General features: G+C 42.7%; 2 protein-coding genes and 1 non-coding gene across 7 annotated transcripts; 1 reads left to right on the forward strand and 2 right to left on the reverse strand.

The window, feature by feature from the left end:
- The first annotated feature begins 49,461 nt into the window (after nt 1-49,461).
- Nucleotides 49,462-89,849, forward strand: LOC120030895 (transcriptional regulator Erg-like). 5 transcript variants are annotated; one of them, XM_038976408.1, is made up of 11 exons: nt 49,462-49,619; nt 61,614-61,831; nt 75,917-76,071; nt 82,533-82,736; nt 85,509-85,589; nt 86,055-86,129; nt 86,614-86,676; nt 86,963-87,019; nt 87,115-87,162; nt 87,498-87,560; nt 87,728-89,849. In XM_038976408.1, exons 1-11 carry the CDS (start codon nt 49,602-49,604, stop codon nt 88,246-88,248), a joined length of 1,503 nt encoding a protein of 500 aa, XP_038832336.1. In that variant the 5' UTR covers nt 49,462-49,601; the 3' UTR covers nt 88,249-89,849. The 5 variants fall into 5 exon arrangements, with proteins under 5 accessions (XP_038832336.1, XP_038832340.1, XP_038832351.1 ...); XM_038976412.1 differs by lacking the exon at nt 86,963-87,019; XM_038976423.1 differs by lacking the exon at nt 85,509-85,589.
- Nucleotides 69,167-69,220, reverse strand: LOC120045212. Its single transcript, XR_005476645.1, has one exon. It is a non-coding gene; the product is annotated as a U7 small nuclear RNA (small nuclear RNA).
- Nucleotides 89,850-90,816: 967 nt separating the features above from the next.
- Nucleotides 90,817-91,836, reverse strand: LOC120043859 (ATP-sensitive inward rectifier potassium channel 15-like). The gene has a single exon (XM_038988463.1). It carries the CDS (start codon nt 91,834-91,836, stop codon nt 90,817-90,819), a length of 1,020 nt encoding a protein of 339 aa, XP_038844391.1.
- Between the last annotated feature and the right edge of the window lie 52,343 nt (nt 91,837-144,179).

The following is a 144,179-nucleotide window of genomic DNA, read 5'->3' on the forward strand; positions in this document are numbered from 1 at the left end:
TCTCCCGAGCCCGTACGGGAGTTGTAGCGATGAGACAAGATAGTAATTACTAGCGATTGGATACCACGAAAATTGGGGAGAAAATGGGATAAAAAAAAAAAAAAAAAAAAAAAGTACAAATGGGAGAATAAATAAACATAAATATGGGTTGCATTTACAATGGTGTTTGTTCTTCACTGGTTGCCCTTTTCTTGTGGCAACAGGTCACAAATCTTGCTGCTGTGATGGCACATGTGGTAATTATTTTGTTGTTTTCTCATGATTTGATTGGGTCTAATTGTGTTGCTGTCCTGGGGCTCTGTGGGGTCTGTTTGTGTTTGTGAACAGAGCCCCAGGACCAGCTTGCTTAAGGGACTCTTCTCCAGGTTAATTTCTCTGTAGGTGATGGCTTTGTTATGGAAGGTTTGGGAATTGCTTCCCTAAGTGGTTCTAGAATTTAACGGCACTTTTCTGGATTTTGATAATTAGCGGGTATCAGCTTAATTCTGCTCTGCATGCATTATTTTGTGTTTTACGTTGCACACTGAGGATATTTCTGCAGAATTCTGCATGCAGTTTGGTGTTTGTCCCATTTTGTGAATTCTTGGTTGGTGAGCAGTCCCCAGACCTCACAACCACATAGGGCAATGGGTTCTATAACGGATTCAAGTATTTTTTGCCAGATCCTAATTGGTATGTTGAATTTTATGTTCCTTTTGATGGCATAGAAAGCCCTTCTTGCCTTGTCTCTCAGCTCGTTCACAGGTTTGTGGAAGTTACCTGTGGCGCTGATGTTTAGGCCGAGGTATATATCGTTTTTTGTGTGCTCTAGGGCAACGGTGTCTAGTAGAGGTCGACCGATTATGATTTTTCAACGCCGATACCGATTATTGGAGGACCAAAAACGCCGATACCGATTAATCGGCCGATTTTTTAAAATGTATTTGTAATAATGACAATTACAACAATACTGAATGAACACTTATTTTAACTAATATAATACATCAATAAAATCAATTTAGCCTCAAATAAATAATGAAACATGTTCAATTTGGTTTAAATAATGCAAAAACAAAGTGTTGGAAAAGAAAGTAAAAGTGCAATATGTGCCATGTAAGAAAGCTAACGTTTAAGTTCCTTGCTCAGAACATGAGAACATATGAAAGCTGGTGGTTCCTTTTAACATGAGTCTTCAATATTCCCAGGTAAGAAGTTTTAGGTTGTAGTTATTATAGGAATTATAGGACTATTTCTCTCTATACCATTTGTATTTCATTAACCTTTGACTATTGGATGTTCTTATAGGCACTTTAGTATTGCCAGTGTAACAGTATAGCTTCCATCCCTCTCCTCGCTCCTACCTGGGCTCGAACCAGGAACACAATGACAACAGCCACCCTCGAAGCAGCGTTACCCATGCAGAGCAAGGGGAATAACTACTCCAATTCTCAGAGCGAGTGACGTTTGAAACGCTATTAGCGCGCACCCCGCTAACTAGCTAGCCATTTCACATCGGCTACACCAGCCTAATCTCGGGAGTTGATAGGCTTGAAGCACAGCGAAGAGCTTCTGGCAAAACGCACGAAAGTGCTGTTTGAATGAATGCTTACGAGCCTGCTGCTGCCTACCACCGCTCAGTCAGACTGCTCTATCAAATCATAGACTTAGTTATAACATAATAATAACACAGAAATACGAGCCTTAGGTCATTAATATGGTCGAATCCGGAAACTATCATCTCGAAAACAAGACGTTTATTCTTTCAGTGAAATACGGAACCGTTCTGTATTTTATCTAACGGGTGGCATCCATAAGGCTAAATATTCCTGTTACATTGCACAATCTTCAATGTTATGTCATAATTACGTAAAATTCTGGCAAATTAGGCGGCCCAAACTGTTGCATATACACTGACTCTGCGTGCAATGAACGCAAGAGAAGTGACACAATTTCACCTGGTTAATATTGCCTGCTAACCTGGATTTCTTTTAGCTAAATATGCAGGTTTAAAAATATATACTTCTGTGTATTGATTTTAAGAAAGGCATTGATGTTTATGGTTAGGTACACATTGGAGCAACGATACGCACCGCATCGATTATATGCAACGCAGGACACGCTAGATAAACGAGTAATATCATCAACCATGTGTAGTTAACTAGTGATTATGATTGATTGATTGTTTTTTTATAACATAAGTATAATGCTAGCTAGCAACTTACCTTGGCTTCTACTGCATTCGCGTAACAGGCAGGCTCCTCGTGGAGTGCAATGTAATCAGGTGGTTAGAGCGTTGGATTAGTTAACTGTAAGGTTGCAAGATTGAATCCCCCGAGCTGACAAGGTAAAAATCTGTCGTTCTGCCCCTGAACGAGGCAGTTAACACACCATTGCCTAGTTAAATAAAGATTAAATAAAGGTGTAAAAAAAAAATAAAAAAAATGGCCAAATTGGTGTTCAAAAATACCGATTTCCGATTGTTATGAAAACTTGAAATCGGCCCTAATTAATCGGCCATTCTGATTAATCGGTCGACCTCTAGTGTCTAGATGGAATTAGTATTTTTGGTCCTGGTGACTGGACCTTTTTTGGAACACCATTATTTTTGTCTTATTGAGATTTACTGTCAGGGCCCAGGTCTGACGCTGTAGGCCCTCCTTGGTTGGTGACAGTAGACATTTGACTTCTGATTCAAGTTGGGTGAGGCCGGGTGCTGCAGACTGTTCTAGTGCCCTCGCCAATTCATTGATATATACAGTTGAAGTCGGAAGTTTACATACACCTTAGCCAAATACATTTAAACTCAGTTTTTCACAATTCCTGACATTTAATCCTAGTAAAAATTACCTGTCTTAGGTCAGTTAGGATCACCACTTTATTTTAAGAATGTGAAATGTCAGAATAATAGTTGAGAGAATGATTTATTTCAGTTTTTATTTCTTTCATCACATTTCCAGCGGGTCAGAAGTTTACATACACTCAATTAGTATTTGGTAGCATTGTCTTTAAATTGTTTAACTTGGGTCAAACGTTTCGGGTAGCCTTCCACAAGTTGGGTGAATTTTGGCCCATTCCTCCTGACAGAGCTGGTGTAACTGAGTCAGGTTTGTAGGCCTCCTTGCTCGCCCTAGCTTTTCCAGTTCTGCCCACACATTTTCTATAGGATTGAGGTCAGGGCTTTGTGATGGCCACTCCAATAACTTGACTTTGTTGTCCTTAAGCCATTTTGCCACAACTTTGGAAGTATGCTTGGGGTCATTGTCCATTTGGAAGACCCATTTGCGACCAAGCTTTAACTTCGTGACTGATGTCTTGAGATGTTGCTTCAATATATGCACATTTTCTTTCCTCATGATGCCATCTATTTTGTGAAGTGCACCAGTCCCTCCTGCAGCAAAGCACCCCCACAACATGATGCTGCCACCCCTGCGCTTCACGGTTGGGATGGTGTTCTTCGGCTTGCAAGCTTCCCCCTTTTTCCTCCGAACATAACGATGGTCATTATGGCCAAACAGTTCTATTTTTGTTTCATCAGAGCAGAGGACATTTCTCCAAAAGTACAATCTTTGTCCCCATGTGCAGTTTCAAACTGTAGACTGGCTTTTTTAATCGCGGCTTCTTCCTTGGTGAGAGGCCTTTCAGGTTATGTCAATATAGGACTCGTTTTACCGTGGATATAGGTACTTTTGTATCTGTTTCCTCCAGCATCTTCACAAGGTCCTTTGCTGTTGTTCTGGGATTGATTTGCACTTTTCGCACCAAAGTACGTTCATCTCTAGGAGACAGAACGCGTCTCCTTTCTGAGCAGTATTGTAACGATTGTCGTCTGGAGAAGGAGAGGAGGACCAAGGTGCAGCGTGGTAAGTGGTCATATTTTTTTATAAAATACGAAAACACTTGACAAACAACAAAAACGACAAACGAACAGTCCTGAAAGGTGAAACAAAACACTAAACAGGAAACAACCACCCACAAACAAAAGTGGGAAAACAGGCTACCTAAATATGGCTCCCAATCAGAGACAACGATAGACAGCTGCCTCTGATTGGGAACCACACCAGGCCAAACACACAGAAACAGAAAACCTAGACCTACAACATAGAACACCCAGACATAGAATACCCACCCACATCACACCCTGACCAAACTAAAAATAGAAACATACAAAGCAATCTACGGTTAGGGCGTGACAGGTATGATGGCTGCATGGTCCCATGGTGTTTATACTTGCGTACTTTTGTTTGTACAGATGAACATGGTACCTTCAGGCATTTGGAAATTGCTCTCAAGGATGAACCAGACTTGTGAAGGTCTACAATTTTTATTCTGAGGTCTTGGCTGATTTCTTTTTATTTTCCCATGATGTCAAGCAAAGAGGCACTGAGTTTGAAGGTAGGCCTTGAAATACATCCACAGGTACACCTCCAATTGACTCAAATTATGTCAATTACCCTATCAGAAGCTTCTAAAGCCATGACATAATTTTCTGGAATTTTCCAAGCTGTTTAAAGGCACAGTCAACTTAGTGTATCTAAACTTCTGACCCACTGGAATTGTGATACAGTGAATTATAAGTTAAATAAACTGTCTGTAAACAATTGTTGGAAAAATGACTTGTGTCATGCACAAAGTAGATGTCCTAACCGACTTGCCAAAGCTATAGATTGTTAACAATGAATTTGTGGAGTGGTTGAAAACGAGTTTTAATGACTCCAACCTAAGTGTATGTAAACTTCCGACTTCAACTGTATGTTGAAGAGATGGGGGCTTAAACTGCATCCATGTCTCACCCCACGGCCCTGTGGAAGGAAATATGTGTGTTTTTGGCCAATTTTAACCGCACACTTGTTGTTTGTGTTCATGGGTTTTATAATGTTGTATGTTTTCCCCCCAACTCCACTTTCCATCAATTTGTATAGCAGACCCTCATGCCAAATTGAGTCAAAGGCTTTTTTGAAATCAACAAAGCATGAGAAGACTTTACCTTTGTTTTGTTTTGTTTGTTTGTCAATTAGGGTGTGCAGGGTGAATACGTGGTCTGTCGAATGGTAATTTGGTTGAAAGCCAATTTGACATTTTCTTAGTACTGTACATTTTTTTCACTGAGGAAATGTACAAGTCTGCTGTTAATGATAATGCAGAGAATTTCCCCAAGTTTTCTGTTGATATCCCACGGTAGTTATTGGGGTCAAATTTGTCTCCACTTTTGTGGTTTGGGGTGAATAGTCCTTGGTTCCATGTTTCTCTCTCTCTCTCTCTCTCTCTCTCTCTCTCGCTCTAGCTCTCTCGCTCTTTCGCTCTCTCAATTCAACGAGCTTTATTGGCATGGGAAACATGTTTACATTGCCAAAGCAAGTGAAATAAACAATTAAAAGTGAATAGTAAATATTACCTCACAAGTTCCAAAATAATAGAGACATTTCAAATGTCATTATGTCTACAGTATATACAGTGTTGTAACGATTTGCAAAAAGCTAAGTACAAAAGGGAAAATAAATAAACATAAATATGAGTTGTATTTACAATGGTGTTTGTTCTTCACTAGTTGCCCTTTTCTTGTGGCAACAGGTCATTCTCTTTCTCCTCTCTGGTGGATTGATTCACCTTGTTGGCTAACATCAGTGTTTAGTGTTTTGCTGGATGTGTTCTATTGGATTGGTAGGGAAGTACAAAGACATGCCGCTTGCCAACAGTCCTCTGGTTACTACCTGAGAACGACATTTATTTAGGAGAATGATACCAGCTACAGTGCATTTGGAAATGATTCAGACCCTGTCATGGAGCGCATGTCGTTTGCCAACAATACTTTGACATATGGCGCCAAGTTGAGTGTTTGTTTTGCACGCCAGTTACAGGATCTGCATACAGGTGTGCCAAGCTTGTAGCATCATACCAAAGAAGACTCAAGGCTGTAATCGCTGCTAAAGGTGCTTCAACAAAGTACTGAGTAAAGGGTCTGAATAGTTATGTAAATGTAATATTTCAGTTTAGTTTAGTTTTTTCATTTCTAAAAAACAGTTTTTGCTTTGTCATTATGGGGTATTGTGTGTAAATTGATGAGGGGGGAAAAAGTCAAGGTGTCTGAATACTTTCCGAATGCACTGTATGTCAGATAATGTCAGAGAATATCTAGTCAGTCAATGTATTGGTGCTGTACCATTTGTTTGATTGTCCCATATAAATAAATATACACTGACTATAGTATGGCTCATGCATATGTTTCTCTATTTACTTCAATTTGACTGAGTCATTGTATTGTGGTTTAGTGTGTAGGCTATATTTATTTGGCTTAATTTTTTTTGCATAAGCCTCTTTGACTCTTATATTATAAACACAGATTTCATCTTACATGTGATCAGCTCTTCAGATAACTTTTGTTTTTCCAAAGCCCATTTGTCAATGTATAGTGTCAGTGTTCATGCTTTTCCTTGTAAGACATCTGATTCCCTTTTAGCTGTATTAAGTCATTAAGTTGTATTCTTGTTTTTCCCTCAGCAAACTGACACTGTTACATTTCAAATGAAAGAGGTTTGTGGTTAGCTGGAAAGGCTGAATAATTTGGCGCACTGCTCTAGAAATATCCAATGCATGCGTAGGTGGAGTCAAAGCAATGCTATAGTTACAGCTTTCCATGAAGCTTTAAATGCATTTATTTGCCCCAGGCTTAAATTCAACCATCCCTGCTAAACTCATGGAAGTGATAGAGCTTCTCTGCACATGATCAGATTGTCGATGTATTGGTTTAATTTCTGTGAAGCTATGTACATAGACAGACAGGCAAACAGACAGCCAGAAAGACAGCCAGCCAGCCAGCCAGACATACAAACAGACAGAGACTGACAGACTCACAGACACACAGAGAGCCAGCCAGCTAGCCAGATGGTTGAATGGATTTATGGTGAGCTTTATTAGATTGCATACAAAATCAATCATTTCCACCATGACAAATTCTACCTGGCAGTCCTCTTGCTATAGTTGAGAGAGAAAAAGAGAGATTGTTAAGTGAAACTTGTCGTAAAGTTAGCGGTTCACAGGGAGTGAGAAGGCTGGATTCCCTGTCTGTTTTTAGCCTATATGTGCAGAGGACTACAGACCATGAGGGCCACAGGCATGTATGGGGTTAGAATGCTATGCTTTATGACTCCAGGCAGCCAGAAGACATGACGCACTGTGAAAAGCCAAAATAACCCAAAGTTATTGGTGCTCATTATACATTTGTTTAGATCTTGTGTTCACCAGATAAGCATAGTTTTAAGTTGCAAGTTTTATTAGTTGTATGTACAGGATACACATGGTACACCTTCCAACGAAATGCTTACTTGCATGTTCCTTCTCAACAATTCAACAATAAGAAATAACAACAATAAGAAATAATACAAGAGAAGAATATAAAAAACAAAGTAAATGGCTCAGTAGAATAGAATAAATATTTTAGCATCAGTATAATACAGGAAGGCATAATTTATAGTACAATATTTACACATGTATCAGGGAAGGGGGGAGGGCATGTGTGCTAAGGTGCGGAGATTCAGTGGAGGAGGTCAGTCCAGTTCAAGTGTTCAGGAGGCTCAGAGACTGTTTCTATTAGACCTCATGCTCCGATACCATCTGCCCGACGGTAAGGGAATGAACAGATCATGGCTGGGGTGTCCTTCATGATGCTGTGGGACTTCTTTAGGCACCGTTTCAAGTAGATGTCCTGGATGGGAGAAAAAATAATAACAACAAAATAACATTGATGTGGATCCCTCAAATGTTAATGTGGATCGGGGCGTTCCCTCCTCTGCTTGCTGAAGTGAACAGTCAACTCCTTTGTTTCTCTGACATAGAGGGAAAGGTTGTTGTCATGGCACCACAATGTCAGTTTACTTACCTCCCTTATCTTCATATGGCTGGGGGCAGTATTGAGTAGCTTGGATGAATAAGGTGCCCAGAGGTGCCCAGAGTAAACGGCCTGCTACTCAGTCCCAGTTGCTAATATATGCATATTATTAGTATTGGATAGAAAAAACACTGAAGTTTCTAAAACTTTTTGAATGATGTCTGTGAGTATAACAGAACTCATATGGCAGGCAAAAACCTGAGAAAAAATCCAACCAGGAAGTGGGAAATCTGAGGTTGGTCGTTTTTCAACTCATTCCCTATTGAAGATACAGTGGGATATGGGTCATGTTGCACTTCCTAAGGCTTCCACTAGATGTCAACAGTCTATAGAACCTTGTTTGATGCTTCTAATGTGAAGTGGGGCAGAATGAGAGGGGAATGAGTCAGAGGTCTGGCAGAATGCTTTGAGCTCGTGACGCTTGTTCACGTGAGAGCGAGCTCTGTTCCATTTGCTTTTCTGAAGACAAAGGAATTCTCCAGTTGGAATATTATTGAAGATTTATGTTAAAAACTTCCTAAAGATTGATTCTGTACATCGTTTGACATGTTTCTACGGACTGTAACGGAACTTTTTGACATTTCGTCTGCTCCTAGGGAACGCGCTTCGTGACTTTGGATTTGTTTACAAAACGCGCTAACAAAAGTAGCTATTTGGACATCAATGATGGACATTATCGAACAAAACAAACATTTATTGTGGAACTGGGATTCCTGGGAGTGCATTATGATGAAGATCATCAAAGGTAAGTGAATATTTATCATGTTATTTCTGACTTCTGTTGACTGCACAATATGGCGGATATCTTCTTGGCTGGTTTGGGCTCTGAGCGCCGTACTCAGATTATTGCATGGTTTGCTTTTTCCGTAAAGCTTTTTTGAAATCTGACACAGCGGTTGCATTCAGGAGAAGTGGATCTAAAATTCCATGTATAACAGTTGTATCTTTGATCAACATTTATTATGAGTATTTCTGGAAATTGATGTGGCTCTCTGCAAAATCACTGGATGTTTTTGGAACTACTGAACATAACGCGCCAATGTATACTGAGATTTTTTTATATGAACTTACAGCAGAGGGCTGAGGACACAACCCCAGTGGGCCCCTTTTTTAAGTCAGTGTGGGTGATTCTCATGAAACCAACTGAAACCATGTTTGTGATGAATTCAGCTATATAGCCTCTAAAAAACGTAAACAATTTACTATCATATTAAGGCTCACTAAGTTTGATTTCTGACTCTTTAACTTCTTATGGCTGCAGCCCGGTGTCGGTACACTTATGACAACAGCCAGCTCAAGTGCAGGGCGCGAAATTCAAAATATATATATTTTTTAATATTTAACTTTCACACATTAACAAGTCCAATACAGCAAATGAAAGGTACACATCTTGTGAATCCAGCCAACATGTCCGATTTTTAAAATGTTTTACAGCGAAAACAGCACGTATATTTATGTTAGCTCACCACCAAATTCAAAAAAGTACAGACATTTTTCACAGCACAGGTAGCATGCACAAAGCCAACCTAACTAACCAAGAACCAACCAAACTAACCAAGAAACAACTTCATCAGATGACAGTCTTATAACATGTTATACAATAAATCTATGTTTTGTTCGAAAAATGTGCATATTTCAGGTATAAATCATAGTTTACATTGCAGCTACAATCAGAAATTGCACCGAAAGCAGCCATAATAATTACAGACACCAACGTCAAATACCTAATTACTCATCATAAAACATTTCTGAAAAATACATAGTGTACAGCAAATGAAAGACAGGCATCTTGTGATTCCAGCCAATATTTCCGATTTATTAAGTGTTTTACAGCGAAAACACAATATAGCGTTATATTAGCTTACCACAATAGCCAGAAACATAAGCCATTTCCCAGTAGCAAAGGTTAGCGATCGTAACAAACCAGTAAAAGATATATAATTTTTGACTAACCTTGATATTCTTCATCAGATGACAGTCCTATAACATCAGGTTATACATACACTTATGTTTTGTTCGAAAATGTGCATATTTAGAGCTGAAATCAGTGGTTATACATTGTGCTATCGTAGCTACTTTTTCCCACAACGTCCGGATATTTTTCTGACACTTTTTCTGACACACATATTCTGACCAAATAGCTATTCATAAACATAACTAAAAAATACATGTTGTATAGGAAATGATAGATCCATTAGTTCTTAATGAAATCGCCGTGTTAGAATTCTAAAAATAACTTCATTACGACATCCAGCTTTGGTATAGCTAGAGTACCCAAAAGCATGGCGCCGACGACTAGTTCACATGTACGACAGATATATGAAATAGCATCATAAAATGTTTCCTACTTTTGCTGATCTTTCATCAGAATGTTGGACAAGGGGTCCTTTGTCAAGAACAATCGTTGTTTGGATTTAGAACGGCCTCTTTCCCTCTCGATTTAGCAAGCACACTAGCCAAGTGGCACGAATCTCTCCATGTCAACAAACGGAAGAGAACGGAACACGGCAAAACTCCCGAAAGAATTTCAATAATCTGATTAAACTATATTGAAAAAACATACTTTACGATGATATGGTCACATGTATCAAATAAAATCAAAGCCGGAGATATTAGTCGTCCATAACGGCAGCTTATCAGAAGGCAAATCCAGGTGCCTCCTCGCGCTCTCCAGAAAACAGGAAATGGGTGACACGTCATACAAAGAGCTTGTATTCCACTTCAGACCAAGATAAACACTCAATTTCTTCTCTCACCGCCTCTTGACATCCAGGGGAAGGTGTATGAAGTGCATGTATACTAATACGTATCATGCCCATTTATAGGCAGGAAGTAGAACAGAGCCTCGATTTCAGACTTTCCACTTCCTGGTCAGGAAGTTTGTGCCAAATGAGTTCTGTTTTACTCACAGATATAATTCAAACGGTTTTAGAAACTAGAGAGTGTTTTCTATCCAATAGTAATAATAATATGCATATTGTACGAGCAAGAATTGAGTACGAGGCCGTTTGAAATGGGCACCTTTTATCTGGCTACTCAATACTGCCCCTGCAGCCCAAACAGGTTAACTTGTTTTGGGCTTTAATCTTATTTTTGTGTTTTTTAAATAAAATGTTTTCTCAAAATCTCATTACTGTAATGCGTCCAGGTCAATTTTGTAGGACTTCACATGCATTTAATTTATAAAAATAACTAACATATTTAATTAAAACCAATTAAATATTGTTTAAAGTGGTACAGTACATATTCAAAGACAGTTATCATTTCTGGGTATTCACATTACAAACTAGTCATATTTTAGACAAAAAACATGTGTCCAAGCCATGGTTCTCATTACAGTAGCATTTCTTCAAGTTCCTGTACAAGTACAGTGTTTTTTTGTTATACATTTATTTCGACCCATAAGAAGAAGAGAAGATCAAATATGGCTACAATTTACATTTGATAATTGCTCTCGTACACCCCATTTACCCATTTTATATTGTCCTTACCGTAACTGTGTAATACTTGATGTTTGAGCAAAGTATTATGTGTGAGCAAAGTATTATTTAACAATTTACAGTATAATAGATTAGAAAGAGTATGAATCTTTTTTTTGTTGCTGAGTCATAATTGCTTCTGCCAATGTTAGCAAAATTTGCGAAGGGCTTCTCATTACCGTAATGCCCATTTCTCATGACCGTTTCTCATTATGTGTGCAACAGATACACGCTAACCAAACAGCAGTTCTAGGTGCATGCACGATTTAATTAAAGGGTAACTACACCATTTTTTTATTGTTGATTTTCCCCAGACCTAAAACATTGTCTCCTGGTGTGATTTAAGCATTGTTAGCACATGCATTCTTTTTGGTTTTCTATTTGAAAAGTTTGAATAAAACCAGTTAATTTAATAAATCTAGCCTAGCCTAAGACATAGACCTAATGCCTGCGCTAATGCCTGTTAGCGAAAACCTGAATATATATGTTTTTACCAACCCTGCCCCTTTCACATCTCACCACTGCTAAAAAAAATCTGGGGGAAACACTGAGTTACCATTTATAATTTAGAGACTTTTAAAAGGCACATTACACTTAAAATCTAAAGTTTTCTGATGTTGTCAGAACTCAAAGTGGTCTTCTGTTAACAAATGTCCCCATCCTAGACCATCTGTTTTGCTACTCATTCCCTCAACCTATTGAGTCCACTAGTCTCATTCACACAGAACTACCCTACGCCCCCAGATGACTAGTGAGGTCGGTCGCCCGACAACCTGCCCACTCGACCCCTTCCCCTCCTCCCTTCTCCAGACCATCTCTGGAGAACTTCTCCCATTCCTCACTTCCCTCATCGACTCATCCCTGACAATTGGCTATGTCCCCTCTGACTTCAAAATGGCCGAGTTGCTTCCCTTCTAAAGAAACCAATACTCGACTCATCTGACGTCAAAAACTACAGACCTGTATCCCTTCTTTCTTTTCTTTCTAAAACACTTAAGGTTGCTGTCTCTGATTAACTTTCTCGTTATCTCTCTCAGAACGATCTTCTTGACCCTAACCAGTCAGGCTTTAAGACGGGTCACTCAACCGAGACTTTCTTCTCTGTGTCACGGAGGCTCTCTGCACTGCCAAAGCTGACTCGCTCTTATCTGTTCTCATCCTCCTAGATCTATCCGCTGCCTTCGACACTGTGAATCATCAGATCTTTCTCTCCACCCTCTCAGGGCTGGACGTCTCAGGCGCTGCACACTCTTGGATTGCATCCTACCTGGCAGGCTACTCCTACTAGGTGATGTGGAGAGGATCTGTGTCTGCACCATGTACTCTCACTACTGGTGTCCCCCAGGGCTCAGTTCTAGGACCTCTCCTCTTCTCTCTATACACCAAGTCACTTGGCTCCATCATATCCTCACATGGTCTCTCCTATCATTGCTATGCGGATGACACTCAACTACTTTTCTCTTTCCCCCTTCTGACACCCCGGCGGCGACATGCATCTCTGCGTGCCTGGCTGAAATCTCAACTTGGATGTTGGCCCACCACTTCAAGCTCAACCTCGACAAGACGGAACTGCTTTTCCTCCCAGGGAAGGCCTGCCCGCTCAAAGTCCTCTCCATCATGGTTGACAACTTCACAGTATCGCCCTCCCAGAATGCAAAGAACCTTGGTGTAACCTTGTACAACACCCTGTCGTTCTCTGTAAACATCAAAGCAGTGACCCGCTCCTGCAGGTTCATGCTCTACAACATCCGTAGAGTACAACCCTCCCTCACACAGGAAGCAGCGCAGGTCCTAATCTAGGCACTTGTCCTCTCCCGTCGGACTACTGCAATTCGCTGTTGGTTGGGCTCCTCGCTTGTGCCATCAAACCCCTGCAACTTATCCAGAATTCTGCAGCCCGCCTGGTTTTCAACCTTCCCAAGTTCTCTTATGTCACTCCGCTCCTCCGCACACTCCACTGGCTTCCAGTCTAAGCTCGCATCCACTACAAGACCATGGTGCTTACCCACGGAACAGCAAGAGTAACTGCCCCTCCCTACCTTCAGGTTATGCTCAATCCCTACACCCCAATGCCACCTCAGGTCTCTTGGCCCACCCACCCCTACTTTCTATGCCTGTGATATGTGGTTGTCCAACCTAGCTCTTAAGATGAATTCACTAACTGTAAGTCGCTCTGGATAAGAGCATCTGCTAAATTACTAAAATGTAAATGTAAAATGTAGATTCAGCTGTATGCAATCCAAAATTAATGGTAAAGACTAAACTTCTTGGTGTTATATTAGATTGTAAACAGTCATGGTCAAAACATATTTATTGTATTGTTGTAAAGATGGGGATAGGTCTGTATGTGATAAATAGATGCTCTGCTTTTTTAACATTACATGCAACCAAACAAGTCCTGCAAGCTCTGGTTTTGTTGCATCTTGACCATGCAAAAAAGGATCTAGAAAAGCTGCATCTGGCCCAGAACAGAGAAGCACGTCTGGCCCTCAAATGTACATAGAGGGCCAATGTCAATAACATGCAGGTTAATCTCTCCTGGGTCAAAGTGGAGGAGAGATTGATTGCATCACTGCTGGTCTTTGTAAGAAGTATTGATGTTGAAGTTGTCTGTTCAGCCAGTTAACACACAGCTCAAAACCTATACATACCCACAAGACACGCAATCAGGGTTCTCTTCACAGTCCCCAAGTCCAGAACAGAGGCTGGGAGACGCAGAGTACTGTATAAAGCAATTACTACATGGAAATCTCTTCCATCTCAGGTAACTCAGGCAAGCAATAAAATCAGTAAAAAAAACCAGATAAAACATAACCTCAAGGAACAATGCAGACTGTGAAGACACACACACACACACACACAGACTCAACACAGACTCAACAGCCTTTGTTTCTCAAATGACTGCCTCAAATGACTGAGATCAAATCGGAGGGCCTGTTGTTCGGACCTCTGGCAGTCTCTATGGGGGTACCACAGGGTTCAATTCTCGGTCCGACTCTTTTCTATGTATACATCAATGATGTCGCTCTTGCTGCTGGTGATTCTCTGATCCACCTCTACGCAGCCGACACCATTCTGTATACTTCTGGCCCTTCTATGGACACTGTGTTAAATAACCTCCAGACGAGCTTCAATGCCATACAACTCTCCTTCCGTGGCCTCCAACTGCTCTTAAATGCAAGTAAAACTAAATGCATGCTCTTCAACCGATCGCTGCCTGCACCTGCCCGCCCGTCTAGTATCACTACTCTGGACGGTTCTGAGAATATGTGGACAACTACAAATACCTAGGTGTCTGGTTAGACTGTAAACTCTCCTTCCAGACTCACATCAAGCATCTCCAATCTAAAATTAAATCTAGAATCGGCTTCCTATTTCGCAACAAAGCATCCTTCACTCATGCTGCCAAACATACCCTCGTAAAACTGACTATCCTACCGATCCTTGACTTCGGCGATGTAATTTACAAAATAGCCTCAAACAAGCAAATTGGATGCAGTCTATCACAGTGCCATCCGTTTTGTCACCAAAGCACCATATACTACCCACCACTGCGACCTGTATGATCTCGTTGGCTGGCCCTCGCTTAATATTCGTCGCCAACCCCACTGGCTCCAGGTCACCTATAAGTCTTTGCTAGGTAAAGCCCTGCCTTATCTCAGCTCACTGGTCACCATAGCAGCACCCACCCGTATCATGCGCTCCAGCAGGTATATCTCACTGGTCACCCCCAAAGCCAACTCCTCTTTGGCCGCCTTTCCTTCCAGTTCTCTGCTGCCAATGACTGGAACGAATTGCAAATATCACTGAAGCTGGAGACTCATACTTCCCTCACTAACTTTAAGCATCAGCTGTCAGAGCAGCATACAGATCATTGCACATGTACATAGCCATCTGTAAATAGCCCACCCAACTACCTCATCCGCATATTGTTATTTATTTTTTTGCTCCTTTGCAACCCAGTATCTCTACTTGCACATTCGTCTTCTGCTCATCTATCACTCCAGTCTTTAATTGCTGAGTTGTAATTGTTTCGCCACTATGGCCTATTTATTGCCTTACCTCCCTAGTCTTACTTCATTTGCACACACTGTATATAGACTTTTATATTGTGTTACTGATTGTACGTTTGTTTATTCCATGTGTAACTCTGTGTTGTTTGTGTCGCACTGCTTTGCTTTATCTTGGACAGGTCGCAGTTGTAAATGAGAACTTGTTCTCAACTGGCCTACCTGGTTAAATAAAGGTGAAATAAAAAAAATTAACACACACACACACACACACACACACACCCGTACACACACTAACACACATACTCTACACAGACTCACACATTATTCTTAGTATTATTCATTTCTTTCTTTTTCTTTCTTTTCTCTTTCTTATACATTTTTTAAATAGTTGTATTGTTCTTTAGTCGTAGTGTTCTTAGTTTAAGTTTGTGTTGCAGATCCTGTCCATTAGTGTTCTGTATTTTGTTATGTTCCATGTTTTGTGTGGACCGCAGGAAGAATAGCTGCTGCTTCTTCAACAGCTAATGTCCCCCCAAAAATAATGAATCACTAGAGGTTGAGGCATAAAGCATTATGTTTTAATTGTTGTCATGCATAGTGGACTCTTCTTGACATTACACTACTTTTACACTACAAACATTGATATAAACTGTGTTAAAGGGGCATTACACAAAACAATTCAAAGATGAATTGTCAAGATGAATACAAGATGATGCCAAAACTTTGGTGGTTTACACAATACATTACTGGGAGTTATACTGTATATAGAGTGTGCGACTCTCTTTATTTTTTATAACCTACAGCTTACTCGCTGTTAGTCAGCACCTGTACTAACTTTTAGTGTGTGTGCCAGATCATGCTTTTCACAAGATAAATACACACTCCATGCCATTGATTGTGTAGAGCCAGCTGTATGCCTCAACACCAACAGGAAAAGATGAACACCATATAATTTCCAGATCTTATTTGATACTTATCTTTTTCATTTATTAAGTTTTTTTTTTGCATATGTTTATCTACACAATAAATGGCCTGGGATGTGGACTTAAAGGGGTAGTTCCCACAAATGAAAAAAATACATATTGGCTTCCTTACGCTGTACACAGTCCATTAATGAGTTAAGACAGCAATTCATACTTGGGTTTTCTTTAGCTTGTCACTGTCTACAACTTTTTAGCATTTATAGCACGAAACCAATGTAAGTGAATATCCCTGATATTAGCATTTTTCTCATTTCATTTACAAATCATCTTAAAGGAGCTATGAAATACATTTTTGACACTTTGGGATGATTTGGAGATGGAATGTGGAAATGCTTATATCGGGGATATTCACTTGCATTGGTTTTGTGCTTTAAATGCAAAATAAAACCAAAGCATGGATTGCTGTCTTACCTTCTCCATCGACTGCTTACAGGGTAAGGAAACCAATGTACTGTACCAATGTAATTTTGTAATTCGGGTGACCTATGCCCATAAGACTTTGGTATGAGGTATGAAAGATCTAACAAACATAACATTTGAGTGTAATGCCCCTTTAGGGGTTGTGTAATAATCAGGTAGTCTAATAAACAGAACAATTGGATTAATCTAAACTTGGTGTTATTAAGATTGGCAGATAAGGAAAGAAAGAGGGCTGCTAAGCTAAGGTTGAGAAGCATCGAGAGCAACTGTACAGAAATCCAGAGCTGCTTGAGGAGTACAGAAGAAAGGAGAGATATATAGAGAAGAAAGTTGCAGACAAGAGTGTTATTGAGTCCTTTTATTTAACTAGGCAAGTCAATTAAGAACATATTCTTACTTACAATGACAGCCTAGGAACAGTGGGTTAACTGCCATGTTCAGGGGAAGAATGACAGATGTTTACCATGTCAGCTCGGGGATTCGATCTAGCAACCTTTCGGTTACTGGCCCAACGCTCAAACCACTAAGCTACCTGCCACCCTTACAGAAAGGTTTGGTAACAGTGCACATTACATTGCTTTTATATACCTGTGTTGTAACCAGGGCTCTAAATTACACATTTTCATTGGTAATAGTGGTTTTCATTGGTAGAAAAGTTAGGAGCACCACATAATATTAGATTTTTAAATTGATTGAGATGTAGCCTACATTAGGCCTATGTGATTCCTATTTACTTTTGAAGCACTTCCCCTGAAGAAGATATCAATTTTCCTTTCTTTCTGTGCCAACAAATATTTGCATATACTGGTAAAGTTACCAGGTTGTTAGTATGGCTGCACAATATGGGTAAATAATCTACTTGCGATTTTTATACCAAAGATTATTATTTGACTTGCAATATAGATCAAAATACTTGGATGAACTGTTGGAATCATAGAAATAGAAGGATTATTCTAATGCTATGGTTGGTGTTGTTTGGCGTGACAACAAATTCAAAAGCCAATTAGGAGTTATGACAGCGTAGGAACTAAAGTGTTGGTCGGTGTTTAATCACATTCGAATAGCATTTAGGCAAACATTTTAGAATAGGCTATCTGACTCAGAAAATGCCGTTGCACAAACAGCATGCTGATTTGGGGCGGCAGGTAGCTGTGCTGGGTGGTGGTGGGGAATTAATTAATATGGTTAAAAATGATATTCTTTGCTCTTTATTAAGTACAGTTTGCTCATTTGATCATTACCATAATGCGGTCTCTCATCTACCGTAACATGGATCTCATTACTGAAATGCATCATCAATGATAAAATATTCCTTGAATAATATGACACAATTAAAAATATTTAAGGTGTGCATAAAATGGGTCATTTGTGTACTTTTTTATATTAATAAATATAAATAAATATAAAAAAACAGGTTATGAACATGCCATGCATTACAGTAATGAGATAACTGATTAAAATGAAAATATACTTAAAACCAAAATGACATATTTTTTTATGAAATATTGTTGTATTAACCTTGCTATGTTTTTTTTCAAACTCTACAAGTGTATACGGTAATGAGATTGTTCTGTGCACAGTCATGGAAATCTGAACAGTTAAGATAATTTTACATGGACATAATTTTAGATGGTATTTTATCCGTAACAAAATAAAAATAAATTGCCTTTGTCTTTACAAAATTTACCAAGAGTAATAGCAAGTTTGTGAGAATCACCAATGTGGAGGAGGTGTTGTTTCCAATCCTCACAGCCTGTGGTTTGCCCATCAGGAAGTCCAGGATCAACAATAGTGTTGAATTCTGAACAGTAGTCAATGAACATCATTCGCATATAGGTGTTCCTCTTGTGCTATAGCATGTGCTATTCTAAGCGTAAAAGTGGAGACAGACCATAGCTTGAGGAAAGTGAGATAGATGGAGTAACATGGACATCTACAGACAGATACCAACAGGCATAATATACTGTATAATATACTGTATCTTTCTAAAGAATATCATAGTAGCATTTTGGCAGCAAAAATGTAGAATGGTGTATTTTCCTAAACAGTAATCATATAGCATTTGTGAGGAATGTTCTGTTGAAACCTTGCACTTACAGAGCACCTTCATCATATGGCAAAAACAATGCAACACCACAACAGTGAGGAACACGCCAACATTTCTGACTGCAGAATCACGAGACCAAAGTGTGCCTGTGTGTGTCTCTGTGTCTGTGTCTGTCTGCGTCAGTGTGTGTGCAGGCCAACCTTTCTCCACAACCATATGTGCCTAATTTGCTGAAAATACTGTATGCTAAGTAGTGTTGGCTTTCCCCTGCAGAGCTTGCGTATGCTGACTACTCTATCAAAGACACAGTTCACCCCACAAAGACATAGTAGTTCACCCTACAACTTCCCAATACACTCTCCAAGATCTACCAGTGTTTTTTCTAAATGAATTATCTTGTGTGTTTCACTGTAAAACAACACCATCAGTCAGCCATGCAGCACAGCCCCACACTGAGATCATGGGGCAATTTTAGAGAAGTACAATTAGATAAAATATGAATGAGATACAGATGACTGAAAACGCTCGAGATCGCTGATCCATGCCAGTGTGCTTTTTTCCTTTCTTTTAAAGGACGTATAAATAATAAAGAGGGTTGTGCAAATTGCATTTTATGTGAATGTGGGTGGCTTCCTCTAAGTAGGACTCGCTAAATGCCTTTAAATGGGTTTTTAAATAGCTAAAGATAGGTTGCGTGGGATTCTGGGAGAGGTGATCGGGCACATTTTGTTGTTTTCCAACTAATGTGACATTAAATGGTGGAGTTTATGGTCTCTGTAACCTAATGATGGCACCACTGAGATTGACTGGGGCCAATGATGTCAGTATGGCCAGCACACAATGCCCCTTGGCTTTGGTTGTTAATATAACAGGCTGGTTCTGAGTTTACATTTACAACACACACTGTCATCAGCAGCACCACAGCTATTCAAAATATGATGTGACAAACACTGGTTGAATCAATATTGTTTCCATGAAATTTCATTGAACCAACGTGGAATAGACATTGAATTGACGTCTGTGCCCAGTGGGACTCCATTTCGGGCCATTTGGGAATATATTTATCCACATTGCTGATCTATCGTGTCTGTCAACGTCAAGGACAAATGAGCTATCAAAGCTGTTGTCATTCTAAATTGTGGACATTGATGTGGACATTGATATGGACTTGGCAGAGTAGTCAGAATAGCCGGCCTATCATTTAACTAAATGGAAGAAATTAGGCCATAGTAACCAAGTCAATTTGTTGACCAAGAAGTATCCCGTCTTCACATATTGTATCCGTATGATATTGAGCTCTATTTTCGTCTGGCATTAAGCCAGCGCAAATGTCAAACTCTCGCTCGTTTGAAATTCCGACCTGTTAAAGCCGGCACTCTTCTATTTTCAAACCGTAGCGCAATAATTGGCAATTTACCTGTCTTATATGAGCTCGCTTGTGCTGAGGTGGGAGGAGTGGCAATATCTGAGGTGTGTCCTTAAAAAACGTGTGCCAGAGTGCCAATTTCATAAAGCACTGGTGGAGATATTTAAGACCAACCGAATTCTGGCATGGATTTTGACAACGGAAGTACAGCCTATCCAGCTGTGACGCACAGTGCCCGTATGCACATGGATCAAGAGAGATGTGCTTTTTGTGTCCGTAAACCTCGCATTTAGAAACATATATATATATTTTTCCTATTTCGTTTCGTTTGATTAAAAACCAGGCGTAGCCTCCTCTCAATGAGGGCTGTTTTTTGGTCATTCCCAATACATTAGCCAAGTAGTTAATAACATTTACATTTACATTTAAGTCATTTAGCAGACGCTCTTATCCAGAGCGACTTACAAGTTGGTGCATTCACCTTATGATATCCAGTGGAACAACCACTTTACAATAGTGCATCTAACTCTTTTAAGGGGGAGGGGGGGGTTAGAAGGATTACTTTATCCTATCCTAGGTATTCCTTAAAGAGGTGGTGTTTCAGTTGTTTCCGGAAGGTGGTGATTGACTCCGCTGACCTGGCGTCGTGGGGGAGTTTGTTCCACCATTGGGGTGCCAGAGCAGCGAACAGTTTTGACTGGGCTGAGCGGGAGCTGTACTTCCTCAGAGGTAGGGAGGCGAGCAGGCCAGAGGTGGATGAACGCAGTGCCCTTGTTTGGGTGTAGGGCCTGATCAGAGCCTGAAGGTACGGAGGTGCCGTTCCCCTCACAGCTCCGTAGGCAAGCACCATGGTCTTGTAGCGGATGCGAGCTTCAACTGGAAGCCAGTGGAGAGAGCGGAGGAGCGGGGTGACGTGAGAGAACTTGGGAAGGTTGAACACCAGACGGGCTGCGGCGTTCTGGATGAGTTGTAGGGGTTTAATGGCACAGGCAGGGAGCCCAGCCAACAGCGAGTTGCAGTAGTCCAGACGGGAGATGACAAGTGCCTGGATTAGGACCTGCGCCGCTTCCTGTGTGAGGCAGGGTCGTACTCTGCGAATGTTGTAGAGCATGAACCTACAGGAACGGGTCACCGCCTTGATGTTAGTTGAGAACGACAGCGTGTTGTCCAGGATCACGCCAAGGTTCTTAGCACTCTGGGAGGAGGACACAATGGAGTTGTCAACCGTGATGGCGAGATCATGGAACGGGCAGTCCTTCCCCGGGAGGAAGAGCAGCTCCGTCTTGCCGAGGTTCAGCTTGAGGTGGTGATCCGTCATCCACACTGATATGTCTGCCAGACATGCAGAGATGCGATTCGCCACCTGGTTATCAGAAGGGGGAAAGGAGAAGATTAATTGTGTGTCGTCTGCATAGCAATGATAGGAGAGACCATGTGAGGATATGACAGAGCCAAGTGACTTGGTGTATAGCGAGAATAGGAGAGGGCCTAGAACAGAGCCCTGGGGGACACCAGTGGTGAGAGCACGTGGTGCGGAGACAGATTCTCGCCACGCCACCTGGTAGGAGCGACCTGTCAGGTAGGACGCAATCCAAGCGTGGGCCGCGCCGGAGATGCCCAACTCGGAGAGGGTGGAGAGGAGGATCTGATGGTTCACTGTATCAAAGGCAGCCGATAGGTCTAGAAGGATGAGAGCAGAGGAGAGAGAGTTAGCTTTAGCAGTGCGGAGCGCCTCCGTGACACAGAGAAGAGCAGTCTCAGTTGAATGACTAGTCTTGAAACCTGACTGATTTGGATCAAGAAGGTCATTCTGAGAGAGATAGCAGGAGAGCTGGCCAAGGACGGCACGTTCAAGAGTTTTGGAGAGAAAAGAAAGAAGGGATACTGGTCTGTAGTTGTTGACATCGGAGGGATCGAGTGTAGGTTTTTTCAGCAGGGGTGCAACTCTCGCTCTCTTGAAGGCGGAAGGGACGTAGCCAGCGGTCAAGGATGAGTTGATGAGCGAGGTGAGGTAAGGGAGAAGGTCTCCGGAAATGGCCTGGAGAAGAGAGGAGGGGATAGGGTCAAGCGGGCAGGTTGTTGGGCGGCCGGCCGTCACAAGACGCGAGATTTCATCTGGAGAGAGAGGGGAGAAAGAGGTCAAAGCACAGGGTAGGGCAGGGTGAGCAGAACCAGCGGTGTCGTTTGACTTAGCAAACGAGGATCGGATGTCGTCGACCTTCTTTTCAAAATGGTTGACGAAGTCATCTGCAGAGAGGGAGGAGGGGGGGGGGGGGGGGGGAGGAGGATTCAGGAGGGAGGAGAAGGTGGCAAAGAGCTTCCTAGGGTTAGAGGCAGATGCTTGGAATTTAGAGTGGTAGAAAGTGGCTTTAGCAGCAGAGACAGAAGAGGAGAATGTAGAGAGGAGGGAGTGAAAGGATGCCAGGTCCGCAGGGAGGCGAGTTTTCCTCCATTTCCGCTCGGCTGCCCGGAGCCCTGTTCTGTGAGCTCGCAATGAGTCGTCGAGCCACGGAGCAGGAGGGGAGGACCGAGCCGGCCTGGAGGATAGGGGACATAGAGAGTTAAAGGATGCAGAAAGGGAGGAGAGGAGGGTTGAGGAGGCAGAATCAGGAGATAGGTTGGAGAAGGTTTGAGCAGAGGGAAGAGATGATAGGATGGAAGAGGAGAGAGTAGCGGGGGAGAGAGAGCGAAGGTTGGGACGGCGCGATACCATCCGAGTAGGGGCAGTGTGGGAAGTGTTGGATGAGAGCGAGAGGGAAAAGGATACAAGGTAGTGGTCGGAGACTTGGAGGGGAGTTGCAATGAGATTAGTGGAAGAACAGCATCTAGTAAAGATGAGGTCAAGCGTATTGCCTGCCTTGTGAGTAGGGGGGGAAGGTGAGAGGGTGAGGTCAAAAGAGGAGAGGAGTGGAAAGAAGGAGGCAGAGAGGAATGAGTCAAAGGTAGACGTGGGGAGGTTAAAGTCACCCAGTACTGTGAGAGGTGAGCCATCCTCAGGAAAGGAACTTATCAAGGCGTCAAGCTCATTGATGAACTCTCCAAGGGAACCTGGGGGGCGATAAATGATAAGGATGTTAAGCTTGAAAGGGCTGGTAACTGTGACAGCATGGAATTCAAAGGAGGCGATAGACAGATGGGTCAGGGGAGAAAGAGAGAATGTCCACTTGGGAGAGATGAGGATCCCAGTGCCACCACCCCGCTGACCAGAGGCTCTCGGGGTGTGCGAGAACACGTGGGCAGACGAGGAGAGAGCAGTAGGAGTAGCAGTGTTATCTGTGGTAATCCATGTTTCCGTCAGTGCCAAGAAGTCGATGGACTGGAGGGAAGCATAGGCTGAGATGAACTCTGCCTTGTTGGCCGCAGATCGGCAGTTCCAGAGGCTGCCGGAGACCTGGAACTCCACGTGGGTCGTGCGCGCTGGGACCACCAGGTTAGAGTGGCGGCGGCCACGCGGTGTGAAGCGTTTGTATGGTCTGTGCAGAGAGGAGAGAAGAGGGATAGACAGACACATAGTTGACAGGCTACAGAAGAGGCTACGCTAATGCAAAGGAGATTGGAATGACAAGTGGACTACACGTCTCAAATGTTCAGAAAGTTAAGCTTACGTTGCAAAAAATCTTATTGACTAAAATGATAGTGCTGCTGGCTGGTGGAGTAGGCTAGCTAGCAGTGGCTGCGTTGTTGACTTAGTTTGAAAGTGTAGCTGGCTAGGTAGCCTCGGTAACTGGCTAGGTAACCTTGACAATTACTCTAACTACACAATTATCTTGGATACAAAGACAGCAAAGACAACTATGTAGCCAGCTAACACTACACTAATCAAGTCGTTCCGTTGTAATGTAATAGTTTCTACAGTGCTGCAATTCGGTAGACGGTAGACGTTGGCTAGCTGCTAGCTGCTGGCTAGCTAGCAGTGTTGACTAGGACGAAAATAGCTGACTAGCTAACCTCGGTAATTACGATAATACTCTAAACTACACAATTATCTTTGATACAAAGACGGCTATGTAGCTAGCTAAGATCAGACAAGTCAAACCGTTGTACTGTAATGAAATGTAATACTACCTGCGGAGCGAAATGCGACCACTCGCTCCCACTAAACTGTGGTATCAATTAACAATAGACTACAATGAGAATATTTCGTAATTCTAGTTGATGACAACGCAAAGACAGTCAATAACCTATAGAATTTGAGACAAACGCATGCAGTATTAAGCCATGGAACGTCTTGATTGGCCAGTGAATGGCCAAGCCCTCGTCACGCCTACAACTTGTTAATTCATCAAAACCCAGCCCTTTCACGCCACCGCAAGCCATTGCGCTCATAATAACGGCTGTGAAAATAGCAAAAATATTTGCGACACACCCCTGGACCTATAGCGCTACCGCCAGATCTTAGATTTACCATTGCATTAGGCTTGTTAAAGTAGAGCCCTGAGTGTACTCTTGTTAAATTTTTCTTACCGCCATACCTTTTCAATTTAGTGCTTAATCTCAATCTTAATCTGAGCCACTTTAAAATGAATTACTTGGCTGTGATGTCACTCGCCATTCTTTTCCTTGCCTGGAGCCTTTTTACTCTCTGGAAAGTTTTATTTCTGTCAAAGAAACAGGGCATAATTATAAGTGCTCTGGCTGAAATGACATGCCACTGGCTGAAGCAGCAGCAGCATAACTCTATCCCTGGCTGGGTATGCCTGTCATTCACTCTACACCAGGGATGGGCAACTTTGATGGGGTGGGGGCCATAAAAAAATCTGAATTCATCATGAGGGGCGGCCGTGACTCGCGGGTCTGCGTACCCACATTCATATCCTTTTGGGGTCCCTACGTGAAATTTTGTGGGAGTGCCCCCCCCCCCCCATCTTGTGAGCAAAACATTTTAGCGCCATCCATCTTGGCAGCGGTGAGAAAGTTCATTTCCTGCAATTCTACACATTTTTGCAATGGGGCGGAGAGAAGATTTAGCAATTTTATAACTCATTTCATGAGGTGGAGAGAAATGTTTGCAGTTTTTAAATATGATATCTAAGTGAGAGTGACTAACACTACGTCTAACTGGCCATGAAAGAGATTATTGGCAGATACCAATATCATGTTTCTTTTAGGCCAACACCAACCAATTATGAATGTGGCATATTGCACAAAGAGTTATTATTCTGTGGTATCTTTTTCTTGCTTTATTTGAGTTGCAGGAGTACCTTTCCCTGGAATATTTTGTGTGTGTGTGCATGTGTGCTCCGTTTGCTGTGGTGGCTGGCCGCCATGGGTGTTCTGGAATATGTTGGGGTGTTCTCTGTGTTCTCTGTGTGTCGTGGCTCCCTGCTCTGTGTGTGCTGTTATGATAAGTGTGTGTGCTCTGGCATGTATGTGTGTGATGATAAATTGGCCCTCCTGGTTGCCTTTGGTTCCCCACAGGGTATCAGAGTACTGCAGGCAGTAGGGCGACAGAGTGAGTGGGAGGCCACTATGTTGGGCCAAAAGGGCACCCATTATGACATCCTCAGGGTATGATGTCACCTGGCCTGTTGGTCATCACAGTAGCAATGCCTAACTTGAATCCACGCTTCACTGGTACCTGCTGGATACCAGTGTCCCTCAGAGAAAGAAAACGGAAGCAGACAATCTTTGGGCAAGATGTTTTTTTCTATAAATAATATGGAGTGTAATTGTTGGAGGTCAGTGGCCTGTACATACGGCCCATCGTGGTTAAAGTGTGGGCTGTTCAAGAGCTGCTTAGACTGCATGCCTCCTTCTCCTACACACACACACACAGTCACACACACACACACACACACACACACACACACACACACACACACACACACACACACACACACACACACACACTCTCCCCTCGCCCCACCCCTCCACACACTCCCCTCCTCTCCATGCTCTCCATGACAGTGATAATGAAGCAATGACACGGGATAATCAGAGCGTCCCGTTGCTTAACGAAGTATAAATAATAAACAAGCGCGGCGCTGGCGTCTGGGCCCAGCCTATGATTAACATGCGTAATCATGCGTAAGTAATTACAGCCGGCTCAGCTCCCAGTGGCCGGGGGGCCGCTTGCTGTCTGTGCCCTGATGGCTCCCAGATGTGGCTGGTGGGACGGAAGAGAGGCGAGGAGAGCCCAGGGCGAGTGGGAGACGTGCCTACCTCTCCAGCCCCACTGGTTAACCCTAATGGGCCACATATTATGACCCAATGGAGCTTTTATGTGTCTGACATTCACAGCGACAGTCGGCCGTGACCGTACAAGCTGTTTATTTATGGAACGGGGATTGCCCCGTCACGCTAAATGGAGGTCTCTGTCTAGAGTCGTTTCCCCATGGCCGGGTTAGTGCTCATCCACGGTGTCAGCATTGTGTCGTCTATGTGGGTCCTGCCAAGGCTAGACGCCCTTGTTAACCGATGGGTGTCCACCAGTGGCTAGGGGACACAGGCCATTACCAAAATGATTAGAACAATCCCTATAATACACAATAATACAGTACACACAGAAATATATGAGTAATGATTTCACAATATTATTGATTCTCTCTCTCTCTCTCTCTCTCTCTCTCTCTCTCTCTCTCTCTCTCTCTCTTTATAGCCAGTAATCTCTCTCTCTCTCTCTCTCTCTCTCTCTGGTAGAAGGCTGTGTGTGCTGCTCGTGTCTCTGATGTCAGCCGGGGGTCATGATTCAGACTGGAGCAGATCCTGCAGGCCCCACCAAAGTAAGTCCACTGGTCCAAACAACATCTCTACACTTAACCTTGTCCATACTGCATTGGATCAGCTGTACCATTAAAACCTCTCAGATGTAAAGTCCCCTGTTTTGGGGACCTGCGTGGTTCTGGTACCGGTTCCGACCAACATTTCTGCTTATAAATCGACATGTGGACACCATATATCGAAATGGCTTGCATTGAGCAGTAGCCCTGATTCTCACGGGCACATGAGTATGTCGCTTCTGCCTGTGTGAAACAGGATGTGAAATCTGACACCATTTGAAGCTGGGATGTCCCTCCTACCATTTCATTCGCTCTTCCGACTGCCCATTAACTCCTGGCTGAAGCCTACATCACAGCCACTAACAATGTATATGCCTAGAATCCTTACATGGTAATGCAGCAGGAGAGAGTGGTTTCGTCACTGTATCACATGCAGAGATTGATTTATAGCCAGTAATCTAAAATCAATAGATTTTAAACAAAAACCTTTTTCTGTTTGTCATAGACGGACAATATTAATACAAAGTGAAAGGCAAGTTCCTAACGAGTTCAGGAAGCCAAGCTAGAGCTCTGTGAGACGTTCACAGCGATGGGGGCAGACATTTTGATCATGAGAGACCTTTAGAAAATATGCACATTTTCTCTAACACGAATTATACCAATATGTATTTTTCAGTTATAAGGAAGGTGAAATCTTATCGTATCATTTTATAAATTGATTATATTATATTTAGACAAATATAAGTCATTTCAGGCCTTATTCATACAGTTTTGTTGAATAGGGAATACATAATGTGGCCTCCCGAGTGGTGCAGCAGTCTAAGGCGCATCACAGTGTTGCGGCGTCACTACTGTTGCTATGTCACAATCGGCCGTGCCGGGGAGTCCCATAGGGCGGTGCACAATTGGCCCAGTGTTATCCAGGTTAGGGGAGGGTTTGGCAGGGGGGCTTTACTTGGCTCCTTGTGGCGGGCCGGGCACCTGAAGGCTGACTACGGTCATCAGTTAAACGGTGTTTCCTCTGACACATTGGTGCAGCTGGCTTCCGGGTTAAGTGAGCCAGTGTTTAGAAGCACGACAGAGGACACATGACTCGACATTCGTCTCTCCCAAGCCCGTTGGGGATGTGCAGCGATTAGACTTAATCACAATAAAAAGAAAATACATCATAGAAATTATTTCATATTTTCATATTTTTTTATTTTTTATTTTTGTACTGTGTACTTGAGCTTGTGTTCTTAAAAGTGACTACACCACAGCAATGTATAATTCGTTTTAACTGAAAGCTGAGAAGTTAACCTTTCTTGGAGTATGCAGCAGTACTAGTTATTGTTTATGGCCCTCATGATAAATAATTACATTTTGGGATTACGTAGATAACATTTTCGATTTTAGTCAATGAATGGCTTGTCACTTATTAGTCAGAGAGAGTACTTTGTTGGACATATTCTGTCACTGAAAGAGTCTCCTCAGTCCATTTGGATACTGTGAATGGAGGAGATGCACAAGTGTATCAAAGCAGAGAAGTAGAGTGTGGAAGCAGTACACTGTGTGTGTGTGTGTGTGTGTGCGTGCGCACTGCACATGCATGCCGCGCGCGTGTAAGTGTGTGAGTGACCGGTATGTGTGTGAGTGAGTAACTTCATGGCCTCTTCTGGGAATGATTGAGCTGGACTGCTTTTCCCATCCTCTTCCTTTCTCTCCATACCAGTGGAATAGAGTGAGCCAACTGACTCTCTCCACCAGTGTTATGTCTGTTTATTCTAAAGCCATGACAGTGTACTGTGTGACTGCTGGGCGTTAATTTTACTGGCTGCAGAGCCGCTTTTTATCTCCATAAATTCCCCTTCTCTCCTCAGTAATACAGAGGATGACCAGATGGGGGTCCCCCAAGGATCCTATGCACAGGATAGGGTTTCATATCAGCCTGGAGAATACTTTTCCAAAAGGAAATAGTCCAGGATTGTAGCTATTCATTGTCCAGTATTGGACAATGAAACCTGAGGTTTACTTTTCCCTTGTGGTATTGTCTGCAGGTCTGGGCTCCCTGTTAGCCTCGCACCTGTGTGTAGCGCTATTGTGACGTTATCGTAGCATTATTTCACCTTTTAACATTTTAGGTTAGTAGATCTGTGAATGCATTGGGTTGACTCAAGTGGATGATAGGGAGATTGTGTCTTTTGAGGGAAGCAAGAGGGCCATTGTGGGCCATTGTGGATGTGGGCCATTGTGTGTGATCACTCCTATTTGGTTTGGCTGCAGGTCCGGGACCGTGGAGTCTGCAGATTGCAATCTACGTCGTTGTCTACATGTAATGCATCTGACATACTATTAACAAGTCTGCATGTCCCAGCATTTGGTCGTAACAAGTGACAATTTAATGCCAACAGTCATGAGACTGTGTCATATGACATAAGTCAGTTATGACATGAATAAGTTATGTGTGATTTGATGTCCTCCATAGGTCTGTGCTTCCTAATGTTGCTGAATGACGGGTAACAGTAGGGAATAAAAAGTAGGTTATTTCTCATGCTCTCTCTTGTCTCTGCATCAGACATACAATGAGTGTACAGAACATTAGGAACACCTTCCTAATATTGAGTTGCAACACCTTTTGCCCTCAGAACAGCCTCAATTCGTTGGGGCATGGACTCTACAAGGTATCGAAAGCGTTCCACAGGGATGCTGGCCCATGTTGACTCCAATGCTTCCCACAGTTATGTCAAGTTGACTGGATGTCCTTTGGGTGGTGGACCATTCTTGATACACACGGGATACTGTTGAGTGTGAAAAACCCAGCACCTACCACCATACCCCGTTCAAAGGCACTTAAATATTTTGTATTGCCCATTCACCCTCTGAATGGCACACATCCATGTCTCAATTCACTCAAGGCTTTAAAATCCTCCTTTAACTTGTCACCTCCCCTTCATCTACACTGATTGAAGTGGATTTAACAAGTGACATCAATAAGGGATCACAGCTTTCACCTGGAATCACCTGGTCATGGAAAGAGCAGGTGTTCCTAATGTTTTGTACACTCAGCTGGTCCATTCTTAGCACCAGAAGCAGCAACAGCAGCAGTCAGGAATGAGCTTCATACATTTAGAATTGTGAGAATCGCAATACATATCGTATCGGCACCTAAGTATCGTTGTAATATTGTATCGTGGAGCCCAGCCCTATCTAATATCACTGTGAAAGACCTCAAAGTCTGTGTATGAGTGGAGGACTGGTGAGTTGTGGGAGTAGGGGACAGACTGGGAGAGACTGTGGATACAGAGACTCAGTGATCTGTGTGTCATATCCACCTCTCTTTTCTCTTCAGGGGATCTGTTTCCTCTGTGGAAGTATATTCTAAATGGGAACATTGTACACATTTCCAGGGACTCTGCAGTCACCATTGAGTTGAATGGACTGCTACCTTGTGGAAACCATAGATCCTCACTGACTGGTTGATCCTGTGTTTTGCTGGTCTATAAGCGTGTCTATAAGTGCTATTCCCACACGTCAATTCCTCACAATTCCAAGTCTGACAAAGAGGAGCAGGTTAGACTTCTCGCCCATCGTTCCAAGAAATCTGAGACACTGAGAATCCAGGAATTTTATTTGCGCGGGGATCAGACCATAGCCCTTTTCTCTCTCTCTCTCTCTCTCTCTCTCTCTCTCTCTCTCTCTCTCTCTCTCTCTCTCTCTCTCTCTCTCTCTCTCTCTCTCTCTCTCTCTCTCTCTCTCTCTCTCTCTCTCTCTCTCTCTCTCTCTCTCTCTCTCTCTCTCTCTCTCTCTCTCTCTCTCTCTCTCTCTCTCTCTCTTCTTTCTTTGGATTCTTCTGTCGTGTGTGTTTTTTAAGACCAAGGAGGGGGAGTGTGGGGTAGAGGGAGACAAACTTGCGGTCTGGTCACGTTTTGATTCAATTCTGTGCAGGCCCGGCATGTGGAGCAAACCTGGGTAGATATTTCAGTCATTTGTTACCCGGCAGCCTTGGCGCGGGGCCGGAGCGGTTGCCAAGTTGTGACCAAGACGCTGACACACGCACTCACATCTGTGCACGGCCCCGGCTGCAGGCAGTCAGTCAGCCAGGCCAGATGTGCTGCTAAGCGTGGCAGCTAGAGAGAGAGATAGACAGACAGTGCTCCGCAGCACACAGGTAATCCATCCCGCACTCCTCCTCTCCTATATTCTATCTCTCCTCTGTACACTCTCCTGTTGACATAGTTCACTCTCTTGTGCCCACTCTTTCTTTCCTCTGTCATGTCTTTTCTTCTTTATCTCCTCTCTTTTCTCTCTTAGTATTTCTGTTTCTCTGACTCTTTGGCTTCTCAGGTTCTCAGTCTGTGTATCCTGTGTAAGGATCTGGGTTAGAGACCACAGGTTGTTTTATGTGTTCCTGTGTGAGTGGGGGGGGGGGGGGGGGGGGGGTCTGGGAGGCAATCTCTGGCTTCCTGTGCTATTTTCAGCAGCCTATATAAAAAAGTCCCAAATTAATGCTACAGTTCTTCAGTGGGCTACTGCTTTTTCTTCTCTGAAATAGATCTTATCATGTAGTCTACAAAGGCATGCATTTTTGTGTCAGTGGGATAGTTGTGTGTGAAAGTTTGGGTTATACAGTGCATTCGGAAATATCATGTTTGCATACGTTTTCAGAACCTTTACTCAGTACTTTGTTGAAGCACCTTTGGCCGCGATTACAGCCTTGTGTCTTCTTGGATATGACGCGACAAGCTTGGCACGTCTGTATTTGGGGGGTTTCTCAAAAAAAATTCTGCAGATCCTCTCAAGCTCTGTCAGGTTGGATGGGGAGAGTCGCTGCACAGCTATTTTCAGGTCTCCAGGATGTTAGATCGGGTTCAAGTCCGGGCTCTGGCTGGGCCACTCAAGGACATCCAGAGACTTGTCAGGAAAGCCACACTTGGCTGTGTGCTTAGGGTTGTTGTCCTGTTGGACGGTGAACCTTTGCCCCAGACTGAGGTCCTGAGCGCCCTGGAGCAGGTTTTCATCAAGGATCTCTCTGTAATTTGCTCCATTCATCTATCCCTCGATCCTGACTAGTCTCTCAGTCCCTGCCACTGAAAAACAACCTCTCAGCATGATGCTGCCACCACCATGCTTCACCGTAGGGATACTGCCAGGTTTCCTCCAGGTGTGACGCTTGGCATTCAGGCCAAAGTGTTCAGTCTTGGTTTCACAAGACCAGAGAATCTTGTTTCTCATGGTCTGAGACTCCTTTAAGTGCCTTTTGCTATCTCCAAGCGGGCTGTCATGTGCCATTTACTGAGGAGTGGCTTCCGTCTAGTCACTCTACCATAAAAGCCTGATTGGTGTAGTGCTGCAGAAATGGTTGTCCTTCTGGAAGGTTCTCCCATCTCCACAAAGGAAATCTGGAGCTCTGTCAGAGTGACCATTGAGTTCGTGGACACCTCTCTGACCAAGGCCCTTCTCCCCCAATTGCACAGTTTGGCTGGGCGGACAGCTCTAGGAAGAGTCTCGGTGTTTCCAAACTTCTTCCATTTAAGAATGATGGAGGGCAGTGTGTTCTTGGGGACCATTAATGCTGTAGAAATGTTTTGGTACCCTTCCCCAGATCTGTGCCTTAACACAATACTGTCTCGGAGCTCTACGGACAATTCCTTCGACCTTATGGCTTGGTGTTTGCTCTGACATGCACTGTCAACTGTGGGACCTTATATAGACAGGTGTGTGCCTTTCCAAATGATGTCCAATCAATTGAATTTACCACAGGTGGACTCCAATCAAGTTGTAGAAACATTTTAAGGATGATCAATGGAAACAAGATGCACTTGAGCTCAATTCGAGTCTCATATCAAAGGATCTGAATACTTATGTAAATAAATTATTTATATTTTTTATTTGAAAAAATGTCTAGAAACCTGTTTTCACTTTGTCGTTATGGGGTATTGTGTGTAGACTGATGAGGGGAAAAAAAGATTTAATACATTTTAGAATAAGGCTGTAACGTAACAAAATGTGGAGAAAGTCGGGGGTTCTTAATACTTTCTGAATGCACTGTATGTGTTCGTAAGCCTCAAGTTAAGATTCAGGCTTCATTACGCAACAGGCCCGTCCAATTACAGTGGAATAACTAGAACATGAACTGCAATCCTATACGTAAAAACAACCAGGTGTACACTCTTAGAAAAAAGGTGCTTTCTAGAACCTAAAAGGGTTCTTCTGCTGTCCCCATAGGAGAACCCTTTGAATAACCCTTTTTGGTTCCAGGTAGAACACTTTTGGCTCCTAGAGGGTTCTACATGGAATCCAAAAGTGTTCTACCTGGAACCAAGAAGGGTTCTCCTATAGGGACAGCCAAAGAACCCTTTTTGGAATCCTCTAAGAGTGTAGCTATTCCATCCTCCATACAATATCAATTCCTAGTCATTTTCTGCCAAATTGGCAGAACAAGCCTCTGGGTTCATGGATGTGAGGAGCATAAATAAACCTCAGAGTCTCTCTAGGCTCAATGTGCAGGCTCTGTGTCCAGGCTCTGTCACAGGCTGGGCCAGTCTTAGCTCCAGAAGCAGCAACAGCAGCAGTCAGGAATGACTGTTTATTTCCACCATCAGGATGACTGATGCTATCCCACTGAGGACTCCAAGTTTTCAGCACACTGTGTGTAGTGTCTCAGGGCCCCGGCCCCGCCGGCCCTGCTCAGCTAAAAACATTAAGTCCTCCATTCCTGGCATGGAGCGAGGGACAAAGGCAGAGGCCCTGTCTGGAAACCAGCCTGCAGCAGGTTGCTCTCAAAAGGACCACTTTGCAGGGTGCCAAATGACTCTATTGGAGTGTCTGGTAGAGTGACCCGAACAGACAGCTAGAGGGTTGGACTGGACGTTCTGGGAAATTCCACTGGTTGGGTTTGGTTGGGGTTGGGAAGAAGGGTTACGCTATGCTGCTGTTTTTCCTCTAGCATGGATTGTTTGTTTGTAGGCTCGTGACCCTGTGTTGGACCTTCGCACAGTGTGCTCTTAAAATGTCAAATCATACCATCAATACATTTTACACTCTCTGTTCAGGCACGGTCTATAATGGGTTTATAAAAGTGTTATGTTTCTGGTTAGGGTAGGTTTTAATAGTCACAGTGGGTACAACATCTCCAATGCACTTTTTTATAAATGCACTCACCGAGTCAGCGTATAGGTCAAAGTTGTTCTCTGAGGCTGACCGAAACATATTCCAGTCCGCGTGATCAAAACAATCTTGAAGCGTGGCTTTCGATTGGTCGGACCAGCGTTGAATGGTTCTCTTCACTGGTACATCCTGTTTGAGTTTTTGCCTATAAGACGGAAGGAGCAAGATGGCGTCATGGTCGGATTTGCCGAAGGGAGGGTAGGGGAGGGCATTGTATGCGGAAGTTAGAGTAGCAGTGGTCGAGGGTGTTGCAATCAATATGCTGGAAGAATTTAGGAAAGACTTGTTCTCAAATTTGCTTAGTTAAAATCTCCAGCTACAATAACTGCAACCTCAGGATGTATGGTTTCCAGTTTGCATATTGCCCAGTGAAGTTCCTTGATGGCCGTTTTGGTGTCTGCTTGAGGGGGAATGTACACAGCTGTGACTACAACTGACGAGAATTCTCTTTGTAGGTAAAATGGCTGGCACAAGATTGTAAGGAATTCTAGATCGGGTGAGCAGAAGGACTTGAGTTCCTGTATGTTGTTATGATTACACCGTTAGTCGTTAATCATAAAGCATACACCCCCGCCCTTCCTTTTCCCAGAGAGGTGTTTATCTCTGTCAGCCCATTGCATGGAGTAGCCCGGTGGCTGAACCGATTCCGACAACATATCCCGAGAGAGCCATGTTTCCGTGAAACAGAGAATGTTACAATCTCTGATGTCTCTCTGGAAGGCAACCCTTGCTCAAATTTCATATACCTTGTTCTCAAGAGACTGGACATTGGCTAATAGTATACTCGGGAGCGGTGTGCGATGTGCATGTCTGCATGCCATCCACTGCATTTAACCATGGAAAGAGGTCTGGGAATATGTCTGAATATAAACAGTGTAGCTATTCCCTCCGCAAGGCAATCAAACAAGCGAAATGGCAGTACAGTGACAAGGTGGAGTCGCAATTGAACGACTCAGACGCAAGAGGTATGTGGCAGGGTCTACAGGAATTCACGTACTACAAATAGAAATCCAGCCACGTCACAGACACCGACGTCATGCTTCCAGACAAACTAAATACCTTCTTTGCCCACTTTGAGGATAGTACAGTCGTGGACAAAAGTTTTGAGAATGACACAAATATTAATTTCCACAAAGTCTGCTGCCTCAGTTTGTATGATGGCAATTTGCATATACTCCAGAATGTTATGAAGAGTGATCACATGAATTGTAATTAATTGCAAAGTCCCTCTTTGCCATGCAAATGAACTGAATCCCCCAAAAACATTTCCACTGCATTTCAGCCCTGCCACAAAAGGACCAGCTGACATCATGTCCGTGATTCTCTCGTTAACACAGGTGTGAGTGTTGACAAGGACAAGGCTGGAGATCACTCTGTCATGCTGATTGAGTTCGATTTAACAGACTGGAAGCTTCAAAGGGAGGGTGGTGCTTGGAATCATTGTTCTTTCTCTGTAAAACATGGTTACCTGCAAGGAAACACGTGCCGTCATCATTGCTTTGCACAAAAAGTGGACTGCTGAGGACTGGGGTAAAGTCATTGTCTCTGATGAATCCCCTTTCCAATTGTTTGGGGCATCCAGAAAAAAGCTTGTCCGGAGAAGATAAGGTGAGCGCTACCATCAGTCCTGTGTCATGCCAACAGTAAAGCATCCTGAGACCATTCATGTGCGGGGTTGCTTTTCAGCCAAGGGAGTGGGCTCACTCACAATTTTGCCGAAGAACACAGCCATGAATAAAGAATGGTACCAACACATCTTCCGAGAGCAACTTCTCCTAACCATCCAGGAACAGTTTTGTGACGAACAATGCCTTTTACAGCATGATGGAGCACCTTGCCATAAGGCAAAAGTGATAACTAAGTGGCTTGGGGAACAAAACATCGATATTTTGGGTCCATGGCCAGGAAACTCCCCAGACCTTAATACCATTGAGAACTTGTGGTCAATCCTCAAGAGGTGGGTGGACAAAAAAAACACACAAATTCTGACAAACTCCAAGCATTGATTATGCAAGAATGGGCTGCCATCAGTCAGGATGTGGCCCAGAAGTTAATTGACAGCATGCCAGGGTGGATTGCAGAGGTCTTGAAAAAGAAGGGTCAACACTGCAAATATTGACTCTGCATCAATTACTTCATGTAATTGTCAATAAAAGACTTGACACTTATGAAATGCTTGTAATTATACTTCAGTATTCCATAGTAACATCTGACAAAAATATCTAAAGACACTGAAGCAGCAAACTTTGTGGAAGTTCATATTTTCTCAAAACTTTTGGCCATGACTGTACAGTGTCACAGTCGCGGCCTGCTAACACGGACTGTGTGTCCCCCCCTCCTTCTCCGTGGCTGTCGTAAATAAAACATTTAAACGTGTTAACCCTCGCAAGGCTGCTGGCCCAGACGGGATCCCGAGCCGCGTCCTCAAAGCATGTGCAGGCCAGCTGGCTGGTGTGTCTCCACTTCGCTGACCCTCAACACTGGGGCCCCACAAGGATGTGTGCTCAGCCCCCTCCTGTACTCCCTGTTCACCCACGACTGCGTGGCCATGCACGCCTCCAACTCAATCAGCAAGTTTGCAGACGGCACAACAGAAGTGGGCTTGATTACCAACAACGACGAGACGGCCTACAGAGAGGAGGTGAGGGCCCTCGGAGTGTGGTGTCAGGAAAATAACCTCTCACTCAACATCAACAAAACAAAGGAGGTGATCGTGGACTTCAGGAAACAGCAGAGGGAGCACCCCCCTATCCACATCGGAGGGACAGCAGTGGAGAAGGTGGAAAGTTTTAAGTTCCTCCACGGGAAATGGTCTGAAATGGTCCACTCACACAGACAGTGTGGTGAAGAAGGCGCAACAGCGCCAGCCTGGTACGACAATCGTACCGCCCTCAACCGCAAGGCTCTCCAGAGGGTGGTGCAGTCTGCCCTACGCATCACTGGGGGCAAACTACCTGCCCTCCAGGACACCTACAGCACCCGATGTCACAGGAAGGCCAAAAAGATCATCAAGGACATCAACCATCCGAGCCGCTTGTTCACACCGCTACCATCCAGAAGGCGAGGTCAGTACAGGGGCATCAAAGCTGGGATTGAGAGACTGAAAAACAGCTTCTATCTCAAGGCCTTCAGACTGCTAAACAGCAATCACTAACTCAGAGAGGCTGCTGCCTACATTGAGACCCAATCGCTGGCCACTTTAGTATATGGATCACTAGTCACTTTATACAATGCACTCTAAATAATGGCACTTTAATAATGTCACATATCTTATATTACTCATATCACATGTATATACTGTATTTTATACCATCTATTGCATGTTGCCTGTGCCGCTCGGCCATCGCTCATCCATATACTTACATGTACATATTCTCATCACCCCTTTAGATTTGTGTGTATTAGGTAGTTGTTGGGGAATTGTTAGATTACTTGTTAGATATTACTGCACTGTTGGAACTAGAAGCACAAGCATTTCGCTACACTCACATTAACATCTGCTAACCATGTTTATGTGACAAATAAATTGATTTGATTCGATTTGAAGTAGTTAATAAATATGCATATGCTTTATGAATAGTACTTTCTTAATAATAAATAATAAATCACAATTATAAAGGAAGGATGTATGACATGCACTCATCATGTATTGATCATTTGGTATTGGTGACATGTCTGCTCTCACATTTGGCATATACGTACAGGTAACTACCAAAATAAAGGAAACACCAACATAAAGCATCTTAATAGGGCGTTGGGTCACCACGAGCCTGAACAACTTAAATGCACCTTGGCATATATTCTACAAGTGTCTGGAACTCTATTGGAGGGATGCGACGCCATACTTCCATGATATATTCCATAATTTGGTGTTTTGTTGATGGTGGAGGAAAACGCTGTCTCAGGCGCCACTCCAGAATCCCCCATAAGTGTTCAATTGGGTTGAGATCTGGTGACTGAGACGGCCATGGTATATGGTTTACATCGTTTTCATGCTTATTAAATCATTCAGTGACCACTCGTGCCCTGTGGATGGGGGAATTGTCATCCTATAGCCATTGTAGCCCAAATAATAGCCTGCCCAGTATTTTTATAACTGACCCCTAAGCATGATGGGATGTTAATTGCTAAATTTCTCAGGAATCACACCTGTGTGGAAACATCTGCTTTCAATATACTTTGTATCGGTCATTTACTCAAGTGTTTCCATTATTTTGGCAGTTACCTGCAGGTTGCCAAAGAATGTAAAAGCATCTCTTGAGATGTGAATTCAAAAGAAGCATGACAATAGACCATTGATGCTTTCATCATCATGTCCCATTTATAATATCATACTTCATAACCTGCTCAGCACGATACAAAGCAATACAGGAGGGCTACATCCATTGTTTATTGTTGACTTGGTCCTGGCTGAATATACAGTATAAATTGGCAAGGTGACGTGAGAAGGCAGGAATTCTGTCCCTCTCCCCTCCTGGCCATGGACATTCTTTCCTGCTTCGTGGCTTCACCCCGCCAGTCTTGTGGCGAGACTCACGGAGGGCTGGCGTGCCAGTGGTCTGGGTCTAGCCAAATGAAATATGTCACAGAGTGGCAGGCAGTCTGCCTGGGTCTCTGCCCTTATGATAACACAGGTAGACTTATAGGTAGCTACTTCAACCTGGATGGCTAGAAGAGAAGAACAGCTCCCCTTCAAGAATACGGTACCTTCCAATGGTGTATAGAGAATTATGAATTATGGAGGAAGAACAGCACTCTTCCTTAATTAACTTAAAGGAGGTTAGCTGGAGAGGAATGTAGAGTACCAGTCAAAAGTTTGAACACCCCTAATCATTCAAGGATTTTTCGTAATTTTCTACATTGTAGAATAATAGTGAAGACATCAAAACTATGAAATAACATATATGGAATCATGTAGTAACCCAAAAAGTTAAAAAAATATATATTTTAGATTCTTCAAAGTAGCCACCCTTTGCCTTGATGACAGCTTTGCACACTCGTGGCATTCTCTCAACCAGCTTCATGAGGTAGTCACCTGGAATGCATTTCAATTAACAGGTGTGCCTTGTTAAAAGTACATTTGTGGAATTTCTTTCCTTCTTAATGCATTTGAGCCAATCAGTTGTGTCGTGACAAGGTAGGAGTGGTATACAGAAGACAGCCCTATTTGGTAAAATACCAAGTCCATATTATGGCAATAACAGCTCAAATAAGCAAAGAGAAAAGACAGTACATTAGTACTTTAAGACATGAAGGTCAGTCATGTCTTAAAAGTGCAGTTGCAAAAAACATCAAGCGTTATGATGAAACTGGCTCTTATGAGGACTGCCACAGGAAAGGAAGACCCAGAGTTACCTCTGCTGCAGAGGATAAGTTCATTAGAGTTACCAGCCTCAGAAATTGCAGGCCAAATAAATGCTTCACAGAGTTCAAGTAAGAGACACATCTCAACATCAACTGTTCAGAGGAGACTGCGTGAATCAGGCCTCCATGGTCGAATTGCTGCAAAGAAACGACTACTAAAGGACAACAATAAGAAGAAGAGACTTGCTTTGTCCAAGAAACATGAGCAATGGACATTAGACCGGTGCAAATCTGTCCTTTGGTCTGATGAGTTCAAATTTGAGATTTTTGGTTCCAACCACCGTGTCTTTGTAAGACGCAGAGTAGGTGAACAGATGATCTCTGCATGTGTGGTTCCCACCTTGAAGCATGGAGGATGAGGCGTGATGGTGTGGGGGTGCTTTGCTAGTGACACTATCTGTGATATATTTACTCCAGGCTGTGTAAGGGCTATTTGACCAAGAAGGAGAGCGATGGAGTGCTGTATCAGATCCACAATCACCGGACCTCAACCTCAATCACCGGACCTCAAGCTGGTTGAGAGAATGCCAAGAGTGTGCAAAGCTGTCATCAAGGCAAAGGGTGGTTACTTGGAAGAATCTCAAATATAAAATATATTTTGATTTGTTTAACACTTTTTTGGTTTCTACATGATTCTATATGTGTTATTTCATAGTTTTGATGTCGTCACTATTATTCTACAATGTAGAAAATAGTAAAAATCAAGAAAAACCCTTGAATGAGTAGGTGGGTCCAAACTTTTGACTGGTACTGTATATCTGTAAAACTTTGGCTTTTCTTATCCTAACAGTTATACCCTACTTTAACCCAAGGTTTTCTTTTAGGATAGTTTCTAGTTTGTTTGGTTGTCTTTAATCTCATCACTGTAGAATAAATACAACTAGATTGTAGCTAGAAAGTGAACATGCTGGTCTGGGCTCCAAACGACCTCTCTGAGTTAACTTTTTCCAAACTTTCAACCGCCTCTCCTCCCGGACTGTACAGAGGCAGGTCGTGTTGTTTACCACTTCCTGGTTCGCCCCTACACATCTAGGGTGAGATTACTCCTCGACTGGACACATCATGCCTACACTGTAACTTGCAAGGCCAAATTTGGAACACAGTAAAGCCTGAACTGTGCTTATTTTCATATGGTTTAATATCTCCCATTGAAATCAGTGTAGACACGTGCTTCGTTGTATTATGAGTCGATCACACACACTGTGGACAAAACCTTCTTTGTATTACGAATGAGTGGCATGATGTTGTGTCTAAAACCGTATCCCATCACTTCAGGGTCAGGTTCCATAGAGCCTGTGCTGTGACTGGTGCCCTGTGCCGTCCAATCCTGTCATATATCATTGTGATGATGTCGCGTAGCGAGATTGGATGGCTCCTGTCAAATAGAAAACACATGATGGTCATGTGGCTTGCCAGAAAGAGCCAGAGAGCGCCCACAGCCCCTTATACCGTCAGCTTCAGGCAAGTGTTTTGTCAAGCAACAGACGAGCCATCATGACCGAAGGCTAAAACATTTATGTTATTTTTAATATAACTGTCTGGCCACAGTGATTAATTCAAATAATATGGGGTTCTCTGTCTCGCTCTCTCTCTATCTCCCTCTCTCCCTCCCTGCCTCCTCCTGTATGAATACAATGCTACAGGAGGCTATGGAATGCTAAATGAGCGTCCACGCAGTGCTGCTGCAGGATACTGCCAGGCTGTGTTTAGGTGTAAGTGATCCTTAAATGTCCCCCTTCACTCCTTCAGTCTCAACAGGATCTCTTCTGAACTGGTGGGATGACCGTGCTCAGTCAGTGCTTAGGAACCGAGATAGAGCTGGACTGAGGGAAACTAAAAGTTAGAATGAATTTGTATATGCTACTGTTCTTAAATGGAAACGATACATGCCCATCAGTTTTGTTTTATACCTAATAGCGAGTAATATTGCTAACTTTATTTACAAAGTCCTTTTCATACATTGAGCTCAAAGCTTTCACACAGTGGCTTTCGAGAGAGATGAGCTGCTTTTAAATTCAATGCACATTCTTTGAAATGTTGTCTATCTGGATTGTGGGCAGGAACTTTTAAGTCTTTATTTTTTTTATGGGACTGCTGAAGTAAAACTCACAGTGAATAAGAAAACCAATTATTTTATTTATTTGTATTTATTTATTTGCACACAAGAAAATACCCCAAAAAATGTATGATTAAAGGTTTGAAAGGTCAACAAAAAGAACATGAGCAGGAGAGGTAAGAAACACTGATCTTGCTTGTAATCACCTTCCCCTTTCAATGTTTATAGAACAAAACCATAAAAAAATAACATAATTTGATTTTTAAGAGAGATAAACAAATGATTGGAGATGTACACAAAGAAGAAGGAAAACATGGTGAATTAGGGAGTAAAGAAGAAAAAAAGAAAATTCTAGTGAAGTGCATAATCAAAATAAAAGGCTGATAACCACACAGACAGTGTGGTGATGAAGGCACAACAGCACCTCTTCAACCTCAGGAGGCTGAAGAAATTTGGCCCTAAAACCCTCACAACTTTTACAGATGCACAATTGAGAGCATCCTGTCGGGCTGTATCACTGTCTGGTACGGCAACTGCACCGCTGGCAACCGCAGGGCTCTCCAGAGGGTGGTGCGGTCTGCCCAACGCATCACTGGGGGCAAACTACCTGCCCTCCACGACACGTACAGCACCCGATGTCACAGGAATGCCAAAAAGATCATCAAGGACATCAACCATCCGAGCCACGGCCTGTTCACCCCGCTATCATCCAGAAGGTGAGGTCAGTACAGATGCATCAAAGCTGGGACCTAGAGACTGAAAAACAGCCATCAGGCCATCAGACTGTTAAATAGCCATCCCTAACCGACTTCCACCTGGTTACGTAACCCTGCACCTTAGAGGCTGCTGCCCTATATACATAGACTTGGAATCACTGGCCACTTTAATAATGGAACACTATTCACTTTAATAATGTTTAAATAATGTCTACATACTGCTTTACTCATCTCATATGTACATACTGTATTCTATTCTACTGTATTTTAGTCAATTGCACTCCGACATTGCTCAATCTAATATTTATATATTCCATTCTTTTACTTTTAGATTAATGTCTATTGTTGTGAACTGTTAGATACTACTGCACTGTTGGAGCTAGGAACACAAGCATTTCGCTACACCCGCAATAACATCTGCTAAATAAGTGTATGTGACCAATACAATTTGATTTGATTTGATACGCAGAGAAGGCAGGCTAACATGATATAACCGACCCAGAATTATAATACTCGTCATGAACTGTAATCTAACCTACAAATCTTTTATGCACGATACGCCACTAAGGAGCCTTACAAACGTTAACAATAGGTCATAAACATGCTTATAAAGCATCAGAATGGGTGTACTACTACTCACGCTGTAATTCTCCATAAATGTCTGTGGCAGCCGGGCATATAGTGTATGTCGGATGGCAGAGGGATGCTGGTTTCCTGCTCTCTCTCTTGTGACCACCCTGCCTCCCCACATGGCTACCACAGGCAGACCACCAGCACACAGACAGGGATCTGTTCAACCCTCTGCTCTCAGACGGTAATGGAGGTGCTCTAGCCGTCAGCCAACTGTTAATGGAGTTTATGAGCCCTGTGCCACAGGAGGCACACATACCTGGTCATTAGGCTGAACATAGAGAGCAACGTTTGGTTGTTTACAGTAGTTTACGTCAGAGGGTGTTCGATGGAGAATCTCTGTTGAGGCCCTTTACTCCACTAGGAGCTGAACACGAACAAGTCATGTAGACATCAGACAGCGCAGAGTGTGAGCCATTCATTGATGGAGGGAGAGGGAGAGAAAGGTAGATTGATCGTTAGAGCCTTAACTTGGTCTGCTATGTCAATATTTTTCTTTCAGGGAACACTTTTGCCTCACCTATTTACATGGAGGACTTTTCAGAGTCACGTACCATTGAGACACATCTTAGGAACACTTCCACTTTTACCTGCAGTAGGCTATCTGCCAATGCCCTGCCTTTGTACTGGGATTAACAGAGGATTTCCATTAGCATTAGCCGTGTGCCCAAGTGCTCCACAGTCCACACATACTGTACCCAGCATGTGACCGAGCCCTTCACACTCTTCCTCTATTGTTCAGCTCTAAACACACTAGCCCATACAACCAGACATTCACTTGTGACACCAAGCATTTTGCCCAAGATCATCAATATGGCTTTTTACGTACACAAGTCTATAGTGGAGCTTCCTCCTCTTCTGGAGCCCCTGAAGTGGAGGATGTGCTGCGTGGAGCAGGGCTGCTGTATTTATAAACGAGCCAAGTGAAACTGTGTGTGTGTGTGTGTGTGTGTGTGTTTGTGTGCGTGTGTGCGTTAGTGCTGAGCAATTAGTGCTTTTTGAGGTCATGGTTTTCGTGAAATAATTATGAAATAATGACATAAAAAAAGCTTTTTATGGAAATTCCAAAGCCAGATATAGTGAACATTCAATGAAATAGTGAACAGTCAATTGCCAAAACATTAAAAACATTTAATTGTCTCTGTCAGGTCCACATTGGGTAGACATCAATAGAAAAAAAGGAAATTACGATACATTAAATACAATATTTCATATTGTGTATATTACTTAGTTTTTATTTGATTACTTTATTATTTTTCATTCCTTAAAGTCATCATCTGATCTTTGCTCAGGCAGTAACAGCCAACCAGCCAGACAATCATCTAACATTATCTCAGTGCTCCCCGTACTGTACTGGATGTTGGCCCACCACCTCAAGCTCAACCTCGACAAGACGGAGCTGCTCTTCCTCCCAGGAAAGACCTGCCCGCTCAATGACCTCTCCATCATGGTTGACAACTCCACAGTGTCGCCCTCCCAGAATGCAAAGAACCTTGGTGTAACCTTGTACAACACCCTGTCCTTCTCTGCAAACATCACAGCAGTGACTCGCTCCTGCAGGTTCATACTCTATAACATCCGTAGAGTACAACCCTACCTCACACAGGAAGCGGCGCAGGTCCTAATCCAGGCACTTGTCCTCTCCCTTCTGGACTACTGCAACTTCCTGTTGGCTGGGCTCCCCGCTTGTGCCATCAAACCTCTGCAACTTATCCAGAACGAAGCAGCCCGCCTGGTTTTCAACCTTCCCAAGTTCTCTCATGTCACCCTGCTCCTCTGCACACTCCACTGGCTTCCAGTCGAAGTTCTCATCCACTACAAGACCATGGTGCTTACCTACGGACAGCAAGAGGAACTGCCCCTCCCTATCTTCAAGCTATGCTCTTCTCTGTCCTGGCGCCCCAATGGCTTCCCCCTGCCGATCTTCCAAAAACATCTGGAACCCTACCTATTCAAAAAGTAGCTTAAATAATCCTCCTCACCTCGACCCCCCCCAAATGTTTTTTTAAAATAAATAAAAACACTTAACTAGCACTTTCACTTGGACTTTAATGTGGGGCTATGACAGTCAATTGCAAATTAGTCTGACATAATGTATCTTATCTCACCACCACTAATGAAATGGGTGTGCTTGTTGCATGTCGTGACGGAGCTTCTCAGTCAGGGGATGTGGTCGACTCTGCGCACCTCATCTCTGCTGTCACATCCAACCTGGATCGATATTTGGGTTTAATGTAGACGAGAGCACTGATGGTGCTTTCAAGGCAACTGGGAATGCAAGGTCAAATCATGATATCAGTGATCATTAGATCGGAAAGTCGGAGCTCTAGAAAGAGGCCAGAGTTCCCGAGTTGAACAGAGTTCCCGAGTTCTATTTTTTTTCCGAGTTCCCAGTTGTCTTGAATGCACTGAAGTTGGAAGTCGGCGATTTCCAAGTTCCCAGTTGTTTTGAACGCGGCATTAATGCTCAGCGGGAGACAGCAGGGTATTCACTTTGAGTCAGGAACCAAAACTTGTCCACAGTGTCCCGTGAATGCATTAGATCACATGACAGCTCAATCAGCTGTTCGATTTCACTTACCGGCATGTCAACTGAGCCAGGATCACAGTCAAATGGATTGGGGAGTAGGTCCCAAAGTGCTCTTCGAAGCATTGTAGGTGAGCATTCATCATCGTGTGGGACACTTACTGATGCTGTTTTCTGTTAGAAACATGCACAGACAAGGGAAGGGGGCACGGTTCACTTTTAAAAGACTCTGTCCTATACTAATTATTTCCTCTGAATCCACTGATTCTGTCACTCACCTGTAGAATGTTTTTGTATTTCCCCTGCACACATGCGTTCAGTTTGTTCAGTTTCCCAAATATGTGTCTTACATAGGCATGGAGACACATTTCCTCTGACAACAGTTCCTCTCTCAAACACTCCCCCTCGATAACCACCAAGCCTCAGTGTGAAATAGAATGTTGTTATGCTCTAATCCCATATCTCCACATAGTTTTGCAAACAGGAGTGTGCGCAGTGGATGTGGTTTGATGTAGTTTATGATCAAAGTTACCTGCTACAGTATATCTGAGTTCTGTGCTCAGCTCTTTTGCCGCCAGTTGCTCTCGGTTTATCATACAATGCGTCCATATGAGACACATTCATAACTAGAGTGCAGAGGCCTGCCTGCTGTCTCGCCATAGATGAAGCCCCATCTGTGCAAAAGCCCACCATTCGATCCCGTGGAATCAGTTTTTCAACAGTATAGCCCGCAGCACACTGAACATCCCCTGTTCCGTTTCATGCTTGGGAATCATGAGACAGAACAATATGTCCTTGTGAATAGCATCCCCCGACATGTGTAGCGAACAAAAGTCAAAATCTCTGCACTCACAGCTAACATCCATTTGGAGATCATGAGCGGAGGAGTTTTTGAGTTGTTTAGTCTGAGTTTCTTCTTGATTGCTAGCAATATCATACTTTAAAAAAAAATGTATCTGACAAAGATATTGAAGTGAGTTTGTGCCTTTGCCTCTCCACACATTGTTTTCACCATTTGAATTGCAGCTGGTAATATCAAGTCTCTGCAATAGTGTGTGGTTTCATAGTATAGCGGGCCTAGCCATTCACTGTAGGAAAGATTCAAGTGCAACGGTCAAGTGCCGCCTTATTCCATGATCTAAGGGCGCTCTCTGGTTGAATTTTCATTTAGATTTTTAAGGTTAACCACATTACAATGATTTTGAGATACAAAGACGATGTTATAATACATATTGTTTGTATATAAACTCAGCAAAAAAAGAAACTTCCCTTTTTCAGGACCCTGTCTTTCGAAGATAATTCGTAAAAATCCAAATAACTTCACAGATCTTCATTGTAAAGGGTTAAACACTGTTTGCCATGCTTGTTCAATGAACCATAAACTAATGAACATGCACTTGTGGAACGGTCGTTAAGACACTAACATCTTACAGACGGTAGGCAATTAAGGTCACAGTTATGAAAACTTAGGACACTAAAGAGGCCTTTCTACTGACTATGAAAAACACCAAAAGAAAGATGCCCAGGGTCCCTGCTCATCTGTGTGAACGTGCCTTAGGCATGCTGCAAGGAGGCATGAGGACTGCAGATGTGGCCAGGGCAATAAATTGCAATATCCGTACTGTGAGACGCCTAAGACAGCACTACAGGGAGACAGGGCGGACAGCTGATCATCCTCGCAGTGGCAGACCACGTGTAACAACACTTGCACAGGATCGGTACATGCACGCTTGCACACAACAAGCTTCCATTTCCCAGGGGATTTATGGCTGATTTAAGATACATTTGGGCACTTAATAGGCACTAACAACAGTATTTGAGATGGGAAAATATATATTTTTAATGAAGTTGAACATGTGTTCTTTATGACAGAATGTTAAAATTAGATGAAATCCAACGTTTTGTGTGTGTTTGTGTGTCGGCAGTGTTGGGCGGCCCAGGTTTAGTGAGAGAGGGGAACAGGGGTTATATCCTACAGACTTCCTGCAGAAGGCCATTAAACCAGTCAGACAACAGGAGAGATTGAGGGAGAGAGAGAGAAGCAGAAACTTTTTGATAACTAGCACATTTTCTGATCTTTTGTTGGATTTTTCTCTTCCTGCTCTTCTTTGATGTAATGTTATCTTGTGATCATCTGTTGAAAGACAATGCTAAATATTTGCAACATTTCAAAGTCTTACAAAATGCACACCCATCAATAATACTTGACATCACAAGTTAAGTGCTGTCATGTGTTTGTTGGTTTTGGTACAAAATAATACAGGTAATGTATTTTGCCCCCTCCCAAACTTAATTTGTTGCAAAATCAACAGACGTGTAATTCAATAGCAGATAGTGGTCACATATCAGGTGTTAAATTACTAAATTCCTTTCAAAATAGAGACAACACTGTTCTTGTCACAGCCACTTCCTCTCTTTGTAACTGATATGATGCAAAGCCACAGTCGGTTTACAATGCAATGTGAACTCTTGTCGTGCTGTCTCGGACCACAGAACCACTGCGGTCAGTAGAATGGAGTCCTACTGAGGGTAGGGCTTGCAGGTTTGAACCGTGGTTCTACCGCACACCTGAGAGTGGTCTCAGGTCAGAGGTCACAGTGCAGCTGGGTATGACCCCGCCTGTTTGTGTGTGTGTGCGTGTAATCAGCGTCCAGAACCAGGGGTGGTTAGTCACAAGTGTTTTGACAGAGGTCGGCAGCAGGATGTCAGGCTGCGCTCTGATTTCCTCTCCTTTACTTGCTCCTTGACTCCACCTCCTTATCAGGGCTGCTCAGCTTTGCTGCTTTCTCCTGAAGAAAGGAGGGGCTGAGCCGCTCACATCCCTTTCTCTATTCAATTACCATTAAAGGTAAAATATCAAATCATTTCTGTGTTACAATTAAGAACCTTACTGTGACTGTTTTCAATTAAAATTGTCAAAAATAAACAAATAGCTTCTAGCAAAGATACATTTCTCAAGCAAGAATTTTGCTAGGACTTTCTGGGAGTGGTCTAAGTGGGGAAAAACTGGACACTGGACAAACTAACTCTTTTTTTGTATCGATCTATTAACTAATTTACCACCTGGTGATGTCCCCAGTCAGGACAAAATTCCATCCCATCAAAACAGGTATTTTCAAACAGCTCCTACATTGAAAGGGCATTATCATCATTTTCATAATTTCACAGTATTATTCCAACCTCATAGCGTGGAAATATATATAAAACATAAGAACATCATGTTTTTGACTGCACTGGGCCTTTAATTGCACAAACTTTTTTTTACTCATCACATATGCTGCTGCTACTGTTTATTATCTGTCATTTATTCTTAGTTACCATGTACCCCTGCAGATCGACTCGGTACTGATACCCCATGTATATAGCCAAGTTATCGTTACTCATTGAGTATTTATTATTACTTTTATTATTATGTGTTTTACTTTTCTATTATTTCACTATTTTATTTCTCTCTGCATTGTTGGGAAGGGTCCGTGTGTAATAATTTCACTGTTGTCTACACCTGTTGTTTATGAAGTATGTGACAAATAACATTTGATTTGATTCGATTTGAATTCATTGTGAGGATGTTCAGTTGTTCTGTTTATTATGCAGGTAGTCTACTAAATTGAGGCATAAATGTGACCTGACATGCTACTCAATTGAGTTTATGTAAGTAGAGTATATAAAAACCTGATAAAAAAAGTGTGTAGTAATGTTGAAATGTCCCTTGTTCAAAAGTGGTGAAATGAGCTTCTCGAAAGTGTTGAGTGCTCTGTGCCAAGGTTAGTGACGTCCTCACTGTAGCTATCCTCAACTGTTAGGCCTCTAGAGAGGCTCATGGCAGGCAAGCGTGTCAAGTATGGACCGTAGGATCAGACATCTGCATCCTGTCATGGGTTTATGTCTGTCTGAGACACACACAGACACACACTTCGCACCTGCCTGTGTCAGTAGAGACCCCCTCAGATCAGCCTTCTTGGCTAGATCCCCCCTACAACCTTACCCCTCCTCACTAAAAAATAAAACTTCTAACACACATCATCAAGAATAACAACTTTTTTTAACACTTCTTATCTCCTCACTCCCAAATATCCTGTTTCTTCGAGTTGCGGTGGCCAGAACCAATAGAAACCTCTTCCTGCTATTGGCTGACTTCACTTCCCAACGTTAGCACAATCTCATCCGCTCCAAACGACGCTTAGTGGAACCTCAACTAGCTTGCTGTCCAGAAAAAAATTATATTCAAATTTATACCATTGTGTTTTACCAGGATTGAAAGGTCCTGAACAAATATGGCGAGCACCATCAAGGTAAATCCATTTTAGAACGTTTTCGCAAACTTTTGGGATTTTATTGGTCATTTTCTGTAATGCTTGGGCATTGTCTTTAGTTTGTGTGGCACCGTACAGAAATACTTACCAAACAGGCAGGGGTAACACCCTTCTGCCATAGTGGTACGACAAGATTTCTTTGCAAATGTCCTTTTTCCTATTCGGCTGGCCTGCACGGTTTAAAAAAATCTTTGGGGTAATGACAAAATCTGCGATTTCATTCTTTCGGATGCTAAAGTGATTTGAGCTGGCTTGTCTTTTAAACAAATGAAGCAGACTTTACATTTTTATCCATTATTATTTGGAGGGACACCACTATTTAAGTTAAAATATTTTTGCTGTGATATTTTTACCAAAGAAAATCAAATAATTTGTATTGTTCTCTATTTTGTTTCAGGGAAGTCATGCAGTTTGATATGTTCTATGTTTTCTAAGATTTGCAAATGTTCGTACAAATATTTTCAAAATCTGTGGTATTTGTCAAAGAACCATCTAAGAAAATGATGCTTTGAACTGAAAAATGTAATCCTGTTCTGAAGAAACTGAAAATGATTGGAGGTTTACATTTTCTGAAGACTTTGTCATGCTATTGTTGCATTAATGCCTATGTTCACATCAAAATCTAAATTAATTGTAAATAGTTGTAAATACTGTAGTAGTAAATAGTTAATACTTTGATATGGCTATCCTAGTCTATCAAGTAACTAGCTTTGTGTTACTGTAAGAAGACCTATAAGACAATGGACAGAGGAGGAAAGCAGCAATTGGTGTCTCACCCACATACTGAACAAACTGGCTAGGGAGTCTAAGTCACCTGGAAACCTAATTAAACACGGCATCTAAGCTTTCCACTCTCTAGTGCATCTGCCAGTGTCAGCACAAAGATGTTTACAACCTGATCCTAAACACAGTGTGAACAATAAAACCAAGGCAGGGAAGCAATAATTACATAATCAGCTGTCTTGCTGGCATTGGATGTAAACAGTTGCAGTTTGGGAGTAGAATCCAAATGTTTAGAGAGGGAGCTTGTTCCTTTGTGACCTGTTATATTGTGGCACTGGTTCTGCGTTTCAGTTGAGGTCCCAGGGAGAAAGGAGTGTGACCGCTGTTTATAAACTCCTTCTTGGTGCTTTGGCTTTGTGTGGAACTGATTTAGAAATGTTAAAACATTGTTAAAACAGTTCTAAAGCAGGCTGCTTTGTCGTCGACCTCCCCCTGTTAACTTTGGCAGGGTTAATTCCAGTTATCAGCGCTTCTTCGGGTTTGTACCTGATGGAGATACATCATATTTTATGGATTGCTATAAAATCAAATCAAATTATATTTGTCAGATGTGCCGAATACAACAGGTGTAGGTAGACCTTACAGTTTACTTACAAGCCCTTAACCAACCATGCAGTTTTAAGAAAAATAAGTGTTAAGATAATGAAAAAAATAAAATAAAAGTAGAAACTAGAAACTAGAAAAATAACAAATAATTAAGAGCAACAATAAAATAACAGTAACGCGGCTATATACGGGGGTACCGGTACAGAGTCAATGTGTGGGGGCACAGGTTAGTCGAGGTATTTCATGTAATATGTACATGTAGGTAAAGTGACTATGCATAGATAATAAACAGAAAGTAGCAGCAGTGTTAAAAATGGGGGTGGGGGTGGGGGTGGGGGGGTCAATGTAAATAGTCCGGGTAGATATTTGATTAGTTGTTCAGGAGTCTTATGGCTTGGGGGTAGAAGCTGTTTAGAAGCCTATTGGACATAGACTTGGCGCACCGGTACAGCTTGCCGTGCGGTAGCAGAGAGAACAGTCTATGACTAGGGTGGCTGGAGTCTTTGACAATTTTTAGGGCCTTCCTCTGACACCGCCTGGTATAGAGGTCCTGGATGGCAGGAAGCTTGGTCACAGTGATGTACTGGGGTGTACGCACTACCCTCTGTAGTGCCTTGCGGTCGGAGGCCGAGCAGTTGCCATACCAGGCAGTGATGCAACCAGTCAGGATGCTCTCAGTGGTGCAGCTGTATAACTTTTTGAGGATCTGAGGACCCATGCCAAATCTTTTCAGTCTCCTTAGGCGGAATAGGCATTGTCATGCCCTCTTCACAACTGTCTTGGTGTGTTTGGACACTGATAGTTCGTTGATGATCTGGACACCAAGGAACTTGAAGCTCTCAACCTGCTCCACTGCGGCCCAGTCGCTGAGAATGGGGGCGTGCTCGGCCCTCCATTTCCTGTAGTCCACGATCATCTCCTTTGTCTTGATCACGTTGAGGGAGAGGTTGTTATCCTGGAACCACACTGCCAGGTCTCTGACCTCCTCCCTATAGGCTGTCTTATCGTTGTCGGTGATCAGGCCTACCACTGTTGTGTCGTCTGCAAACTTAATGATGGTTTTGGAGTCGTGCTTGGCCATGCAGTCATGGGTGAACAGGGAGTACAAGTGGGGACTGAGCATACACCCCTGAGGGGCCCCCGTGTTGAGGATTTTTTTTTAAATTTTTACTTTAGTTTATTTGGTAAATATTTTCTCTTCTTGAACTACACTGTTGGTTAAGGGCTTGTATGTAAGCATTTCACGGTAAGATCTACACTTGTTGTATTCGGCGCATGTGAGAAATAAAGTTTGATTTGATTTTGATCACCTCACTTAAGTTGTGCTGCAGGAGTGCTCCCAGTTTGCTCGTTGTGTTTCTTTGTAAACAAACACACATGACTGGCTTGAACAGCTGTTTTGGGAAACTAGTACCGGCAAGCTTCATAGTTATCTAGTTATCTAGTTATCTAACAGGCAAAATAATGAATGCAATCTGCTTTATCTATTATCTAGTGCACAACTTAACTGCAGGTATTTATTTAAAAAGTATAAAAAATGTATATAAATATATATAATAATTTTTAAAAACGTATTGACACTATTGGAAAATCATACCTAGGGTATTTCGAAATACCCCAGGATACGGTATATACAGTTAATATAGCATATACGGTATACCACCCAACCTTAGTGGACAGTCTATAGTCTTAAACAGTGTTTTTTCTGAGGCCAGTGAGTTGGGGCCTCTAGTATCTAGTAGTATGTAGTACACAGCTAGTAAGAAATGTTCACAGAACATAAGGGAACATTTTTGGAGGGACATTTTTTTAATCATTCAGATAACAGATCGTATCCCCAACCAATCAGAAATGTTCATGGTAGACCTACCTGTTAACTTTACATGGTTGTTATTGTTTGAAAAGAAAAAAAAGAAAAGAAAAATGGTACAAAAGAATGTGTCAGCCCATAGCCACTTCTTTAGTCCTAAAATGTACAAAAATAAATAAGAACTAACATCATACATTGTACAACATTTCACAATGAAAAGTGTGTCATCGATTCATTGAGTCAACCACATCAGGATATCAGGACACAAACAAAACAGATTATCATACCCGCCTACGGACAGAACTAAGACAAACAATGCAGATGCCGTGTATGTGTGTGTGTAATGCACATACCAGAGGGGAATACAGGAAGTTGTGGCTAACCAATCTCTGTAGCACTGTGGCTTTGTGTCTGAGGCTGTGGCCAAACTTTGTCACTGACCTATGGAAATAAATGCACCCATCATTTTTCAAACTGCAGCTTTCCAAGCTTATTGTGGGCCACAGCCAAGTTTCACACTGTATTATAGTTTCACACATCACAAGTGGCCTGTACCACACGCAACAGCTCCGTCTCTTTCTCCATAACATGTGTTACTGCCAAATCAAGACCTCTGAAAATTATTCATCATAGGACATCAACGATGCAACAACATTAATTCTGTTCTGAAACAAAACACTCTTTCCAGCAGTAATGTACAGACCATACTGCTTTTCTATGCTAAGGAAATGGCTTTTGTGGAAATGTAACAGAAGAATGGATCTTGTGTTTTGGACTAGTAAGGTTTGTCTCTGTCAAGTCATAGTAGGGTTCATGTACAGTCAATGAACTAAGCAGACCAAACACAGCTGCTAAGGCACTGGTGCCTATGGGAGAGTCACCTTGTTAATTAGACCGGAACTGACATTTATTTTCAATGGTAAGCAGCCCGAGTGGGACATCTTCATTCATCCACCATCTTTGGTGAAATCAGGGTGGGGGCTGCTAAAACAACATCCAGAATGGGTGCCCCCCAGTGGTGTAGTGGTGCCTGGAGATGTGGGTATACTCTAATAATTTTTTTAAAAAGGGCCCACCCGGCAAAGGAAAGGAGCCCTTTAAAAAAAATTATATGAGAAAGTGACATACACTCTGAATGACATAAAAGTATCATTCCCGTATTGGTCTTTCATAGTCAGGCCAACCCAAGCTGTACTGTGCAAGTAGACTAATAGTATGCCTACTATTGAAAGAGATAAATGAGGCTGTCAACAGAGTCAGAAATTCATAGGTTTGCCCTCAAAGTCACACTTTTTCAATAGAAAAACAACAACATTTGATCTTCTAAGTCCATAACAATATGCAGAAATCGCGTCGCCATTTCCTGGGTGCGAAGATTCTAATAGTTCGCATAATTTCAGTTTATGTGAGAAAACAAGCAAGTATAGTGTAGACCAGTGGTTCCCAAACTTTTCACAGTCCCGTACCCCTTCAAACATTCAACCTCCAGCTGCGTAGCAGGGTCAGCGCACTCTCAAATGTTGTTTTTTACCATCATTGTAAGCCTGCCACACACACACTACACGATACATTTATTAAACATAAGAATGATTGTGAGTTTTTGTCACAACCCGGCTCGTGGGAAGTGACAAAGAGCTCTTATAGGACCAGGGCACAAATTATAATATAATAAAATCAATAATTTTGCTCTTTATTTAACCATCTTACATATAAAACCTTATTTGTTCATTGAAAATGGTGAATAACTCACCACGGGTTAATGAGAAGGGTGCACTTGAAAGGATGCACATAACTCTGCAATGTTGGGTTGTATTGGAGAGAGTCTCAGTCTTAAATCATTTTCCACACACAGGTCTGTGCCTGTATTTAGTTTTAATGCTAGTGAATGCCGAGAATCCACTCTCACATAGGTACGTGGTTGCAAAGGGCATCACCATTGAAACAGTTAAATGAGGCTGTCAACAGAGTCAGAAATTCATAGGTTCGCTGCCCATATCATTGAATAGTGCAGAAAATAGAGTTCAGGGGCCTTGCTTTAACAAAGTTAACCATTTTCACTGTAGTGTCCAAAACGTATTTCAAGCTGTCAGGCATTCCCTTGGCAGCAAGAGCCTCTCGGTGGATGCTGCAGTGTACCCAAGTGGCGTTGGGCGCAACTGCTTGCACGCACGTTACCACTCCACTATGTCTCCCTGTCATGGTTTTTGCGCCATCGGTACAGATACCAACACATCTTGACCACCAACGTCAATTTGATGTCACAAAGCTGTCCAGTACTTTAAAAATATCCTCTCCTGTTGTCCTGGTTTCCAGTGGTTTGCAGAAGAGGATGTCTTCCTTAATTAACTCCCAATAAACGTAACGGACATATACCAGCAGCTGTGCAAGGCCCGCCACGTCTGTTGACTCATCCAGCTGTAACGCATATAATTCACTGTCTTGTATGCAAAGCAGTAATTGTTTTAAAACATCTCCTGCCATGTCACTTATGCGTCATGAAACAGTGTTGTTTGATGAAGGAATTGTCTGTATAGTTTTTTGGGGCCTTTTCCCCCAGCATTGTCCCAGCCATATCCGCGGCAGCAGGAAGAATTTAGTCCTCCACAATAGTATGGGGCTTGCCTGTCCTAGCCACTCGGTAGCTCACCATATAAGACACTTCTAGCCCCCTCTTATTAATGGTATCTGTTGCTTTTATACATGTCTTACTACTCGAAAGTCGTCTTAATTCTCGCTCAAAAAAGTCCTAGGGCTTATTTTTCAAATTGGCAAATTGGTTTCTAAATGTCTGCTCAAGAGTGAAGGTTTCATCAAGTTGTGAGATAGTACTTTATCACATTAAACACACTGTGGCTGAGGAAATGCACTACTCCCAATATAAGTGAACCCCAAATCAACGTAGTTCTCATCATATTTGCGCCTCTTCGATGGTTCAACGACACTGTCTGTTGTTCGATGCTTTCCCGGGTAAGGGGGCAGTAGCTCTTCGGCTGCATCAGATTCACAACTGTCAGTGTCCATACTAGCTGGGCTAACAACAAATGTAGAATTACTGATGCTTGCATTGGATGTGCTCATGGAAGCAGAACAACTTGTGTCGTCGACAGGTGCAGGGGTAGTACTGCTGGTAGTACTACCAGTAGAGCTGGTATGTGTCTCTATGGACACGGGCCTTACTTTTTTTTAACCATTTATCCATTTTCGAGCAAACAGAATGAGCAGCAGCTACGTTTGCCTACATACGGACCGTTAGTGGAATTCCTGCGAGAGAGTAATGGTTAATGTAATTGGATGCTAATTATTTGACTAGGCTACCTGCATTTGACATTGTGTTGTTATTTGATTGATGCAAATAATCATGATATCATTCTGCCAGGTATGCATATTTTATTTATTTTTTATTTAACCTTTATTTATTCAGGAAGGGCTCATTGAGATTTGAAATCTCTTTTTCAAGAGCGTCCTGGCCAAGATAGGCAGCACCAAGTCATTACACAATTACAGACAGACAACATGAACAACTACAGGAAATCTAGTAAAAAACCATAGAATTCACAAGAGAATATCAAAATCATAAAACAGCTAATTAAAAGCATAGGCTACTTTGAAGCTAGTTAACATTTCACTGAGGTTTTTGGGAAAGCCTTTCCATCTAACAGAGGATGGTTAGGCTAGGGCTGTGGCGGTCACGAAATTTCGTCAGGTGGTGATTTTCAAGCAAATAACTGTCGGTCTCACGGTAATTGACCATTTATTAAAATAAACACATTTAGCATCTCCTAGCTTCCACACATAGCCTACAAGCCACTGATGCAGACCTTTGGAACGTCTACATTTTGAAAAGTCAAATAAATCCATGTAATATAGCCTACACCTTCACAATAAATACATTATTTATTTTAGACAGGTCTAAATAAACATGATGTAAAGAAAATGTAGTCTTTCAGAAGAACAGAATAGCATACTCTGAGTTGTCTTTATGTTAGGTCCTTATCTGGCTATGCCAAATGGCTGTGGGCTACACTAGCTCATTTAGCAGACAAGATTTGCTTAGGATTCTGTGGCATTAATTTATATTATTTTATAATATGAAGAAAACATTTAAACAAAGCTGAATAAAATAGAAAGGATATTTTCTCCAAACGATTTGAGGAAGTGCGCACATGCAGCCATTCTGTGTTGAGTGGTTAACAAAGAAATAGGTACTCATGTATGCTTAATTTAGAGTTATTCATGTAACTTTAGTTGTTCTACAAACATTGGGCTATATGTTTTGATTTTTAATACGTTGTAAGGCTGCTTGATGCGACTCTAATGATGATTTTTTTTTAAACGGCGCTTGAAAGGCATGAGCTCTGCTTTGTTTTTTGCGCAGGCTGTACACACTTCATTAGTCTCTCAATTTGACAAGCACTTGCTAATGCCTCGAATTTCCTGGCGGCATCCCCTTTATGTGGCCGTAACGCACACAAAAAAATTCCATGCCCTTTGCAGCCATTGTGCCCTTAGCCCAGAGTGCGGCGTACATGAGGTGTGCAACAAAGATTACACAAAGTAGCAAAAAAAATATATTGTTTCTTGATTTACTCTGGGCATCAGTCACAAGTGATAATATATAATTGTGATAGGCTATTATTGTCACCCATCAGACTATTCTTGATTTAATCTTGTCTGTGTGAAATTTGTTTTGATTTAGAATGGACCATTATCATCTTGAAACAGGGTAAGGGGGAAAAATACATGTCATCTATGCATTTAAACAGCAAATGGAGGACACTTTTCCTGTGCCAGTCAGGTAGGCTATACTTCTGTTGTAAAGATAAGCAATGTGCTTAATATTATGAAAGTTGAGAAATAAATATAGCAGGCCTAGCCTATAGAAAGCTGATGGGATCAATAGAGGCCATCACTCTGTTTTCGATTTTCGAATACATTTGCATTGATGTCAGAGTGATTAGAGGGACAATAGAGTTCTGAGTACCAGGCAGTTAGCAAGTTTGTTAGGCTACTAATGACCATCAGCAGCATCAGAGCTTGGAGAAGCCTAATTACCGTGACTAAATGGTCACGTTGAATTTGACTGCCTTCATGACTTGTGACCACCGTGTGACAGTAATACGGTCACCGCAACAGCCCTAGGTTAGGCCTATCATTGGCATCATTATTTTGGAACATTTGCGTGTAGGCCTACTGCCGGGTGCACATTTATACGCCTAAAATGTAAGTAAATAATAGTTAAATGTTAAGCTAAATATTGTGATCTATTCCATCAGCCTCATACGGCGTATACCTCCACTACAATATTTTGATACGCATCGTGGGGATTAGGAAGTGAGTATACCCAATGCCCACTGAAAACTAAGCGAGTATACGGCATATACCCTCCACTACATCACTGATGCGCCTGATGGCAGGAGTGGGAAGTGTGAGGCCTTAACCTGCACTACTGACGTTATAGCAAGGTTGACTGCCCAATGTCCTGCTGTGTTAAAATGGTAGGACGTACTCCCTCCCACTCCCTCCCTTTTCTCTCTTTCTCCCTCTCTTCATCCACCCATCAACTCCATTAGTGTTTCAAGTCTTTCGGCCACAATCAAAATGCCGATGGACGAGCACTTCCTCTTGTGCACTCCTCATCTCCTGATACCCCTCCTGCACTATCAGGAACTTTCAATGCAGGAAATGCTGGGAGAAGGGGAGCTTCCTGTGAGCAGCCACACCACACCATATCTCATTGGGAAGGCTTCCTGGGACATTCTGCATGAATGAGTCCAATTGCCTCATTGAGAGAGACTACAGGACTAGAGGGACTAATACACTGTGGCCATGGCTCTGTATGTTACTTTATATGGTCAGAATTACCCAGGAGACACTGGAGCTAAAGGGACAGGTTTTGGAAGGAATGTTTTACGACAAAATGGCCACCAAAAAGTACTGTAAACCAGCTCAGGCTAACATTATTTTGACTGTTACTAAATGTGATTTGCCCAGCATTATATGAGGTGAAATTAACAGTGTATTACACCAATTTTCCACTTATAAAGCTCAATATTTATGGAGGATAATCTACTATAAATGCCTTGGAGGGGCTCAAGTTCTGATTTGAACCAGCTGCCCTCTGGTCACCAGTTCATTTCCCTACCCAGAAGGCCATGTTGCTGCCCATTTGAGTGTCAGCCCGTGGAACTCCACTACATGCTACCACAGAGGACCTCCCTGAATGTATACATTATATGAATTATTTTCTGGTGGATTCAGTGTTCAGTTGGAACACTGGGCTTAGAGCAGCCTGTTTCTTCCCTGCCTAATTCAGTGTTCATTTTCTTTGGCCCGGGACACTAAGGTTGTGAAACAATCTCTCACTTTCCTCAGAAGAGGGATAATGGGCCATAGAGGAATGCACTGTACTGAGTTTGGGGCAAGACAGACTCTTGTGCTGTTGTGCTCTCCACTAGAGAGTCATGTTGTTTTCTCACATATTCCTGTTGGCTTGATGACGGCCAAATATTTTCCAATAACTACTTTCCAGTGTTTTCCATAACTTGTTTCCCAGACACAATGTAAACTTACTGCATTAAAATGCCACTAATTGGTTTTAATCCACACGTTTATCAAAAATCCCAACTGTGATTGATGACGGATCTCTCAGTTAGCCTGTCAGTTGGTTGCTTTCTGGTTGGTTCCTGGCTTTATAGTCTTTTACATAGGATAATGGCTGAACATACTGTAAGCTGTGAGTGGATTTGGTTTTCTTCTGTTTGTGTTGGATGAACAAAAGCTGTGTGTGTGTGCCCCTTGTTCATGCTGGCTGGGGTCACCTCATGTATATCATGCTCTGCTGTCCTCTATCTCTAACCACTGGACCCTCTTTCTCTATTTTTCTTTCTCTCTTTCTATGTTCCTATCCCATTCCATCTCTCTCTCTCTCTCTCTGCCCCCCTCTCTCCTTCCTCTCTCAGGTGAGGGTCAATGTGCCTGGCCTGCTCTGCTCTGTAATGTGGTTTGCAGCTGACATATCAGGGAAGACCAGTCCCCACTAGAATAATCTGCTTTCCGAGAAGGCTTCCTTTTCCTCCTAACTGATTTGAGGCCAGGGTCTAGACCTGTCACCAGATCAGGGCGGGTCACTTACTCCGAGATGTTCAAGGGGCACTCCTTCCGCAATAGAGAGAGAGGAAGGGCAAGTTAAGGAGGGCTAAGGAGCACAGAGGAAGGAACTAAGGAAACGGTGGGACTCTGGTATATGTAACCAAAATACAGTGTTTGGCAAAAAGAATTTAACAACAATACTGGGAAAATTAGAGACAGTTTGCCACGTCATGGCATTTGTGGGAAAAGGTGTATGCTTGTGTTAGTCATAGGTGTTTAATGGACTTGGTAACTGTGGGGTCCCATTGATTTGTTATGGACGGGAAGAAACAGGAAGAACTTTGAAATATAAATAGTAGACAAATCAACATTTATGATTTTCAAATTAAGAGTCTCTCAGATAGAACGTGCATTTAATCTTTGAATGTGGAAAAAAATCCTAAAGATTTACTGTGCACTGTAAACATAGTTGTTATATTTTAGGCAGGCCTTTTCCAATGGTTTGTGTTTTGGGCTGTATGTGATTCAATCTTTCTTGGAGCAAGATGCGTCCAAGGACACATGGGGAACTGAGTGAGGCCGTGACACCATTGTGATTTCAGGGAGGATACCCAGTGATGAGATAACCACATATTAGCAGGACTGTGGTCTCCTAACATCACAACAAACTCCTGACATGCTCTCACTGTCTCTGTCAGTCTGTAAGAACATGGAGCGGTATACTGAAACTCCTCTGCAGTTGAATACAGAATATCCTCTCTATGTCCTGACCAAACCCAATAGCCTAAAAAATACCTGGGCACAAAACCTGATTCTCTCTCAATCTGTGTCAACCACACTATCCTGCTTTGCCTTGAGTTATTTTCATAGCTAAATCGGGGGAGAGTCTTTGGAGATTCAGAACATTTATGATAGCCTGAAAAGTTTAATTCAATTCATACTGAATTCAATGCCATTGGTGCAGACTACTTAATGTGAAGTCAGAAGTGTAAACCCCCTAAAGCAGTCATTGGGTGACAGACTGACAGTGGCCAGCAGGGGCACCTCAAAAGAAAGAACAGAAGCCAGACTCTTAAGGAGGCCTATCCACATCTGGTTGGCTTTGGGTGAATGTTACCTCAGCTTTGTGATGCCAAGATGTAGCTATTGTCCTGTGAGGAAGACGAAAGGTTGGACATAATGCCTCTGAAATGTTAGTGGTTACTAGGATTAGCATGTGGAGGCTAAGTTAAGAGGGTCAGGTTGGTTAATATTGGTGCTCTTTGCCCATGTTCTCGATCATTTGTGGATATTATTAATGTATAATGAGAACTTCATGTATTATGACTGGTAGACACCCTGCTGGTTTAATCATAACGTATACTTCTGTGCTGTGCTCTAATTCAACCCAGGTAGATGTGAGTGAAACTTTTTACTGGCCATGGTAATCTCTCCATAATTAGGGGGCCTAGTTTTTAGGTGCACTTTCCAGGGGTCATTCTGTCTGCCATTTTACCAACAAAACAATGAGCGCACAAGGAGGTATTCATCAGACTGCAATCTACTATTATATCCACCACATTATGTGTGTAGAGCTTACTGTTTAAATCACAGACTGGTCACACATTACCTGTAATGTTTGCAGAGCCCCTAGGATCCCAAATCAATCAATTGTACTTGGTTAATGCCAAAATCAAGTTAATGAAGCTTTGATTGTAATGGAGATCTAAGAGGGATGTGTCTGTGTTTTTTCTTTCTGCATACAGGAAGCGTTGTCAGTGGTGAGTGAGGACCAGTCGCTGTTTGAGTGTGCCTACGGAACTCCCCACCACGCCAAGGCGGAGATGACGGCAGCGTCGGCCAGCGAGTATGGCCAGACGGCCAAGATGAGCCCCAGGGTGCACCAGCAGGACTGGCTGTCCCAGCCACCCGCCCGCGTCACCATCAAGATGGAGTGCAACAGTGGACAGGTCAACGGCAAAAGGTACAGCAGTCCACCATTAACTTTACTTCTACATTGACTTTCATGTTGGTTTAATGCGAAACCAATAGTTTCTTTGGATAGATATTTCAAATTGTATTAAATTTGAATTTGTTTGAAACCTAACTACTTACTTATGAGTCTGTTTGGTCAAGTCATTGAAGAAAGTGTTTTTTCAGTAAAATATCAGCAGTGCTGAGCAACTGCAGAAATATCTGCTCGGTGAGCCAATACAAAAGGGCCTGCTTTACATGACAGATCCATTAGCTGTTACTGTTTTGGCATAGCACAGAGAATTTTCGGCCAACCTTAACTTGGAGATACTGTCTTCGTTCTTGATTCGGCCAAACAAAATGTCCGTGTCCAGTTGCAGGTGGTTTGTTTGAATTAAATAAATGCTCCGTTATTAAAATAAATAAATACAATTTACCATGAAGTAATCCAACAATGTATACACTACCATCTTGTCTATTTCAAATCTTCTCTCATTGATTGAGATGAGATCAATGAGATCAATGAGAGATTTTAAATAGACAAGATGGCGGTAAACACATTGTTGGATTACTTCATGGAGCAAGAAATGTATTCATTTTATGAACGTAGCTGTACAAAAGGCCGGCCGACTCAATCCGATTGGCCTGCAACCCTGTCAATCACCCTTCACATCTATGTTCATCCAACCAATCAGGGTGCTTGGAGGCAGCTAACAGCTAGCTAACTAACAGTACACTTAGCTAGCTAACAGTACACTTTAGCTTGAAATGAAACCACTTTCTGTCAGAATTAGAAACGTGTAATATCTGAAAATGTAGCTAGCTAACGTAAGACCATCTTACCTGTATATATCATCATGCATGATGGACGCGTCTCCCTGTCAGGAATGCCATATCACGGTTGCCCTTAGTTTGAAGATGTAATCCGGAGACAAGTGTTTTCTCCATCTCTTTAGCTATAATACTCTAATTCTACTGATTTCAAAACTTGATCCTCCAGAAAGTGAAGGGCAACACTTATGCAGCTCCACTACACAATACATTTTTTATTTTTTTAACTGTGTTCGGCAGGATTACCAACACGGACTGACTAGCTCAAATAAACAGAAGCCCTCTATATGGCAGACCAATCCGAACTCATCTCTCGGCATGTCCAGCCCACTCATTATTGGGAAAGTTGCTGTCTTTTTCTGTGGCTTAACCAACAAGGAACAAGGCTCATAATTTAACAATTTTATTTGTATTTACAGATGGCATACACATTTTTTATTAAGCCACATGAAAGTTCACATGTTCGAGAAGGCATTTCTGTTCAAACGGCTCTCCTGTGAAGTCGTGACTTAGTTTAGTGACTAGTTTCCTGAATCGGGTCACATATCCATGTATTGCATGCTATATTACAGCAGTCATTTGTAGGTATAATATCATACATTATGTTTATACATCTCCTTGACTTGCATGTAGACTTTGTATATTATTACAATGATATAGGCCTATATTATTGTGTATTGCTCTGCATGCATCCTAATGATAGTTTACGCCGCCTTTTGTAGAACCACATCTATTTAAAGCCCTTCAATGGAAGCAGCTGTGTCAGCATGTGTGTGTGTATGTGTGTGGTAGTGACAATTAAGACAGTAATGGGCCTCAACATGGTGTTCTAACCGGACAACACTGTAGTGAGCAGAACCTAAGCAATCAGCATAAGTTAATAGCAGGCCGACCGCTCAGACGAGCTCCAGCTAGCTGTTTTTTCATGGTACTAGGTCTCGCCGGAAACAGTTTTTTCAGGAGCATTTTCTCAATTCAAAACGAACCACCTGCAACTGGACATGGACATTTTAGAAGACACATGTTTGGCCAAATCAAGAATGAAGATAGTATCCAAGTTAATGTTGGTCAAAAATTCTCTGTGCTACGCCAAACAGGACCTATCCTGTAACTGCTAATGGAGCATCACATTAGCCTGTTACAATCTGCTAACTAAGATCCCACTTAAGTGCAAATTCTATATAATTTAGTTTGAAGGATGGCCTGCCTAAGGTTCTACCCTAACATATACTTATCTGTCTGGACAGTGTAATCCAACTGAGCTACATGATACCGTAGGATATGTCTGGCCCTTATCCTGTGTGCTCTGGAGAGTGCTAGCATTACAAGGGGTGTAGTAACAAAGAACCACCTCGTCCTAAGGGTCACAGTGCTACACCCTGGGGTCCACTGTGCACTGTGCTGCAGCCGCACTGCCTGTGGCCTTGATTTCCTGTCTATTGTCTGCATTTCTATGAATGTTCTTTAAACAGGCGGGACGCTGCGGCCTGAAATCGAAACTCACAGTGTAAATATTTTGAATTACAGGGGCAGAAAATGTAATGCGGTGGTGTAGAGTCAGTTAAAGGAACGTCTGTTGTTTAAACCCAAAGCCGCCCATCAATAGTAAAGAGTCTTGCTTGGCCTACACGGTGACAGCCAGCAGCCGAACTGCTTGCCAAACAGACGAGGAACTTGAATGACGTCTTCAGAGGAGGGAAGGAGGCAGAGGGAAAAATACAACAGGCAGAGCCGCCTGAGTCCCCATCCAAGACAGAGTTGCTGCTGTTTGAATCCCAAACTCAAAACAGCTGTACCCCTCCAAAAAAAGGGCCGCCAGTAATATTTATAACGTCTCACACGCGCAAGAACCCCCCCTCCATCCATCCATCCAGCCCTCCCATCCCTACACAGCCATCCCCAATCCTTGGAGCAGGCATCTCCACAGACACCCCAGCAGAGTGCCTTATTTATCTGGCGGTGGGACACGGGAAAAATTGTTCCAATTAATGACGAGTCAGGGATCAGAGGAAGATTTACAGCAGAGATGAACACTTAGACAGCACCGCTTCTCCTGCACACACCACCATCCTCCCCTGTATTCACTAGGTTACTAGAAGGAGTCCTACTGCACTGCCAAATAAAGATACAGCATGTGTGTGTTTGGAGGGAGGAACACTGCAGGTGTTTGCTCGCCGGGAGCTGTGTGTGTGTGCTCGCATGCGTGCGTGGTGCATGTGTGTGTACACCCGTATGTCTGTGTGAAGGCGTGCATGTGTATGTGTGCATCTGGGGACCCAAAGCTTAACCCGGAGTGTTCCAAAGCATCCCAGGAGTTTGGTCCAGTTTCTAGAGTGGATCATTTTAAAGACCCCGTTACATGCAATGGCAGTGGGGTTCTTCAGCCAGAGTTATGGCTTCGAAATGGGAGGTGTAAGGGTACAGCTGGGTGACAGATAGCCTCAGCGATGGAAATTATTGCGGGGAATGTTGATGTGGGGGCTAGCAGGGGTCCTGAGACAACCCTCATTATCTGGATTTAATTGGTGTGTGGACCACCACTCCCATGCCCCCCTCCATTGCTCCCCCACGCCAGTACCCTCAGTGAGCAGCAGCAGGGTTTATGGGAAGTGAAGTGGGCCCAGGAGCCCAACCTCTTGGCAGATGAATTAGCCGACCCAAACCTGTAGAAGAATGAACAATGTTAGATTCAAGTCAGAGCCGATGGGACGCCTGCACTCTTCTACACTAGGTTTGCCTTGGATTGTTTGTTCTTTGTCTTTGTCTCTCTCGCTCTCTCTCACACACTCTATCTAGCTCACCCTCTTTCTTATATCTCTGTCTCTCTGTAAAGTGATAGAGACGGTTGAATGTGTTTTAGCATGTGTCTGGGCCCTGTGGACAATAGTTTAAAGTCTCCTCTGATGGTGACTCATATTGGGTGGGAGGCAATAGAGAAAGTGCGCTGCCTACGGGAAAAAATACTATAGTATACTATGGTATAAATACTGTAATATTCACAGCAGTGTTTTTGCGGACTAAAATCTGAAAAACACTATAGTGAAAACTGTAGTATTAACTGTAAATACTACAGTATACTACAGTAAACTATAGTATAAATACTGTAGTAAAATAAAATGGTTGTCAAATCAAATTAAACTTTATTTGTCACATGCGCCGAATACAACAAGTGTAGACCTTAACGTGAAATGCTTACTTACAAGCCCTTAACCAGCAGTGCAGTTCAAGAAGAGTTAAGGAAATATTTACCAAATAAACTGAAGTAAAAAATAATAAACTGTAACACAATAACATAACAGTAACGAGGCCATATACAGGGGGTACCGGTACCGAGTCAGTGTGTGGGGGTACAGGTTAGAGGTAATTGGTACATGTAGGTAGGAGTGAAGTGACTATGCATAGATAATAAACAGCAAGTAGCAGCAGTGTACAAAACAAATGGAGGGGGGGGGGGGGGGTCAATGTAATAGTCCGGTGGCCATTTGATTAATTGTTCAGCAGTCTTATGGCTTTTGGTCCTAGACTTGGCGCTCCGGTACCGCTTGCCGTGAGGTAGCAAAGAAAACAGTCTATGACTTGGGTGACTGGAGTCTCTGACAATTTTATGGGCTTTCCTCTGACACCGCCTATTATATAGCTTGTCCCCAGTGATGTACTGGGCCGTACGCACTACCCTCTGTAGCGCCTTATGGTCAGATGCCGAGCAGTTGCCATGCCAGCTGGTGATGCAACCGGTCAGGATGCTCTCGATGGTGCAGCTGTATAACTTTTTGAGGATCTGGGGACCCATGCCAAATCTTTTCAGTCTCCTGAGGGGAAAAAGGCTTTGTCATGCCCTCTTCACGACTGTCTTGGTGTGTTCGGACCATGATAGATCATTGGTGATGTGGACACCAAGGAACTTGAACCTCTCGACCTGCTCCACTACAGCCCCTTTGATGTTAATGTGGCCTGTTTGGACCGCCTTTTCCTGTAGTCCACTATCAGCTCCTTTGTCTTGCTCACATTGAGGGAGAGGTTGTTGTCCTGGCACCACACTGCCAGTTCTCTGACCTCCTCCCTATAGGGTGTCTCATCGTTGTCGGTGATCAGGCCTACCACTGTTGTGTCGTCAGCAAACTTAATGATGGTGTTGGAGTTGTGTTTGGCCATGCAGTCGTGGGTGAACAGGGAGTACAGGAGGGGACTAAGTACACACCCCTGAGGGGCCCCAGTGTTGAAGATCTGTAAGGCATATGTGTTGCTGCCTATCCTTATCGCCTGGGTGCAGCCCGTAAGGAAGTCCAGGATCCAGTTGCAGAGGGAGGTGTTTAGTCCCAGGTTCCTTAGCTTGGTGATGAGCTAGGTGGGCTCTATGGTGTTGAACGCTGAGCCATAGTCAATGAACAGCATGTTCCTTTTGTCCAGGTGGAAAAGGGCAGTGTGGAGTGCGATTGAGATTGCGTCATCTGTGGATCTGTTGGGGCGGTATGCGAATTGGAGTGGGTCTAGAGTATCCGGGAGGATGCTGTTGATGTGAGCCATGGCTAGCCTTTCAAAGCACTTAATGACTACCGACATGAGTGCCACGGGGCGGTAATCATTTAGGTAGGTTACCTTCGCTTCCTTGGGCACAGGGACTATGGTGGTCTGCTTGAAATACGTAGGTATTACAGACTCAGTCAGGGAGAGGTTGAAAATGTCAGTGAAGACACTTGCCAGTTGGTCCGCCCCTATTTTGAGTGCACGTCCTGGTCATCCATCTGGCCCCGCGGCTTTGTGAATGTTGACCTATTTAAAGGTCTTGCTCACATCGGCTACCGAGAGCGTTATCACACAGTCACCCAGAACCTCTTGTGCATGCTTCAGTGATGCTTGCCTCGAAGCGAGCATAAAAGGCATTTAGCTCTTCTGGTAGGCTCACGTCACTGGGCAGCTTGCGTCTGGGTTTCCCTTTGTAGTCCGTAATAGTTTTCAAGACATGCCACATCTGACGAGCATCAGAGCCGGTGTAGTAAGATTCAATCTTAATCCTGTATTGACGCTTTGCTTGTTTAATGGTTCGTCTGAGGGTATAGCAGGATATCTTATTGGCGTCCGGATTAGAGTCCCGCTCCTTGAAAGCTGCAGCTCGAGCCTTTAGCTCGATGTGGATGTTGCCTGTAATCCATGGCTTCTGGTTGGGATATGTAGGTACGGTCGCTGTGGGGACGACATCATCGATGCACTTATTGATGAAGCCGATGACTGAGGTGGTGTACTCCTCAATGCCATTGGATGAATCCCGGGGACATATTCCAGTCTGTGCTAGCAAAACAGTCCTGTAGCGTAGCATCCGTGTCATCTGACCACTTCCATATTGAACGAGTCACTGGTACTTCCTGCTTTAGTTTTTGCTTGTAAGCAGGAATCAGGAGGATAGAATTATGGTCAGATTTGCCAAATGGAGGGCGGGGGAGAGCTTTGTATGCATCTCTGTGTGTGGAGTAAAGGTGGACTAGAATTGGTTTCCCCTCTGGTTGCACATGTGACATGCTGGTAAAGATTTGGTAAAACTGATTTAAGTGTGCCTGCATTACAGTACCCGGCCACTAGGAGCGCCACTTCTGGGTGAGCATTTTCTTATTTGCTTATGGCCTTATAGAGTTGGTTGAGTGAGGTCTTAGTGCCAGTATCAGTCTGTGGGGATAAATAGATGGCTACGAATAATATAGATGAGAACTCTCTTGGTAGATAGTGTGGTCTACAGTTTATCATAAGGTACTCTACCTCAGGCAAGCAATACCTTGAGACTTCTTAAATATTAGACATTGCGCACCAGTTGATATTGACAAAAAGACACACACCCCCACTCCTCGTCTTACCAGACGTAGCTTTTCTGTTCTGCCGGGGGCATTGAAAATCTCTCCAGCTCTATATTATCCGTGTTGTCGTGCAGCCACAACTCGGTGAAACATAAGATATTACAGTTCTTAATGTCCGGTTGGTATGATAATCGTAATCGTAGGTCATCAATTTTATCTTCCAATGATTGCATGTTAGCAAGTAGAATTGATGGCAATGGGAGTTTACTCGCTCGCGTATGGATTCTCAAAGGCAGCCCGATCTGTGTCCTGTTTCCCTCCATCTTTTCTTCACGCAAATGATGGGGATCTGGGCCTGTTCCAGGGAGAGCAGTATATCTTTCTCGTCGTAATCGTTAAAGGAAAAACCTTCTTCCAGTTCGTGGTGAGTAATCCCTGTTCTGATGTCCTGAAGTTATTTCCGGTCATAGGAGACAGTAGCAGCAACATTATGTACAAAATAAGTAAAAAAATAAGTTACAAACAACGCAAAAAAACAAACAAAATAACACAATTGGTTACGGGCATGTAAAATGTCAGCCATCCTCTTCGGCGCCATTTTAATACTATAGTAATTAATGTAGTGTTTTTTTCAGATTGTATTATACTGTAGTATTTACTGGTGGGTTTTTGAGAACATTACTGTAGTATTTACTATAGTCTTTTTGTTTTATTATCTTAAACATAGCATTGGAGGCTTCTCCTTGAGGAAACCTACTGGAGAAATATTAAAAGAGCAAATTTTCCATAACCTGTAGGTAGGTAGGTAGGTAGGTAGGTAGGTAGGTAGGTAGGTAGGTAGGTAGGTAGGTAGGTAGGTAGGTAGGTAGGTAGGTAGGTAGGTAGGTAGGTAGGTAGGTAGGTAGGTAGGTAGGTAGGTAGGTAGGTAGGTAGGTAGGTAGGTAGGTAGGTAGGTAGGTAGGTAGGTAGGTAGGTAGGTAGGTAGGTAGGTAGGTAGGTAGGTAGGTAGGTAGGTAGGTAGGTAGGTAGGTAGGTAGGTAGGTAGGTAGGTAGGTAGGTAGGTAGGTAGGTAGGTAGGTAGGTAGGTAGGTAGGTAGGTAGGTAGGTAGGTAGGTAGGTAGGTAGGTAGGTAGGTAGGTAGGTAGGTAGGTAGGTAGGTAGGTAGGTAGGTAGGTAGGTAGGTAGGTAGGTAGGTAGGTAGGTAGGTAGGTAGGTAGGTAGGTAGGTAGGTAGGTAGGTAGGTAGGTAGGTAGGTAGGTAGGTAGGTAGGTAGGTAGGTAGGTAGGTAGGTAGGTAGGTAGGTAGGTAGGTAGGTAGGTAGGTAGGTAGGTAGGTAGGTAGGTAGGTAGGTAGGTAGGTAGGTAGGTAGGTAGGTAGGTAGGTAGGTAGGTAGGTAGGTAGGTAGGTAGGTAGGACTGGGGTCTGAACGGATAGTTCAGAACACAATATGTGGTCTAAACTTGGCATGTAAGTTTCTTACTTATGGGTGGCAAAAATTGGGATATGGGGAGGGGAATGGGCAGGGTGTTTTTGCAGACTGTAGTGTTTTTTGCAGACATTACTGTAGTATTTACTTCATAGTTTTTTTGCAGACATTACTGTAGTATTTACTATAGTATTCTACAGTATACTACAACATTCTGTAGTAAGAACTACACCTGATCGAGGGATACCATATTGTTTAGTATAGTATTCTACAGTATACTACAGAATTTAGTACCCTAGCTAATGCAGGACATCAACACAGGCAGACCAGAAACAGACAAATTTTTCTGACAATGATGACGTTTTGCTCAGGATGTGATTTGGTTGGTGTGAATCTATTTCCATACTGGCCTCCCTTGAGGGGTGTTTTGCTGCGCCAGAACAACCCACAGTTGACCTCAGCTCATCACTGATTTCAATTGTTTTTATCAAGTGAGACCAAATACTTGCTGGCATCAATCAATCAAATGCTACAGCGGCAACATGCCATACTCTTTTGTTCCAGACTGCATCAGATACTTGGGCTACACGTACTGAGACAGAAGTGCGTTGTTTCCCTCACTCGGATGATTTGCAAATTGAAGTAAAATTATGAAAACACAGATGAAAACACAGACATTTTAATATTTTTATTGGTCAAATATTCGGTGAAGCCTGGCTTCCCATGGCATTCATGAATACATGCCACTGCAGTTAGGCCTACTTTCACAATTAATTAGGGGAAGGCTGCAGCAGTATGATCTTCTGCCCAAACTGCTAAACTCAATCAAGTGTAAATTGATCACAGAAAGACAATTTGGTTGTCTACCTCTCCAGTTGGAAAAAATGCTGCATTTGACTGATATGAAATATGATTCGAAATCTTGAAGTATGGGCTATGTGCGTTACATTTTGGGAATGCATGTGAAGCATGATTTGTGTGCAAATGTTCTATAAAACTAATTGTTTTAGGCTTGTTTGATCGTGAAAACATGGTTGCGATAGAATATATTTTTCGTGGGTACGTTTTATAGTAATTTGGGCCATCTGAATTCTCCCCAACTTCATTTTCGTATTGAACGTTTTATTTTGGCCTAGTTTAGTATCAGGCGTTCTTTTGCAACAGCTTGAAACTTCACTCCTAATACTTCCCAATATGATATTATCAGATTTTTTAGTTAAACTCAAACTAATAGAATGTTTTTCAATCAGGCGCATTTCGAGGGACTTTTTAGTCCCAAGTCACACCTTGGACATCTCTCACCTCTTGTTTAACTCATAGATCCAGATATCACATCCTTATGGCTTAACCTCTGTAGGGTATGTGGGACGTAGTGTCCCACCTCATCAACAGCCAGTGATACTGCAGGGTGCCATATTCAAAACAACAGAAATCCCATAATTTAAATTCCTCAAACATACAAGTATTTTACACCATTTTAAAACTACACTTGTTGTAAATCCAGCCAAAGTGTCCGATTTCAAAAAGGTTTTACGACGAAAGCACACCAAACGATTATGTAAGGTATGAGCCAAGTCACAGAAAAAGACAGCCATGTTTCCAGCTAAAGAGAGCATTAACAAAAAGCAGAAATAGAGATAAAATTAATCACTAACCTTTGATAATCTTCATCAGATGACACTCATAGGACTTCATGTTACACAATACATGTATTTTATGTTCGGTAAAGTTCATATATATATCCAAAACTCTGAGTTTAGGCAAGACGCTACTGTATCACTTGGCAAAAAGCCTGAGAAAATGCATAGCGCCACATTAAAATGAATGACTATGAAAATTACTATAAAATCAAACTTTCATTAAATCACACATGAAAGATATCAAATTAAAGCTACACTGGTTGTGAATCCAGCCAACATGTCAGAATTCAAATAGGCTTTTCAGCGAAAGCATACGATGCTATTATCTGAGCATAGCACCATTGTAAACAAAAGAGAGAAAACATTTCAACCCTGCAGGAGCGACACAAAACGCAGAATAAAAATATAATTCATGCCTTACCTTTGACGAGCTTCTGTTGTTGGCACTCCAATATGTCCCATAAACATGACAAATGGTCCTTTTGTTCGATTAATTCCGTCGATATATGTCCAAAATGTCCATTTATTTGGCGCGTTTGATCCAGAAAAACACCGGTTCCAACTTGCTCAAACATGACGACAAAATATATCAAAGATTACCTGTAAACTTTGCCAAAAAATGTCAAACTACTTATGTAATACAACTTTAGGTATTTTTTTACGTTAATAATCAATAAAATTGAAGACGGGATGATATGTGTTCAATACAGGATTAAAACGATATGTAGCATGCCTTCTGTTTGATTGAAACGCATGTCTAGGACACCAGGAGTGCCTCGACTTCAAGATGGCCGTATTTCTTCATTACACAAAGGAATAACCTCAACCTATTTCTCACGACTGTTGACATCCAGTGGAAGCCGTAGGAACTGCAAGCAAGTTGCTTAGAAATCTGGTTTCCCAATGAAAACTCATTGAGAGTTCCATATTCTGGGAAGGCAATCACTCAGGTTGTGCTATTTGGCTGAAAGTGACCATTTTCTTCCACCTGAAATATTCGTAGTGAAGCATTCACCTGATTATTTTTATATGTTGACCCTCTGAACCCCATTGACTCTAGTGTCTGCAGCCTAGTTGCTAACGTTTATGGACACATGTAAGAGAGACCCCCTTTGGGAGGCCGCATTTCTGCCAAGTGAAAAAAACAGAAGGTATTTAACCTCTAACGCCTCCCAAACCCGGATCCGGGAGCACCCCCATCAGTAGAAAAGCTACTAGCATAGCCTAGCATAGCGTCACAAGTAAATACTAGCATCTAAATATCATTAAATCACAAGTCCAAGACACCAGATGAAAGATACACATCTTGTGAATCCAGACATCATTTCTGATTTTTAAAATGTTTTACAGGGAAGACACAATATGTAAATCTATTAGCTAACCACGTTAGCAAAAGACACCATTTTTTTTACTCCACCAGTTTTTGACTCCATCAGTAGCTATCACAAATTCGACCAAATAAAGATATAAATAGCCACTAACCAAGAAACAAATTCATCAGATGACAGTCTGATAACATATTTATTGTATAGCATATGTTTTGTTAGAAAAATGTGCATATTTCAGGTATAAATCATAGTTTACCATTGCAGCCACCATCACAACTCGACTAGAATAACTACAGAGAGCAACGTGTATTACCTAATTACTCATCATAAAACATTTCTTAAAAATACACAGCGTACAGCAATTGAAAGACACAGATCTTGTGAATCCAGACAATATTTCAGATTTTCTAAGTGTTTTACAGCGAAAACACAATATAGCGTTATATTAGCTTAGCACATGTGCAAACATCACCCCAGCATTGATTCAAGGCAAAAAGAGCGATAACGTATAAACCACCAAAATATATAAATTTTTTCACTAACCTTCTCAGAATTCTTCAGATGACAGTCCTGTAACATCATATTACACAATGCATATAGAGTTTGTTCGAAAATGTGCATATTTAGCGGCACAAATCGTGCTTATACAATGAAAATAGTGTCCAAATACTCAAGCAATCTGTCCGGCGCCATCTTGGAAAGACACCTATTCTTATCGAAAACTATTCATAAACTTGACTAAAAAAATACAGGTTGGACAGCAATTGAAAGACAAATTAGTTCTTAATGCAATCGCTGAATTACATTTTTAAAATTAACCTTACTGCGCAATACAGGGTGCGATAACGCAAGGCTACACTGCAAGAAATGGCGTCTTATGCATTTGACATTTTTCAACAGAACAATGAATTATCAGCATAAATAGTTCTTACTTTTAGATGACCTCCCATCAGAATCTTGGGATAGGTGTCCTTTGTCCAAAATAATCGTTGCTGGGTTGGAGAACGTCCTCTTCCACGTTGCAATTAGCAGTAAACAATGGCATGCGAAAGAGAGATACCCAACTTTCTACAACGTCAGAAAATGAAATACCCGAAAATCGCAATATACTGACATAAACTGATATAAATCGGTTTAAAATAACAAGATTATGATGTCTTTAAAGCCTATATCGAATAAAAACAGAGCCGGATATATCTAGGAGCTAAAACCAGAGCTTCTAAAACGACATGCCAAGACCCTCTCTGCGTCAGCGCGAAGATCCAAAAGGGTGGACACATCGATTCCAATCAATTTATAGACTTTCGGCTCTGCGTAGAGACTCCATTTCAAGGCCCTCTATTCGCTGACACCCAGGGGAAGGCGTATGCAGTGCATCTCAACCAATAGAAGACAGGGAGAGTTATACACAGGTCTGGGAACAGGTTGGAAAAATCTGCATTCTCAACTCCACATAGGGAAATTGCTCTAAGTCCAGTTCTGTTTCACCCACAGACATAATTCAAACGGTTTTAGAAACTAGAGAGTGTTTTCTATCCAATAGTAATAATAATATGCATATTGTACGAGCAAGAATTGAGTACGAGGCAGTTTAATTTGGAAACGAATTTGTACTATGTCGAAATGGCACTCCCCTAGTGGCAAGAAGTTTTAAGGCGGTCTATGTTGCAGCAGCAATGTGGTAATTTCAGTTGAAAGTCTCATGTTAACATTCCAATCTGGAACCTGGATCAAAAGAAATGGACACCAACATGTTGTCAATGGACAGTCTTTGGGACTACCAGCACTACAGGCAGTTAATCCTGAGAATAAGTATAAAACCTCTCTCGATGAAAGTGCCGTTGAATAGTTACTGTAAAATTTAGGACTAACATTAATTGTTAGCGTTCACGCTATTGAAATAAGACTGGATTCAAAAATACCTCTAACACCAGATCTGACAATAAATCACTTTTGTGTTTTTTTAAAACTTTGAAACAGCTATTCCCAAATCACATGCATCTGGCCTGTACCCGTGGCACTACAGCCTCTCCATCAAGGCTGGGTCGGTAGAGGCCAACAGTTGGTTGACACATGACTTTGATTCCAATAAATGGTCCCAAAATGGTTAATATCTTGGCCAAGGGAGGTTGATATGAATTTATGTGACATTCCATGGGTAATCTGTCCCATCTGTTGACCGCGCCCTGGGGGAATCAGCAGCTATAATAAGGGGAGAAGAGTAATTTGGAATGGGGTCATTTATGGGGTCCAGGGCCTCTGGCACTACTCCCTCCCCTCTACTTTATTTTAGTGGAGATCCCTCTCTTTTATGTGGCTTCAGGAGAGCTGCGGGGCATAGGTTGCAGCCATAGCTGGTATAGATGAAAAATCTGAGACTGCTTTGTTTCATAGTCTGTGGTGGGAGGAGAGTTGAAATCACAATGACACTGTCTCCTCTGTTTGGGCATTGAGGCACATGCTAGCATTTTTATGGGGAGATTTTGGGGTAAACATGAATGCATGTGATAAATACATGAACAACAGATAATAATCATCAACAAACAGTTTACTAATGGTTAACAAACAGTTGATAAACAGATGTTCCAATGTAGTGTTATCATAAGAGGGCCTAGGTCTCAGAGAATGCTGCCGTGAGTGTGATGAACGGACAGCGAGTCTGATCATCTGAGACTGCTACAATATCAGCAATCAAAACTCTTTGGTTTTGGTAGCCTGAGATCGCTAACCAACGGAAGACCTGGCTAATACACATGAATGTTCACAATATTGTATTGTACTGTCCTAGATGTTTGTTATTTGTGTAACTTTGTCCTCAGGCTAGAATGTCTGGTGAGACTATGATTTGTGCCTAGTGGGTCTACTGCTTAGCCTGATATGTCTGTGTTTTTTGTTGTAACCTTAGTCTTTTTGAACCACATCAAACAAGAAGTTCCTTCACTGGAAAAATAAAGTTATTCTAATTCTAATTCTTGATGAGCATTGCAAGGGTGGTTGATTTCACCCCTCTGGGATTGACTCTGCCCATATATGGGTGACTCCGCCTCTTTTTGACTGACCCCATCACTCTGTGTTCTGTCCTGACAGGAACTCTCCTGATGACTGCAGTGTGGGGAAGAACAGAAAATTGTCCAGCGGAGGTGAGGGCGCTGCCCCCGTCACATACAGCAGCTACCTGGAGGACAAGCTCACCGCTCCCCCCAACATGACCACCAACGAGCGCCGCGTCATCGTTCCCGCAGGTAACAGAACAGCTCAACACCCCAATATCCACCACAGTGATCTGAACACCAGAATACTTTTCTATAGACAGCTGAAGCTCTTAGTTGGACCTGCTCAATTACATTGGGTCGACTCACCTGTCTTCAATTGAGATGATAATCAATATGCACATGTAAACATAGCTTAAGAGGACCCACTTTGGAATGAGAAGCAGGACGTTGCCATCTCTGCTTAAAGAAGCCTTCAATACCAGTCCCAGTCAGTCAGGTCCAGTATGTGGTCACTCACTGCCTTTGATAAGGGGACCTCATGTCTCTCACGTACAGTGCATTCATCTGTCACAAGGAGAGACTTCCTGTGATCTGCAGCACAGAAGCCCCAGCATTTTGTTGCCGAGTGTGCTGTTCATTGTCTAGACCATTTCCTATGGTTCTGGTCCAAAGGGGTGGAGTAAGGATCAGGGTGAAGGAGGGGGCTGTGAGTCCCTGCCAAACTGGAGAAAGGTATTATTATCAGTTCCCCATTCACACACCTAGAATACAATAACTGGATCCTGACTGGAACACACATAAGGCTGTAAAGCAGCCAAATAAAGCCCAAACCTTTGAAATTAGATGACTGTAGATATTTTCCAGAATGAAATTGACATACTAAGGTTTTTCTTTGATTTAAAGTCAGAGATCGACAATGCATAGTCACTAGATGTATACATTTTTCTATTCCTGGCCTATGTGCATCAGGGTTTTGAGGACTACACTTTTATGAATTACATGAAGCGCAAACCAACGATCACACTAGATCATTCTCCATCCTCCATCCGGTAAACCAAAGATCACACTAGATCATGCTCCATGTTAGCCTTTGTCACAGAAATGTTTCCAATGTAAAAACACCATAGAGTAACTTTTTTAGAGTAATTTCCCCACAGAAAAACCTGTCCATTGAGGGCACGCAGCACTGTATTCTCTATCTGGGGGTTGTGCATCACAGTTTTTCTGGCTTAGCGCAACTTCCTCTTCAACTGAAGCTGACAAGGACAATGACACGGCATGTTAAGAACATCCTGTTTTTGCTGTTTAGTTAGAGGAGGACAATAGGCACACACTGCTTCATGGAATATAATGGGAGGTCATCATTCAACTGGCTTTTCTGCTCTACGTATAGGAAACACATTCCTGATATTTTGGTATAGGGACTTGGGGAGATAATTTAAACTTCAAATACATACAGAGCTGTTCCTATATGATGCACAATGCATCCCTTAGGGCATTTTAAGAAGCCTCAACCCCCGCCCCCCCGTCCTCGACCCACAATCTCTGCCATATAGAAAAATATTGTGTTGTGAGAAGGTCACTCTGGTTACTTTTTATAAAGGCATTATACTCCAAAACTAAATTATGTTGACACCATCTGAAATATAATTTTCCCTTTTAAAACATTATAACCTGTAGCCCAACTGATGCTTGCCTGGCTACACACACTCCTTGCTCCAGCCAAACGCCCACGTACGTTTGTTTCTTCTCCGCAATGAGTCTGTATCTGAGTACCTCCCCGGCGATTTCTAGAACGCAAACACATTCTAACCGTTCTGATTGGTCCCAGAAACTGATGTGTTGTGCCAGAGTCAGAACACATGTGGGTAAAGCGGTTATTTTAAAGTTTGTCATTGGATTTGATACTTGTTTTGTACTACACCCCTCATTTTGACCTCACCACAAACAACTTCAACGATGGCAGTCTCAGACTGAAGTATGTCGCAAAAGATAGAGCAGCGGAAGAATTCCGTTTGAGTTGTCAGGCAAAACTGATGCGACATATCGGCTTTAAATAATAGGCTAAAGCATGGGGTTGCCCATCTGCATTTACCTAATTGAAAACCCCCAAAATACTCAATGCATCAAATGCTACAAATCAGTCAGTGCTGTTTAAGATCAGGAAGGACAATTTGTATTATTCTCATGACCATGGCCTTATTTCTATTACAGCCTATTGGATGGGTGTCATTCATGTCCCATTCACCCAGTTCAATGCAACATTGATAGGTTTAGGCTACTACATGATACTCAAATTTTCCCTATACCCATCATGAGGTTGCTACAACCTAGCCTATGAATTAAAGTTTACAATGTAGGTGCACAGGTCGAGAGGAAAATGTAAGGTGACAGACAGTGACACATGGACAGACAGTGACACATTCAATACCGCCGTGCACACTCTTGCCTGCATATACAGTACCAATGAAAAGTTTGGACACACCTACTATTTCAAGGGTTTTTCTTTATTTTTTTACTAAACTCAGCAAAAAAAGAAACGTTCCTTTTTCAGGACCCTGTCTTTCAAAGATAATTCGTAAAAATCCAAATAACTTCACAGATCTTCATTGTAAAGGGTTAAACACTGTTTTCCATGCTTGTTCAATGAACCATAAACAATTAATGAACATGCACCTGTGGAACGGTCGTTAAGACACTAACAACTTACAGACAACAGGCAATTATGATCACAGTTATGAAAACTTAGGACACTAAAGAGGCCTTTCTACTGACTCTGAAAAACACCAAAAGAAAGATGCCCAGGGTCCCTGCTCGTCTGTGTGAACGTGCCTTAGGCATGCTGCAAGGAGGCATGAGGACTGCAGATGTGGCCAGGGTAATAAATTGAAAAGTTAGTACTGTGAGACGCCTAAGACAGCGCTACAGGGAGACAGGACGGATACCTGATTGTCCTCGCAATGGCAGACCACGTGTAACAACACTTGCACAGGATCGGTACATCCGAACATCACACCTGCGGGACAGGTACAGGATGGCAACAACAACTGCCCGAGTTACACCAGTAACACACAATCCCTCCATCAGTGCTCAGACTGTTCGCAATAGGCTGAGAGAGGCTGGACTGAGGGCTTGTAGGCCTGTTGTAAGGCAGGTCCTCACCAGACATCATCGGCAACAACGTCGCCAATGGGCAAAAACCCACCGTTGCTGAACCAGACAGGACTGGCAAAAAGTGCTCTTCACTGATGAGTCGCGGTTTTGTCTCACCAGGGATGATGGTCGGATTCGCGTTTATCGTCGAAGGAATAAGCGTTACACCGAGGCCTATACTCTGGAGCGGGATCGATTTGGAGGTGGAGGGTCCGTCATGGTCTGGGGAGGTGTATCACAGCATTATCGGACTGAGCTTGTTGTCATTGCAGGCAATCTCAATGCTGTGCGTTACAGGGAAGACATCCTCCTCCCTCATGTGGTACCCTTCCTGCAGGCTCATCCTGACATGACCCTCCAGCATGACAATGTCACCAGCCATACTGCTTGTTCTGTCCGTGATTTCCTGCAAGACAGGAATGTCAGTGTTCTGCCATGGCCAGCGAAGAGCCCGGATCTCAATCCCATTGAGCACCTCTGGGACCTGTTGGATCGGAGGGTGAGGGCTAGGGCCATTCCCCCCAGAAATGTCCAGGAACTTGCAGGTGCCTTGGTGGAAGAGTGGGGTAACATCTCACAGCAAGAACTGGCAAATCTGGTGCAGTCCATAAGGAGGAGATCCACTGCAGTACTTAATGCAGCTGGTGGCCACACCAGATACTGACAGTTACTTTTGTCTGTGGAACTTGTTCAGTTTATGTCTCAGTTGTTGAATCTTGTTTTGTTCATACAAATATTTACATATGTTAAGTTTGCTGAAAATAAACGCAGTTGACAGTGAGAGGACGTTTCTTTTTTTGCTGAGTTTATTTTCTACATTGTAGAATAATAGTGAAGACATGAAAACTATGAAATAACACATATGGAATCATGTAGTAAGCAAAAAAGTGTTAAACAAATCAAAATGTATTTGATATTTGGGATTCTTCACTGATGGACTTCAATGCACAACACATCAGATGTGACCAGGTGAAAAAACCTTTCCAAGCCAAACCATATCATAACCGCTACACACAGCCTACATCGTTATCACCATATTAGCTAAAGTGATGTCATAGTCAACATAGCTAATAGAACTAACGCCTTAGTCTGGCCTCCCGAGTGGTGTAGCGGTCTAAGGCACTGCATCGCAGACCCGGGTTCGATCCCAAGCTGTATCACAACCGGCTGTAACCGGGAGTCCCATAGGGCGGCGCACAATTGGCCCAGTGTCATCCGGGTTAGGGAAGGGTTTGGTTGGAGGGGGCTTTACTTGGCTCATCGTGCTCTAGCTAATCCTTGTGGTGGGCCAGGCGCCAGCAGGCTGACTTTGGTCTTCAGTTGAACAGTGTTTCCTCCAACGCATTAGGGCAGCTGGCTTCTGAGTTAAGCGGGCGGGTGTTTAAGGAGTGCGGTTTGGACGCATGACTCGAACTTCGCCTCTCCCGAGCCCGTTGGGGAGTTGCAGCTATGAGAAAAGATCATAATTGATATTGGGAGAAAAAGGGAGTAAAAAACAATTATAATGAAGAACTAACGTGTTAGTAAACCTGCTGCAATCATGCAGTAACGTTACAGTGTGCAGTTCAATAAGCAGATTAGCAGTTACACCGGCGGGCCCCGGTGGCAATAAATTTGTCAAACCAAAAGCTTACCTTGACTTGGAAGAGTTCCAGTGTTGTGTTGGATAGTCATAGCTAACATAGCATTCCTCTGTTTGAGCCGAGTATTTGTGTAGGCTAAACTAGCTAGCTAGCAGCATTTACTAGCTAAGTAGCTAAGTGAAGGTGAAAGTCTCTCTCTCTCTCTTGGTTCTCCTTCATTTTTGAAGATATTTATTTGTTCAAAACTGTTTAACTATTGCCTCTTTCTCTCTTTGAGTCAAGTACTCATCACATTTTATGCACTGCAGTGCTAGCTAGCTGTAGCTTATACATTCAGTACTAGATTCATTCTCTGATCCTTTGACTGGGTGGACAACATGTCAGTTCATGCTGGAAGAGCTCTGATAGGTTGGAGGACATCCTCCGGGAGTTCTCATAATTACTGTGTAAGTGTATGGAACGGGGTGAGAACCAAGAGCCTCCTAGGATTTGTATTGAAGTCAATGTACCCAGAGGAGGACGGAAGCTAGCTGTCCTCCGGCTACACCATGGTGCTACCCCACAGAGTGCTGTTGAGACTACTATAGACCTTCATTGCCAAACAGTGTGTTTTAATCAATTATTTGGTGACGTGAATAGATTTAGTATAGTTTTATTTAAAAGGATAACTTTTTAAATGTTTTACTATAAACATTTAATGAAATTCACTGAAGAGGATGATCCTCCGCTTCCTCCTCTGAGGGGCCTCCACTGCTACAAATATACTGTGCGTTGTAACATGTCACCCTAGGGTTTTTTCTGGAACAAAATGGGGCTTAGGTGGTGGGCGTGGTGGAGGCATTGTAATGGACATGGCCAATGGCGTGGTCTCCAACCAAACATTTTAGAGGCCCTGCTCTTGGCTGCAGAGACAACGTTTAACTTTTAGTTAAATTTCCTGCATTTGTACCATATTTTGTCATGGGGCTGAGAGGAAAAAATGCTGTTTTATAGCAAATGTTCATAAAATGTGACTCAAACATTATAACAAAATCAATGGAGGCCCCATGCCATGACATTTTTTGAATGTTAGATTATCCCTGACTGTCTAGTTAATATGTTGGTGATTTTTTGTTCTCAAAGATGATCTTATTAAAAAATATATAGGTTCATTATTTTCTGTACATACTTTATATCTGGTGTTAGTCGTTTAGGTTTACACTGAAAACGTTTTACCATCACAAAAAGGATTAGTGGCCCGCTGTTGCTAAATGAATAAAGGGGGAACACTGCGAGTGCCAGACAGCCAGCCTCCCCTTTCGACCCACTGATCCTTGCCTCGTGGTGCTGTAGAGATAGATGCTCACGGAGTTACCGTTGCCTCTGGCTCCTTGCTCTCTGAGCCAGTGTAAGTTATCCTGTTTACTCCATAGGGCTCTGGTCAAAAATAGTGCACTATGTAGGGAATAGGCTGCCATTTGGGACACTGGGCCGGTGCTGCTAAATATGGCTGGAAAGGAGGGTCAGACGACGGTGTGGTTTGTTTCTGTACGTGTCAGCTGTTTTTGGATCCTGTTATGTGTGTGCCAAAAGAAGGTGTGTCAAACTGGTGGGTTCCTGTGAGTGAGTGGGATGTTTGGTCCCAGTTGTATGATCTCTGGGAAAGAGAGAGTCAACGTTCTAAACACAGTTCTCAGCAGTCATCTAATTGGACAATTTTAATTGCAAAATGTTAAATTAATTTAGAAAATGTTGGTTAATAAAACCAATTTCATTGCAAATGTACACTCAAACCTATTATCATATAAAGAATGGGAGTAAGTATGAACTGTAAGAAAATAAGTAAGAATGAAGGTAAGAGTTTGCTGTGAGCTCCATTCTCCTTTCTCTGTGAGTGGGATAAATTGTTCCACTGCTCTAGTTCCCTGCTCCAGTTCCCCTGCATGGTGATAACACAAATCCCCCCCCTCCTATGTTGTGTCCATGGCCTGGCAGATCCCACGCTGTGGTCCACGGAGCATGTGCGCCAGTGGCTGGAGTGGGCAGTAAAGGAGTATGGCCTGCTGGACGTGGATCTGGCTCTCTTCCACAACGTGGATGGCAAAGACTTGTGCAAGATGTGCAAGGAGGACTTCCAGAGGCTCACGCTCAGCTACAACGCAGACATCCTGCTCTCCCATCTGCACTACCTCAGAGAGAGTGAGTCTAGTATCTTCCTTCTCCTCCTCATCATCATCCCTCTCTGCTCTCCTCCCTCTACATGCTCCCGCCTTCTGCCCACCTTCCCTAGCTGGCCAACACAATGCAATGGCAGGCAGGCAGTTAATAAAGAGGCTACAAAGGGGTACTATTGAAGGGCTGCTGTGGTCTGGTGGTCCATCTTTTTCTACCTCTATACCAGGGGTACGGTTAGAGAACTTGTCCTGGTGGGTTATAAGTTAAGCAGGCTTAAGGGGCTTTAAATATTGGTCTTAAGGCCTGCATACACTATGGCTCTCTAGGACCAGACTTACCTAGATTAAGGAGAAAGTGGAGTATGAGATGCACTTTTTGAAGTTCTCATAGCTTGTCAAAGTTAGGGCAGATCATGTAGCCTTTCTGTAGCGAGCCTCAGTAGTCCTGTCTGTGTATAGTCTGCATCCAACTGAGCTCTCACTGACATTCTCCGGGTTGCCTCAGCTACTTTGCTTGACTGCAGATTAGAATGAAACCTGGTGAAGGAGTCCCTGTTGTTGCTGCTTTGGCTGAATGACTCACTGCTCCAAGACCTGCTTTCCTGTCCACTGACACCTCATCTCCTCTCTACAACACATGCATTGGTGCATGTCGTCCACATGCTTCTTCACATGCATACACACACACACACACACATTCTGGTTTTAAGTTGTTAACATTAGATGTTACAGTGGTAGCTGTGTAGTAGCAGTAGGAGTAATGGTGGCAGTAGTGTAATATGTTTTTAAAGAGGAATAGGTACACTACATCAATAAAGTCATCATTGGCACCCATCTTAAGAAGCATATCTGTTTATAGTCATTTGTCAGACTCTTGAGATTATGTTTATCTTTGACATTCTCTCTCTCTGCTCTCTCTGAGTCCAAGTTCCATTTGATCGTGCAAAGAACTTTCCAATGAACCATTACTCTTCTCATAGTGACTGCTTGTGGGTTTGTTTGTTTGATATCAGTATCGGTTTCGGTAGGGTTCACCCACAGATGTGCAGAGGTGGTTAGTGATGGGAGAAAGAGGAGAACCAAACAGATAGAGCCAGCCAGACAGAGAAATGAGAAATCCAGATAGCTTGAGGAGTTCAGAGTTTAGTGTTAATTCTTGTGTGTCATCATTATGTGCCAAAAACTGTCACCATTCAGACTAAATGTAGGTACGGTATAACATTGGGTGATTCCATGCCAGGACACCCCGAAAATATTTTGGGTATCTCAGATTGTTCTGTGAATTCTGACATAGAAACTTCATTGGGAGGAAGGATGTTGTACAAATGTAAAAAGCATGTCAAATGAAAGTGGCCGATTTAGGCCCTTTTTAGACCACTGTAAACATGCCTCCTGTAAGACCTTATGATCCATGAACCGTACGATACAGACAACATATTTTTGCCATTGCACTCCTTATAGTGTGCTCTCAAATATGGAGTATGTCTATATTTTGAAATGTACACATTCATATATTCAACATAAAATGTATTCATATGAAGCCAATTTTATACATTGACGTTATAGGTAATTAACCAATCACAGCCCTCCTTTAGGATTGCACATTCAGCAAATCACCAGCAGAGGGAGTTCCCTTTGAATCCATTTTCCCATTTTCCCATTTTCCCGTTGGTGGTGCTCATAAAATGTATCATAACTTCAAAACTAGGAGAGAGCCCACTGGAAATTTGATGTAATTTTAGAGTATATTGTTGCAAACATTGTCTTAAAATTAACAAAATCAAAAAGGGTACTTTTTATTAATATGTTGAATGTTGAATAAATTTATGTTAACATTATTCTTTTAGAATCTTGAAATACTCCATATGTTAGAGCACGCTATAAGGAGTATAATGACACCAAGATGTTGTGTATCATGTACGGTTCACAGATCATAGGGTCTTACAGGAGGCAGGGGCCTAAACTGGCCACTTTCATCCTTCCTCCTGATGGTGTTTCTATGTAGAAATTGCCAGAATCATATGACATACCCCAAATATCGCCCCCATTGCATTATTCCACAACCCTGTGCTTGAAGCGCTCTTGATATGCATGAGTCTCACGAAAATCTTTTGAAAGGTCTTTTCTTATACATTACTTTTAGTGTAATCACCAGTTCCCACACCCTCATTGAAATACTGTGGGCAGTTTGAAATTGATAAGAGAGAATTGCCAATAGGCCCTATATTAAAAATAGTTGCTGGATTTGGCTTTGAGGTCTGCTTGACTGGAAAATACACTAGTGATGGGGGGGAAAGAAGAAAGCCCTCACAAGCTTTCCTTTCATCCCCCTCTCCTCCTTTTGTTTTTGGCAATGGCTGCTGCTTCTCTTTCCCCCTCATGTGTACACACGCTCACCGAATTTACTCTGGAGGAGGGAAAAGCGATGGATTCTCACGGACGAATGTGGGCACGAGTGATTAACTGTTTATTTGGGTTGGCCCTCCCTACCATTGTCTTACTTACAAGCTCTCTCTCTCTCTTTCTCTCTCTCTCTCTCTCTCTCTCTTCCCCCCCCCCCACTCCATTTCCTCACAACTCTATCTCCCTGTATCGCTCCTTGCCTGTTGAATGTTGCCTCTATGGCAGTTCAGAGAGCAGCCCCTACCTTAGTGCATCACTAATGGTCTGTGTTTGTGTTATGGCTGCCCCCTCCCCCCTCCCCCTCAACGCATCACTCCTTGCACATCATAGGTTGTTTTGAGCTGTTCTATTTTTTTGGTTCATCTCTTTTTCAAAAGAATGTTTTATTTCTCAGCTCCACTTCCTCACTTGACTTCCGATGATGTTGACAAAGCCTTACAAAACTCCCCGCGGTTAATGCATGCTCGCAACTCAGGTAAGGAGTCCCCTGCCCCCCTTCTCTACCTCTGGCTTTGCTCCCGCCACCACAGTATCCTCACACTCACACAGTGCCCACCTATGTATATACAGTGTACTCTTTATATACATTCACACTGCTTTTTTGTATTCATATGATTATCAGATTATGCATCAAGTAATCAAATTGTATCTTTTGTTGTTATTATTTCTAATGTGTTTTTGTTATGTGGTGCAGAAGTTACTGTATGCTGGTGCAGTTATGCATTGTAGCTGTAGAGTGTAGAGGAAAGCATGTGCTAAAGTCTAACGTTGATGCATACTGCTGTAATTGTCCCTGTGCTGCACGAAATCCCTCCCCACATGGATATTCGTCAAAGCAATTAAACTGGAACATTCAGGAATTGTGTCATGAGAGGTTGTCATTACGGGTACATAATCATTTACATAATTTATTAATGATCCTCTCTTTCACTCTCTGCAGGAGGTGCGAGTTTTATTTTCCCCAACACTCCTGTTTATCCCACTGACAACTCCCCCAGAGTCTCCACTAGGCCAGGTGGGTGATTCATCACTCCTATACGTTTATGTAGATGAGGCATAAGTGCATACTGTAAGCACATCCAATTACACTTGTAGTGGAGCAAGGTACAGGGGTAAAGGAGAAACAAGGAACCACATACCTTGGAGACAAAGTACTACATTTTCCAAATTGCCCAATGCCCATGTACAAATACACATAAACAAAGATGTATTTAGAAGTTTGTCTAAAAAAATGTTTAGAGGTTTTATTTATTTTTCAACTCAAGCATCCCTTGCCCTTAAAATAATACTCCAGACTGCAGTAGTTGTGTCTCTGTGTTTGGGCCGCTTGTATTATGGGAAGTTTCTGGCAATCCACAACTCTTGCCTCAGACCGATGAGGTGAACCACAGAAATGCACTCACCCATCAGTATATTTTTGTTTTTATCATAGCGCCCTCTAGGGTTAAGGTTCATAGCTGCAGACAGCAGGTTCATTTGTCATTTATGATATTTTACAGACCTGGCTTATGAAGCAGCCAGAAGATCTGGCTGGGCTCCTCAAGCTGTGTCTTCCACCAAAGGTAAGGAGTCACAATGTACTGCACATCGGTCCTTTGTCAAAACATGGCACTCCCTTTGGTTTTCATCTATTGGGAAATGTGTAAAAGTACATTACAGTGAATTTAAAAGAATAGGCCTACATCTTTACAAGTCTCTAGACTAAACATAAACAAAACAGGTCAGACACAATCAGAAAACAGGAATTTGGATACCTCAAGATAAGAAGCTATTTCTCCACTGTATACACTTGGAAATTTGCTCTCAGGGAAACCCCCTGTTAATATTTTGGGAACTTTATCCCTCAAGGTTCCCAGCCCTCCCCAACCATTGTCACCAAAACAGAGGAGCAGAGGCCTCAGCTAGGTAAAATATAAGCTTGAACAGTACTCTGAAATAGATGTTGACTGAGCCGAAAAAAGAAATGTATCCTACTAATGTGAATGTTTTTCACTTCTTAGATCCTTACCAGATCCTGGGGCCCATGAGCAGCAGGCTGGCAAACCCCGGTGAGTTTTCGGGTGGGTGGAAGTGATTATCACTTCATTAGACAAGATTAAAGATTTTAGATATTCATATTACAACAAAGGCACCATTTATATAAATAGTTGTTTGTTAGTGACTTTTGCTATGAATAGTTCTTGTGGTGTTGACTGTAACATGTCTTTTTGTAGTTGTTATGGTGATGACCGCCTGTCTATCTCCAGACTGTATTATACATTTTTTATGTGTTGATTCCATGTCTCTGTCCAAGACTGTATTATAATTGTTACGATATTGACTCCCTGACTCTGTCCAGACTGTATAAGTAATTGTTACATGTTGACTTCCTGTCTCTGTCCAGACTGTGGCCGGGACTCAAACAAACCGCAATCCGCCGACATCGCACTACTCTTGAGCTTTAAAGGTAATTTACGTTTGAGCTGACATCCGTAGCGTTTACCTTGAATGCGATCGTGAACTTCAAGGAAATTGCCTTTGATAGTGAAGTGCAGTGTGATGTCGGCGTAGTGCGGTTTGAATCCCAGCCAGTATTAGTAATTGTGACTGTGCTGACACCCTTTCTGCCTGCAGGCTCGGGACAGATCCAGCTGTGGCAGTTCCTGCTGGAGCTCCTGTCAGACAGCGCCAACTCCGGCTGCATCACTTGGGAGGGCACTAATGGTGAGTTCAAGATGACCGACCCTGACGAGGTGGCGAGGCGCTGGGGCGAGAGGAAGAGCAAGCCCAACATGAACTACGACAAGCTGAGCCGCGCCCTGCGCTACTACTACGACAAGAACATCATGACCAAGGTGCACGGCAAGCGCTACGCCTACAAGTTTGACTTCCACGGCATCGCCCAGGCCCTGCAGCCCCACCCTCCAGAGTCCTCCATGTACAAATACCCCTCCGACTTATCCTACATGAGCACCTATCATGCACACCAGCAGAAGGTCAACTTTGTCACGCCTCACCCCCAAGCGCTACCTGTCACCTCCTCCAGCTTCTTTGCTGCCCCCAACCCCTACTGGAATTCCCCCACCGGTGGTATCTACCCCAACACCCGGCACCCAGCCACTCACATGCCCTCTCACCTGGGGACTTACTATTAGACCTGCCAGGGGGAGGTCGTCTCGCAACTCTAAAACTGGGGGAAGAAACGGGAATAAACCGGCAAACACATAGGGCAGTTTAGGAACCAAATGAAAACGGGCAGGATCAATAATGTAGAGGTAGGGTGTATGAGCTAGAGGTAGGGTTTCATGCCCTAGAATTACTGGTGTAATTCTAGGGCATGAGCAGGTAAGGGAACTCAAGGTTTTTTAAAGGATTGAGAGGAGGGTTACAGACATGTCGCTATAAGACGATATAGGAGGGCACACTGTAAAAAGGGCAATAGAGGATGTTGCTATGACCAAGGGCATTGTGCGACGTGTAGTTTCTGAGAACAATGAAAGACAAGTCTTTGAGTAGACGTAAAAGGGAGTTATCAGTGGACTATTTAACATGATCATGTCCTTTTTATGAAGGGCGATAAATATACCCCAAAAATACCATATCTGCATGAACAGTTGCTTATTATATATTATTTTTTTAAACTATTAAACTACCTTATTTAAAGAAGTTAACATATCAAAGACTGTACAGATTAGGCAAGGTAAGTGAGATGTAAGTGAGGAGAGGGGTGTGGTGTTGCAAATGAGTGTGTACTTTAGAGTACACAGAGGAAGTAGGGAGGAGTACTAAACTTGGCTGTAGTAAACTGTGAAATGAGCACCAGCAGGAAACACCTTGGGTAGATGTGTGCTAGATGGTCATGTCACATGACCATGGATGGACTCACAGACTGTTTGTGACCAAGGGTGGGGAAACATCAGAGAGGATGGCGGATCATCAAAAGACAATGAAATATGTGAAAAATTAAGTATTATTCCTTTGGATATTATTAGCCTTATGTCTTATCAGTATTATTATACTATATGGTAGTGCATATGGCATTATTGAACGTAAAGGAACTTTTTTTTAACTTGATTGTTATTCTTGAAAACAATTCATCAGTGTTTTGGAAATTGAGAAAAACTGGAAATAAGATTCATAAAATGTAATATGTGACCTCAAATCTTTTTAGAAGGAAGGAAGGGTTTTCTTGACCAGTGCCTTACCACAGAAACTCCCAGTTCACCTGAAGAGATTTTACGAAGTGCTAATTTTGTATTATTGTTTTTCTGAGTCACGAACGCTGTGCGTTTGTTAGATTGAAGTATACAAGTCAGTGTTATATTTCTCTTTATATGATAAATATATAACTTATGCATTTATACACTACGAGTTGATCTCAGCCAGCCAAAGACACAGACAACGTTTTTATATTAGATATAGTGACAAAAAAAGTAATTGAAATGGACCAAAGCGGGCAGTAAACAAAAACTTTTTTTTTTAAACTATTGTCGCCTTTGAACTTTAATCTCTGTAAACAGTTTACAACATAAACTATATATAGTAATCTAAAACTGATTGTGTTGGCCAGGCAAGGCATTTCAGACCTGTTCAGTATTATTTTATGGGATGCAGGCTTGGGTAGAACACCTATAAACTGGCAGCCTTGTAAGCTGAGAAACAGGACTGAGATACTGAGATTGTTGACTAAAGGGACGATAAATATCATATACTTTGATAGATTTTCTACAGTGTAATTTCTAATAAAGTATTTTCAACCAAAGTGCTGTCCTCTCTTGTCTTGGAAGGTCAAAGATTGTGTGTTATTGTGCTCTGTCTGCATACAGTAAAGAGAAGTTGCTCCCATTGTTTTGACCCAAAACGTTCAGTGTGTGCCAACAACCAAACGACAGACCTCGGGTTCGATTCAATCTGTACCGCTGAAGCGTTGCAGATTGCACAATAGAAATGTAAAGGTAATTTCCGATTGAGCCGACAAATGCAGCGTTTGCCGTGAATGCAGTCTCCATTGCCTTTAAATTTCAATCACGCTGTAACTTGGAACTTTTGCGATACGGATTGAGTAGAGCCCTTAATTGGCTCGACTCTAAGAGATGAGGAGTAGAGCAGTGTGGGATGGGGGTAATGGGAAGGGGGATAAAAACATCCCTTCAATCTCATAATGGCATATGAAACATCTCTTCTTCAAAGTCAATGGTTTATTCATAGACAGAAAAAACACAGCTCTTAAGCGCTACACACTAAATAAGTTTTGTTCTATCCCCATCTGCCCTTAGTGTGAAATTTGTATAATATATTAAAATATCCAACTTGAGTGATATAAAGAAACAACATCTTGAATCCGCTTTCCTGGAATCCTATGTACAGGTTAAATATTTCTAGTACAGCAATAGTTGCTGCCACAGTTCCACTCAAACACTGGCACCTGAGACCCAGTCCTTGTTTTGCCTGTATGTCCATATTCTCCTATTATATGGCTTGTGGATCCAATCGATGTGCTAGTTATACACTGCACCTGAATTTACTCTGACCAGAAACATACTGATCATGATGAACATGAGTTTATTTGCTTAAAAGTGTCATCATTCACTCATGCGTATTAGGTTTAGCAGTTATATGAAATATAAACAGATATATTTCCGTAACGTGTGTTTACAAATTGTTTCCAGACAGTAACTGTGGGTCATGTTTATTACCAGTGTCCAACATGTTTGAGCGACCTCTTATTCCTTCTTGTACTCCTCCAGTTTCAGCTTATCTTTGTTGTTGCTGGGGAATGTAGGGTCGCTGCTCACCTGCACCTTGTCAAAGAAGTTAAAGTCGGCCACGTACTGGCCACCAGGGGTGCTGAAGAGCACAGGCTTGAACTTGTAGTCCCACAGGATCTCCTGGGGAACGTATGAGGTGCGGCTCTGACAAGTGGCTGCTGTGGACTCCATGGTGGCATTAAGAGTGACCAGCAGCTCAAAGTCACGCGTCCGCAACCTCTCAGCGGTCAGCCCCGCCAGCGGACTACTCTCATCCAGCACGTGGTAGAATGTGAGGGGCAGGATTAGGAAGGGGCACTCCCCGCACGAGTCTATGTAGAAGTCCACAGCCGTCTGGCGGATCAGAGTCTTCTCGCCCTCCTCAGTCACATTGGGTGAGAGCAGCTTGCCCATCAGCTGGCACTGGATCAGCAGGCTCTTCCTCAAGTTGGCCACACGCACCATCAGACATAGTTTACCATCGCGGCGGCAGATCACTGCCAACTGGCTGAACTTGATGGTCTCGGCCCGCTTTTTGGGTCGCGCCAGCTTGGCCAGAAAGGCTCCGGTTACAAAGATCTCAGCCAGGCCCGTGGTGACCAGCTGGACCAGCAGGACGAAGATGGCCAGCGGACACTCGTCGGTGATGTAGCGGAAGCCGTAGCCAATGGTAGTCTGTGACTCCAGGGAAAAGAGGAAGGCACCGGTTAGGGTCTCGACGTTCATGACACAGGGCGTGTGGTTGGACAGCAGCTCACCCTCGAAGTCACCGTTGCCCATGCCGATAAAGTAGAAGATGACGCCAAAGAGGAACCAGGTCATTATGAAAGTGGAGGAGAAGAGGGTGAGCTTATAGCGCCACTTCATGTCCACCACCGTGGTCCAGATGTCGTGGAGGTAGATCTTCACCATGCCCTCCACGTTGTCAATGCGCACTTGGTTGTGTCCATTCTTGGAGACGATCCTCCGTTGGACATCTGCCGTCTTGGTGGTCATCTTGGTCTTAAGTGTGTTCTCTGTAGTTGCCACTTTGTTGTCACCCTATTTGCATTGCAAGCAGTGGGACTGAAAAAGAAGAAGCAATGTTAGTCAATGGCAACAAACTAGGACACAGTAGGTAACACAGTTCAGGAATAGTTCAAGCATTAAATGAGCCCGTTGGACAAATGTCAGTTACAAAAACATTCTCACTGGAGCTACTGTAGCTGGTTGGTTTCATCCAGAAATTAGGCAATTGATAAGATATTTCCACACACCTAATTTCACAACACAGATATTTAACCTGTTAGATATTGTATGTCCTCCCTCTGATGTTCACATACAGTATATCACTGACCCAAAAACATTCCTCTAAATAATGTCTAAATATTATGTTATATCTATTCCCCACTGAAACACACTATTTTTACATTTAAACAGGGTTTCTTTAAGAATATATGCAAAACATGACATTTTTGTAAATCTAGATTCTTCATTTTGCCAGTTGACACAGCAACTAGAAAAATAGAGCTCCTCATGACAGAAAGCTCAGGATTATTATTTCTATGGTTAATAAGAAATTATGGAAAGTTGTAAATTAACTCAGTAGCATGCAGTAGCACTTTCTGTAGAACGTCTTACAAAGTTCTTACTTAACTTCTCTAAGTTACTTTTAAAATGCAAGGAAGTTGTATAATACTCACGTTTAGTGTTGATGCCTTCTCAGGTGTGGCTTCATTTGCTCTCAGTAGTTATAATCTGCAATGTGAACCTGCTGTAAAACCCCTTCTTGAGAGTTCCACAATGTTCTCTCCTCTTTGTCCTCTTTGGCACAATGATATTTAGGACATTTTGTGAGAACAAAAAGGAGAGAGAAGGAAAAAAGCTTATTCAATGAGTTCTTGGCTACCTGTAGGTAAGCTTTTATTTCAAGTGTGGGACAAACTCCACCTATCTACCCCACCCTACCAGGGGCAGGTATGCAACAAGTGCTCCCTTTCACACTTTTTTAAAATTCTCTGAACTCATGGTTTGTTTTGTAGTTCCATGCATGATTGTTGTTTCTTTATACACACACCCTGATTTACTATCTCCAAGGCTTAATAATGTACTGACAGATATTCTAAATCCTTGACCAGAACAGAAAATGAAATGACCCTGATCTCAGCCTATATTATTTGACTATGGTATTGTATTAAAGGGAAGATATGATGCAGTCGAAAGCTAAAGACAAATGGAAAAGCTGGGTTCAATATAATGACATGTATTGCCATTATTAAATGGCAAGTCAAATCACAAATCACATTGTATGTAAAAGCACCACATCGAAAATACAGTAATTGTTTTTCAAAGCGCATGTACTGTATGTAGGGAACTGGAAAGTGGGGACCCATGACCCATATCTAGCCAATAAGGAATGTGTATAATTGGTAAACACAAGAAGTCTCTCTCCAGATTTAATGCAATCCTCTGTGTAACTATTGCGCTGTGACCTTGGATTACATTACAAGATGTGCAGATAATAGCTCCTTGGGTTATTCATTAACTGAGCTAAGGGCTGGTGCTAACAATATACACTGAGTGTACTGCTCTTTCCATGACATGGGCTGACCAGGTAAATCGAGCTGAAAGCTATGATACCTTATTGATGTCACTTGTTAAATATACTTCAATCAATGTAAATGAAGGTGAGGAGACAGGTTAAAGAAGGATTTTTAAGCCTTGAGACAATTGAGACATGGATTGTGTATGTGTGCCATTGTGAGGGTGAATGGGCAAGACAAAATATTTAAGTGCCTTTAAATGGAGTATGATAGAAGGTGCTAGGCACATCGGTTTGCTTTAAGAACTGCAACGCTGCTGGGTTTTTCACGCTCAGTTTCCCGTGTTTATCAACAATTTGTATTTGTATTTACTATGGATAAATACATTTATTATGCCAAGGCAGCAGCTACTCTTCCTGCGGTCCAGCAAAATGAAGGCAGTTATACAATTTTAATATCATTAAAATACATTCACAACAGATTTCACAACACATTAAGTGTGTGCCCTCAGGCCCCTACTCTACTACCATGTATCTACAACACAAAAGCCATGTGTATGTGTGTGTAGTGCATATGTTATCGTGTGTGTATGCATGTGTCTTTGCCTATGTTTGTGTTGCTTCACAGTCCCCGCTGTTCCATAAATTAAATTTTTGTATCTGTTTTTTAAATCTAATTTTACTGCTTGCATGAGTTACTTGATGTGGAATAGAGTTCCATGTAGTCATGGCTCTTTGTAGTACGGTGCGCCTCCCATAATCTGTTCTGGACTTGGGGTCTGTGAAGAGACCTCTGGTGGCATGTCTTGTGTGGTATGCATGGGTGTCCGAGCTATGTGCCAATAGTTCAAACAGACAGCTCAGTGCATTCAACATGTCAATACCTCTCACAAATACAAGTAGTGATGAAGTCAATCTCTCCTCCACATTGAGCCAGGAGAGATTGACATGCATATTATTAATGTTAGCTCTCTGTGTACATCAAGTACATCTAAGGGCCTTTCGTGCTACCCTGTTCTGAGCCAATTGCAAAATCTCTCTTTGTGGCACCTGACCACACAACTGAACAGTCAACAAAATTACGGTCTGTAGGACCTGCCTTGTTGATAGTGCTGTAAAGAAGGCAGAGCTGCGTTTTATTATGGATTTCTCCCCATCTTAGCTACTAATATATCAATATGTTTTGACCATGACAATTTACACTCCAGGGTTACTCCAAGCAGTTTAGTCACCTCAACTTGCTCAATTTCCACATTATACTTTACAAGATTTAGTTTAAGTTTAGGGTTTAGTGAATGATTTGTTCTAAATACAATGCTTTTAGTTAAAAAAATATTTAGGATGAACTTATTCCTTGTCACCCATTCTGAAACTAACTCCAGCTCTTTGTTAAGTGTTGCAGTCATTTCAGTCGTTGTAGTAGCAGACGTGTTTAGTGTTGAGCCAGTGGCATGTCGTTAGAAAATATTGAAAAAAGTAAGTGCCCTAGACAGTTGCCCTGGGGAATTCCTGATGCTACCTGGATTATGTTGGAGAGACTTCCTTAAAGAACACCCTCTGTGTTCTGTTAGACAGGTAACTCTTTATCCACAATATAGCAGGGGGTGTAAAGCCATAACACAGACGTTTTTCCAGCAGCAGAATATGATCGATAATGTCAAAAGGCACACTGAAGTCTAACAAAACAGCCACCACAATATTTTATTATGAATTTCTCTCAGTCATCAGTCAATTTGTGTAAGTGCTATTTTTATTGAATGTCCTTCCCTATAAGCGTGCTGAAAGTCTGTTGTTGACTGTAAATACCATTGTCTCTGGTAAAAACTATTTTTTCCAAAAGTTTACTATGGGTTGCTAACAGGCTGATTGGTCAGTTATTTTAGCCAGTGAAGGAGGCATCACTATTCTTAGGTAGCGGAATTACTTTTGCTTCCTTCCAGGCCTGAGGGAACACAATAGTAGGCTGAAATTGAAGATATGGCAAATAGGAGTGGCGATGTCGCCCACTATTATCCTCAGTAATTTTCCATCCAAGTTGTCAGACCCGGGTGGCTTGTCATTGTTGATAGACAACAATCATTTTTTCACCTCTTCCACACTCACTTCAAAATTACAACGCATGTCTTTCATAATTTGGTCATATATACTTGGATGTGTAGTGTTAGCGCTTGGTGCTAGGATGTCATACCTAAGTTTGCTAATCTTCCCAATGAAAAAGTAATTCAAGTAGTTGGCCATATCAGCGGGTTTTGTGATGAATGAGCCATCTGATCCAATGAATGATGGAGCTGAGTTTCATTTAAGGTGCTCCAAAGCTTTTTACTCTCATTCTTTATGTCATTTATTTCAAATCAAATGTTATTGGTCACATACACATGAGTAGCAGATGTTAATGTGAGTGTAGCGAAATGCTTGTGCTTCTTGTTCCGACAGTGCAGTGATATCTAACAAGTAATCTAACAATTCCCCAACAAGTACCTAATACGCACAAATCTATACGGGTGAATGTCACACCCTGGCCTCTGTTATATTGATTTTCTTTATTAGTTTAGTTAGGTCAGGGTGTGACATGGGGGGATGTTTGTGTGTTTTTTCTAGTTTAGGGTGTGTGTATTGTTTAGGGGGTTTTGTAGTAGGTATGGGGTAGTGTTCAGTGTAGGTGTTTAGGAAAGTCTATGGTTGCCTGATTTGGTTCTCAATCAGAGACAGCTGTTTATTGTTGTCTCTGATTGGGAGCCATATTTAAGGCAGCCATAGGCTTTAGGTGTTTGTGGGTAATTGTCTATGTTGTACGTTTGTAGCTTGTGTTTGCACTTACGTCTATAGCTTCACGGTTGTTTTGTTTTGTAAAAGTGTTCGTTTCGTGTTTCGTCATCTTTAATAAAAGAAGATGTCTTCATATCCCGCTGCGCCTTGGTCCGCTTATTATGACGATCGTGACAGTGAATGAGAATACGTACATATAAATATATGGATGAGCGATGGCCGAACGGCATAGGCAAAGTGCAGTAGATGGTATAAAATACAGTATATACATGTGATATGAGTAATGTAAGATATGTAAACATTAATAAAGTGGCATTATTTAAAGTGGCATTGTTTAAAGTGACAAGTGATCCATTTATTAAAGTGTCCAGTGATTGGGTCTCAATGTAGGCATCAGCCTCTCTGAGTTAGTGATGGCTGTTTAGCAGTCTGATGGCCTTGAGATAGAAGCTGTTTTTCAATCTCTCAGTCCCAGCTTTAATGCACCTGTACTGACCTCGCCTTCTGGATGATAGCGGTGTGAACAGGCAGTGGCTCGGGTGGTTATTGTCCTTGATGATCTTTTTGGCCTTCCTGTGACATCGTGTGCTGTAGCTGTCATGGAGGGCAGGTAGTTTGCCCCCGGTGATGCATTGTGCAGACCCCACCACCCTCTGGAGAGCCTTGCGGTTGAGGGCGGTGCAGTTGCCGTACAAGGCTATGACACAGCCCGACAGGATGCTCTCGATTGCGCCTCTGTAAAAGTTTGTCAGGGTTTTGGGTGACAAGCCAAATTTCTTCAGCCTCCTGGAGTGGAGTTGATGTTGCACCTTCTTCCCCACACTGTCTGTGTGGATGGACCATTTCAGTTTGTATGTCATCTGTACGCCGAGGAACTTAAAATGTTCCACCTTCTCCACTGCTGTCCCTTTGATGTGGATAGGGGGGGTGCTCCCTCTGCTGTTTCCTGATGTGGATAGGGGGGGTGCTCCCTCTGCTGTTTCCTGAAGTCCACGATCATCTCCTTTGTCTTGCTGACGTTGAGTGAGAGGTTGTTTTCCTGACACCACACTCCGAGGGCCCTCCTCCCAGTAGGCTGTTTTGTATTTGTTGGTGATTAGGCCCACTACTGTTGTGTCGTCTGCAAACGTGATGATTGAGTTGGAGGCGTGCATGGCTATGTAGTCGTGGGTGAAAAGGAAGTACAGGAGGGGGCTGAGCACAAACCCCTTTGGGGTCCCAGTGTAGATGTTGTTAACTACCTTCACCACCTGGGGGCGGCCCGTCAGAAAGTCCAGGACCGAATTGCACAGGGCGGGGTTGAGACCCAGGGCCTCCAGCTTGATGATGAGCTTGAAGGGTACTATGGTGTTGAATGCTGAGCTGTAGTCAATGAACAGCATTCTTACATAGGTATTATTTTTGTCCAGATGGGATAGGGCAGTGTGCAGTGTGATGGCGATTGCGTCATCTGTGGACCTGTTGGGGCGGTATGTAAACTGAAGTGAGTCTAGGGTGGTCGGTAAGGTGGCGATGAGCCTCTCAAACACTTCATGATGACAGAAGTAAGTGCTACGGGGCGATAGTCATTTAGTTCAGTTATATTTGCCTTCTTGGGTACAGGAACAATGGTAGCCATCTTGAAGCGTGTGGGGGCAACAGACTGGGATAGGGAGCGATTGAATATGTCTATAAACACACCAGCCAGCTGGTCTGCACATGCTCTGAGGACGCGGCTAGGTATGCCGTCCGTTCCAGCAGCCTTGCGAGGGTTAACAAGTTTAAATGTTTTACTCACGTCAGCCATGGAGAAGGAGAGGGGGGGAGCAGTCTTTGTTAGCAAACTGCGATGGTGGCACTGTATTATCCTCAAGCGGGCAAAGAAAGTGTTAACTTCTTATGGCTGCAAGGGGCAGTATTGAGTAACCAGTTAAATTGTGCCCATTTCAAACGGCCTCGTACTCAATTCTTGCTCGTACAATATGCATATTATTATTACTATTGGATAGAAAACACTCTCTAGTTTCTAAAACCGTTTGAATTATTTCTCTGAGTGAAACAGAAGTCATTCTGCAGCACACTTCCTGACCAGGAAGTGGAATGTCAGAAATCGATGCTCTGTTCAACTTCATGCCTATACATGGGCATGATACGTAAGAGTCTACATACACTTAATACACCTTCCCCTGGTTGTCAAGAGGCGGTGAGAGAATTTTTTTTGTGTTTATCTTGGTCTGAGGTGGAATTAAAGCTCTTTGTTTGACGTGACCGTCCACTTCCTGTTTCTGGAGCGCGCGAAAGAGGACATGGATTTGCCTTCTGTTTTGCTCTCGTTATGGACGACTAACATCTCCGTCTTAGATTTTATTTGATACATGTGACCATATCATCGTAAAGTATGTTTTTTCAATATAGTTTAATCAGATTATTGACATTTTTTCGGGAGTTTTGCCGTGTTCCGTTCTCTGACTTTGTTTACGTTGGAGAGATCCGTGCCACTTGGCAAGTGCGCTTCCTAAATCGAGAGGGAAAATGAAGGTTCTAAATCCAAACACCGACTGTTCTGGACAAAGGACACCTTGTCCAACATTCTGATGAAAGATCAGCAAAAGTAAGAAACATTTTATGATGCTATTTCATATATCTGTCGAACTGTGTACTAGTCGTGGGCGGCCAACGTTTTGGCTACTCTAAGCTATACCGAAGCTGCATAACGTAATGAAGTTATTTTTAGAATTCTACCACTGTGATTTCATTAATAACTAATGGATCTATCATTTCCTATACAACATGTATTTTTTAGTTATGTTTATAAATAGCTATTTGGTCAGAATATGTGTGTCAGAAAAAGTGTCAGTAAAATATCCGAACGTTGTGGGAAATAGTAGCTACGTTAGCATAATGGGTAACCACTGATTTCAGCTCTAAATATGCACATTTTTGAACAAAACATAAGTGTATGTATAACCTGATGTTATAGGACTGTCATCTGAGGAAGAAAATCAAGGTTAGTCAAAAATTATATATCTTTTGCCTGTTTGTTACGATCGCTTACTTTTGCTACTGGGAAATTGCTTGTGTTTTTGGCTATTGTGGCTACGCTAATATAACGCTATATTGTGTTTTCGCTGTAAAACACTTGATAAATCGGAAATATTGTCTGGAATCACAAGATGCCTGTCTTTCAATTGCTGTACACTATGTATTTTTCAGAAATGTTTTATGATGAGTAATTAGGTATTTGACGTTGGTGTCTGTAAATATTATGGCTGCTTTCGGTGCAATTTCTGACTGTAGCTGCTATGATTTATACCTGAAATATGCACATTTTTCTAACAAAACATATGCTATACAATAAATATGTTATCAGACTGTCATCTGATGAAGTTGTTTCTTGGTTAGTGGCTATTTATATCTTTATTTGGTCGAATTTGTGATAGCTACTGATGGAGTAAAAAACTGATGGAGTAAGAAAAGTGGTGTCTTTTGCTAACGTGGTTAGCTAATAGATTTACATATTTTGTCTTCCCTGTAAAACATTTTAAAAATCGGACATGTTGGCTTGATTCACAAGATGTGTACCTTTCATATGCTGTATTGGACTTGTTAATGTGTGAAAGTTAAATATTAAAAAAAAATATCTTTTGAATTTCGCGCCCTGCACTTTGAGCTGGCTGTTGTCATAAGTGTACCGACGTCGGGCTTGCACGCCAAACAGGTTAAGTTTGTCTGGAACCTTGACGTTGGTGTCCGTGGCATGGCTGTTTTTGTTTTTATAGTCCGTGATTTCCTGTAGACATACATCTCGTGTCTGGGCCGTTGAATTATGACTCCACCTTGTCCCTGTACCGGCATTTCGCTTGTTTGATTGCCTTGCAGAGGGAATAACTACACTGTTTAACTTCTGACATATTTCCAGACCTTTTTGCCATTGTTAAAAGTGGTGGATCAAACTTTCAGTTTTGTGTGAATGCCGTCATCCATCCACTGTTTCTGGTTAGGGTATGTTTTAATAGTCACAGCGGGAACAACTTCTCCAATGCACTTCTTAATAAATGCACTCACCGAGTCAGCGTATAGGTCAATGTTGTTCTCTGAGGCTGACCGAAACATATTCCAGTCCGCGTGATCAAAACTATCTTGAAGCGTGGCATCCGATTGGTCAGACAAGCGTTGAATGGTTCTCGTCACTGGTACATCCTGTTTGAGTTTCTGCTTATAAAACGGAACAAGCAAGATGGCGTCGTGGTCGGATTTGCCGAAGGGAGGTTGGGGGAGGGCTTTGAATGCATCGCGAAAGTTAGAGTAGCAGTGATCGAAAGTATTAGCCCTGCAAGTCGTGCATGTCACGTTCCTGACCTGTTTTCCATTGTTTTTGTATGTGTTGAGTTGGTCAGGGCGTGAGTTGGGGTGGGCATTCTATGTTATGTGTTTCTATGTTGGGTTAAATGTGTTGCCTGATATGGTTCTCAATTAGAGGCAGGTGTTTGACGTTTCCTCTGATTAAGAACCATATTAAGGTAGGCTGTTCTCACTGTTTGTTTGTGGGTGATTGTCTTCCGTGTCTGTGTATGTCGCACCACACGGGACTGTTTCGTTTTCGTTCGTGTATGTAGTCTGTTCCTGTTCGTGCGTTCTTCGTGTTATTATGTAAGTTCATTTGTTCAGGTCTGTTGACTTCGTTTATTGTTATGTAGTTTGCTCAAGTATATTTTCGTCTTCGTTATTATTATTAAAATCATCATGTATTCCACCTACGCTGCATTTTGGTCCAATCCTTCTCGCCTCTCCTCATCCGAGGAGGAGGAAAAATATGACGATCGTTACAGTGCAATAAATATGCTGATAGAATTTAGGTAGCCTTGTCCTCAAATTTGCTTTGTTAAAATCCCCAGCTACAATAACTGCAGACTCCGGATATATGGATTCCAGTTTAGTTCCTTGAGTGCCGTCTTGGTGTTCCCTTGAGGGGGAATGTACACAGCTGTGACTATAACTGACAAAAATGATCTTGGTAGGTAAAATGTCCGGCATTTGATTGTAAGGAATTCTAGGTCAGGTGAGCAGAAGGACTTGAGTTCCTGTATGTTGTTATGATTACACCATGAGTCGTTAAGTTGACGTTGCTCTTATATCCAATAGTTCTTCCCGGCTGTATGTAATAAGACTTAAGATTTCCTGGGGTAACACTGTAAGAAATAATACATAAAAAAACGAAATACTGCATAGTTTCCTAAGAACGCAAAGCAGTATGTTTGCCAGTTGGTTGTGCAGCCAGACTTATTTGCCGTTCCTTTTGCCTCATCCCTCTCAACCATACAATTTTTCAATTCCTCATCAATCCATGGGGATATAACCGCTTTTACAGTCATTTTCTTAATGGGTGCGTGCTTATTACTAACTGGAATAAGCAATTTCATCGATGTGTCAATTGCGGCGTCTGGTTCCTCCTCATTACACACCACGGACCAACAAATATTCTTTACATCAACAACATAGGTATCACTACAAAACTTATTGTATGACCTCTTAGACACTATATTAGACCCAGCCTTTGGAACTTTGGTTTTCCTAGATATGGCTACTATATTGTGATCACTACATGCTTTAAAGCACATTTCTACAGCATTAGTAAAGTTGTGATCAATACATGTTGATGATTTCATTCCTGTGCTGTTTGTAACTACCCTGGTCGGTTGACTGATAACCTGAACCAGGTTGCAGGCACTAGTTACATTTTGAAGCTTTCTCTTAAGTGAGCAGCCTGATGAAAGCCAGTCAATATTTAAATCACCCAGAAAATATACATCTCTGTTGATATCACATACATTATCAAGTATTTCACACGTTATCCAGATATTGACTGTAAGCGCTTGGTGGTCTATAGCAGCTTCCCACCGGAATGGGCTTTAGGTGAGGCAGATAAACTTGTAGCCATATTACTTCAACAATATTTAACATGAGATCCTTTCTAAGCTTTAAAGGGATGTGGTTCTGAATATAAAAACGGCCACACCTCCACCTTTGGCATTTCTGTATTTTCTGTAGATCTTATAACTATGTATTGCTACCACTGTATCATCAAAAGTATTATCTAAGTGAGTTTCAGAGATTGTCAGAATATGAATGTCATCTTTTACTAGCAAATTATTGATTTCATGAAACTTGTTTCTTAAGCTACAATTGAAGTCGGAAGTTTACATACACTTAGGTTGGAGTCATTAAAACTCCTTTTTCAACCACTCCACAAATTTCTCGTTAACAAACTATAGTTTTGGCAAGTCGGTTAGGACATCTACTTTGTGCATGACACAAGTAATTTTTCCTACAATTGTTTATAGACAGATTATTTCACTTATAATTCACTGTATCACAATTCCAGTGGGTCAGAAATGTACGTTGACTGTGCCTTTAAACAGCTTGGAAAATTCCAGAAAATTATGTCATAGCTTTAGAAGCTTCTGATAGGCTAATTGACATCATGTGAGTCAATTGGAGGTGTACCTGTGGATGTATTTCAAGGCCTACCTTCAAACTCAGTGCCTCTTTGCTTGACATCATGGGAAAATCAAAAGAAATCAGCTAAGACCTCAGAATAAAAATTGTAGACCTCCATAAGTCTGGTTCATCCTTGGGAGCAATTTCCAAATGTCTGAAGGTACCACATTCATCTGTACAAACAATAGTACGCAAGTGTAAAGACATGGGACCACGCAGCCGTCATACCTCTCAGGAAGGAGACGCTTTCTGTCTCCTTGAAATTAACGTACTTTTGTGCGAAAAGTGCAAAATCAATCCCAGAAAAACAGCAAAGGACCTTGTGAAGATGCTGGAAGAAACAGGTACAAAAGTATCTATATCCACAGTAAAACGAGTCCTATATCGACATAACCTGAAAGGCCGCTCAGCAAGGAAGAAGCCACTGCTCCAAAACCGCCATAAAAAAGCCAGACTACGGTTTGTAACTGCACATGGGGACAAAGATCGTACTAAATGGAGAAATGTCCTCTGGTCTGATGAAACAAAAATAAAAAAAAGGGAGAGGCTTACAAGCCGAAGAACACCATCCCAACCGTGAAGCACGGGGGTGGCAGCATCATGTTGTGGGGGTGCTTTGCTACAGGATGGACTGGTGCACTTCACAAAACAGATGGCTCATGAGGGGGGACAATTATGTGGATATATTGAAGCAACATCTCAAGACATAAGTCAGGAAGTTAAAGCTTGTTCGCAAATGGGTCTTCCAAATGGACAATGACCCCAAGCATACTTCCAAAGTTGTGGCAAAATGGCTTAAGGACAACAAAGTCAAGGTATTGGAGTGGCCATCACAAAGCCCTGACCTCAATCTTATAGAAATTGTGTGGGCAGAACTGAAAAAGCGTGTGCAAGCAAGGAGGCCTACAAACATGACTCAGTTACACCAGCTCTGTCAGGACGAATGGGCCAAAATTCACCCAACTTATTATGGGAAGCTTGTGGAAGGCTACCAGAAACGTTTGACCCAAGTTAAACAATTTAAAGGCAATGCTACTAAATACTCATTGAGTGTATGTATCTGACCCACTGGGAATGTGATGAAAGAAATAAAAGCTGAAAATAATCATTCTTTCTACTATTATTCTGACATTTCACATTCTTAAAATAAAGTGGTGATCCTAAACTGACCTAAAACAGGGATTCTTTTACAAGGATTAAATGTCAGGAATTGTGAAAAAGTTTAAATTAATTTGGCTGGGTTATACTACGGGTGTTTTTGTAAATTTAGTCTGGAGTGACAGAGTTTGCTCTGAGAGTTTGTATACTCAGAGCGTTGTCAGATTGGCTGTTTGTAAATTCAGAGCATTTCCTTAGCTTAAAGATATAATCCAGAGACAGGTGTTTTATGTGCTCTCTTTTCAACTACGTCTGCATATTTGCAATCAAACGACAGAATTTTCTCCATCTCCTTAGCCATCATACTCTAATTCCACTGATTTCAAAACTCGGTCCTCCAGAAAGTGGAGAGCAACACTTAATCAGTTCTACTACGTGATATCTTTCAAAAAAGCTGAGTTAGAAAGGATTACATACATGTACTGACCAGCTTATATTATAGACAGAAGCGTGCTACATTGCATACCAATCCCAACTCATCTCTCGGCATGTCCAGCCCACTCATTATCTCAGCCAATCATGGCTAGCGGGAAGGTTGCTTCTTTTTTCAGTGGCTAAACCAACAAGGCTCGTAAATTTCACAATTTTATTTGTATTTACAGATGGCATACATGTTTGTTATTAAAAGCACAGAAGTTCACATTTTCCAGAAGGCATTTCTGTCAAAAAATCGCATTTTGTTTAAAAAAAGGTTATGTTCAAATGGAGCTCATGTGAAGTAGTGACGCGCAACATACGCCTAGTTTCCTGAAACGAGTCACAAATGCCATACAACAGCGTGCTACGTTTTTACAGTAGCCAACATGCTTTACAATACCCTATTTCTGATGATTTGTCCTACTTATGTACTGTATCAGGATAATGAAACTGTAAGACTCACATATTTCTCAGTCATACTTGACATAGCACGTTCATAATTTATAATGAAACTGTAAGACTAACATATTTCTCAGTCATACTTGACATAGCACGTTCATAATTTAAACGGGATATCCTATTGTGTACATATCAGTTTCATTACTATGCATACTACTTTCTTCCACTTACTTGTTATTTTTTATTTTTTATTTGACTATAATTTATATTGATATTTATACTGCACTGTTGAGGGAGCTTGCAAGTAATAATTTTGCTGCACCGTTTATACATGCTATAAACTGTGTAGGTGACAAATAAACTTTCATTTGATTTAGAAGTAGCAGCGGGATCTCAATAGAACTGAGACAGAGGGTTAATCTCCCAGCACTCCACAGCCTGCATGTCAGCTACCCATGCAGGGGAAAATCACTTACAAGCAGGGTATACTGTGTATAGTGGGCTAAAGAAGATATTGATATCTTCACATATTTGTTCACGGTGGATTTATTCCCCACCTGAATTATATAGAACCACTTTTGTATTTTCCAAAGATTTTGTAATAGAGTCCCTCTGTCCCTCTCATCAACAGCATAGGAGTTAGCGGACTGTGATCAATTGACAATCAGGGAGGATACATTTTCTATCGATGGGAATCCACATGGTGAGGAAAATGTTCCCTATAAACCAGATGCATGTTGGGGACCCATGGGAGAGAACAGGGCTATTATTGTAGTTATTGAAAGAGCGCACAGCCCCACTAAAAATTAATTGTCCATTAGTCACGTCACACATTTAATTGAATCTGCGAGTGTGCCGGGCATGTTGAATGAGATGGCCCCTGGATTAGCTTGTACCTGAGAGGCCCTATCAAAGGGACCAAGTGCATATTGGGGGAAAAAAAGAGGCTATGATAGCCAATGTTATTAATCTGTGAATTATAGCTCCGATTTAGACCTTGTTTGACATGTACTGAGTAAATGGCTTCCATTGGTGCTTCTATTGTAAATAACAGTCGTTAACATTACAACCTTCACATAATATTTTTATGTAGCTCTTTATTGGTCTTTTTTTTTTTTTTTTTGCAATTAGAGGTTGCTGAAGCAGTAGAGCAATAGCCTCAGATGTGAAGAGACAACAACTTGATTGTGCAATGGAAGACCAATACAAAGATTTAAGCACAGCTCACTAAGTGTAGATCATGTGCATATACTCTATTCTACTCTAGTTTCTACTGCTACTGTAGACTTCTTGCATTTGGTGTAAACCATAGAACCACCCCATCGACCATTACTATGATGTTGTGTTTAGTCTGCTTCAATATGCTACAGTTTTATTCTGTAATGTCCATTTTGGTGAATCCCTATTTTCATTTAGCCAGAAGAAATGTACACTAACCAACTGTTCAGCATTTTACTGATAGCCTATACTGCATACATTCACTTGCACTCTTTAACTCATACTTTCTTTAAATGTCGTCATCTGCATGACTAATACTTAACTTGGTAGGGTTGATTAAATGCCTAAAGGTATCCACCTGTAAATAAAAAATTAATCTTTATGAATACAAAATATTCTCACAATGCTTACTGTGAAATGAAGATAGAATGCATCATACGAGTCATGAGTTAAATAAAACCATCTGATTCGTTTTCCAACAACTCTACCCCCAGTCTACCATTCTGGGTCTATATTTATGTGACGGCTCATATCATTAGTATTATTTGTGCAATAAACAGTCAAATTCATAGTTGCGGCCAAGTACACTGAACAAAAATATAAACTCAACATGCAACAATTTCAAAGATTTTACTGAGTTACAGTTCCTAAAAGGAAATCAGTCAATTGAAATAAATGAATTAGGCCCTAATTTATGGATTTCACATGACTGGGAATCCTGATAAGCAAGTGTTGGTTACAGATATCTTAAAGAAAGGTAGGAGCATGGATAAAAAAAAGGTCAGTATCTGGTGTGACCACCATTTGCCTCATGCAGTGCAACACATCTCCTTTCCATAGAGTTGATCAGGCTGTTGATTGTGGCCTGTGGAATGTTGTCCCACTCCTCTTCAATAGTTGTGTGAAGTTGCTGGATATTGGCGGGAACTGGAACACGCTGTCGTACATGTCGATTCAATGCATCCCAAACATGCTCAATGGGCGACATGTCTGGAGAGTATGCAGGCCATGGAGGAACCGGGACATTTTCAGCATCCAAGAATTTTGTGCAGATCCTTGCAACATAGGGCCGTGCATTATCATGCTGAAACATGAGGTGATGGCGGCAGATGAATGACATGACAATGGACCTCAGGATCTCATCACGGTCTCTGTGCATTCAAATTGCCATCGATAAAATGCAATTGTGTTCGTTGTCCGCAGCTTATGCCTGCCCATACCATAACCCCATCACCACCATAGGGCACTCTGTTCACAACCTTAACATCAGCAAACCACTCGCTCACACGACGCCATACACGCTGTCTGCCATCTGCCGGGTACAGATGAAACCGGGATTCAACAGTGAAGACCACACTTCTCCAGCATGCCAGTGGCCATCGAAGGTGAGCATTTGCCTACTAAAGTCAGTTACAACGCAAACTGCAGTCAGGTCAAGACCCTAGTGAGGACAACGAGCACGCAGATGAGCAAGCTTCCCTGAGACGGTTTCTGACAGTTTGTGCAGAAATTCTTTGATTGTGCAAACCCGCAGTTTCATCAGCTGGCCGGTGGGCTGGCGTGGTTACACGTGGTCTGCGGTTGAAAGTTCGATAATGCTGTGAATTTGCTATGCTGTCTCTGGCACTGGGGGCCTAGAAAGTGTGCAAGGCATCAAGAAATCAGCAGATTATCAGGTGTTTTGAAGTACAATGTTTAACCGAGTGTTAAAAAACTGGGTCCCCATTGAAGGTTATGGACCTTCCTTCAGGACAACGACCCCAAACACACAACGAAAGCACCCAGGAATGGTTCAAGAAGAGATGCTGTACTGTTCTGGAGTGGCCAGCGAAGAGTCCAGATCCGAATTACATCCAAAACCTAAGACGAGATCTGAAAACAGGAGTTGGAGGAGGGCAACCCTCAGATATGGACTTTTTTTTGCAGTTTGCTGCTGAAAAGTGGGCGAGATTACCAGTAGAAAGGTGTAGCAAGCTCATTGATGGCTACAATAAGTGTTTTTTATCTTGACCAAAGAATGAGTCAAGATGGCGCCATACTGTATGGTTGCCGTCTTGCGAGCTCTGACCCAACTTAGCTACAGTATTTTGTGATTATTTTGGCATTTATAAATTCTAGCTTCCACTTCGATTTCAACTCAACTGCCCAGGGCTCTTTGTGTTCCTCCGACCCAATCTTCAGGCTAACCATGAGGAAACCGTGGCGAAAAAGAGGTGAGACTAAGGCCAAGGGAAAACCGTCCACCACTTTCCTCCATTCTATTGACCAGTCACTTGATAATAAGATGGATGACCTCTGATCACGGATTTGGGAATTTCGTACTCAGTATTCTCAGTTTTTCTGAAACATGGCTTTCGGACAAGATACCGCCCATGGCTAGCCAACTCAACAGATTCTCCATTCAATAAGAGGAACAGGACATTGGATTCAGGGAAGTTCAGAGGGGGAGGGGTATGTCTCTTCATCAAAACAAATGGTGTACAGACTCTAGCGCAGACAATATGAGACAGTGTTTAGTGTGTTTCAACTGTGAAATATATATTTTAACAGTTTTCTATGAACATGGTATTAAATCATGTTTGAAGCATATTCAACAATGCAACTAGTACAACACTGGAATAGGAGATTATAGGAGACTATGAGAAACTATTTAGTGTGCTAAGGGCTGTGGCTGACATGACATTTTGTCAGCAGGTTATTGTCATGCAAATGACTGCCTGTCTCATGGTAATTGACCGTTAATTAACCTAAACATGTTTTTTCAGAAGAATTGAATATGAATTGGCCTACTGTATGTTATCTAGCTATGCGCCATGCCATAGGCTGTAGGCTAGTTCATTTAGCAGACAAAATATGCTTAAAAGTGCCCTTATTTTATATTATATGATTTTATTGTAAGAATAATATAATTTAACTGAAAGAAAGTGGCTATGTTGAGCGTAAAAGTGATCATTAGAGTTATTTGGCTAATTTAGGGTTGAATGATACAAACCTTAGAATGTAGAGACAGGCGCAGGAATGCGTAGTAGTGTTTTAAAATGTATGCCCAAATTATGGCGTGCCGTGTAAGGGCATGAGGACGGAGACCAAACAAACACTATACAAAACACAGGGTTAAAACCCAAACAAAAGAGCGAGGAGTACCTTGAATAAATAACACAAGCGCACAATGATTAACACACGGGACGAGACCCGTAATCATCTGCGCAATCCACAATGGCACGAAAGCCAAAACTCACAGCACAGGTACTCACACGCACCAATGGACATGGGAACAATAATCGAACAGGACATTGTAACAATAATCGACAGGACATTGTAACAGTAATCAACAGGACAATGGTAAACCAAGGACACACTTATACAATTACTAATGACTGGGAATAGGGGCCAGGTGTGCGTAATGAAAGTTCCGAAGGGATCCGTGACACATAGGCTATTGACTATTTGAAAAAGTTTCAAAAAGCTTGCACTCTGCTCCTTAACTGCACTCCCTGTTCTCTAATCAAGTTATCATATTTTCACCGATCAGACTATTCTCAATTGAATCTTGTCTTTACTAATATATCAAATGTATATCGATTTAGAATGGCCCATTATCAAATGGGTAGGAACAGGAGCAGGGGAAAAAAGACCTGTCATCCTTATGCACTCCAATAGCGAATGGAGGCCGCTTTCCCGCAGTTTAAATCATGCAAGGTAGGCTACTATGGTTTTATAGAAGAGCAGCTGAGAAATAGGCCTAAATATAGTAGCAGCTGGGATCCTCCTTTTTTTAGTGGCAACCATCAAAACTGCTTTCACACGCGATTGCATATACTGTAGAAATGTCTTGGCTTATAAGAAGACTTTTTTCACTTCATGTATCAACCACTGTTTGAGGAGCATACAGCCTCTAGCTGCACGACAGGTGATATTCCCCCAAAACTCTGTATGCCATGGGCTCTCCAACAATGTTCCTGCAGCTACCCAGTGCTTAATTTGGGAAACCAAGTTAAATCAGGGGACATCGGTAGTAACATGATTTTACATTGAAACATATTTAATTAAACTGTTGACAGCCCCTATCTCTGCATCCTCGAGAAAGGAATGAAGGAGAGAGAGGAGGACATGGAAACGCAGGATGGTGAGATATTCTGTAGCTAAAGGTAATGATTCAGCCTATTAACTATGATAAAACATTTATCTTACTAGGCTATTCAAAATCAAATACAAATTCACTATAATTGTAGGCAAACTCTGTAAGACACCCTGCACAATCAATAAACCAACAGTATCGCCTAGGCCTGTACGTTCTCTTCCAGACTCATTAATTGACCGTTTGGAGCGTACCATAAGGTAACCAGTCCACCCAGAATGCATAATAATACAGTCCACACTCAAAGGCGATTACTAGAATTTGTTTAGTTTTGGAATATAGGATAGGCCAATTATGTACCAAAGACATCTTAAGTCTATGTTTGTTTTTTTGTTTTTTTTGCTATTAGGCTAGGTATTGGCTATATATTGTCAAACGACACAATCATTATTTTTGGGGGGGCTTGGGCTCATTTATAGGCACATGTGTATAAGCTCTAATATGAGTATGGGTGTTCTAGATGCAACGTCTTAAATGCCTTTAATTAATCATCACCTTAGAAAGTGCTGTCCATTTCGCTGTGTTTAGCTTTGAAAAAACATCCACAACGACCATGTATTCCACTCAGTTTCAACCTGGGGTTGAAGTTCTTTCTTCAAATAGATTTTTTAAACTTTTTTTAACGAGGCAAGTTCGCTGGCGGCTGTCTCCATTTCTGGGCGGCCGCCCACCTCCTGCACTGGAAGACCCTCCAGCCCTTGCACCTGGGGAACCACCTGACCTCGTCTCTGGGGCCCAGCTGGCCCCTGCCCACAGATTCCTGATGAGTCTCGCCCAGGTGTGGTGAGAGAGTGGTGAGAGAGTCACCAATCCCAGAAGAAAGTGCCAATGACAGTTGTGGCCGGTGTTCCTCATTCCTCCCCCATTCCTTCCTGTCAGTCACCCATCAACCCTCCACTCATTCCAACCAATCAGGGTGCTTGGAGGCACTCTAGGGCACCGCCTCCTATCACTTCACGTTAATGCGCGGCATCTGCCATCCAGAGAAGAAGCAAGGGTTGTGTTGCTGACAGACATTTGGACATGCTGTTTCCTAATTGAATCAAATCAAATCAAGTTTATTTTATATAGCCCTTCGTACATCAGCTAATATCTCGAAGTGCTGTACAGAAACCCAGCCTAAAACCCCAAACAGCAAGCAATGCAGGTGTAGAAGCACGGTGGCTAGGAAAAACTCCCTAGAAAGGCCAAAACCTAGGAAGAAACCTAGAGAGGAACCAGGCTATGAGGGGTGGCCAGTCCTCTTCTGGCTGTGCCGGGTGGAGATTATAACAGAACATGGCCAAGATGTTCAAAATGTTCATAAGTGACAAGCATGGTCAAATAATAATCAGGAATAAATGTCAGTTGGCTTTTCATAGCCGATCATTAAGAGTTGAAAACAGCAGGTCTGGGACAGGTAGGGGTTCCATAACCGCAGGCAGAACAGTTGAAGCTGGAATAGCAGCAAGGCCAGGTGGACTGGGGACAGCAAGGAGTCATCATGCCCGGTAGTCCTGACGTATGGTCCTAGGGCTCAGGTCCTCCGAGAGAGAGAAAGAAAGAGAGAAGGAGAGAATTAGAGAGAGCCAAGATTTTCAAAATGTTCATAAATGACAAGCATGGTCAAATAATAATCAGGAATAAATGTCAGTTGGCTTTTCATAGCCGATCTTTAAGAGTTGAAAGCAGCAGGTCTGGGACAGGTAGGGGTTCCATAACCGCAGGCAGAACAGTTGAAACTGGAACAGCAGCAAGGCCAGGTGGACTGGGGACAGCAAGGAGTCCTCATGCCCGGTAGTCCTGACGTATGGTCCTAGGGCTCAGGTTCTCCGAGAGAGAGAAAGAAAGAGAGAAGGAGAGAATTAGAGAGAGCATACTTAAATTCACACAGGACACTGGATAAGACAGGAGAAGTACTCCAGATATAACCAACTGACCCTAGCCCCCCGACACATAAACTACTGCAGCATAAATACTGGAGGCTGAGACAGGAGGGGTCAGGAGACACTGTGGCCCCATCCGATGATACCCCCGGACAGGGCCAAACAGGAAGGATATAACCCCACCCACTTTGCCAAAGCACAGCCCCCGCACCACTAGAGGGATATCTTCAACCACCAACTTACAATCCTGAGACAAGGCCGAGTATAGCCCACAAAGATCTCCACCACAGCACAAACCAAGGGGGGGCGCCAACCCAGACAGGAAGATCACGTCAGTAACTCAACCCACTCAAGTGACGCACCCCTCCTAGGGACGGCATGAAAGAGCACCAGTAAGCCAGTGACTCAGCCCCTGTAATAGGGTTAGAGGCAGAGAATCCCAGTGGAGAGAGGGGAACCGGCCAGGCAGAGACAGCAAGGGCGGTTCGTTGCTCCAGAGCCTTTCCGTTCACCTTCACACTCCTGGGCCAGACTACACTCAATCATATGACCTACTGAAGAGATAAGTCTTCAGTAAAGACTTAAAGGTTGAGACCGAGTCTGCGTCTCTCACACGGGTAGGCAGACCGTTCCATAAAAATGGAGATCTATAGGAGAAAGCCCTGCCTCCAGCTGTTTGCTTAGAAATTCTAGGGACAATTAGGAGGCCTGCGTCTTGTGACCGTAGCGTACGTGTAGGTATGTACGGCAGGACCAACTCGGAAAGATAGGTAGGAGCAAGCCCATGTAACGCTTTATAGGTTAACAGTAAAACCTTGAAATCAGCCCTTGCCTTAACAGGAAGCCAGTGTAGGGAAGCTACCACTGGAGTAATATGATCAAATTTCTTGGTTCTAGTCAGGATTCTAGCAGCCGTATTTAGCACTAACTGAAGTTTATTTAGTGCTTTATCCGGGTAGCCGGAAAGTAGAGCATTGCAGTAGTCTAACCTAGAAGTAACAAATGCATGGATTAATTTTTCTGCATCATTTTTGGACAGAAAATTTCTGATTTTTGCAATGTTACGTAGATGGAAAAAAGCTGTCCTTGAAACAGTCTTGATATGTTCGTCAAAAGAGAGATCAGGGTCAAGAGTAACGCCGAGGTCCTTCACAGTTTTATTTGAGATGACTTTACAACCATCAAGATTAATTGTCAGATTTAACAGAAGATCTCTTTGTTTCTTGGGACCTAGAACAAGCATCTCTGTTTTGTCCGAGTTTAAAAGTAGAAAGTTTTCAGCCATCCACTTCCTTATGTCTGAAACACAGGCTTCTAGCGAGGGCAATTTTGGGGCTTCACCATGTTTCATTGAAATGTACAGCTGTGTGTCACCCGCATAGCAGTGAAAGTTAACATTATGTTTTCGAATAACATCCCCAAGAGGTAAAATATATAGTGAAAACAATAGTGGTCCTAAAACGGAACCTTGAGGAACACCGAAATGTACAGTTGATTTGTCAGAGGACAAACCATCCACAGAGACAAACTGATATCTTTCCGACATAAGATCTAAACCAGGCCAGAACTTGTCCATGTAGACCAATTTGGGTTTCCAGTCTCTCCAAAAGAATGTGGTGATCGATGGTGTCAAAGGCAGCACTAAGGTCTAGTAGCACGAGGACAGATGCAGAGCCTCGGTCTGACGCCATTAAAAGGTCATTTACCACCTTCACAAGTGCAGTCTCAGTGCTATGATGGGGTCTAAAACCAGACTGAAGCATTTCGTATACATTGTTTGTCTTCAGGAAGGCAGTGAGTTGCTGCGCAACAGCTTTTTCAAATTTTTTTGAGAGGAATGGAAGATTCGATATAGGCCGATAGTTTTTTATATTTTCCGGGTCAAGGTTTGGCTTTTTCAAGAGAGGCTTTATTACTGCCACTTTTAGTGAGTTTGGTACACATCCGGTGGATAGAGAGACGTTTATTATGTTCAACATAGGAGGGCCAAGCACATGAAGCAGCTCTTTCAGTAGTTTAGTTGGAATAGGATCCAGTATGCAGCTTGAAGGTTTAGAGGCCATGATTATTTTCATCATTGTGTCAAGAGATATAGTACTAAAACACTTAAGTGTCTCTCCCGATCCCAGGCCCTGGCAGAGCTGTGCAGATCCAGGACAGCTAAGCCCTGGAGGAATACGCAGATTTAAAGAGGAGTCCGTAATTTGCTTTCTAATGATCATGATCTTTTCCTCAAAGAAGTTCATGAATTTATTACTGCTGAAGTGAAAGCCATCCTCTCTTGGGGAATGCTGCTTTTTAGTTAGCTTTGCAACAGTATCAAAAATACATTTTGGATTGTTCTTATTTTCCTCAATTAAGTTGGAAAAGTAGGATGATCGAGTAGTCGGAAGACTTCCAGTTTGGTGTGGCGCCATTTCCGTTCCAATTTTCTGGAAGCTTGCTTCAGAGCTCGGGTATTTTCTGTATACCAGGGAGCTAGTTTCTTATGACAAATGTTTTTCGTTTTTAGGGGTGCAACTGCATCTAGGGTATTGCGCAAGGTTAAATTGAGTTCCTCAGTTAGGTGGTTAACTGATTTTTGTCCTCTGACGTCCTTGGGTAGGCAGAAGGAGTCTGGAAGGGCATCAAGGAATTTTTGTGTTGTCTGAGAATTTATAGCACGACTTTTGATGCTCCTTGGTTGGGGTCTGAGCAGATTATTTGTTGCGATTTCAAACGTAATAAAATGGTGGTCCGATAGTCCAGGATTATGAGGAAAAACATTAAGATCTACAACATTTATTCCATGGGACAAAACTAGGTCCATAGTATGACTGTGGCAGTGAGTAGGTCCAGAGACATGTTGGACAAAACCCACTGAGTCGATGATGGCTCCGAAAGCCTTTTGGAGTGGGTCTGTGGACTTCTCCATATGAATATTAAAATCACCAAAAATTAGAATATGATCTGGTATGACTACAAGGTCCGATAGGAATTCAGGGAACTCAGAGAGGAACGCTGTATATGGCCCAGGAGGCCTGTAAACAGTAGCTATAAAAAGGGATTGAGTAGGCTCAAAAGACGAAAACGTCTTTTTTTTTTTGTAAATTGAAATTTGCTATCGTAAATGTTAGCAACACCTCCGCCTTTGCGGGATGCACGGGGGATATGGTCACTAGTGTAACCAGGAGGTGAGGCCTCATTTAACACAGTAAATTCATCAGGCTTAAGCCATGTTTCAGTCAGGCCAATCACATCAAGATTATGATCAGTGATTAGTTCATTGACTATAACTGCCTTTGAAGTGAGGGATCTAACATCAAGTAACCCTATTTTGAGATGTGAGGTATCACGATCTCTTTCAATAATGGCAGGAATGGAGGAGGTCTTTATCCTAATGAGATTGCTAAGGCGAACACCGCCATGTTTAGTTTTGCCCAACCTAGGTCGAGGCACAGACACAGTCTCAATGGGGATGGCTGAGCTGACTACACTGACTATGCTAGTGGCAGACTCCACTAAGCTGGCAGGTTGGCTAACAGCCTGCTGCCTGGCCTGCACCCTATTTCATTGTGGAGCTAGAGGAGTTAGAGCCCTGTCTATGTTGGTAGATAAGATGAGAGCACCCCTCCAGCTAGGATGGAGTCCGTCACTCCTCAGCAGGTCAGGCTTGGTCCTGTTTGTGGGTGAGTCCCAGAAAGAGGGCCAATTATCTACAAATTCTATCTTTTGGGAGGGGCAGAAAACAGTTTTCAACCAGCGATTGAGTTGTGAGACTCTGCTGTAGAGCTCGTCACTCCCCCTAACTGGGAGGGGGCCAGAGACAATTACTCGATGCCGACACATCTTTCTAGCTGATTTACACGCTGAAGCGATGTTGCGCTTGGTGACCTCTGACTGTTTCATCCTAACATCGTTGGTGCCGACGTGGATAACAATATCTCTATACTCTCTACACTCGCCAGTTTTAGCTTTAGCCAGCACCATCTTCAGATTAGCCTTAACGTCGGTAGCCCTGCCCCCTGGTAAACAGTGTATGATCGCTGGGTGATTCGTTTTAAGTCTAATACTGCGGGTAATGGAGTCGCCAATGACTAGGGTTTTCAATTTGTCAGAGCTAATGGTGGGAGCCTTCGGCGTCTCAGACCCCGTAACGGGAGGAGTAGAGACAAGAGAAGACTCGGCCTCAGACTCCGACTCGCTACTTAATGGGGAAAACCGGTTGAAAGTTTATGTCGGCTGAATGAGCGACACCAGTTGAGCATTCCTACAGCATTTCCCTCCAGAAGCCATGAGAAAGTTGTCCGGCTGCGGGGACTGTGCGGGGGGATTTATACTAACGTTACTATCTGTACTTACTATCCTTACTATCCTCGCCATAAGGCGATCGTTCTCCTGTATATTATGAGTACAGCGACTGCAATTAGAAGACATCATGTTAATTAATGTTACTACTTAGCTTCGGCTGTTGAAAGTGCTGACGAACCATGTTGTCATGACGTCGCCTGCTTGGGTAGTGCAAACCCCATCCCCCTCTCCCTGCCTCTCCCTTTCCTACCACAACCCCTGCGGTGATCACAGAGAGATGTCGTAAATTCCTGAGAATCTCCTCAAAGTTATTGTTAACCTTGATATTCTTCATCAGATGACAGTCCTATAACATCAGGTTATACATACACTTATGTTTTGTTCGAAAATGTGCATATTTAGAGCTGAAATCAGTGGTTATACATTCTGCTAACGTAGCTACTATTTCCCACAACGTTCGAATATTTTTCTGACACTTTTTATGACACACATATTCTGACCAAATAGCTATTCATAAACATAACTAAAAAATACATGTTGTATAGGAAATGATAGATCCATTAGTTCTTAATGAAATCGCAGTGTTAGAATTCTAAAAAATAACTTCATTACGACATCCAGCTTCGGTATAGCTGAGTACCCAAACGTTGGGCGCCGACGACTAGTTCACATGCACGACAGATATATGAAATAGCATCATAAAATGTTTCTTACTTTTGCTGATCTTTCATCAGAATGTTGGACAAGGGGTCCTTTGTCCAGAACAGTCGTTGTTTGGATTTAGAACGGCCACTTTCCCTCTCGATTTAGCAAGCGCACTAGCCAAGTGGCACGAATCGCTCCATCGTCAACAAAGTCAGAGAACGGAACACAGCAAAACTCCCGAAAAAATTTCAATAATCTGATTAAACTATATTGAAAAAACATACTTTACGATGATATGGTCACATGTATCAAATAAAATCAAAGCCGGAGATAGTAGTCGCCTATAACGGCAGCTAAACAGAAGGCAAATCCAGGTACCGCCTCGCGCTCTCCAGAAAACCGGAAATGGGGGACACGTCATACAAAGAGCTTGTATTCCACTTCAGACCAAGATAAACACTAAATTTCTTCTCTCACCGCCTCTTGACATCCAGGGGAAGGTGTATGACGTGCATGTATACTCATACGTATCATTCCCATTTATAGGCAGGAAGTAGAACAGAGCATCGATTTCAGACTTTCCACTTCCTGGTCAGGAAGTTTGTGCCAAATGAGTTCTGTTTGACTCACAGATATAATTCAAACGGTTTTAGAAACTAGAGAGTGTTTTCTATCCAATAGTAATAATAATATGCATATTGTACGAGCAAGAATTGAGTACGAGGCCGTTTGAAATGGGCACCTTTTATCTGGCTACTCAATACTGCCCCTGCAGCCCAAACAGGTTAATGTTCTTCCAATCAAATGAGACACTTTTAAACTTCTCATATTAACCTAGATGAAGCCACATCTCATGTTAATTAAAGTTTAATACCCAGATAGCCTACACAGGTAGGATTAATCATTGGCATTGATTAATTAATTCAATTTGCTTTTGCAAATTCATTCACGTCCAACTTCCACAGTACTGTCCAGTACTGATAGCTCATTAACGTCTATAAATAGATTAAAACTTGTCTTTGCAGCTTCCAATATATTCCAAAACCAAATTTAGGAAAATTAGGAAAAACATTTTTCCTTTCAAAATGTTCTAATAATGTGCAAGCAATCAGAGGGGGCAGTCCCCACCCGCCCGCTAATTAGTGAACCTCCACCCGCAAATGTATTGATCTCTGACCTCAGCAGCGATACCAACACTAATTATGCCCTTAGTGGAAAAGCAGACAACAGCGCTTTCCAAAATCAACCATCAGGTGCAGGCCTCGTAAATGTTCTCTCCAGTCTAGCCCTGATGTCTTGCCACCCGAGATTGGCATCTGTCCAATACCGCAGTGCACAGCTGAAGCACGAGCAGGTGATGGTAGACATGGAGGGACAGGTGGAGAGAACCGGGAAACTAATGACAAATGCAGAAAATTGAAAAATTCTGCTAGCTATGGAACTGCTCTTGAAAACTGAACAATTAAATAAAATTGCAAAAACGTATGACGATGAACAAGCACAAGCTCTTCAACAAAATCGTTTTCTACAGGAACAAAATCAAATGTTACTGGAACAACTCGATTTATACAAAACTAAATACGATGATGTCCACGCCAAACTAGATAAATCTGAAGAGTTATCTACAAACAGGAGCGCTCAACTTGATAACATGCATGCAGTTATGTTGAACGTTACTCAAAATAACACGGTTCTACTCAAAACGCTGCAGACCAAAGACGATCAGTTAATGAACATAATGACAAAGTTGGATGACAAGTCAGCAGAACTCATTGAAGTCGCTGACCAAATGAATGATGAGAGAACTCAGGTGATGAAGATGGAAATATTGATTTCTAAGCAAGCAGCGGAAATCTCATCACTGAATATCTCGCTCCGTACTCGAGACCTCTATTTTTTTTATTTTTTTATTTTACCTTTATTTAACTAGGCAAGTCAGTTAAGAACAAATTCTTATTTTCAATGACGGCCTAGGAACAGTGGGTTAACTGCCTGTTCAGGGGCAGAACGAAAGATTTGTACCTTGTCAGCTCGGGGATTTGAACTTGCAACCTTTCGATTACTAGTCCAACGCTCTAACCACTAGGCTACCCTGCCGCCCCAACAGGTCTGGAAACCATGACAGATAAGTTTGAGACCGAAAGGAGCAAGTGTGACACTCACGTGTCCAAAATCAGTACTCTAAGCGCTCAAGTGGACTCTGCAATGCAGCAGAATACCACCCTTAGGTACCATCTGGATGAAGTCCAGAATGGTCACGCTCTACAGCGCGACTACCAATCCAAGCAACCGGAGCCCTGTACTCACAGGAGTAAAGACGATAGGTTTCAGACCTTGCCTCCCTCATGGGTCCCTCAGTCTTCTCCTCTGGGCCATTCGGCACTGAGTAATATTGCACCTCTTGGCCAACAACAACAAGGCTTGGCTTCTTCTCTTGGCCTTTCGGCCCCAATCTCTCCACAGGATGAAGCCAACCCTCTCCGCCCGCTTGGCGCGGAATACCTTGACAAACTCGTCAAGTATTTCCCCACCTTTGACCCCGTTCCAGGTCAGCCAAACGATACTGAGACGTTCCTAACTGACATAGAGGACGCGTTGGATGGCTACCCGAACGCTACGGGTTCTGACAGGGTTTACCTGTTGAAGCGAACGTCAAATAGACACGTGACAAGGTTCATTCGTCTACAACAGCAACACGTGCTAAATGACTACGCTAAACTTGCCACAGCTTTGAAAGTAGAATTCAGTGGTTCTGCGACTCGCAAACACAATAGCTCACTGGCTAACACCGTTAAACAAGCTCGGAATGAACACCCACAAGCTTACTATCATAGGCTTCGTTCAGCTTACTTTGGCCTACTCACTGAAACAGGCATGGAAGACCTGTTACCTTTTAAACAAATGTTCCTGTCGAACATGTATCCTACCTTCATTACCTACTTGGGCCCTGCCGCCCACGTTGGCTTGCCTATCTTACAACTCAGAGAGCTTGCAAGCACAGCTTTTGAGGCATCAAAAGTTCACAACGCTAAGAGCCCTGACCACTCGGTTTTGAAGTTTGACCAGGAGCACTCACTCCAGCTAGAGGGTGCATTATCAGGTATTGGAGCGTTGAGAGATGACGCACAACAACAGTTTCTACCACGAAACCATGATTCCAATAACCTCCGCGGTCGAAATAACTGTAAAGTACGTCGCAATCAACATGACTACCGCTACAATCGACCTGTTCGCTACGTTCCTGCACCCAACCCACACAAAGTGGCAGAGCACAAGGGTAACAAAGGGTTGAAGGACAATCAAAACGTAGACCAATGTTCTCCAGCAGTTCCACTACGGGAAGAACTAAAGCGAGAACAATTTGAGAAAAGGGTAAAAGATAAGTCACAAGGACTAGACGGGGAATTACCGGACACCAGGTCCGCAGGAATTAACACCCATAGCAAGGACGTTAAAGTTCAAATTTCTCCCGCTCTCATTCAAGACCCTATCCAGGGCCCGCTTGATCAAGAAATTAGACCCCGGGTTTTGTCTATAGACTCTGATACAAAGGTTGCGAAGAAAAAGGTCAAACGCTTCGTTAAAACTAAGCCCACTCAAAATCTGAAAAGTCGATTTGCTTCCACCTTGAACAGAATTGACACTTCACGTGGTTGCGAACAACCACTCCACTTTGTGGGGAATATGTCCACTAACCACGAATCTAAACGCCCGTACCTGGACACAGTCCTGGAGGACTGCTTAACTTGTCATGCGCTAATTGATTCGGGTGCGACAATATCACTCATCTCTCAAACATTGTTTGATGATCTCAAAAAGGCTTTGAAGCCAACTAAACGTTGGTTAAAAGTGGAACGATGCGACACTACACTTCGAGGGGTCACTCAGACTACCCCGGCTCTCACATTAAACCTGTTATGGCTGCAAGGGGCAGTATTGAGTAGCCAGTTAAATCGTGCCCATTTCAAACGGCCTCGTACTCAATTCTTGCTCGTACAATATGCATATTATTATTACTATTGGATAGAAAACACTCTCTAGTTTCTAAAACCGTTTGAATTATTTCTCTGAGTGAAACAGAAGTCATTCTGCAGCACACTTCCTGACCAGGAAGTGGAATGTCAGAAATCGATGCTCTGTTCAACTTCATGCCTATACATGGGCGTGATACGTAAGAGTCTACATACACTTCATACACCTTCCCCTGGTTGTCAAGAGGCGGTGAGAGAAAAAAATTCGTGTTTATCTTGGTCTGAGGTGGAATTAAAGCTCTTTGTTTGACGTGACCGTCCATTTCCTGTTTCTGGAGCGCGCGAAAGAGGACATGAATTTGCCTTCTGTTTTGGTCTCGTTATGGACGACTAACATCTCCGTCTTAGATTTTATTTGATACATGTGACCATATCATCGTAACGTATGTTTTTTCAATATAGTTTAATCAGATTATTGAAATTTTTTCGGGAGTTTTGCCGTGTTCCGTTCTCTGACTTTGTTGACGTTGGAGTGATCCGTGCCACTTGGCAAGTGCCCATGCTAAATGAAGAGGGATATTTGCCGTTCCAGATCAAAACAACGACTGTTCTGGACAAAGGACACCTTGTCCAACATTCTGACGGAAGATCACCAAAAGTAAGAAACATTTTATGATGCTATTTCTAATATCTGTCGTGCATGTGAACTGGTCGTGGGCGCCCAAGTGTTTCTGGCTATTGTGGCTACGCTAATATAACGCTACATTTTGTTTTCGCTGTAAAACATTTAATAAATCGGAAATATTGTCTGGAATCACAAGATGCCTGTCTTTCAATTGCTGTACACTATGTATTTTTCAGAAATGTTTTATGATGAGTAATTAGGTATTTGACGTTGGTGTCTGTAAATATTATGGCTGCTTTCGGTGCAATTTCTGATTGTAGCTGAAATGTAAACTATGATTTATACCTGAAATATGCAAATTTTTCGAACAAAACATATGCTATACAATAAATATGTTATCAGACTGTCATCTGATGAAGTTGTTTCTTGGTTAGTGGCTATTTATATCTTTATTTGGTCGAATTTGTGATAGCTACTGATGGAGTAAAAAACTGATGGAGTAAGAATAGTGGTGTCTTTTGCTAACGTGGTTAGCTAATAGATTTACATATTGTGTCTTCCCTGTAAAACATTTTAAAAATCGGACATGTTGGCTTGATTCACAAGATGTGTACCTTTCATCTGGTGTCTTGGACTTGTTAATGTGTGAAAGTTAAATATTTAAAAAAAATATCTTTTGAATTTCGCGCCCTGCACTTGAGCTGGATGTTGTCATAAGTGTACCGGTGTCGGGCTGCACCCCAAACAGGTTAAGAGTCATGCTGAAACTACACTTCAAGGACGTATCGCTCATTCACCCTGTGTACGTTACCAGCCTCGAAACTGTACCCCTGCTACTTGGAGCAGACTTGATGGATCGGTTACTCCCATTGATGGATTGGAAAACCAACCAGGTATGGTCACAGGCCACCCTGCCTTCTCCACTGACCACACTGTCTCCCCCTAACGCTAGCTGCAACGCAGTCAGTCACGAGGGATATCTGTCAAAAGCACCCCTTGGGAAAAAGACGTTTAAAAACCTCTTGGGGCAGAATCCGATCCAAGGAGATATTACAATATCTCGACACATTCCATCTGCCAACCTGATTGACCATTCTTTTCATGATTTCGAGCCAGCTGTCTCTGTTAATAAGCAACTTCCCTCCTCCGTGCAGTCGTGCAATACGGTAGTTGAGATGAACTCCTCTTGCCCTTCAGACATTTCCGCAAGCACTGCGGCCATCTCAGCAAGAAAAACATCGATGCGCAGAGTATACTCTGCTTCCGATGATACACCTTCCGCTTTGTTGGGGACTGTCAACCCTTACAATGACACTAATGGCGTCAGTCCAGCAACTGACCCGATGATTCCCACTGGTGAAACACTTTGCGATATCACAGACCGATATCCTCGTCTCAGTTCGCAGGTACTGAAGAGGTTGCCACACGCGGTGGTGACTGACATGCCTCGACAGCCACTGAGCGTTTTGAAGCACAAACACCAGGAGATTTGGTTGAAAGGTTACAGCCATTCTCATAACAACGCGGCCGCTGACAACTCGTACATCGGGTCCGATCTTTTCATTTGCGCCTCGGACACCAACACCACCCGCTGGTGGGGGGGTCCCGAGACACAACGGGGGGGAATAGTAGCCCAGACCCATGATGAGCCTCATCGAGGCCGGTGGGGGGGGGTCAAGACTACGGACAACACCGTATGAGGCTGCCAGAGCATAAATCAAATCTAGTTGTAAACTCCCCTATGAGAATAGTGAGGAACAGACAGGCCCCTAGACGGGGATTATCTTAGAGCACATCTAAAATAGTACTGAGGTGTACCACACTGGTCGTAAAGGAAGTCCAGTGGACTTGTCCACCTCCAAAACAAATGGCAACAATAATCATTCCTTGCCATGTGTAGGTTCAACTACAATACAACTAGTAAAATGCTCCAATCATGTGTTCCGGTAGTATAATATTTCAAAATAAATCGGTAGGATAACTGGTCCCTTTGAGCACCAGTACAAATACCAGCAACAGTCAGTCTAGCTACAATCAGTAAGGAGGTTAGAGACCTAACCAATCAAATTACCCTTGACAATAGCGACATAGGAGTCACTCAGAGTGCAACACAGGGAAGGGAATCTCCAGTGCACTCTTCCAATGGTTAACACACATGCCACTAATAAATAGAATCCTTCATTCAGGAGGAAAATTATTAGAATCATTAACCATGATCACACCACGTACGACGGGTCCAAGACTTATAGTACTTCCGTCGCGAGGTTAGCTCCTCCGTGGATAACATAGCTATGAAATAGACTTCATACCTATCACCACTACAATAGTGGAAGACACAGTGAATTAGTAAAAACTACTACAGACTCCCTCGACACCAATTCTGACTGACCTCCAGGCATCGACCTGAAAATGACCTGACTACGTCAGACTCATTCTGAACAAGTTGTAATCTGCCAGGATACTTGGTTTTCTTCCCTTGACATGCGCGCTTGTTTAAGCATAAACGCACATGAACAACGGAACATCCAATTAGGATTTATGCTAGGATCACTTAAGGGTCCAAGCAAAATACCAGCCTTAGTAAAGTTGAACATTTACTTCTAGGCCTTTGTCTCTACAGAACTCACCAGTTTTCTTCCCAGAAATCCATAGGTCATCCCTGTAGACTGCCCAAAACTAGTGCCTTACAGGTGTAAAGTTATCATATAGTTATCAACTTAGGATAGTGCCTAAGCAACACACCAAGTAGGAAAACCCTAGATATGGCGTTAGAGACAATGCCATGATAGTCATTTTGCCAGAACATTGGACGTATATAGAATACAGTCCAATTAGATGATTTTTGTGTGAGAACTATATTTTGTATTTTTTTTTTTTTTATGCTTTCATTCCTTTTCGGTTCAGTTCCTTTGACATTTAGGAAGTGATAGAGCCATAAAAAAAAACTTCCACATACAACATTCACTTAGTGCCACAACGCCGCTCATTGGGGAATGAATGTAATTATATATATATTTCATGAGTGTGTGTGCGTTGTTAACATCTGCCTAAGTTACTGCTCAGATCTTCCAGTCTGGACGACAACCAGACGACGGGTCCGGAATGGCGACCCCAAATCCGGACACCCACGGCCTATCCTTGTGGCGGCATGCCCGCTGTCAGAGAGCCTACCAAGGTAAACCACCAAGGGGGGGACCACAACGGCGATCACCAACCAGGACATCCCCTGGCCCTCCCTGGGGTACTTTGCAGCTTCCAGGGAACCTACCAAGGTACATCACTAGAAGGGACCGCAACGGCGATCACCAACCGGACATCAACTGCCATCCTTGTGGTGGACTGCTCCGCTTTCAGAGAAGCCTACCAAGTTCAACCACCAGAGGGGACTGCAACGATGATCTACAAGCAGGACACCACGTGTTCATGATTTTATGTTGATTTGTAACTTGCAGGACAAACAAGATCCAAACCACCAGGGGGGGTATGTCATGACGTCGCCTGCTTGGGTAGTGCAAACCCCATCCCCCTCTCCCTGCCTCTCCCTTTCCTACCACAACCCCTGCGGTGATCACAGAGAGATGTCGTAAATTCCTGAGAATCTCCTCATGGCCAACAGTATTATAGACAGAGGGTAAACTTTCAGGACAAAGGAATTCTCTTCCACCTCACAGAACTTGAGGTACGAACATATTTCATGTTCCTGCAAAAGTAGGAAAGATCGGTGAAGATCCTAGCTATTAACATGTCCATTTGTCCCCATGTGGGAAACTCAGGAGAGACTGTGGGACCACATTACCATACCGCTGTTTATATAATAACCTCAGATATGAGGTTTACACCTGTTTGTTGTATAAAATGAATGAGTGAGTATGATACTGTTTGTATAATTGTGTAATATGATTTTGAACTGTTTAATGAAGGAAAATACAACTCCCTGTTGTATTTGAACTAAATCCAAGGACTGCCCTGAGCCAGTTGGGTCAGAGACCATGGAACCACCCCTCTCTGCTATCTGAATAAAAGCCCACTCTAAGAAATTACCATTTAGACCATGTTTATCCTCAATGGGGAGAACGAAGGTTGAATGTAACATTGCTGAATCTTTAACCATACCACGTGGTTAAAACTCTTATACTAATAACAACAAATTTTGATATTGACTACTAGTCTGCAGCTAGGAATTCGGTATCATTGGACGCGAAGAAAGACAACCGCCGAAACATCCATTCTATAACGAATGTGACTCTGAACTCTCCACAATAACTCCGACAGAAGGAACTCCAACAAAACGAACTTCTCTCCTACGATCAAGACCACACACCGAGTGTAAATATATATATATTGATTGCAATTGTTCCCGAATGAGTGAGCGTTCATGTGTAAGGATTAGCATGTCAATTGTTATAATTATGGACTCTGTAGTGAATTCTTAGTCGAACGCCATTTCCCCTTTGTCTAACAAGCAATGCCGGTTCAGCCCACTAGGGCATATTTCTCCCATCATTTCATGTAACTATTTTAAGTTTGTTTGTTTGTTTATGCATTTCTGTGAATTAATTAGTTAGTAATAAATAAATGATTTAAGACAATTGATGTATGGATGACTCATAGTGAAGACTGGGTTCGTGCAGATAATCAACAATTTACGACGTTTGGAATGAGACTAACGTGAGGTAGGGTAAATAAATCATTAATTAGAAGACTATTGATCAGATATGAACATATCTGAAAGGTTATACTGGGAAATTATAACTTTGTAACCTAATAACTTTCCCTGGTGCCCTCGAATTCATAGTTAATTAATTACGTTATTACTCAAGTGATCGCGTAATCCCTAATTACAGGAATCTATGATAAAAACTATAAGTCTTCAATTTAACGATAGCAAAGACACGACAATGTCCAGATAAAGCGTCCGGAGTGAAAAAGTTGTGATGGAAAAACTAAAAATATAAACGGTAATTAAAAAGAAAAAAAAAACTTAAAGTTGTCAGCTAGCAAAGTAAGGTTGGCAACAAAACGCACAGCAACAAAACGCACAGCAACACGTCTGCAAATTCAAGAGGAAGTGACGATAAATGTCTTGGCTGGTGATAACACTCAGTGAACTGTTGTGCGTCCATTGACAAGTGAGTGTTGGGAATGTTATTGTGCTAATAGGGCATGCAATAGTAGTGAGTTATGGTTACCTTATCGTGCAGTGTAACTATGTAGATACTTTTGCAAGTAGGAAGTTGCAGTGTTGTTTGCTAGCTCCCAGCTCATGCTAGCTCTACTGTTTGTACCAGTGCATGCTACTTTGTCTAGTATTGTTATTAATTGCTACAAGTGTGTTTATTGAGTGCAACAAGCCTACTCATTAGTATTCTATTAGCAATGTTTTGTATTACTTGCATGTGTATATTTATCTTAGTATTTTCTAATGCATATTAATGATTGTATTGTTTCCCTTTTAGAACCACACAATCAAATAAAACATCTTAAAATTGAAACAGCTGTGTGTGTGTGTGTGTGTGTGTGTGTGTGTGTGTGTGTGTGTGTGTGTGTGTGTGTGAGTGTGAGTGTGAGTGTGAGTGTGAGTGTGAGTGTACACTTGTGCGTGTGTGCCTGTGGTGGTGACCATCAAGAGTACAGTGATGGGCCTCAACATCATGTTCTAACCAGACAACATTAGAGTGGGCAGAACCAAAACCAGCATTGTAGTTACTCCACAATATTATCCTGATTGACAGAGTGAAAGAAGGAAGCCTGTAAAGAAGAAAAATATTCCAAAACATGCATCCTGTTTGCAACAAGGCACTAAAGTATTACTGCAAAAAATGTTGCAAAGCAATTAACTTTTTGTCATGGATACAAAGTGTTATGTTTGGGGTAAATCCAATACATTACTGAATACCACTCTCCATATTTTCAAGCATAGTGGTGGCTGCATCATGTTATGGGTATGCTTGTAATCGTTAAGGACTGGGGAGTTTTCAAAATAAAAAATAAACGGAATGGAGCTAAGCACAGGCAAAATCCTAGAGGACAACCTGGTTCAGTCTGCTTTAAACCTGACACTGGGAGATTAATTCACCTTCAGCAGGACAACAACCTAAAACACAATGCCAAATCTACACTGGTGTTGCTTACCAAGAAGACAGTGAATGTTGCTGAGTGGCCAAGTTACAGTTTTGACTTAAATCTGCTTGAAAATCTATGGCAAGATTTGAAAATGGTTGTCTAGCAATGATCAACAATCAATTTGAGAGAGCTTGAAGAATTTTGAAAAGAATAATGGGCAAATATTGTGCAATCCAGGTGTGCTCTTATAGACTTACCCAGAAAGACTCACAGCTGCAATCGCTGCCAAAGGTGATTCTAACCTGTATTGACACAGGACTGTGAATACTTATGTAAATTAGATATTTTTGTATTTCATTTTCAATAAATTTGCTAAAAACATGTTTTCACTTTGTCATTATGGGGGTATTGTGTGTAAATTGGTGAGAAAAAAACAATGTAATCTATTTTGAATTCAGGCTTTAACACAATGAAGTGTGGAATAAATCAAGGGATATGAATACTTTTTGAAGGCACTGTATCTACCTCATCTACTCCAGCATCCCTGCACACTATATAGCATACACTCTCCTGTTTTAGTTTTTCTAGTTATACTATTTTGAATACTGCATTGTTGGCAAGTTAAGCATTTCATTGTACTTGTGCATGTGACAAATAAAACTTGAAACTGCAACGAAGTAGCTCCTTGGTGCTTATAATTTTGTCCATGCCATTTGTCTTTATTTTCCATGTCAAAACTGTAGACTTAAGTTTACAAAAATAAAATTGGTTCTGCTATGCTGAAAATCCCCCCAATTTTTTTTTTTAATGTCAACTTATTTAGAAGAAACAGGGAATTATGCAGCCGTTTTTAATCAAATAATTTCTTGGTAACAATTAAGTATCTTACTGTTATTTTTTTCAATTAAAAAGGTAAAAAACAAACAAATACCTTCTTAGCAAAGACCAGTTTCTCAAGCAAGAATTTTGCTAGGACTGTCAAGAAGTGGTCTGAGTGGGGAGGGGAAAACTGAAAACTAGCTGTTATTGGCAGAGATGTTTGGAACTTTCTTTCTTATTGGTCTATGAACTTTTATTTTATTTTATTTTTTTCACCTTTATTTAACCAGGTAGGCTAGTTGAGAACAAGTTCTCATTTGCAACTGCGACCTGGCCAAGATAAAGCATAGCAGTGTGAACAGACAACAACACAGAGTTACACATGGAGTAAACAATAAACAAGTCAATAACATGGTAGAAAAAAAGAGAATCTATATACAATGTGTGCAAAAGGCATGAGGAGGTAGGCAATAAATCGAATAATTACAATTTAGCAGATTAACACTGGAGTGATAAATCATCAGATGATCATGTGCAAGTAGAGATACTGGTGTGCAAAAGAGCAGAAAAGTAAATAAATAAAAGCAGTATGGGGGGTGAGGTAGGTAAATTGGGTGGGCTATATACCGATGGACTATGTACAGCTGCAGCGATCGGTTAGCTGCACTACTACACTGAACAAAAATAGAAACGCAACATCCAACAAATTCAACGTTTTTACTGAGTTACAGTTCAAGGAAATCAGTCCATTCAAATCAATTCATTAGGGCCTAATCTATGGATTTCACATGACTGGTCAGGTTCGCAGCCATGGGTGGGCCTGGAAGGGCATAGGCCCACCTACTTGGGAGACTGGCCCACCCACTGGGGAGCAAGAATCAGAATTAGTTTTTCCCCACAAAAGGGCTTTATTACAGACAGAAATACTCAATTTCATCAGCTGTCCGAGTAGATGGTCTCAAACGATCCTGCAGGTGAAGAAGCCGGATGCGGAGGTTCTGGGCTGGCGTGGTTACACATGGTCTGCGGCTGTGAGACCGGTTGGACGCACTGCCAAATTCTCTAAAACGTTGGAAGCGGATTATGGTAGAGAAATGAACATTAAGTTAGCTGGCAACAGCTCTGGTGGACATTCCTGCAGTCAGCATGTCGATTGAACGCTCCCTCAAAACTTGAGACATCTGTGGCATTGTGTTGTGTGACAAAACGGCATATTTTAGAGTGGCTTTTTATAGTCCCCTGCTCAAAGTGCACCTGAGTAATGATCATGCTGTTTATCAGTTGGATGGATTATATTGGCAAATTCAAAATGCTCACTAACAGGGATGTAAACAAATCTTATGCACAAAATTTGAGAGAAATAAGCTTTTTGTGAGTATGGAAAACAAATTGTATGCATAATCCAGTATAAACTAATATATAGCATTTATTACACAAGAAACAAAAACAAATTATACAGCACAACGGCAGAGTCATGTCTTAAGTGTAAAACTAACAATGACTCAATAATTCAAGATTTTTGGGAACTCTATAAAGTCCAAAAGTTATGGACGGAGTTAGCTGTCAGAAGTATTACAATGTAAATGTACTTTCTGTCTGCATATTTCGAGACATGAGGGTGCAGTGAGATACCCTACGGATTGGATGATGGGTTGGACGATACTTTTCTTGTCAATTGTCTTGAAAAAACGTATACTTAAAAACTGGAAATCAGCCAATCATCCTTCGTTAACACAAGGGAGCGGTCAAACGCTTTATTGTCTAAATATTGAAAGTGCGTGGGCGACGGAGAGAAACAAAATGTTACAGTTTGAGGTCATGTGGTGGAGAGTTATGCGGGCACTGAAGTTGGGGTGTGAGCAGATGTGTCTGGGCAGGGAGGATGTTGTGGATATTTGTGAGCATCTATGTTGTCATTTGTGCATTGTTTAAAAATATAATAATATCACGTCTTTGATGCACTAAGCCTTTAAAATTGCACTATGTAGAAATTGCTCGGGCATTTCCTGGTTGCTAAAATTGCATTAGTTCGCCTAATTTCAGTTTCTTTGAAAAAAATAAGATAGTGTGGAGAATCATTGTACCATCTAAACCGCTGTGAAATGTATTTTCGCTAACCCAAAATATTGTTGTTTCAGATGTTTGAAGCTGGTGTACAAAACTGACACAAAAACAAAACGTAAGAATGGGACGCATAGAAATAGCGCACATAGAACATATCTACCGTTTCTTAGATTTGCTTTCAAGTAGAATGATATATCTATAACTCACATTTCTATGTAAATTTGGTTGGGTCACCCAAAAAAGTTATTGCCTATTTAAGAAAAGTGTGAGGGTGCCAATATATTTGGCTGCAACTGTAAATATCCTTCTACCACAGCATTAGCACCACATCAATCATGTAATTGAGACAGGATATGAGAGAGTGATACACAGTGATGTTACCACAGACAGACTGGGGAGGCAGAAGTTGCCATTTCATCTTAAACCCCCCATGTGAGTCTCTGTTTTATCAATACACCGGGATCCATTTTCTCCTGGGCGGCAGTGGTGGCGACAGGATCTGCTGGCTGGTTATTTGAGCTGGGATGTTGACTTGCCAATGTCACATGTTTTTCTCTCTCTCTTTCTCTATGTCTCTCAGTTTAGATGCTAGTGGTTTGAAGTCACTGTCATATAATTTAATTTAGATTGAACAATGTCTATATTGAATACTGTCTGCTTTCTGGTAAATAGGTTTAGATGTAAGTCATTAATGTCTCTCCCAGTTTATGGATTTGTACTGAACGTGAAGCCACCATCCACACAAATACTTACTAAAGAACCCTTACATAGAGCATGAACCCTGATGAAAATATTTATCTCAAAGTTTTCAGAGCAGATAAAATTGTCTTTACTGTCATTTGCTTTGTGTCGTTGATAAACTATAGTGAAACTCTTCCTGCAGAGTCTCAGCAGAGGGCACTACTGAGTAGGATACAAAATAAATCCTTGTCTAGCAGCTCAATGGGCTGTAACAGTGCATTTACTAAAACCCTTCACCTGAATTCAGATTGTACAAACAGGAGGAGTGATTGAATATTTTCTGCAAACATTTGGGATCCAATGGTGGTGGTGTGTGTCTGTGTGTGTGTGCACTGTGTGTGTTAGCGAGGAATGTCGTACGGTGCAGCTGAAGGATGAATATACCAGGGCTGGCATGCAGGGATCAGCCTCTTCCAGAGCCATACTCATTTCTGTGCTTTTTCCATTACACTCTAAGTATTCTCCTGCTGCTGAGGAGATAGGCGAGGCACAGGCCAGGCTGGTGTGTGTGTGTGTGTGTGTGTGTGTGTGTGTGTGTGTGTGTGTGTGTGTGTGTGTGTGTGTGTGTGTGTGTGTGTGTGTGTGTGTGTGTGTGTGTGTGTGTGTGCGTGCGTGCGTGCGTGCGTGCGTGCGTGCGTGCGTGCGTGCGTGCGTGCGTGCGTGCGTGCGTGCGTGCGTGTGCGTGTTTGTGTGCCTGCCTGCCTGCATTTGTTTGTGTCTGTGTGTGTGCTGTAATAGATGAGACAATGCCTGGCAGGAATGTCTGGGCTAAGCCATGATGGACTGCGCTGAACTGGACTGTGCCATGTGGCCCTCAGACCAAGCAGTTTATTTTAGCCATTTATCTTTGATTGGTCCAATCAACCTCGATGATCTTTCAGAGAGCCCATTACCGGAGCCTGGCAGAGCTCTCTCTCGCTCTCTATGGGCAGCAGCTCCACTGTATTGACATCCAGGCTTGGGAAGAAGAGCCTCTCTCTACCCTCTTCCCAGCTACAGCATGTATAGTCAGCCAAGGTCAGGCGCAGTCAGGAGGATAGGATGGAGGGAATTCAACCAGCACCTACTGTAGATGAATCCTACTGAGTCTTTCCTTGGTCCTACAATGTACAGTTGAAGTCGGAAGTTTACATACACTTAGGTTGGAATCATTAAAACTAATTTTTCAACCACTCAACAAATTTCTTGTTAACAAACTATAGTTTTGGCGAGTCGGTTAGGACATCTACTTTGTGCATGACACAAGTCATTTTTCCAACAATTGTTTACAGACAGATTATTTCACTTAAAATTCACTGTATCACAATTCGAGTTGGTCAGAAGTTTACATACACTAAGTTTATTGTGCCTTTAAACAGCTTGGAAAATTCCAGAAAATTATGTCATGGCTTTAGAAGCTTCTGATAGGCTAAATGACATAATTTGAGTCAATTGGAGGTGCACCTGTGGATGTATTTCAAGGCCTACCTTCAAACTCAGTGCCGCTTTGCTTGACATCATGGGAAAATACAAATAAATCAGTCAAGACCTCAGAATAAAATTGTAGACCTCCACAAGTCTGGTTCATCCTTGGGAGAAATTTCCAAATGCCTGAAGGTACCATGTTCATCTGTACAAACAATAGTACGCAAGTATAAACACCATGGGACCACGCAGCTGTCATACCGCTCAGGAAGGAGACGCATTCTGTCTCCTAGAGATGAACGTACTTTGGTGCGAAAAGTGCGAATCAATCCCAGAACAACAGCAAAGGACCTTGTGAAGATGCTGGAGGAAACAGATACAAAAGTATCTATATCCACAGTAAAATTAGTCCTATATCGACATAACCTGAAAGGCCGCTCAGCAAGGAAGCAGCCACGGCTCCAAAACCGCCATAAAAAAAGCCAGACTACGGTTTGCAACTGCACATGGGGACAAAGATTGTACTTTTGGAGAAATGTCCTCTGGTCTGATGAAACAAAAATAGAACTGTTTGGTCATAATGACCATCGTTATGTTTTGGAGGAAAAAGGGGGAAGCTTGCAAGCCGAAGAACACCATCCCAACCGTGAAGCACGGGGGTGGCAGCATCATGTTGTGGGGGTGCTTTGCTACAGGAGGGACTGGTGCACTTCACAAAATAGATGGCATCATGAGAAGGGAAAATTATGTGGATATGTTGAAGCAACATCTCAAGACATCAGTCAGGAAGTTAAAGCTTGGTCGCAAATGTGTCTTCCAAATGGACAATGACCCCAAGCATACTTCCAAAGTTGTGGCAAAATGGCTTAAGGACAACAAAGTCAAGGTATTGGAGTGGCCATCACAAAGCCCTGACCTCAGTCCTATAGAAATTGTATGGGCAGAACTGAAAAAAGCGTGTGCGAGCAAGGAGGCCTGCAAACCTGACTCAGTTAAACCAGCTCTGTCAGGAGGAATGGGCCAAAATTCACCCAACTTATTGTGGGAAGCTTGTGGAAGGCTACTTAAAACTTTTGACCCAAGTTAAACAATTTAAAGGCAATGCTACCAAATACTAATTGAGTGTATGTAAACTTCTGACCCACTGGGAATGTGATGAAACAAATAAAAGCTGAAATAAATCATTCTCTCTACTATTATTCTGACATTTCACATTCTTAAAATTAAGTGGTGATCCTAACTGATCTAAGACAGGGAATTTTTACTAGGATTAAATGCCACGGATTGTGAAAAACTGAGTTTAAATGTATTTGGCTAAGGTGTTTGTAAACTTCAGACTTCAACTGTATGTCTACTGATATTGTAACCTTCCTCTGAGTGCATATTGTGTCCACAATGCCACGTGTGTTTGGCAGTACAGTACTGTATTGGCACTTCATGGTGCACTCCATTTGGCACTCAATTGGTGGTACCACTGTGATGTTGGAGAGAATAGGAACTAATCGGAATGCCAACAGTGTGAAATCTGCCATGCCCAGATGACCGTGCCAGCTATCTATGGTGCCTAAAATCTATAGTAGATAACTCTGCCAGCCATCTTTGGTGCCCTGATGGCAGCTTTAGCATCACAGACTGCTTGCTCAATTCTCATGGTGTCATATTCAAAATGTGGTTCTGGAAACTGTTGATGAGTGCCCCATTGAACTTAATGTCTTCAGCAGTTGTGCGCGTCACCCTATCAGACTCCCCCCTCCCTCCTCAGATGGCGTCACAGGGTTCCTCTGAGCCTCTATTTTTGGTGCTCTGATTTTCCCTCTGCCACAGGTAACATGCTCCCATTTTTCCAGTGAGAAGGCTGTGGCTTCCTTCGCCTTAATCTGCCTGGAAGAAAGGTGAGAGTCTCATTCTAGAGGCCTTAGGTGTCTCTGGGTGCATTTCAATAGTCTGAAGTGGTTTCCTCTCTGCGTTTCCTCTCCTTCGTCTTGTATAATTATGAAGAAAAAAAATCATTTCGACTGTCCAATTTATTTCCCATCAGTGCAGAGGAAGGAAAGGCGAGGAGAAGAAGAAGCCACAATAGTAAGTAGTTGGGGATTGGTACATCTTCATACATTTTATATTAACATTCTGCTAGCCAATATTGTGCAATTTTTTATCAATCAACATTATTATTTCCCTGACCCCATGTATTGAGTAAATAAGGGATTGTTCTGGTCCAAACACAGTATATTATGGAGGTAGCTTGAGGTGCACTATTGCACTTGCTCTTGAGGTGGAGGGAGGCTTGGAGGGGCATGTCATAAAGCATTTAAATTGATCTCTTTTGGGTACATACACTATGAAAAACAATTCTCCTACCAGGATACCAATGATGACACATGGGAATGGCGCTGCATGGAAAAATCTGATCTTGGCAGGAGAAACCATTAACACTGGGTCTGTGCTGCTGGAACTGTTCCACAGCATTGCTGTGACAAAGCAAGTAAGGATTTGTAGGGCGGGAAAGGCGATGGGGGATGGGTGTGAGGACTCAAATCCAGCGGGGAGCTTTAGAGCAGTGCATTGTGGGTTGAAATACCTTAAACTACTTGGGGAACTCCCCAAGGACCAGAGAGTGTTCTGGTGAATCTGTGAAAATGCTGGCGTGTCTGAGCAAGAAGTAATGTAAGAGCTGTGCTGCTCATTCCAAACTTGAGACAAACTGAAATACTGTCAGGACTATAGTAGTCAGAGTAGTCAGCTGACTGAGAAGGCGTGTGTGTGTGTGTGTGTGTGTGTGTGTGTGTGTGTGTGTGTGTGTGTGTGTGTGTGTGTGTGTGTGTGTGTGTGTGTGTGTGTGTGTGTGTGTGTGTGTGTGTGTGTGTGTGTGTGTGTGTGTGTGGTTTTGTCTTAGGGTCTTTAGTTCACTTCTCATGTGTTGTTTCACACATTTCAAGACAAAATGTTGTCTTTGCACGTACTTATTAATAATTAATGTTTATTATATTTTGCCCATACTGCACTCTATCTGCTAACCAGTGCATGCATAACCCAACCTACATTTCACATATGAGCACTATCTATGCTGGCTGGGTCTGTTATTTCACCCTAAAGATCTGTAGATATCCTACAGAAGTATATGCAGATACTGTATAGGATCCACACGAGTGACATCTTGTCACCTGTTTATCTTCCCAAACATCCACCCACAAGGGATAATTAAGTTACCACTACACGTTGATCTAAGGTCACTATTGTGTTTTCCCCTTGAAATGGTTGAGGTTTGGTTTGGGGGTAAACTGATCCTAGATCGGTCTCTACGGACAACCACTATATGGAAAATCTGACTCATTCTGAAAAGCTTTGCTCTTTAAGGCAGAGGGATAAGAGCATTAAGTCTAAGGTTGTGGTCATTTTCTGACATGTCACAACGTAAGACGTTTCACAAGTCAAAGGATCACTACAGGGACCAAGTTCAGCTCTGACCCAAATCACATAGATACTAGAGCCAGAAGAAAAACAGAAAAATTCATAAAGCAGCAAAAAAAGGCTTTACTGAGGGATTAGACTTGGTCACTCAGTCTGGGTCCAGTTTATTTGTGTAAGGCACTCTGGAGCATTTGTAGGGCATTCAGGCCGCTAATTTTAGAGGGAACATTGATCGGAGGAAGCTGAGTGTTCCAGGATCTGATCTCCATGGTCGTCCCTGCTAGATGATCAGGGTCGGATGGAGGGACAGACAGACAGGCGTACAGACAGACAGGCGTACAGACAGACAGACAGGCGTACAGACAGACAGGCGTACAGACAGACAGGCGTACAGACAGACAGACAGACAGGCAGACACAGACAGACAGACAGACAGACAGACAGGCAGGCAGGCAGGCAGGCAGGCAGACAGACAGACAGACAGACAGACAGACAGACAGACAGACAGACAGACAGACAGACAGACAGACAGACAGACAGACAGACAGACACACACACACACACACACAAACACAAACACATGCACACTTAATCACTGAGCAGTAAGCTAAGCATCTCCACCCAGTGACATTGTCTGTCGAAAGCTGAAGACAAAATGTGCCAACTGTTGAATGTGTGGACAAGTGTTGAAGCGTGATGGATTTGTGAACAGATAGGTATTGACATTTCTGCAAATCTCACATGTTATCAGTTCCCCCTCCTGTTGAGCCCTCCTGATATATATGGATGGGATAGGAGAGCCTGTAATCTCACTGACGAACACAAATGACTGATCACCTCTTCTGGCATTCTCCTGGATGGTAAGACTGTGTCAATTTAGAATTTAGAGTTTATCACTTTCTCAATGCTTGTTTACAGTCCATCCAAATCATTACAATGCGTAGAGCGCACGTCAATTGAAATCTACAGTGGTGATTTAATAATTTAAAAGCCTACGATATATTTAGATATTGAGCTTTACAATATCAATATTATCAAATAACTAACTTCTACTGCAAAACAGTGAAATACACTTTCCACTGAAAGTGTAGAAAGTCTGAAAAGTTTGGCTTTCACTGTCTGGCAGTAGAAGTTCTGGATGCCTCGGTTCTTGACTTGTCAGAGGCTTGAGTTGAGCGTAATCCCAGACACAGTAAGTGGAGTGGTTCTGAGGGAGCCCATTTTGGATTGACAGGCGTACCTGGGATGGAGATTGCTTTTGGAGAGCCTGAGACTCAGGCTAAAGCTAGCTTTCATCTTCCCTTCACTTTGTTGTTTTCCCTGTCTTCAATGACAATGACATAGTGCTTCTGGCTTTGTTGTACTATGTTAAGAGGAGTGGTGTATCTTCTCATAAGGGTACTATAGCTTTTAATTGTAATTGCACCTACAGTACTGTACCCTCATGGAAAAAGTACTACTGAATTACTACTCATCACTACTACACAATATCTACACAAAACCTACTGGTTTTACTACTTGATTGCTATTGAGATGTGTAGTACACCAGTAGTGATTTATGTAATAATTTTAGTAGTAATGAGTGATAAATTGGGTTGTTTCACTACTGGTGAACACTACATATTTCTTATTCAAATCACTACATCATTTTCCCTTAATGACTACTGCGTAACTATTGAGCTTTTGGGTATCTACTACTTAAAACTTACACATACCTACATGCTCACTATTGAATTACTATGTAATGCATACACATTGCTGCTGTATGCCTACTCAATCCCTATTGAATTACTAGGGGAGAACTGGGACGAAAGTAACACTTTTAGTTTTTGTTCATAATCAGAGATCGATAGAGCTAGACACCATATTTTATGACAATCAACTTATATATGTCCTCTACCATTAGCAACTGTAATTTCATTTCTAGGGTAAATTAGTTTAAATTAAATAGACTGAGAACAGAACCACCGCAACGTTACTTTTGTACCTGCCGGTGGGGCGGGAGTAACAGCTGGCAAGAAGTGCACAATATCTGTCTTATCTCAATGTTTCTGGTTTGTAATGCTCGTTACTTTGAACAAATGTACTATCAGACATAATATCATGTTTGTGTCGATTTGAATAATTAACGCTAGGTTCAAAATATATGAAACTGAATCATGTGTCAACAATGCAGTCTTGCGCAACCACAAGATTTTGCCCTACAATATTAATCGGACTAAAATGTATCACATAATAGTTATTTATACCATAATTTTCTCATCTCAATTTAATGTAGTAGGAGATATTTTTCACCATTTTCAATGACTATTCATGCTTAGTGTCACGTCCTGACCATAGTTCTTATGTGTTTTGCTTGTTTAGTGTTGGTCAGGACGTGAGCTGGGTGGGAATTCTATGTTGTGTGTCTAGTTTGTCTGTTTCTGTGTCCAGCCTAATATGGTTCTCAATCAGAGACAGCTGTCAATCGTTGTCCCTGATTGAGAATCATATATAGGTGGCTTGTTTTGTGTTGGGGATTGTGGGTGGTTGTTTCCTGTCTCTGTGTTTGTGTTCTGCACCAGATAGGACCGTTTCGGTTTGCCACACTTTGTTATTTTTTGTTCGTTGTAAGTGTTCACTGTTTTTTTGTTTAATTAAACATGTTGAGCACTGGCTACGCTGCGTGTTGGTCCGATCCCTGTTTCACCCCCTCTTTTAGTGAAGAGAGGGAAGGCTGCCGTGACAGAACCACCCACCAAACCCGGACCAAGCAGCGTAGCAACGGGCAGCAACGGCAGCAGCAGCAGCAGCGGGACCAGGAGAAATGGACTTGGGAGGACGTATTGGACGGAAAGGGTTGCTACACATGGGAGGAGATCCTGGCTGGTAAGGATCGCCTTCCATGGGAACAGGTGGAGGCAGTTAGGAGAGCGAAAGCAGCTGAGAAGGGGAACCGGTGTTATGAGGGAACACGGCTGGCCAGGAAGCCCGAGAAGAGATCCCAAAAATTTCTTGGGGGGGGGGGGACTAAAGGGTAGTGTGTCGAAGTCAGGTAGGAGACCTGCGCCCACTTCCCATGCTTACCGTGGAGAGCGGGAGTACGGGCAGACACATTGTTATGCGGAAGAGCGCACGGTGTCTCCTGTACGTGTGCATAGCCCGGTGCGGGTTATTCCACCTCCCCGCACTGGCCGGGCTAAATTGAGCATTGAGCCAAGTGCCATAAAGCCGGCTCAACATATCTGGCCTCCAGTACGTCTCCTCGGGCCGGTGTACATGGCACCAGCCTTACGCATGGTGTCCCCGGTTCGCCTACACAGCCCAGTGCGGGTTATTCCACCTCCCCGCATTGGTCGGGCTACGGGGAGCATTCAACCAGGTAAGGTTGGGCAGGCTCAGTGCTCAAGGGAGCCAGTACGCCTGCACGGTCCGGTATATCCGGCGCCACCTTCCCGCCCCAGCCCAGTACCATCAGTGCCTACACCACGCACTAGGCTTCCTGTGCGTCTCCAGAGCCCTGTTCCTCCTCCACGCACTCTCCCTGTGGTGCGTGTCTCCAGCCCAGTACCACCAGTTCCGGCACCACGCACCAAGCCTCCTGTGCGTCTCCAGAGCCCTGTACGCACTGTTCCTTCTCCCCGCACTCGCCCTGAGGTGCGTGCCCTCAGTCCGGTACCACCAGTTCCGGCACCACGCACCAGGCCTATAGTGCGCTTTGAGAAACCAGTGTGCCCTGTTCCTGCTCCCCGCACTAGCCTTGAGGTGCGTGTCTCCAGTCCGGTGCCACCAGTTCCGGCACCACGCACCAGGCCTACTGTGCGCCTCAGCAGGTCAGAGTCGGCCGTCTGCCCAACCCCGCCTGCACTGCTCGTCTGCCCAACCCCGCCTGCACTGCTCGTCTGCCCAACCCCGCCTGCACTGCTCATCTGCTCAACGCCGTCTGCACTGCTCGTCTGCCCAGCGCCGTCTGAGCTGCCTGCCTGCCCAGCGCCGTCTGAGCCATCCGTCTGCCCAGCGCCATCTGAGCCATCCGTCTGCCCAGCGCCATCTGAGCCATCCGTCTGCCCAGCGCCATCTGAGCCATCCGTCTGCCCAGCGCCATCTGAGCCATCCGTCTGCCCAGCGCCATCTGAGCCATTCGTCTGCCCAGCGCCATCTGAGCCATCCGTCTGCCCAGCGCCATCTGAGCCATCCGTCTGCCCAGCGCCATCTGAGCCATCCGTCTGCCCCGAGCCATTAGAGCCGCCCGTCTGTCCCGAGCCGTCAGAGCCGTTCGTCAGTCAGGAGCCGTCAGAGCCGTTCGTCAGTCAGGAGCCGCTAGAGCCGTTCGTCAGTCAGGAGCCGCCAGAGCCGCCAGCCAGTCAGGAGCCGCCAGAGCCGCCAGCCAGTCAGGGGCCGCCAGAGCCGCCAGCCAGTCAGGGGCCGCCAGAGCCGCCAGCCAGTCAGGGGCCGCCAGAGCCGCCAGCCAGTCAGGAGCCGCCAGAGCCGCCAGCCAGTCAGGAGCCGCCAGAGCCGCCAGCCAGTCAGGAGCCGCCAGAGCCGCCAGCCAGTCAGGAGCCGCCAGAGCCGCCAGCCAGTCAGGAGCTGCCAGAGCCGCCAGCCAGTCAGGAGCTGCCCTCCAGTCATGAGCTGCCCTCCAGTCATGAGCTGCCCTCCAGTCATGAGCTGCCCTCCAGTCATGAGCTGCCCTCCAGTCATGAGCTGCCTTCCAGTCAGGAGCTGCCTTCCAGTCAGGAGCTGCCTTCCAGTCATGAGCCGCCCTCCAGTCATGAGCTGCCCTCCAGTCATGAGCTGCCCTTCAGTCATGAGCTGCCCTCCAGTCATGAGCTGCATCTAGTCCGGAGCAACCATTCAGTCCAGAGCTGCCTCTCTGTCCGGAGCTGTCCTTCAGTCCGGAGTTGCCCCTCTGTCCTGAGCTACCTCTCTGTCCTGAGCTACCTCTCTGTCCTGAGCTACCTCTCTGTCCTGAGTTGTCTATATTTAGGAGGGGCCTTGGTGAAGGTTCCTGGACCATGGTCCGGGGCGAGGGTCGCCACTCAAAGGACGCTAGGGAGGGGGACAAAGACAGTGGTGGAGTGGTGTCCTCGTCCACCGCCGGAGCCGCCACCGCGGACAGATGCCCACCCAGACCCTCCCCTTGAGTTTTAGGGGTGCGTTCGGATTCCGCACCTCAGGGGGGAGGTACTGTCACGTCCTGACCATAGTTCTTATGTGTTTTGCTTGTTTAGTGTTGGTCAGGACGTGAGCTGGGTGGGAATTCTATGTTGTGTGTCTAGTTTGTCTGTTTCTGTGTCCAGCCTAATATGGTTCTCAATCAGAGACAGCTGTCAATCGTTGTCCCTGATTGAGAATCATATATAGGTGGCTTGTTTTGTGTTGGGGATTGTGGGTGGTTGTTTCCTGTCTCTGTGTTTGTGTTCTGCACCAGATAGGACTGTTTCGGTTTGCCACACTTTGTTATTTTTTGTTCGTTGTAAGTGTTCACTGTTTTTTTGTTTAATTAAACATGTTGAGCACTGGCTACGCTGCGTGTTGGTCCGATCCCTGTTTCACCCCCTCTTTTACTGAAGAGAGGGAAGGCTGCCGTGACACTTAGCTCTACCAATCAGGTGCGCTACAGCTGTCATTGTCAAGTGTCTTGATAGAATAAAAAAAATAAAAATGATCTTCACAAACGGCAAACTCATCACGGTTATCTCATTTCCATAGCTTGACACAAGGTAATTGACCCCCAGAATCATAAATATATTTCAAATCCCTAAACTGTCGATAAAAGCTTTGAATATTTAAGGCACAATTCTAATGATGTCATAAATAATATTCAAACATTCAGTCACTTGTTGATATTTTGGGGTAAATTAGGGGGAAAGGGGATACCATCCGTGGTGACCCGTCATTCAGAGAAGGTGGGGCAGAGCGCCACCTGTTTTGAGCCCCACCTGTGTCTTGAAATGTGTAAAGATTGGGCCTGTTTTGAATGTAATTCTGGCATGAATTTGTGTCATCAGTTTAGGAAACAGTGTTCAAAAAATATTGAGTAAATAAAGCAGCACACAAACTTGGTATTTTTCTTTAAGGCAGCTCCAAAATGCAGCTGTTTCAGCCTAGTTTAGTGCTCTCTGTGGTGGAGGGGCAGCCAGCGAAAGCACAGAGAGTCGGCGTTGTTAATCTTCTCTGGTTGCTCCATGATTGGTTCAGGGTTCTGTCACTCATTAGGACACTGCGTCATTGCAGAATCTACAGGGAGAGCTAGGCTGTTCAATCTCCCTTGGGTGATGCCATAGATGTACAGTAGAAGTGCCCATCCAAGAAAGCTCAAGGTAATTGGCCACAGATAAAATTACAACAAATCACGTACAGTTGAAGTCAGAAGTTTACATACACCTTAGCCAAATACATTTAAACTCAGTTTTTCACAATGTCTGACATTTAATCCTAATAAAAAAATAATGTGAAATGTTAGAATAATAGTAGAGAGAATGATTTATTTCAGCTTTTATTTGTTTCATCACATTCCCAGTGGGTCAGAAGTTTACATACACTCAATTAGTATTTGGTAGCATTGCCTTTAAATTGTTTAACTTGGGTCAAACGTTTCAGGTAGCCTTCCACAAGACTCCCACAATAAGTTGGGTGAATTTTGGCCCATTTCTCCTGACAGAGCTGGTGTAACTGAGTCAGGTTTGTAGGCCTCCTTGCTCGCCCTAGCTTTTTCAGTTCCGCCCACAAAATTTCTTAGGATTGAGGTCAGGGCTTTGTGATGGCCACTCCAATACCTTGACTTTGTTGTCCTTAAGCCATTTTGCCACAATTTTGGAAGTATGCTTGGGGTCATTGTCCATTTGGAATCCTATTTGCGACCAAGCTTTAACTTCCTGACTGATGTCTTGAGATGTTGCTTCAGTATATCCACATAATTTTCCCTCCTCGTGATGCCATCTATTTTGTGAAGTGCACCAGTCCCTTCTGCAGCAAAGCACGCCCACAACATGATGCTGCCACTCCCGTGCTTCACGGTTGGGATGGTGTTCTTCTGCTTGCAAGCTTCCCCCTTTTTCCTCCAAACATAACGATGGTCATTATGACCAAACAGTTCTATTTTTCTTTCATCAGACCAGAGGACACCAAAAGTACAATCTTTGTCCCCATGTGCAGTTGCAAACCGTAGTCTTGCTTTTTTATGGTAGTTTTGGAGCAGTGTCTTCTTCCTTGCTGAGCGGCCTTTCAGGTTATGTTGATATAGGACTCGTTTTACTGTGGATATAGATACTTTTGTACCTGTTTCCTCCAGCATCTTCACAAGGTCCTTTGTTGTTGTTCTGGGATTGATTTGCACATTTCGCACCAAAGTGCGTTCATCTCTAGGAGACAGAATGCGTCTCCTTCCTGAGCGGTATGACGGCTGCGTGGTCCTATGGTGTTTATACTTGCGTACTATTGTTTGTACAGATGAATGTGGTACCTTCAGGCATTTGGAAATTTCTCCCAAGGATGAACCAGACTTTCGGAGGTCTACAATCTTTTTTCTGAGGTGTTGGCTGATTTCTTTTGATTTTCCCATGATGTCAAGCAAAGAGGCACTGAGTTTTCCAAGCTGTTTAAAGACACAGTCAACTTAGTGTATGTAAACTTCTGACCCACTGGAATTGTGATACAGTGAATAATAAGTGAAATAATCTGTAAACAATTGTAGGAAAGATTACTTGTGTCATGCACAAAGTAGATGTCCTAACCGACTTGCCAAAACTATAGTTTGTTAGCGAGAAATTTGTTGAGTGGTTGAAAAACGACTTTGAATGACTCCAACCTAAGTGTATGTAAACTTCGGACTTCAACTGTATCTTTGATTGGACTGATCATGTCAACATCATCATTTCAAAATCTTAGCTAGCAAGCTAGCTAGAGAAGCAGTCATCATCATGACTCACTTCAACAATCTAATGGCAAATCCTTTTCAATCCTACTCATATGAAGAGAAATTAGAGATTAAACGTTTCGGTGCTCATCGACCATTGGACATAAACATTACACAACAATTCAGAAATCGTAAATTCAACAGTGAGTGGTTTGGAACGAACCATTGTCTAACTACATGCATCGCAAAGCAATCACTATTTTGCTTCACCTGCCTGCAATTCAGTGGAGGAGGTGTGTGGTCCAAGTCTGGGTTTAAGGATTTAAAACATCTGTCTGAAAGGGTCTCAAAACATAAGAATTGTGCATCACATGTAAACAACGCTGTTAAACTGGGATTACAGGGGAAATCAAATCAAACATTGTAGCTCAGCTAGACACCGCATATAGACAAACCATGACCTTCACAACCAATAAACGGAGGAGAATAGGTACATGCTTGCCAGAATTATAG

This window comes from Salvelinus namaycush, chromosome 3, assembly GCF_016432855.1.
Source record: "Salvelinus namaycush isolate Seneca chromosome 3, SaNama_1.0, whole genome shotgun sequence".
NCBI classification, from domain to species: Eukaryota; Metazoa; Chordata; class Actinopteri; order Salmoniformes; family Salmonidae; genus Salvelinus; species Salvelinus namaycush.

Bases quoted from the DNA above. Each gene is read 5' to 3' on its own strand.
- LOC120043859 (XM_038988463.1), bottom strand. From the start codon at position 91,836: ATGACCACCAAGACGGCAGATGTCCAACGGAGGATCGTCTCCAAGAAT.
- LOC120030895 (XM_038976408.1), top strand. The intron at 85,590-86,054 runs GTAAGGAGTCCC...CACTCTCTGCAG, and splicing joins AATGCATGCTCGCAACTCAG to GAGGTGCGAGTTTTATTTTC. The intron at 86,130-86,613 runs GTGGGTGATTCA...GATATTTTACAG, and splicing joins CAGAGTCTCCACTAGGCCAG to ACCTGGCTTATGAAGCAGCC.